This window comes from Tachyglossus aculeatus, chromosome 2 (assembly GCF_015852505.1).
Source record: "Tachyglossus aculeatus isolate mTacAcu1 chromosome 2, mTacAcu1.pri, whole genome shotgun sequence".
NCBI classification, from domain to species: domain Eukaryota; kingdom Metazoa; phylum Chordata; class Mammalia; order Monotremata; family Tachyglossidae; genus Tachyglossus; species Tachyglossus aculeatus.
Window position 1 is genome coordinate 34631070 of NC_052067.1, and position 121553 is coordinate 34752622.

Genomic DNA, 121553 nt, shown 5'->3' on the forward strand with positions numbered 1-121553 from the left:
GGATGATGTGATGATGATGATGACCCTCCCCTGACCATCAAGATGGTTTTCAGAGTAGGCAACTATCATGTGATTTTTTTTTTTTCCCATCAAGAATCCTGCTGACACTGTCAAAGACAGACTATTGGTCTGATCCAGTAATGGCTCTGCCTCCTAAGTTGTCCTTAAAAGACCTTATTGTTCAGGCAGCAAAAGTAAGTAACCACTAGTGGAATATGTGACTATTAAGACCATTGTAAATATATGACTGAGGTTCTTTGTCCTCCTGGTGCCCCTTCCTTTAACACTGTTGCCATGTGGGGGAGGTGGAGGCAGAGTGATGCTGCAGGTTTGGCTGTCTCAAGCAGGCCACCCTGAGAGGCCCACAGCCATGGCATTGCTTTAACGGTGCCAGCGCTCTTCTTCCTCCTCTAGCACATTTCTTCCGACAAAAAATAAACTATCACTCACCTGGAAAACCAGCGACAGCCAGAGAAACCAACCTATGAAATGAATTCTGTTCCTGAGAGTTTTTCATCATCATCAATCGTATTTATTGAGTGCTTACTGTATGCAGAGCACTGTACGAAGCGCTTGGGAAGAACAAGTTGGCAACATATAGAGACAGTCCCTACCCAATAGTGGGCTCACAGTCTAAAAGGGGGAGACAGAAAACAAAACCATACTAACAAAATAAAATAAATAGAATAGATATGTACAAGTAAAATAAATAGAGTAATAAATATGTACAAACATATATACAGGTGCTGTGGGGAAGGGAAGGTGGTAAGATGGGGGGATGGAGCGGGGGATGAGGGGGAGAGATTCTTTTCAGATTCTTCCAGATTCTTCCAGGTTTCGGGGAGTAGAGGGGATGCTGAAAAGCAGCGTGGCTTAGTGGAAAGAGCATGGGTTTGGGAGTCAGAGGACATGGGTTCTAATCCCGGATCCGCCACCTGTCTGCTGTGTGACCTTGAGAAAGCCATTTAACTTCTCTGTGCCTGTTACCTCATCTGTAAAATGGGGATTAAGACTGTGAGCCCCACGTGGGGCAACCTGATTACCTCGTATCTACCCCAGTGCTTAGAACAATGCTTGGCACTTAGTAAGCACTTAACAAATACCTTAATTAATATTATTATTATTATTAATAGAGGGCTGATGAGGAACTCCTAACTCATTAAGACGGCTGTCAAGCAAGTTGCAACGAAGCTTACCTTGTGCACGTTTCACCCCTGAGGATAGGGTAACTTTTTTATTCTTTCTCAGAAACCAATCTCGACTTTGGCAACTCGGTAACATTTCCTTCTCTATCATTTGTTTCACCGTACAGTCTGGGAGGGGGCAGAGCTCTGCTCTCTGCAGCCTCCATGTCGGTGTAGCTCATGTGAAAAGGCAGAAACAAGAGTGGAAAATGACTGTTTTCCTAAACAGTAACTAATGGGTTTCTTGGCAACAGGAGCAATGGCTTTTCAGTCAGGAGAATATTCAGCTAGATCGCAAAATTCCACGAGAAATCAGTTTTAGGTTTAGTCACATGAGTGGTATTATCCTGCTTTTATATCTTAAGGCTTTTTTAGCTAAATATTAGTGGGTTTTAAAAATCTAAGACTAACTAGAATTCCACTGCTTCAAAGTAAATTACAAAGAAAAAAGTAATAGAATTGCCTGGCAACATATACCCAATTACTCTAACATGTCAATGACTGTTTGTATGTCACTCTTTGTTATAAGTATTGTTTAGAACTTCACTAGCACAAACCCTTTTCAAGTCAGTTTAACCACAATTTGCCTTACATATTCAGCTGATATTTTGTTCTACAGAGGGTGCCTTCAAATATGAAGTGTACTAGCAAGTCAAAGGGCCTGGATATTAATGTGGATTTAACTATTTGACTAGAAATCCTTTTGCTCCTATATGAACTGCTTTATGTGCTATGAAATCCATCAGTGGTATTATGGAATGGAGAGTGAGCTCCATGTTTTCATTCTTAACAATGTGGTGGATTAAACATGTTGCCCAGAACTAAAGCACTGAAGTCATCCTGCAAAAGAAGTCCTTTGTACTATGAGAAAAAGTGTAGTGGAATCTAGCTTATTCTATTCTAAATAATAAATAAATAAATACATTTATTCTATTTATTTTATTTTGTTAATATGTTTTGTTCTCTGTCTCCCCCTTCTAGACTGTGAGCCCACTGTTGGGTAGGGACCGTCTCTATATGTTGCCAACTTGTACTTCCCAAGCGCTTAGTACAGTGCTCCGCACACAGTAAGCGCTCAATAAATACGATTGAATGAATGAATAGCTTTGAACAAAAATATAGAGATCCTAGTCTCGAATGAATATAGACACAGAACTAGTGATACTACATAAGTTTCCCTAGTGAAATGTGTTGAAAGATGAACTCAGAGGAGTGCTGAGGGTATAGGCCCTTTTTTTGTGTGTGAGAACAGGCATTTCTCCGGGGAAATACTCGATTGTTTGGCACATTATCCAAACGGTTTCCAAATGTGGTTCCTCCCACCCCCTTTTAAAAGACCTGAGTGTGGGAGGGTGCAATGATGATAATAATAATAATAATAATAATAATAATAATAATAATATTGATGGATCTTGCCCAGATAGAAATTATGAGACTTAAATGACTCAGTGTGGAAACTGGAGATGGAGATCAATCAATCAATCGTATTTATTGAGCGCTTACTATGTGCAGAGCACTGCACTAAGCGCTTGGGAAGTACAAATTGGCAACATATAGAGACAGTCCCTACCCAACAGTGGGCTCACAGTCTAAAAGGGGGAGACAGAGAACAGAACCAAACATACCAACAAAATTAAATAGGATAGAAATGTACAAGTAAAATGAATAAATAAATAGAGTAATAAATATGTACAACCATATATACATATATACAGGTGCTGTGGGGAAGGGAAGGAGGTAAGATGGGGGGATGGAGAGGGGGACGAGGGGGAGAGAAAGGAAGGGGCTCAGTCTGGGAAGGCCTCCTGGAGGAGGTGAGCTCTCAGCAGGGCCTTGAAGGGAGGAAGAGAGCTAGCTTGGCGGAGGGGCAGAGGGAGGGCATTCCAGGCCCGGGGGATGACGTGGGCCGGGGGTCGATGGCGGGACAGGCGAGAACGAGGTACAGTGAGGAGATTAGTGGTGGAGGAGCGGAGGTTGTGGGCTGGGCAGTAGAAGGAGAGAAGGGAGGTGAGGTAGGAGGGGGCGAGGTGATGGACAGCCTTGAAGCCCAGGGTGAGGAGTTTCTGCCTGATGCGCAGATTGATTGGTAGCCACTGGAGATTTTTGAGGAGGGGAGCAATATGCCCAGAGCGTTTCTGGACAAAGATAATCCGGGCAGCAGCATGAAGTATGGATTGAAGTGGAGAGAGACACGAGGATGGGAGATCAGAGAGAAGGCTGGTGCAGTAGTCCAGACGGGATAGGATGAGAGCTTGAATGAGCAGGGTAGCAGTTTGGATGGAATGGAGATGGAGATGGAGATGAGGGTGAAGCCCCATTCCTGTGTCATGGGGTAAGTAGGTGGAAGGAAGAGAGGGATGAAATGGTTGTTACGCTGTGTCTCTGGCTGTTGCTGTGTGCATTTGGGATTTTCACGTTTTAACGACTAGAGAGTGACCTACCAGTTTCCTTGCTTGTTGGGTGCCAAGGTTTTAGCCCTTCTCCTGGGGACACGGAGGGCTCCACAGGTGGGGTTGAGGTCCAAACCCAGGCTGTTGCTGCATTTCTTTCTCTAGAAGGGATGCACTCCGCAAATGTCTTCCTGCCCTCTGGTGGATGCGTTCCTGGGCTTCCTCAGTACAGTTGGGCCTAGTCCCGTGTCCAAAGACTGGAAAAACTTGGAATTTAATTCCATTAGAAGTGACACCCACCCAGAATGGTTTTGCTAGCCAACGGTAATCCTGGCCCTCCTGTCTTTGTTTCAGGGTGGGAGGTGTCGCTATCCATCCCTTTTCCGCGGACCAAGTTGCGCGTCTTTTTCAATATTCGTTCCTCGCTGGCCAGGATCAAATTGGTGATTCACACTTTTTTGTTCCCCTCCGGAGCAACCTTTCATGGGAAGCAGCGTGGCTCAGTGGCAAGAACCCGGGCTTGGGAGTCAGAGGTCGTGGGTTCTAATCCCGGCTCCGCCAATTGTCCGCCACGGGACTTCGGGAAAGTCACTTAACTTCTCTGTCCTCGGTAACCTCATCTGTAAAATGGGGATGAAGACTGTGAGCCCCATGTGGGACGATCTGATTGCCTTGTTTCCCCCCCAGTGCTTAGAACAGTGCTTGGCACGTAGTAAGCGCTTAACAAATACCATCATCATTATTATTATTACAGTCGTTATGCAGTTAGTTGCTCAAACGCTTAATGCCTACTTCTGGAAACAGGTAGTGAGGTGCTGCAGGCCTCAGTTACCTCATCTGTAAAATGGGGATGAAGACTGTGAGCCCCATGTGGGACGATCTGATTACCTTGTTTCCCTCCCCAGTGCTTAGAACAGTGCTTGGCACGTAGTAAGCGCTTAACAAATACCATCATCGTTATTATTATTACAGTCGTTATGCAGTTAGTTGCTCAAACGCTTAATGCCTACTTCTGGAAACAGGTAGTGAGGTGCTGCAGGCCTCGGTTACCTCATCTGTAAAATGGGGATGAAGACTGTGAGCCCCGTGTGGGACGATCTGATTACCTTGTTTCCCTCCCCAGTGCTTAGAACAGTGCTTGGCACGTAGTAAGCGCTTAACAAATACCATCATCGTTATTATTATTACAGTCGTTATGCAGTTAGTTGCTCAAATGCTTAATGCCTACTTCTGGAAACAGGTAGTGAGGTGCTGCAGGCCTCAGTTACCTCATCTGTAAAATGGGGATGAAGACTGTGAGCCCCATGTGGGACGATCTGATTACCTTGTTTCCCTCCCCAGTGCTTAGAACAGTGCTTGGCACGTAGTAAGCGCTTAACAAATACCATCATCGTTATTATTATTACAGTCGTTATGCAGTTAGTTGCTCAAATGCTTAATGCCTACTTCTGGAAACAGGTAGTGAGGTGCTGCAGGCCTCAGTTACCTCATCTGTAAAATGGGGATGAAGACTGTGAGCCCCATGTGGGACGATCTGATTACCTTGTTTCCCTCCCCAGTGCTTAGAACAGTGCTTGGCACGTAGTAAGCGCTTAACAAATACCATCATCGTTATTATTATTACAGTCGTTATGCAGTTAGTTGCTCAAATGCTTAATGCCTACTTCTGGAAACAGGTAGTGAGGTGCTGCAGGCCTCAGTTACCTCATCTGTAAAATGGGGATGAAGACTGTGAGCCCCATGTGGGACGATCTGATTACCTTGTTTCCCTCCCCAGTGCTTAGAACAGTGCTTGGCACGTAGTAAGCGCTTAACAAATACCATCATCGTTATTATTATTACAGTCGTTATGCAGTTAGTTGCTCAAACGCTTAATGCCTACTTCTGGAAACAGGTAGTGAGGTGCTGCAGGCCTCAGTTACCTCATCTGTAAAATGGGGATGAAGACTGTGAGCCCCATGTGGGACGATCTGATTACCTTGTTTCCCACCAGCGCTTAGCACAGTGCTTAGCACATAGTAAGTGCTTAACAAATACCATCATCGTTACTATTATTACAGTCGTTATGCAGTTAGTTGCCCAAAGGCTTAACACCCACTTCTGGAAACGGGTAGTGAGGGGCTGCAACCATGACAGGGAAGCGATCCTGAGCCAGCTTGTCCAACAATTCTCTTGCCGAATTGTACTTTCCAAGCGCTTAGTACAGTGCTCTGCACACAGTAAGCGCTCAATAAATACGAATGAATGACTTTAGTTAAATCTGGTTGGGCCCATAAATAACAGTGACTGCTCCCGCCTGGGATTGATGTTTGGAAAGAGGGGAAGAGGGGTCTGAATGGGTTGGTGAAGCCTAGACACAGATGGAAACGCTTTCCTCTGAATTCATTCATTCAGTCGTATTTATTGAGCGCTTACTGTGCGCAGAGCACTGTACTAAGCGCTTGGGAAGTACAAATCAGCAACATATAGAGACGGTCCCTAGCCCACAGTGGGCTCACAGTCTAGAAGATGGGCTCTGAATGGGGTCCGTAGGCAAGGGCCGGGCAGGGCTCGCCCCCTGAGTTGGCCATGTTGCCCCATGAGTTGGCAATAATAATAATAATAATAATTAATAATGATGGTATTTGTTTAAGCGCTTACTATGTACAGCATGGCTCAGTGGCAAGAGCCCGGGCTTGGGAGTCAGAGGTCATGGGTTCCAATCCTGGCTCTGCCACTTGTCAGCTGTGTGACTTTGGTCAAGTCACTTCACTTCTCTGGGCCTCAGTTCCCTCATCTGTAAAATGGGGATGAAGACTGGGAGCCCCATGTGGGACAACCTGATCTCCTTGTATCCTCCTTAGTGCTTAGAACAGTGCATGGCACATAGTAAGCGCTTAACAAATGCCATTGTTATTATTATTCTCTGGGCCTCAGTGATCTCATCTGTAAAGTGGGGATGAAGGCTGGGAGCCCCACGGGGGGACAATCTCATACCTTGTATCTTCCTCAGCGCTTAGCACATAGGAAGCTCTTAACAAATGCAATTATTATTATTCTTCTCTGGGCCTCAGTGACCTCATCTGTAAAATGGGGATGAAGACTGTGAGCCCCACGTGGGACAACCTGATCTCCCCCAGCGCTCAGAACAGTGTTTGGCCCCTAGTAAGTGCTTCACAAATGCCTCCTTTATTATTATTATTATTATTATTATTATTATTAGGTTGTCCCCCATGGGGCTCCCAGGCTTCATCCCCATTTTACCGATGAGGTCACTGAGGCCCACAGAAGTAAAATGACTTGCCCAAAGTCACACGGCTAAGCCCCCTTCTAGCCTGTGAGCCTGTTGTGGGGTTGGGACTGCCTCTCTCTGCTGACTTCCCAAGCGTTTAGGACAGTGCTCTGCACACAGGAAGTGCTCAGTAAATATGATGGAATGAATGAATGAATGCATACAGGAAGTGCTCAATAAATACGGTGGAATGAATGAATGCACACAAGAGGTGCTCAAATATGATTGAATGAATGATTGAATAATAATAATAATAATAATGGCATTTGTTAAGCGCTTACTATGTGCAAAGCACTATTCTAAGTGCTGGGTAGTTTACAAGGTGATTAGGTTGTCCCACGGTGGGGGGACTCACAGTTTTCATCCCCATTTTACAGATGAGGGAACTGAGGCCCAGAGAAGTGAACTGACTTGCCCAAAGTCACGCAGTTGACAAGTGGCAGGGCTGGTATTTGAACCCATGACCTCTGACTCCAAAGCCCGGGCTCTTTCCAATGAGCCACGCTGCTTGAATGGATGGATGAAAGAATGGATGGATGGATGAATGAAAGAATGGATGGATGGATGAAAGAATGGATGGATGGATGAATGGATGGATGAGTGAATGGATGGATGAAAGAATGGATGGATGATACAATATAAATAGAATAAAATATATTAATAAAATATAATATACTTATATAATTATAATATATTATAATGTTATAATTATATATTATAATATTATATTAAATAGTTATATATTATTATATTAAATAGTTATATATCATAATATTATTATAATTATATTTATATTATAATATATTTTATTGTTACTGATATAATAAAAATATATTATTGGGTTTAAATATTTGCATTAATAGCGCAGAATTGTAAAATTTTTAACTTTAAAGTGATTAAACTCTTTTAGACTGTGAGCCCACTGTTGGGTAGGGACCGTCTCCATATGTTGCCAACTTGTACTTCCCAAGCGCTTAGTACAGTGCTCTGCACACAGTAAGCGCTCAATAAATACAATTGATGATGATGGATGGATGAATGAATGGATGAATGAATGAAAGGATGGATGAATGAATGAAAGGATGGATGAATGAATGAAAGGATGGATGATGAATGAATGAATGAATGAAAGGATGGATGGATGAATGAATGAATGAAAGGATGGATGGATGAATGAATGAATGAAAGAATGGATGGATGAATGAATGAATGAAAGAATGGATGGATGGATGGATGAATGAAAGAATGGATGGATGGATGGATGAATGAATGAATGAAAGAATGGATGGATGAATGAAAGAATGGATGGATGAATGAATGAATGAAAGAATGGATGGATGAATGAATGAAAGAATGGATGGATGGATGAATGAATGAAAGGATGGATGAATGAATGAATGAAAGAATGGATGGATGAATGAATGAAAGAATGGATGGATGAATGAATGAATGAATGAAAGAAAGGATGGATGGATGAATTAATGAATGAAAGAATGGATGGATGGATGAATGAAAGAATGAACGAACGACATATCACCTCCCTCCCCGGCTGGGCGGTCCTGAGGGGAGCCCTCGCGCCCGCGACGTCACTTCCGGCATCCCTTGCCGGAACTGGTGGTGGGGAAAAAAAAGAGCGCGCGCATGCGCAAAGGGGGGCGGGGCCGGCGTGACAGGCCACGCCCCCTCCGCGGACGCGAGCTCGCGGGCGCCCGCTTTTCCCGCGCGCGGGGTGCACGCGCCCGGGCGCGCGCCCGCCCCCCCGCCCCTCCTCGGGCCGCCCTCGGGTGAGTGGGGGAGGGGGCGGCGGGCGCGCGCCCGGAAGGGCCGGGTCTCGCGGGCGCGCGCGCCGGGGGGGGGGAGGGGCGGGAGGGACCGGCCGGGCCCCGGATGGAAGGGGGGGGGCGGGAGCAATAATCATAGTAGTGATAATAATAATAATAATAATAATAATCATAGTGTTTGTTAATATCAGCAGCAGGGCCAGTAATCATAATAATAATAATAATAATAATCATAGTGTTTGTTAATAGCAGCAGCAGGGCCAGTAATCATAATAATAATAATAATAATCATAGTGTTTGTTGATAGCAGCAGCAGGGCCTAGTGGAAAAGAACCCCAGAGGTCGTGGGTTCGAATCCCGGCCCCGCCCCTTGTCTGCCGCGTGACCTTGGGTACGTCGCTTCATTCATTCGTTCATTCCATCGTATTTATTGAGCGCTTCCTGTGTGCAGAGCACTGTACTGAGCGCTTGGGAAGGACAGGCCGGCAACATGTAGAGACGGTCCCTACCCAACAGCGGGCTCACAGGCTAGAAGGGGGAGGCATTCATTCATTCAATCTACGTATTGAGCGCTTACTATGTGCCGAGCACTGTACTAAGCGCTTTGGAAGTACAAGCTGGCAAAATCTAGAGGCGGTCCCTACCCAACAGCGGGCTCACAGTCTAAAAGGGGGAGACATTCATTCATTCATTCGTATGTATTGAGCGCTGACTGTGTGCAGAGCACTGTACTAAGCGCTTGGGAAGGACAGGTTGGCAACACAGACGGTCCCTACCCAACAGCGGGTTCACAGTCTAGAAGGGGGAGATGTTTATTCATTCATTCAGTCGTATTTATTGAGCGCTTACTGTGTGCAGAGCACTGGACTAAGCGCTTGGGAAGGACAAATCAGCAACATCTAGAGATGGTCCCTACCCAACAGCGGGCTCACAGTCTGGAAGGGGGTGACGGACAACAAAACAGAACATGTGGACAGGTGTCAAGTCATCAGAATAAATAGAAGTAAAGTCAGTCATTCATTCAGTTGTATTTATTGAGCGCTTACTGTGTGTAGAGCACTGTACTAAGCGCTTTGGGAAGTACAAGTTGGCAGCATATAGAGCCTACCCAACAATGGGCTCACAGTCTAGAAGGGGGAGACGGACAACAAAACAAAACGTGGACGGGTGTCAAGTCGTCAGAATAAATAGAAGTAAAGTCTTAACCATTCATTTATTCATTCAATCGTATTTATTGAGGGCTGACTGTGTGCAGAGCAATGTACTAAGCGCTTGGGAAGTCCAAGTCGGCAACATAGACAGACCCTACCCAACAGCGGGCTCACAGTCTAGAAGGGGGAGACAGACAACAAGACAAAATATATTAACAAAATAAAATAAATAGAATAGGAAATACGCACAAGTAAAATAAATAGAGTAATAAATCGTCACTGCTCTGGGCCTCAGTGACCTCATCCGGAAAGTGGGGATTGAGACTGGGAGCCCCCACTTGGGACAACTGATCGCCTTGTAATAATAATAATAATAATGATGGTATTTGTTAAGCGCACTGTTCTAAGCACTGTGTACTTGTTTAGTTTTGTTGTCTGCCTCCCTCCTTCAAGACTGGAAGCCCATTGTGGGGTTGGGACCGTCTCTGTTGCCGAATTGGGCTTCCCAAGCGCTTAGTCCAGTGCTCTGTGCTCAATAAGTGCAATTGAATGAATAAACAAATGCTATTATTATTATTATCATTAATCTTCTAGACTGTGAGCCCGTTGTGGGGCAGGGACCTTCTCTATCTGTTGCCGATTTGTACTTCCCGAGCGCTTAGTCCAGTGCTCTGCACACAGTCAGCGCTCAATAAGTGCAATTGAATGAATGAACAAATGCTATTATTATTATTATTATTATTATTATTATTATTAATCTTCTAGACTGTGAGCCCGTTGTGGGGCAGGGACCTTCTCTATCTGCCGATTTGTACTTCCCGAGCGCTTAGGACAGTGCTCTGCACACAGTCAGTGCTCAATAACTGCGATTGAATGAATGAGCAAATGCCATCTTCATTATTATTAATAATACTAATAATAATGGTAGCATTTATTAAGCGATTACTATGTGCAAAGCACTGTTCTAAGCGCTGGGGAGGTTACAAGGCGATCAGGTTGTCCCACGTAGGGCTCCCAGTCTTTATCCCCATTTTACAGATGAGGGAACTGAGGCCTAGAGAAGTGAAGTGACTTGCCCAAAGTCACACAGCTGACAAGTGGCGGAGCCGGGATTTGAACCCATGACCTCTGACTCCAAGGCCCGGGCTCTTTCCACTGAGCCACGCTGCTTCTCCTTTCTATTATTAATCTTCTAGACTGTGAGCCCGTTGTGGGGTCGGGACTGTCTCAGTTGCTGATTTGTACTTCCTGAGCGCTTAGGGCAGTGCTCTGCACACAGTCAGTGCTCAATAAATAGGACTGAATGAATGAATAAATGCCATTACTATTATTATTATTATTATTATCCTTCTAGACTTGTGAGCCCGTTGTGGGGTCGGGACTGTCTCTTGCCGATTTGTACTTCCTGAGCACTTAGGGCAGTGCTCTGCACACAGTCAGTGCTCAATAAATACGACTGAATGAATGAACAAATGCTATTATTATTATTATTATTATTATTATTATTATTATTTTATTATCATCCTTCTAGACCGTGAGCCCGTTGTGGGGTCAGGACTGTCTCTCTCTTGCCGATTTGTACTTCGCGAGCACTTAGGGCAGTGCTCTGCACACAGTCAGTGCTCACTAAATAGGACTGGATGAATGAACAAATGCCATTATTATTATTATTATTATTATTATTATTATTATTATTATTATTATTATCCTTCTAGACTGTGAGCCCGTTGTGGGGTTGGGACCGTCTCTGTTGCCGAATAGGACAGTGCTCCACACACAGCCAGCGCTCAATAAGTACGATGGAATGAACGAATGGGGGGGGGATCCAAGGTGATCAGGCTGTCCCCCGTGGGGCTGACAGTCTTCACCCCATTTTCCAGATGAGGTCACTGAGGCCCAGTGAAGTGACTTGCCCAAGGTCACACAGCAGACAAGGGGCAGAGTCAGGATTCGAACCCACGCTTAGAACAGTGCTTGGCCCACAGTAAGCGCTTAACAAATGCCATTACTATTATTGGTCTTATGTGCCCAGCACTGTATTAAGCGCTGAGCACTGGCTCACTGGAAAGAGCCCGGGCTTTGGAGTCAGAGGTCATGGGTTCAAATCCCGACTCCGCCAACTGTCAGCTGTGTGACTTTGGGCAAGTCACTTCACTTCTCTGGGCCTGTCACTTCACTTCTCTGGGCCTCAGTTCCCTCATCTGGAAAATGGGGGTTAGGACTGTGAGCCCCCCATGGGACAACCTGATCACCTTGTCACCTCCCCAGCGCTTAGAACAGTGCTTGGCACATAGTAAGTGCTTAATAAATGCCATCATTCTTATTATTTTAAGCGCCGGGGGCCTCCCCCTCCCGGGCGCGGCTGCGCGGTTGGGTCAGGATCCTCTCTGTTGCCCAACTGGACTTCCCACACAGTCAGCGCTCCATCAAGATGATGGGATGACTGAGTGACTGCCGGAGTGGGAGTGAGTGGGTGTGTGTGTGTGTGTGTGTGTGTGTGTGTGTATGTGTGCCCGTGCCCTGGGGAGAGTGGACGGGCGCGATGGGGGTGTCGAGGCACGGCCCTCTCCACGCCAGCGATGCATCTCCCCGTTTCTGTTGCAGATGCTGCCGCCGCCTCCTCCTGCTCCTCCCGCTCCTCCTCCTCCTCCTGCTGCTGCCGGTGGTGGTGGTGGTGGTGGTAGTGGTGGTGGTCGTCGTGGTGGGCACAGCCCCGGGCCTGTGCGGCTGGGGACGGGAGGGAGGGGCAGCCAGGGACCCCTTCTCCTCTTCCTCCCCCTGATCCTCCCGCCTCCTCCCTCCTTCTCCTCCTGATTCTTCTCCTTCTCCTCCCCCTTCCTCCTTCTTCTCTTCCCCTTCTTCCTCCCCCTCTCCTCCTCCACCTCTTCCCCTTCCTCCTCCTCCTCCTCCTCTTCCCCTTCCTCCTCCTCCTCCCCTTTCTCTTCCCCATCCTCCTCCTCCTCTTCCCCATCCTCCTCTTCCCCATCCTCCTCCTCCTCTTCCCCATCCTCCTCCTCCTCCTCCTCCTCTTCCCCATCCTCCTCCTCCTCCTCCTCCTCTTCCCCATCCTCCTCCTCCTCCTCCTCTTCCCCATCCTCCTCCTCCTCCTCCTCTTCCCCATCCTCCTCCTCCTCCTCCTCTTCCCCATCCTCCTCCTCCTCCTCTTCCCCATCCTCCTCCTTCTTCTCTTCCCCATCCTCCTCCTTCTTCTCTTCCCCATCCTCCTCCTCCTCCTCCCCTTTCTCCTCCTTCTCTTCCCCTTCCCCTTTCTCCTCCTTCTCTTCCCCATCCTCTTCCCCTTTCTCTTCCTCCTCCTCCTCTTCCCCTTTCTCCTCCTCCTCCTCTTTCTCCTCCTCCTCTTCCCCATCCTCCTCCTCCTCCTCTTCCCCATCCTCCTCCTCCTCCTCTTCCCCATCCTCCTCCTCCTTCTCTTCCCCATCCTCCTCCTTTTCATCCTCCTTCTCTTCCCCCTCCTCCTCCCCCCGATCCTCGCCCCTCCTCCTAATCCTCCTCCTCCTTCCCCTTCCTCCTCCTCCCCCCGATCCCCGCCCCTCCTCCCGATCCTCCTCTTCCTCCTCCCCCTCCCCTTCCCCTTTGTCCCCCCCCCCCTCCTCCTCCTGCTCCTCTTTCTCCCCTCTCCGGCTCCTCCCTCCCTCCCTCCCTCCCTCCTCCTCCCTCCTCCTGCTCCTCCTGTCGCTGCGACCCCGGGGGCTGGTCCGGCCGCCCACCCCAGCGCATTTTCGATGGAAAATGAAGGTAACCCCCTCCCCACCCCCCCTCCCTCCCTCCCTCTCTCCGCCCCCCCACCCGGGGGGGGGGGGTCCCCGCTTTCCCGACGAGGGCGTGTGGCCTGCCCCTCGGGCTTGTCTGCTTGTTTTGTCATCCGGCTCCCCCCCCCCCCCACCCCGAAGACCGTGAGCCCGCCGTGGGGCCCTTATTGGACTTTCCGAACGCTTAGTACAGTGCCCAGGGCTCCCCTTTCTAGCCTGGGAGCCCGTTGTTGGGTAGGGACCGGCTCTGTTGCCAAATTGGACTCTCCGAGCGCTTAGCGCAGTGCTCAGGCCCCCCCCTTCTAGCCTGCGAGCCCGTTGTTGGGCAGGGACCGGCACCGTTGCCGAATTGGACGTTCCGAGCGCTTAGCACAGTGCTCAGGTCTCCCACTTCTAGCCTGGGACCCCATTGTTGGGTAGGGACCGGTACTGTTGCCAAATTGGACTTTGCTAGCGCTTAGCACAGTGTTCAGGTCTCCCACTTCTAGCCTGGGACCCCACTGTTGGGTAGGGACCGGCTCTGTTGCCGAATTGGCCTTTACGAGCGCTTAGCACAGTGCTCAGGTCTCCCCCTTCTAGCCTGGGACCCCATTGTTGGGTAGGGACCGGCTCTGTTGCCGAATTGGCCTTTCCGAGCGCTTAGCACAGTGCTCAGGGCCCCCCTTTCTAGCCTGGGACCCCATTGTTGGGTAGGGACTGGCACTGTTGCCGAATTGGACTTCCCGAGCGCTTAGGACAGTGCTCAGCACACAGCACTCAGTAAATACGATGGGATGAATGAATACTCAGCGCTTAGAACAGTGCTCCGCACCTAGTAAGCGCTTAGCAATCGCCATCATCATTATTCAGTACGATTGAGTGAATGAATGCCCAGCGCTTAGGACAGTGCTCAGCACACAGTCAGCGCTAATACGATGGAATGAATGAATGAATACTCAGTGCCTAGAACAGTGCTCCACACCTAGTAAGCGCTTAGCAATTGCCATCATCATTATTCAGTACGATTGAATGAATGAATACTCAGTGCTTAGAACAGTGCTCTGCACCTAGTAAGCGCTTAGCAATCGCCATCATCATTATTCAGTACGATTGAGTGAATGAATACTCAGCGCCTAGAACAGTGCTCAGCACACAGTCAGCGCTAATACGATGGAATGAATGAATGAATACTCAGCGCTTAGAACAGTGCTCCACACCTAGTAAGCGCTTAGCAAATGCCATCATCATTATTCAGTACGATTGAGTGAATGAATACTCAGCGCTTAGAACAGTGCTCCGCACCTAGTAAGCCCTTAGCAAATGCCATCATCATTATTCAGTACGATTGAGTGAATGAATACTCAGCGCTTAGAACAGTGCTCCGCACCTAGTAAGCCCTTAGCAAATGCCATCATCATTATTCAATACGATTGAGTGAATGAATGCCCAGCGCTTAGGACAGTGCTCAGCACACAGTCAGCGCTAAGTAAATACAACGGAATGAATGAATGAATACTCAGCACTTAGAACAGTGCTCTGCACCTAGTAAGTTCTTAACAATTGCCATCATCATTATTCAGTACGATTGAGTGAATGAATGCCCAGCGCTTAGGACAGTGTTCAGCACACAGTCTGTGGTCCGTAAATATGATGGAATGAATACTCATTGCTTAGAACAGTGCTCCGCACCTAGTAAGCGCTTAGCAAATGCCATCATCATTATTCAATACGATTGAATGAATGAATGCCCAGCGCTTAGGACAGTGTTCAGCACACAGTCAGCGCTCGGTAAATATGATGGAATGAATGAATGAATACTCAACGTTTAGAACAGTGCTCCGCACATAGTAAGCGCTTAGCAAATGCCATCATTATTCAATACGATTGAGTGAATGAATGTCCAGTGCTTAGGACAGTGTTCCGCGCACAGTCAGTGCTCAGTAAATATGATGGAATGAATACTCATTGCTTAGAACAGTGCTCTGCACCTAGTAAGCACTTAGCAAATGCCATCATCATTAATCAGTACGATTGAGTGAATGAATGCCCAGCGCTTAGGACAGTGCTCAGTACACAGTCAGCACTCAGTAAATATGATGGAATGAATACTCATTGCTTAGAACAGTGCTCTGCACCTAGTAAGTGCTTAGCAAATGCCATCATCATTATTCAATACGATTGAATGAATGAATGCCCAGCGCTTAGGACAGTGATCAGCACACAGTCAGGGCTCGGTAAATACGATGGGATGAATGAATGAATACTCAGCGCTTAGAACAGTGCTCTGCACCTAGTAAGCACTTAGCAAATGCCATCATCATTATTCAACATGACTGAGTGAATGAATGCCCAGCGCTTAGGACAGTGTTCAGCACACAGTCAGCACTCGGTAAATACGATGGAATGAATGAATACTCAGCGCTTAGAACAGTGCTCCGCACCTAGTAAGCGCTTAGCAAATGCCATCATCATTATTCAATACGATTGAATGAATGAATGCCCAGCGCTTAGGACAGTGTTCAGCACACAGTCTGTGCTCGGTAAATGCGATGGAACGAATTTATTTACGTATTTATTACTCTATTTATTTTACTTGTACATATTTACTCTATTTTATTTTGTTAATATTTTGTTTTGTTGTCTGTCTCCCCCTTCTAATAATAATAATAATAATAATAATGGCATTTAAGCACTTACTATGTGCAAAGCACTGTTCTAAGCGCTGGGGAGATTACAAGGTGATCAGGTTGTCCCACGGGGCGCTCACAGTCTTAACCCTCATTTTACAGATGAGGGAACTGAGGCGCAGAGAAGTGAAGTGACTTGCCCAAAGTCACACAGCTGACAATTGGCAGAGGCGGGACTTGAACCCATGACCTCTGACTCCAAAGTCCGGAGCCACGCTGCTTCTCTAGACCGTGAGCCCGCTGTTGGGTAGGGACCGTCTCTAGATGTTGCCAACTTGGACTTCCCAAGCGCCTCGTACAGTGCTCTGCACACAGTAAGCGCTCAAGAAATACGATTGAATGAATGAATACTCAGCGCTTAGAACAGTGCTCCACACCTAGTAAGCGCTCAGATCATCATTATTCAATACAATTGTGTGAGTGAATGAATTTGCAGGCGTGGGATTTGTGCGGGGGACAAGGCCCTGGGGACGAGGGTGGCATTCGGGGGCACCAGATCGTCCCGGTGGGCGAACGCACCGCGCAACATCGCGCCCCTGGCACCCGCCTCTTAAGCAACCCAGTCAGAGGGGAAGCGGGTTCATTCAGGGAGCACGGAATCGTGGAAAATCCGGGACGCCCCGACGGTCAGTACGGACCCAATTGGACTTTCCGAGCGCTTAGTACAGTGCTCTGCATATGGTAAGCGCTCAATATATACGATTGAATGAATGGATGACCGGGATGCGAGCTTGTCGGGCGGCATCTAATATTGAATAATTTCATCTATATCTCTGGAGGCCTTGGAGGCCTTCCCAGACTGAGCCCCCTCTTTCCTCTCCCCCTTCCCTTCCCCACAGCACCTGTATATATGTTTGTACATATTTATTACTCTATTTATTGTACATATTCTATTTATTTTATTCTGTTAATATGTTTTGTTTTGTTGTCTGTCTCCCTTTTCTAAACTGTGAACCCACTGTTGAGGTAGGGACCGTCTCTATATGTTGTCAACTTGGACTTCCCAAGCGCTTAGTACAGTGCTCTGCATACGGTAAGCGCTCAATAAATACGATTGAATGAATGAACTTGTACTTCTCAAGCGCTTAGTACAGTGCTCTGCACACAGTAAGCGCTCAATAAATACAATGATTGATTGAATGGAGGCGGTGTCCGCCTGGCCTTTTTACAAGGCCTGTAAATCCTAGTTTATTGGAAGGCTCCGATTTTAGAAGAGCTTTTATGAAGCTCCAGTTTTACTGTCCGACTCTCAGGGCACCAAAATTCAGCAGAAAACCGCCCCTACCCGCAACCTAAAATTCAGCAGAAAACCGCACGGACCCGCACCCAGAATTCAGCAGAAAATCGCACATTCCCAGCAAGGCGTGGTTCTCTCCAATTTACTCCGACCTTAATTGGGGCAAGGCTAGGCAGATTATAAAAGATTTTTTACCTCCGGTTCTTGAACAACAGAGACGCAAGACGATCATTTGCCGGTCCCGAGAGGTGAGATGTTGGCTTGAGGTTTCGCCCTTATTTCGAAGTGGATTACGTGGGATGATGTTTTGATGTTTTGCAGTCGCATCGATTATATACTGCTTTCCGAGCGCAGGCGTGGGGGCGATAAAAGGAAGTATATTTGGATCTTTGCCCTCTGAGCCAATTCAGATCGTTATCGTGGACGTCTGTTGTGGTGACTTGTAATTTAGGATTGGATTCAGTCGGGTGCCTGATGCGTGCGGTCGGTAATTACAACATGGTAGTTATTTTTTAAAAGAAACAAAGCTGGCCCCATCTACGATTTGTGTCTTTTTCACACAAATGGACGGGACTTGGTGAATCAAGGTAGTGACTATCATGTAAATTGGGATTTATCCATCAGTGGTGGCTTTGGTGTTGCTTTGGTTGCAGAGTTGCAGGTGAACTCTGGCTCCTTTCTAATTCATTTTCCATTCAGTGATTTACAGAATGGGATTGTAAGCTTTTGGTGGGCGGGGGATGTGTCTGTTGCTGTGTTGTACTCTCCCAAGCACTTAGGACAGTGCTCTGCACGCAGTAAGCGCTCAGTAAATATGAACGAATGTGTTTTAAATAGGAGTCTCTTCAAAATAGTTGGGGTGTATAGATTACACATATGAAATGTGATGTGATCAAATGACCGTAAAAGATGTTTGTGAATGATAACTTTTGGGGGTCGCGTTCTCTCAAATATTAAATGTTGAACTGCAGGAGAGTTAAAAGCTGCCTTGTTTTTTCCTAGCTGTGAAAATGTACATTTTGCCGTCAAGCATGAAATGATTTTTGGCCTTTGATATTGTATTTAAAAAAAAATATTTTTAAATAGTATGTGAAAGACCATGTACTAGCATGGATAACTTATTTGTGTAAATACAGTAGTGTGCAAAAGTAGTTAGGCTCATTTTCAGTATTTCGTGTACTGAAGAGAACAAACTGGTTGTTGCATGCTTATGACATCTAAACAAAGAACGTCATTTCAAGTCCCTTTACCTCATATTCTTAGTCGACAGGTTCACAGAGCAGTTCAACCTGTCCTCCCTTCTTATTTGCCATCTGACTTCTTCCTCACTGATTGAACTTTTCAGCCAAAGGTGAAGAATTTCAGGAGTTGGGGCACGTAAGCGTTTAAGGGGGTAGCAGCAGTGCATTAGTGTTAGAAATGAGGAAACGAGTTGTGTTCATTTATTCAATCGTATTTATTGAGCATTTACTGCGTGCAGAGCACTGTACTAAGCGCTGCTCATAGAATACTCTCTCCATCGTGGTTCTCTCAGGACTAGCTCGAAACTCTGAATCAGAGAGCTGAGGTATTTTTAGTCTTGGTTTGCCCAGCGGCCGAAGTGTATCTTGAGTGTGTCCGACAGCTGGAAGCCGGTGCTAATTTCTTCATTTTCGGATATTGTAGATGTAAAACATGGGACTCATCCACACTGACAGGTCACCGTTACTCAGTGGGACTCTTCCCCACACTCATTGACTATTTTGGCTATTGTATCTTCAGTGCTTCTTCCCATGACTGGTGCGGCCATCTAGAATTGCAGCATCTGGCTGAGTGAGAAAGTGAATTAAAGTGCTTTAATACAACCCATCACGTTTTCTGGGAAAATGTGTCTTATTGATGGTAAGGTGCCCCTCTTCCCTCTCCCTTCAAGCCCTTCCACCTTCTCAGCCTTGCCCACCTTCAAAGTCCTCGTAAAATCCCACACCCTCCAACAAGCCTTCCCCTACCAGTGATCAATCAATCGTATTTATTGAGCTCTTACTGTGTGCAGAGCACTGTACTAAGCGCTTGGGAAGTACAAGTTGGCAACATATAGAGACAGTCCTTACCCAACAGTGGGCTCACAGTCTAAAAGGGGGAGACAGAGAACAAAACCAAACATACTAACAAAATAAAATAAATAGAATAGATATGTACAAGTAAAATAAATAAATAGAGTAATAAATATGTACAGACATATATACATATATACAGGTAATGATCAGGTATCATTATCCCAGTTCTTATTACTAACTCATATTCATTGAGTTCTTATGGTGTTCAGAGCACTGGACAAAGCAGTTTGGGAGAGTACAATATAATAGAGTTGGTAGACTTTTCCCTGCCCACAAGGAGCTTACAGTTTAGAGAAATCCTTTTGGCTATCTCCTTGAACTATTTAAAAAAATTTTAATGCTATTTAAACGCTGTGTTGTCTAGCACTGTTCTGTTGAGATAGATACAGGTTAATCAGTTGGACACAGTCCCTGTCCAGCACAGTCTAAGTAGGAAGGAGGACAGGTGTTGAACCCCCCATTTGATGGATGAGAAAACTGTGAAAATGAGAAGTTAAGTGATTTGCCCAAGGTCACACAATGGATAAGTGGCAGAGCCGGGATTAGGACCCAAATTCTCTGACCCCAAGTCCTGTGCCCTTTTCTGCTAGGCCACACTGCTTCCCGTATTTATTCATTTATACCCACCAGTTGTATTTATTAAGCACTGTGCTAAGTGCTTGGGAAAATATCAATCAACAGATTTAGTCGACATGTTCCCCTCCCAAAAGGAGCTTGCAGTCTAGAAGGGGAAGCAGACATTGATGCATAATTACTGTAGGACTGAGGGAGGGGTGTTTGGCACATAGTAAGCGCTTAACAAATGCCATAATTATTATTAAAGGGTACAAATCCAGATGGGAGAGGGAGTAGGGAAACCGAGTTGGTGATGGCCTTTTGGGGGAGAGGTGATGTTAAGTTTTTTTTGAATGTGGGGAGAGTGATCGACTGTTGGATGTTAAGTGGAAGGGAGTTCCAGGCTAGAAGCAGGATGTGAGCAAGGGATCAGCGGCGAGATAGACTAGATGGAAGCATGGGTTGATATCCTCAGCCTGTATGTGTGTATGTGCATGTTTGATACTTCCATATCCATCTCCTCCATTAGAGTGTAAACTCCCTGAGGGCCAGGCTTGTGGACTCTGATTGTGTTTACCAAGCACTTGTATTTAGTGCATTGTATTTAGTATTTAGTATATTGTATTTTGTAGGCACTCAGTAAAAACCGCGACTTGTTTCCTGCTGCTACTAAACACCCGTCTTAAGTGGGTAGCTCAGATTGTGTCTTGGTTGCTGAAGAGGTAGCAACCTTATGGCAGGCCCTTTTGTGTTGGAAGAGCACTCTTCAGTAACAAGGTGCTCACTTGGATTGGGATACGGCTAGAAAAGGTACTTTGTTTACATGTTGTACAGTGCAAAAATGACTCTTCAATCCCATTTATATGCATAAAGGAAATTTCCATCATTGACACCATCTTTAGATGCGAAGGATGGCTACACAGAAATATGTATGTTCAATGCTGGAATATCTTCAAACTGAATCAACGCAATTTTTCTCATATATAAAGAAACCGGACATTGCGGTGCCTATGAAAAGCAATTTAATCTACCACGATCAGTGGTTTTGAGTGTTTACTGTGTGCAGAGCACTGTACTAAATACTTGGGAGAGTACAGTACAGCAGAGTTGGTACACAAGTTTCTGGCCCACAAGAATCATACGGTCTAGAAATATAGAAGACTTTGGTTTTAGATAATACAGTAAAATAATTTGCCAGGAGAAGCTCTCAAGTCTCAATGGAATTTTAGATTTATAAACAGTTTTTTAACCCTCTGCCTGAAAAATCTGTTAACCGTCAAGCTACATTAACACTTGCATTACTATGCATAGTCTACTAAAATGGAATATTAAATGGGGGTGGTTGTAAACCTCTTTCACTGTGTCCCTGTTAACTAGAAATGAGAGCTAGGCTCTAAGACGTATTGCTTAACTGTAGGCATACTGTTCGGAAAACAACAAAATAATTGTACTAAAACATTAGTTTTTCTTATTGTTTCCCAGAAGAAACAGTCCGGGATAACAGTAACACAAACTACATAGGTAACCACTCAACTGGAGTTGTTTACATGTATTTGCCATTCATTTAATGTCAGCAGAGTTGAATAACCAGAGAACTGAATAGCATTTTAAAAAACAAAACATCTGTGAGGGGGAAATCCCTCACAGGTGTTGCAGTTGACTTTCATTTGGGACCATAGTTTGCCTTTATTTTACTGTTGCTGACATACCGAGTTAAAAGATGGAATCTTTATTTTTCTACTATGGATATGGTAAGAAAAGCGCTTGATGATGGATGCATGAACATTGAATTTTATATCTGATTTATTTTCCTCTTGGATAGATTTCAGGATTTCCTGACACACTTTCTCCAGTTCTCCTTTAAGAATATTTCTTGTCGGTCTCTTGTTCCCAAGGATTAATAGCAGACAAGGTGGATTATCCCAAGGCTTCTGGCACGGAAGGGTATTACTTAAAGAGCAGTAGAGCAGAAACATGTTCCGTGAGCTCTGAGGTTAATGCTATCATTTAGTGCAGGAAGGAATTGCTGGACAAGAATTTTAAAGACCGTGTCGTCACTCTAAATGTGTGGTAGTCAAGTGAAATTTATATAGTTTACATTTACTGCATGTACTACTGTATATTTCTTCTCCACTCTAGTATGCTGGCTAAAGAATACGTCTATTTGGTGGTTGAAAGGAAGCTGTTTTCTATCAATTTCCTTGAGCCAGTTTACATTGAAGCCGTTTTGGAAATACCAAACAGCGTAGTATAGGAGAGAGAAACATTTTTAGTCGGTGTACCCAATGCGTGCATGTGTTTATACTTCAACATCTGCAGTTTTTATATCTCGTGTTTATATCACTTAGAACAAATATTCCAGGAATGCATCTTGGGTTTGTCCGTGTTGAAATATGAACAAGAGCGTGAGACAATTTAAAAAAAGGTTGTGTATTTCTGAAGCTCAATCTGTTATGTTTTGAAACATTTCTTTTGTAGAAAACTTTGTGGGACCGAGCAAACCTAATATACAGGAAAGTTAGGTGTTGCAATAAAATTTCAAGTTTGATCCTACTAAACCCTCCAGGGGAAGAAATAAAGTGTAAGCTGTGGCTCACTTTTTTTCTGGTACCTGTAAAAACCTGCCTTCTTAATTTGCCTGAACAAGGACTATTTCATCCTGGGTTTTATCCTCACTAGCCCCATCGTTGCTGGAATATTACTCAATTGGAGTTGCCCGTGACTGATGTGAAGTTGCTCTTATAGATATCCCACTCTGGGAGGGTAATAAACACACTGTCCTTCATCTCTGTAATTCCTTGGCAGTTACGATTTGTCTTCTCATTTCGGTCTGGGGTAAGAGAGTTTGTAAAATATAAAGACAATTGTAGATATTTTGTGTTTAGGGAATCTCTATTCAACAGCTACTTGCAAATTGATTTGGAAATATTTAAGATCTCGGTTTTATTTGTTCTGGTCTGACATTTTCTCCCTTAAGCTACTAAGCTGTGCTTTCTAGAATAGCCATGAACTGATTTTATTTATGATCAAGAATAATTTGATGAGGAACTAATCTTTTCAAACATCTTTAAATTGGACCTGGAAAATGCAGCTTAATGCTGGTGCCTGGATAACTTCCTCTGGTTATAAGAGCTCCTTTTATTGAAATAGTAACTTGTAGAAATCAGGAAAGGCTGCTGTGGACCACTAGGGTTAAGAGATTCGGGCCGCTGCGCTTTGCACGTAGGCCAGAACTGAGAGCTCTTTTTTTTGGTTCATTCAGTTGTATTTATTGAGCGCTTACTGTGCGTGCAGAGCACTGTACTAAGCGCTTGGAAAGTACAATTTGGCAACAGAGACAATCCCTACCCAACTACAGGCCTGTCTTTGGTTTATGCTGACTTAAAAGTCACAGTGGGATCAGGAGAGTACCAGTCAATACATCAACACTATTGAGCACTTCCTCTGTGCAGAGCACTGCACTAAACACTTGGGAGAGTTGGTAAACATGATCCCTGCACATAAACTTGTGGTCTAGAAATAAGTATATGTGGATGTTTATCTACCCCACTTCTAAACCCATATCCTCCTGTGGTATCGCTTTCTATTCAAGGTCATATCAAGAACACCTAAATCTTTATTCAGGTTTAATTTATGGTGACAACAGTAAGTTCCAATCGTGCTTCCAGGCAGTTAGAGCTCAGGACAGAATTATAATGCTAAGTACTGTTGGAACTTGCTGTTACAACCATAAATTAAGTCCCTTATGCAAACAACCTGCATGCAGGATGAATATTACAAGTCACACAATTCGTACCAGAACTCTCCCTTTAAAAGTGCCAGTGTCAGAACTCATACAACTACATCCCTATTGCTTTATTTACATATGTGCTTTGTTGACTAGTTTCACATGTTCAGCCATGTAGCAAACTGGTTTAGGATCACTGTTTTCCTATTCTGAAAAAATGATTTACTTCTCCCTATTTCTACTTTGTTACGGCGCAGGTTGGAAGAGGCCAGAATTGTTCAACCAGAACAATTGCTGTGTAACTTTTGGCTAAACTCCTTAAATGCCTCATGTCTAGATTTCCCCACCTGATAAAATGGGAATTAATAGATGCCTTTTATTTAATGAAGTGATGGATTCTATACAACCTAAGCAAAGTGGAAGATTGAAGAGGTATTGATTATTTTGCTCCAGACAGACAGCTCAAATGGATAATTCAGGGCAAAGAAAATCAACGAGGCAGACCCAGCAGGTTGCCGTACATAGCACATGGACAGTGAGCCCGTTATGGGCAGGGATTGTCTCTCTCTTATTGCTGTATTGTATTTTCCAAGTGCTTAGTACAGTGCTGTGCCCACAGTAAGTGCTCAATAAATACAACTGAAAAGAATAGCGATTCCCTCCTTTCTCATACTGACCCAGAAAGTTGTGATATGAAATCGCTTATTCCATAGAGTAATTGGTTAAAAACTGGTTAAAATCCTGAACAGTACACCCCAGACTAAAGTTTAGGATGATAAAGCCATAATGGATTATTAAAGGGAATGTTAGTGATGCTGGAAGTTGCAGTAAGGAGGGTAGGCAGGTGCCTCATGAGGGGCTAAGTCTGATGAGGCCCACCCTGCCAGGCGATCGATGGAAGCACCTCATTAGCCCTCGTGTCTTTCCTCTGACAGGCTCTCACTCATCACGTCCTCCATCCCCCACCTGTTATTTATTACTATCATTTGATGGGGTCCTTAGACTAGTTAAAATATGTAAGGGAAAAGAATGGATAAGCTCATCCTCTACACTGGAAGCCTGTTGTGGGCAGGGAATGTCTGCCAACTGTTATCGTACCAATCACTCAATAAATATGGTTGATTAAGGGGGCTGTCAGCTAGTTTGCTTCTTTTCAAAATAGTATAGCACAAAAACAGCCCCAATAAACTGGAGGTTTAGGGTGGCAGGTAAGATCACTTGTACAGGAATTTTTTTATAAGCTATCAATGGGAAGGATTTAAAAGGACTGGCACAGTTCTACTCTGAGAATTCTGTACCTCCCACTGTCTACCTTGCTTTCTCTGGTATACTGCTTTCACACCTGGGTCAATCAATCATATTTATTGAGCGCTTACTGTGTGCAGAGCACTGTACTAAGCGCTTGGGGAGCACAAGCTGGCAACACATAGAGACGGTCCCTACCCAACAGTAGGGTCCTTGCTGTCCCCTTTTCCCCTTAGCTTCTGAAAGTATTTTCTCAGGAAACCTTTAATATCTATTCAAGAATTGTTTAAAAATTCAAGTAGCTTTCATTTTATCATTACAGTTCTTCTAACTTTGTCCAAAAACATACCACATTTATTACTAGACTCTTGATTGTAAGCTTGTGTGGACAGGAAATATCTACCAACTCTGTTGTACTCAAGTGCTTTGTACAATGTTCTGAACAGTGCTCTGCACATAGTAAGCGCTCAATAAATACGATTGATTGATTGAACACAGTAAGCGCTCAATAAATGCCATGGATTGATTTATACCACCTAATCTAATAGGACATTCCTGGCCTTATCTTTCCCCTGTCTCTCCACCCCAGTAAAATGTGGTTGTCATTGGTGCCCTGCAAGAACACCCTTTAAAGTGAACCCACTGTTGGGTAGGGACTGTCTCTATATGTTGCCAACTTGTACTTCCCAAGCACTTAGTACAGTGTTCTGCACACAGTAAGCACTCAATAAATACGATTGATTGATTAAAGTGAGGTATTCATCTCAATTTAATTATTGATACCTACGTTGACCTGAGCTGTTAAATGTTGTTTTTCAGTCACTGACATAGTTTGAACTCTGTTAGGCATTGGGCTGTGCAAGGGTGAGGGGTCAACGGTAATAGGGCCCACATTCCCAAAGAACTTGCAGTGTAATGGGGGAAGCAGACAAAAATTATTTTTAGTGAAAGGAGGAGCAAGAACTAGGATGAAACTGCCGGAAAAGGTAACGGTGTACAGATAAGTAACATTGTGGCTGTGGGAGCAAACTGCCATTTCGTTTAAATATTTAATAACCATAGAACCACACTTTTATAGAGCTTTATGGACTTGATCCGCCCGGCTTGTGTTGGCCGGGGGAAGTCGACCGCGCTCGGACTGGAGTAGGATGCTCTATAGAGGGTATGGGAAAGATGACACGGCTTCTGGCATTGCTGGGCTTGCAGTGAATTTATATTGGGTACTGTGATGGTCCCCACCCCCATGGGGACAACTGCACATTCCCAAACAAGCAATAATGTATAACTCTATGCCAGCCCCTGCGACAAAAGCGAGGCCCCATCTGTCTGGTTGTTGGTTCAGACCAGTTCACTTGGTCCTGGGGCTGGGCCTGGCTAACCCGAGGTGCTGGCCAGAGCTGGGTTTATTCATTCATTCAATCATATTTATTGAGCGCTTAATGTGTGCAGAGCACTGTACTAAGCGCTTGGGAAGTACAAGTTGGCAACATATAGAGACGGTCCCTACCCAACAGCGGGCTCACAGTCTAGAAGGGGGGGACAGACAACAAAACAAAACATATTAACAAAATAAAATAAATAGAATGAATATGTACAAAGAAAATAGAGTAATAAATACGTACAAAGAAAATAGAGTAATAAATATGTACAAACATATATACATATATACAGGTGCTGTGGGGAGGAGAAGGAGGTAAGGCGGAGGGGATGGGGAGGAGGAGGAGAGGTACGAGGGGGCTCAGTCTGGGAAGGCCTGGGTTATTTCAGTCTGCCTTGTATGTCATTGAGAGTCAGTAGTAGTAGTAATAGTATTTAGCACTTATTCTGGGCAAAACACTGGACTGAGTCCTGGGAAAGAAATGAGAGACAGGCACGATCCTTGGCCGAGAGGGATGTTGGCACCAGACATATGAGGAAAGGCAAAAAAGGCACCGAGGACATAGATGAAAGGGACATTAGGACTTTAGGGTCCGTGTAACTCAAGCCGACAGTCACAGAAGTCACAGCCGCGGCCACACGGGTGACCACCCCAACCTTTGAAAGTTTCAGAAGATAGGCTGCGGGAGGTCAAGTCCTTCCAAGCCCCAAAGCAGGGGAATTACAGGAACCCTTGGGAGAGGCAGCATCATTCATTCATTCAATCATATTTATTGAGCACTTACTGTGTGCAGAACACTGTACCAAGCGCTTGGGAAGTACAAGTCGGCAACATATAGAGACGGTCCCTACCCAACAACGGGCTCACGGTCTAGAAGGGGGAGACAGACAACAAAACCAAACCTGTGGACAGGTGTCAAGTCATCAGAACAAATAGAATTAAAGCTAAATGCCCATAATTAACAAAATAGAATAGTAAATATGTACAAGATAGAGTAATGTCTGTACAGAAATATATACAGGTGCTGTGGGGAGGGGAAGGAGGTAGGGCGGGGGGGATGGGGAGGAGGAGAGGAAAAAGGGGGCTCAAACTGGGAAGGCCTCCTGGGGGAGGTGAGCTCTCAGTAGGGCTTTGAAGGGAGGAAGAGAGCTAGTTTGGCGGTTGCGTGGAGGGAGGGAATTCCAGGCCAGCATCCTCCCCACACGGCTGGACACTGGGAATCGGTTGCAGGGAGAACAGGAGAGTGGCTTCCGGAGCTGTAGATGGTTGAGTCCATCCCTTGGCTGGAGTTGGAAATCATGGGAGCACCAGTTTCCCATGCGGGAGGGGAGCAGCAGCCTCTCCAAGCAGTAGGAAATAAAGGGTTAGGTTCCTCCCATCTGAAGGAGAGATAAGGCTTGAGAAACCTCACTTCCTTATTCCCCACTGGCTGACTGATGCTGCAACAGATGTCAGGTTAACCCTGCTTTTCTGTATCAGAAGTGCCCAGGAGCCAGCATGTCATGAGTTCCTTTTCAGGAAAAAACCTAGAACTTCCTTGTCAGGCCACTAGATAGGATTCCTTAGAGATGGAAAATACCTAGGAATTCCTTGTCAGGACATTAGATAAGTGTTCCTAGAGGCGGAGGTTGAAAATCAGCAAAGTAGTGGGTTAATAAATAATTCTAAAATTCATAAAAGCCCATCTAGGAGCATCTGTTCTTATTTGCTTTTCACAGTCACTCTGTTGTTCTTTTGTGTTTCGTTGTTTCTAATATTAATTTTTCCTTCTCGTCCTTTTACCTGTCCTTGCCTTGTGTTCTATTTTTCACAGGACCTTCCCCCCTCACCCGCTCCTCCCCAAACCTACGGTGTCTCAAGACAGCATGATTCATTCATTCAATCGTATTTATTGAGCATTTACTGTGTGCAGAGCACTGTACTAAGCATGATGTCTTTGGAACCTGCATTCTCTCCTGTCCTTTATCTGCACCTTACCAGGAACTGAAGCCCCCAATCTTGACTGGCAAACAAGCCAAAACAAGGAGTGATAGCAACAGAGGGGAGCAGACGGGCCTGCAGAGTTGTGAAGGGAAAAAAATGAATGGAAGGATGAATTATTTTTTTCCATTTTGAAGCATGAGGTTTTAAGGGGTACTCTTAAATCCAGGACTGTCTTGATTTTGAAGCCCTGTGGTAGTCGTATTCATCTGTTCTAAGTGCTTGGGAGCAAATAATAAAAGTAAAATATATGGTCTCGGCCCTTGAGGAGTTTACTCTGGGGGAAACGGTCAGTCACAGATTGTATTCAGTAGGAACGGGAGTCAAAGCATAGAAACAACTGGCAGAAATGGGAGAATGCAACAAACAAATAACCAGAATATAATGTAGTGCTAAGGGTGGCTAATAGGATGCCATGACCAGCTAATATTTGAATTTATACCCTCAAATTGTGTGTGTGTGTGTGTGTGTGTGTGTGTGTGTGTGTGTGTTTCCCATTCTCCCTCCTCCAGAGTCATCTAGTTTATCTTGGAGTGTTTATGGTTTGAAAATATGGAGTTGAGGGGAAAGTTTATTTTAAAAGTAAAAGAATCAGCTAGAGCAGGCTAGGATATAAGTGATTGATCCCAGGCCTCGGAGACTGGAAAATTCCCTGTTGCAGAACAGTGCTCAATTGCCCTGCTTGTTAGTCCTTGTCAACACTTAAGAAACATTATTTCACAGAGACATTCTTTGCTTCTGTTTCCTGGGGTTCGAGGAGGCTTGAATGGGCAAAAAGGGATCTAGCTGAGTGGCCTCAGGAAACCTCAACTCTGATCAGTCTTTCTCTGCAGAGGGCAGTTCAGGCAACAGATTAGGACTCACTCTCAGGTAGTAGTGTGGGGGTATTGCTGGATTTATTTTACAGTTTTGGCTGATCTCTTATTAAACAGTCCGTGTATCATGTTCTTGAATGTACGCCCAGGGTAAAAGCAAGACTTGGTGAAATTTATGGGAAGGATTTTTTAGGCAACCTCAAGTTAAGAGAGTTTCCTAGGGCAGTCAAGACTTGAATTGCTTTTCTGGAAATGTCTTCAACACTTTAATTCCATAGAACTGTATGGGCTTCACCTTGAAATACCAGTAGGAAACAAAGGTCAGTATTTTCTCCATTGGATTTTTATCCTGTCAGTTTTACCGAGCTGTTCCTCTTCTAAATGTTGATATCAATGTTCCTGGGGGGAAGACAGTCTAGACAGACAAGTGAGCCCTTTGTTTGACTGATAATTCTTTCCCCAGTTGAGATTAATTCAGGTGGGTTTATCTGCCTTAGGGGTGTACACTTTTATTTTCCCCCCAGCCCCCCTTTCATTCATTCATTCATTCAGTGGTATTTATTGAGCGCTTACTGTGTGCAGAGCACTTTACTAAGCACTTGGGAAGTACAAGTTGGCGACATATAGAGACTTTCTGATTTTGGTGGAGGGCCCTGTCTCCATCTTGGGCTCTCTTGGATGCATGTGTTCATTCATTCATTCATCAACCGTATTTATTGAGCACTTACTGTGTGCAGCACTGTACTAAGTGCTTGAGTTTAGTTGACACATGTGAAAGTCTTCAGTCATTAAACCTATCAATGGTATTTGAGCACTTACTGTGTGTAGAGCACTCTACTAAGCACTTGGGGAAAATACAACAGCACAGAGTTGGTAGATGTGAGATCCTTGCCCAGAAGGAGCTTATGGTCTACAGGGAAAGACAGATATTAAAATAGATTAGGAATAAGGGAAATTGTAGAATATAAGAATATTTGCATAAGCACTGTGGGGTTGGGGTGAGTATCAAAGTGCTTAAGGGGTACACGGCCAAGGTCGAAGGCAACACAGAGGGGAGGACGGCAACACGGGGGAGTGTGGATAAGGAAAATAAAGGGCTTAGTCTGAGAAGGCCTCTTGGAGGAGGTGTGTTTTTTTATTTTTTATTTTTTTAAGGAGGGATTTGAAGGTGGGGAAAGACTGTTAGATATGACTGCTGTGATTAGCTTTCCCCAGAATTCTGCGGAGGAGAATATTGAACATACATGATTTCACGGAATACACGTAGCAGTGTCCTTTACCCTCTTTGCTTCACTCCCTTGTCAGTGACCTGATGTGGGGTGAAATGGTAAGGAGGTGGCCTGAAGCATTGCAGGCATGGGGGAGTGGGTTGAAGTTGGAAAATCTAGCCTGCAAAACAACCTGGAGTAGGCTAGGCGGCAGGGCTAGCACTGTGTGCCTTCCTGAATGGTTGTGACCTCTACGCTACGATTAAACCTTGGTCCTCGGGCCCCTTTCAGTCGGGCCCGGGTTGACCTTTGGGGAGTCAGCCCCCTGCTCCCCCAGAATGGGGGTGTGGAGGGGCGTCCAAATTCTTCTGGGCCCAACGGGTTGATGATTTGTACTTCCCAGGCGCTTGGTGCACTGCTCTGCGAGTCACTTCCCTTCCCTGGGCCTCAGTTCCCTCACCTGGAAAACGGGGATGAAGACTGTGAGCTCCCCGTGGAACAACCTGATCACCTTGTAACCTCCCCAGCACTTAGAACTGTGCTTTGCACATAGTAAGTGCTTAATAAATGCCATTATTATTATTAGTAGTAGTAGTAAGCCCTCAATAAATACAATTGAATGAATGAAGAAAAACCAGGCTTGTTATTAGAAAGCATCTGTCTCCCCAAGCCCGAGTTGGCCTCGATTCGACGCTCAATGTCGTTATGCGTCATTAGGCAGCGTGTCTCAGTGGAAGAGCCTGGGCTTTGAGATCACGGGTATGTGTATATATATATATATATATATATATATATATATATATATATATATATATATATATATATATATATGCGCATGCATATATATATGTATGTTTGTATGTATTACTCTATTTTACTTGTACATATTTATTCTATTTATTTTATTTTGTTAATATGTTTTGTTGTCTGTCTCCCCCTTCTAGACTGTAAGCCTGCTGTTGGGTAGGGACCGTCTCTATATGTTGCCAACTTGTACTTCCCAAGCGCTTAGTACAGTGCTCTGCACACAGTAAGCGCTCAATAAATACGACGGAATGAATGAGAGCAAATATGGGCCAGGGCACAGTGGGGTGAGGAGTTTGGGTGGAGTAAAACTTCAGAATCTTGTCTACCAAAACCCGAGACTGCGCAGCTTAATCTGTCTAGGGAAAAGCATGCTCCCCCCTCGTGTAAATGTAGTAGTCTTGAAACTCCCGAGGTGATACTCATCTCTATTGAGGAAAATGGACTTAAACAGTAATCTTTTGACAGTGTGGGGTTTTTTTCCTACTTCCATGTAAATTGAGGTAGTCTCTTCAAATGAATTTCTCAGTTACTGATAAAACTACATAGTTAAATTTATAAAATGAAAATCACATGTATCGCCAAAGAGCATCTAATTCACTGACAACCCAGTTTTAAATCTTGACAACCTTCACATTTTTATTTAGAACTATATTATCTAGCCAATTGGAGGGAATTAGTATTTTACTAATTAGCATTTAACTTCTGACACTTGTAGCTGTGCTGTGGAGAGAAGTGTCTGAATATTGTGTTTCTGGGACCTGTCTTATACAGTGACATTTTCAGCTTCTGGGGAAATATAATGTTCCAAAACAACTTACTTTGAGTCTTTTGGGAATTGTTGGCATTCTTTTGAAACACCTGCTTGGCACATCATGCAGAACTTGCCATCTCATAGAACAGGCATTTAAACATGGATATTAACATCCAGATATTAATAACTTAACATTTTTTAATGTCACCTAAACAAAGATTTACTAGGATAAAAATGTAGATTTTTTTTCACTTAAATTCAAAATAAAAAAGATGCGGACTGGCCAGTGCTAATGAATATAAATATAGAAACTTCACTGGTGCATATAACTGGGCCTTCAATAACTTAAATACCATTTAATTTGAAATATGACATGCTAAACTAAAAATAAGTCAGTATGTGTAGGTATCCAATCTTAGAAAATATTGTTGGTTGACTAAACTCTCCCAGGTTGAACCTGCAGAGTACTGCTTGGTTCAGAATGGAGTATAATAAATACTAAGCTAAAATATAGTAGGCCTTTTATCATCTTACAGATTCACGCCGTGGTGCTTGTGAGTTTTATATACCTTTCCCAGTCAGTGTGTTATTACAGACCAAACTTTTGGTGTGCTAGATGATGTAAAATGTTTGGTCTGAGTCCATTCACGAGTAGATGTTGTGGTTGGGTAAAGTATGTTACTTCTGTAGTGCCTAGCCTAATGTTAGGATAATGACAAATGCTGTTATTTACTGCAAACTGGGACTTTGACATACATCTAGTGGAAATACCATGACAAGTATTACAAAAGTTGAGAGAAACAATGACAGTAATAGTCTTCAGGCCTTCATTGTTGAAGGCCAGAATTTTGGGAACTAGTAATAAATCTTAATGAGGAAAAGTATACTAATTTTTTTTTAAAGATGGTAATTATTTACCTTTGGCTTGAAGAAAGGCAGACTCAATGTGGAAATGGTTTGAGGGCAAGCAGCAGCAGACAACTGGTTTCAGCAGTTGGTGAGGAACTTAATTCAATTATGACGTGATTGCTGTATCAGATCGACTAAATTGCAAGAAAAGAGGCATCAGAGTGGAACATTGTCAGATCTCAACATATTTTCACTACAGATTTCAGATAGAGTGCTTTTGCAATTAGGGAACATTATTCTTCCGACAGTAAGTATCTATGTGGATAGCATATCATGTTAAAAACAGTTGTGCAAGGGTGTTGTGCCAGTTGGTATCCTTACACAATTTTAGTTTAACATGGAATTTGCCAAGAAGGTAACCCTTGCACTATAATAGAACAAGTGCTTTGCACATAGTAAGTGCTTAACAAATACCATCATCAGTATTAATAGAACTGACTGTATATTACCAGCGCTTAGAACAGTGCTTTGCACATAGTAAGCGCTTAATAAATGCCATTATTATTATTAAGAGGTTGGATTTAAACTAGGCCAGCAAGTCACTTTTATGTTGCTCATTATTTCCTTGATTTTTTTTTTCTTTCTATAGGGATAAAAAAAATTCATTAACAAAATTCATTGTGCAAAAACGATTTGTTGCCGAGGTAAATACTTCATTGATATTAAAAACAATGTCAAAGCAATATCAGTACCACCAGTAGGGTAGAAAACCAATCTGGCCCGGTCATTTATTTTTAAACTCACATCCTTGGTGTATGTAGTAATGCCAGGACTATTTCCTTAGTGCAATACAGGCCTGGTCTTAGTAGACAACTTCAGAAACATCTAGAAATGCAGAGGTTTCACTAGTCAGCTTCAATCAGTTGCTTAGGCAATTTTAGTGAAATTGTGAAGTGTTGCAACTCGAGCTAAGCAGGAGGATGAAAATTGTATGACTGTATTTGAGGCTAACGCCAATGCAAGACACAATGAAAAGCAGGGTGCGTAATGGATAGAGTATGGGCGTGGGACTCAGAAAGACCTGGGTGCTAATCCAGCTCTGCCACGCGTCTGCTGTGTGCCCTTGGGGAAGTCACTTTGCTTTTCTGTGCCTGTTACCTCATCTGTAAAATGGGTATTAAGACCGGGAGTCTCGGGTGCAACTTGGCCTATTCAAACCTATTACCTTGTATCTCCCCAGCGCTTAATACAGCACTTGGCACGTAAGTGCTTAACAAACATCAGTTAAACAACTTTTGCAGTCTGGGTGCTGTAGCACAAATCAAAGATCATGAAAAAGCGGCGTGGCGTAGTGGAAAGTGTGAGGGCCCGGGAGACAGAGGACCTGGGTTATTCATTCATTCAGTCGTATTTATTGAGCGCTTACTGTATGCAGAGCACCGTACTAAGCGCTTTGGAAGCACAAGTTGGCAACATATAGAGGTGGTCCCTGCCCAACAACGGGCTCTCAGTCTAGAAGGGGGAGACGGACCACAAAACATGTGGACAGGTGTCAAGTCATCAGAATAAATAGAAGTAAGGCTAGATGCACATCATTAACACTATAGAATAATAAATATGTACAAGTAAAATAGAGTAATAAATCTGTACAAACATGTATACAAGTGCTGTGGGGAGGGGAAGGAGGTAGGGCGGGGGGATGGGGAGGAGGAGAGGAAAAGGGGGGCTCAGTCTGGGAAGGCCTCCTGGAGGAGGTGAGCTCTCAGTAGGGCTTTGAAGGGACGAAGAGAGCTACTTGGCTGATGTGTGGAGGAGGGCATTCCAGGACAGGGGGAGGACATGGGCTGGGGGTTGATGACGGGACAGGCGAGAACGAGGCACGGTGAGGAGGTCAGTGGCAGCAGAGGAGCGGAGGGTGCGGGCTGGGCTGAAGGAGGAGAGAAATGAGGTGAGGTAGGAGGGGGCGAGGTGATGGACAGCCTTGCCCCTGAGAGTGAGGAGTTTTTGCTTGATGCATAGGTTGACTGGTAGCCACCGGAGATTTTTGAGGAGGGGAGTAACATGCCCAAAGCATGTTATAACCCCAGCTCTGCCAATTTCTTGCTGTATGACCTTGGGCTAGTCACTTAACTTCTCTGTGCCTCAGTTCCCTCAACTGTAAAATGGAGGTTAAACCCTTTTCCCTCCTACTTTAACTGTGAGCCCCATGTGGGACAGGGACTGTGTCCACCCTGATAAACTTGTATCTACCCCAGTGCTTAGTACCATCTTGATACACAGTAAGCACTTGACAAATACTATAAAAACTTCAGCTAAGTTCATTGAAACCTTTTGTAAGCAGTAACCTGTTGAATGTTCAGTGAAAAAATGATTGTCTAGTTTCCAAAGTTGTTTTCCAAAGACACTTTGTAAATTACTGTAGTTTCAACTTTGATTTTGACTCAAGCTAAAGGAATAGTGAAGCAAGGTTCCAGACAGGTTTGTTGAGGAGTTTTAGATTCTTAATGTAACTTTTAGCTCCATCATGCTTCTGGTATCCCTTTGTTGGTGATGTCTGAAAGTGGTATTGAGTTTCCTACTGTCTTCTATCCCTGGGATCGTTTTTCCTAAATGCACATTAAACTGCCCTTTCTGATTCGGAACTTGATCTTTCCGAACATGTCCCTGTGGCTGTCAAGGTCATTAAGGAGCAAAGCTGGAAGGCATTGTGAACTGGTATGCATGCAGAGTAAACCTGATTATAGTAAAGAACATTTAAAGGACAGATTAGAAATGTGAGGGCCATTGCACTAGCTTGTTCAGGTTATATTAAGTAACACTTAACTCTGAAGTACTTAAGTATGATCCCCAGACACTTTTAATAAAAAAAATAGTTGGCATGGCTTTCATTTGCTGTTCATAGGAAATGAAGGAAGCCTGATTTGCTTCAGTGAAGGGAACGAAGAGGGAGCTAAGACTGAAAAGGTCAAAACCAAAAGATAAATGGAGCATTTTAACTGAGAGCAAATCCATAAAATGCTCCCTTTCCTCCTAGAAGTACTATCCTCTCGTTACCTGCCTGCTTCCCTGCTTGAGTCATCTTCCATGACTACTAAATGTTGTAGTTGAACGGAAAATGTGCATTAGACAAGGGCTGAGTAAAACCCGTGACTTCTTATCTGTTCTAAGGCCTGTTATGTGAATGACCACCACTTACTGCTGTATTTCCCCTGGTAAATATAGTATATTAAAATGTTGGATTGTAAAGTGTCCACGTATTTTGGGTATGTGTTCTCCACATGTCAAAAATTGAACAGACCAATAAGTTAGTACATCTTTTAAAAACTAGGAGTCCTCAACTGTTGAACATAATTATTTAGTTGGGGGAAAGAGACTACAATGAACTGTTTAGGAGGACAGTTAGCATCTACATATTACTAGGTCCCAGATACTGAGCTTTTGAGGTACCACACTACAATCATAAAACACACATACCATTATGAGAATTCAGTTTAACCTATAGTCTGCATTGAGTTTAGCCCACTACACGTCCACTGAACAAATGGCACTAGGCATTAAGGAAAATTTTCACAATACTGAGAACTCCAAAAAGTGGAATGCATTTTGATCAAGCTGTGGGGTTGAAACCCACCCCAGCCTTGATCTCAGTCATAACTACCCATGTCTCTGCTGGGTGAGTTGTATAAGATTTTTAAAGATAAAAGAGGGTGGGACTTTTTAGGGTTTATGGTTACAAATGGAAGAAATTATTTGTTCCATCTGCTATGATTGTCCCCTCCAAAACTCTTCCTCATTAAATTGAGATATGACTTCCCGTATTTCTAAGCACTAGTGCAATATTTTGAAATGTTGTAAAACTGGGGTTCTTCTATGTATCCTAGCACAATTTAGCATTCCAGTACACTTGCTGACCTGGGTACGTCAGAGCTATCATATTCATCTCAAAAAGTAATGCCCATAAATTGGTGAGACTTTTCCACTGTCCGGTTCCCCTGTTTCTGTAATTATCTATGTTTAAATTGGAGAACTCACTTAAAACCTTTACAAATAGTTTCCTTTCTCCCTCTTGGGCAAGACTTTACAATCCCAGGAATGCTCTGTCTTCTGGATCATTGCACAATTTCATTTCCTCTAGGCCAGTTGTCAAAGTATTAACAAAGCTTATCTAAACCTCAGTGTTTCGGCCTTTAAAATGTTACTGTATGTGAATGTAGCCACTGACTTAAATATGAGTCATTTCACCCTCTGCTTTACTGAGAGCAAAGCTGGAAAAATAGGAAAGAAAGTGGTGCCTCGTCAGAATGGACTCTCTTCTGGGTAGGCTAACTAGTCAACCATATATTTGAATAATTGCATTTTGTTTATCTTAGTAGGGGAAACTTTTTTTCCCCCTAAGATGTTTTAGGAAAACATTATTTTTGGGACGTATGCCGACTTTCATTCATTCATTCAATTGTATTGATTGAGCGCTTACTGTGTGCCGAGCACTGTACTAAGCGCTTGGGAAGTACAAGTTGGCAACATATAGAGATGGTCCCTACCCAACAACAGGCTCACAGTCTAGAAGGGGGAGACAGACTACAAAACAAAACAGGTGTCAAGTCATCAGAATAAATAGAAATAAAGCTAGATGCACATCAGTAACAAAATAGAAAATATGTACAAGTAAAATAAATAGAGTAATAAATCTGTACAAACATATATACAGGTGCTGTGGGGAGGGGAAGGAGGTAGGGCGGGGGGATCGGGAGGAGGAGAGGAAAAAGGGGGCTCAGTCTGGGAAGGCCTCATGGAGGAGGTGAGCTCTCAGTAGGGCTTTGAAGGAAAGAAGAGATGGACTTGGATGTCCAGGAGCAGAACACTTTTGAATCTCGCCTTTAGACCGCCAGATACTGAAATTTTTTTAAAAAAAGGGTCAGGATTTTCCTTGGTCAACGCTGGGTGAATAGTCCTCCTTACCTTTGGTGCTAAAGGATATCTAGCAGGAATTTTGGCAAACGTAGGCATACCCCCGATAAAGAGGGTCAAGTTGTAAATGTGGCTATAGCATGGGGTGCACATTTGGTATTACAGGTGAGGATTTGTTCTAGAATCTTTGGAAGAATACAAAACGCTTCTAATGCTCCATACTGTAAAGTTATACCGTGAAGGTGATGGAGTATTGCACTCGACAGAATCAATCAATCAATCAGTTGTATTTATTGAGCGCTTACTGTGTGCAGAGCACTGTACTAGGCAGTTGGGAATCAATCGTATTTATTGAGCATTTACTGTGTGCAGAGCACTGTACTAAGCGCTTGGGAAGTACAAGTTGGCAACATATAGAGACAGTCCCTACCCAACAGTGGGCTTTGGCAACATATAGAGACAGTCCCTACCCAACATTGGACTCACAGTCTAGAAGGGGGAGACAGAGAACAAAACCAAACATATTAACAAAATAAAATAAATAGAATAGATATGTACAAGTAAAATAAATAAATAGAATAATAAATATGTACAAACATATATACATATATACAGAAGGAAAGGAATTGATAGTTGTATTCTTGCCTTGTGCAGTACTGCTCATACTCTCCTGCTAGTTGTGTTCCCATTGAGGCATGCAGTGCAACGAGTGCGTAGGCAGGCAGGTGCACACAATTCAGAGTATGGGTGGAAGGTTTTTTGTTTGTGTTTAATATGCAAAATCCATTTACCGCCCAAGTGCCTGTGTTGTGGTGACTTGACCTGGAAGGTTTATGAGGTGTTTGTAAGCTGGATGTGCTTGTATAGCTTATTTCCATCGATGGAGTTAACCATGACATTTCTTAATGGGCACAGATATTACGTGAAGACAGACACTTAAGTATTCCTTCTACCGGCTGGCTGTACTGAGTAGTTGCAGCTGCTGCTATCAGGAGTTGTTAACTTAATGCTGCTCACTCTTTGCCTTTTTGTCAATAGGCTATTACAATTTAAATTGAGCAGTTCTGTCTAATTGGAGCAAACCAGCATGATGTATCTGCTTCGGCTGATTGCTGTGTATTTTCATCAATATTGCATGGTTTCAAACTTAGGCTTCAGCGTGCCTTTTTACAAGAGTGTTTCTCCTGCCTGTATATACTTTTCCATCAATTTAATGCATGTCAATGTCAGTCCCGGGAGTTTCTTTAAATTTGAGAAATGCTAAAATAGGATTATCAAAGTGGGGTTGGCAGTTTGGGAGTTTTGAAGACAGATTGCCTTGCTTCTGCAATGATGGTGCACCACAGACCTCAGCAGCTGCTCATTTTGCATTGGTACTTGATGACTCATTCCTTTTCCTCCCAGAACAGTTTATGGGTTTGCCCCTAATGAGGGATTTGAAGTATATCACATCCTGCTACTCTGGTATTCTTTAGTCCTCCTCCCTACCCTCTAGCCATCCCTACTGTTGTCTTCCATTTGTGGTTTCACATATTCTCTCAAGCCTCTGTATTCCAGGTACATTCCTCCTCATCCTTTCTATTTCAAGGTCCAAGTTTTATATGTTCTTTTGTAATGATTCTTCCCTCACCCTCCCTCTCCTTCCTCTTTCCCCCTCTCCCTCCTCTTCCCCCCTCCTCTTCTCTCTGTCCCTTCTTTCTCCCTCTTTCTTTTTTCTTTTCCTTTCCCTCTCTCTCTTTCCTTTTCTTTTTTCCTCCCTCTTTCCCTCCCTTTCCCTCTTTCTTTTTTCCTCCCTCTTTCCCTCCCTTTCCATCATTTTTCCTCCCTCTCTCTCCCTTTCCCTTTCTTTTTTCCTTCCTCTCCCTTTCCCTCTTTCTTCCCCCTTCTCTCCTTCCCTCTTCCTCCCCCCTCTTTCTCTCCCTTTTCCTCTTTCTCCCCCTCTTTCTCTCCCTTTTTCTTTCTTCCCCCTCTTTCTCTCCCTTTCCCTCTTTCTTCCCCTCTTTCTTCCCCTCTTTCTCTCCCTTTCCCTCTCTTTCTTCCCCTTTCTCTCCCTTTCCCTCTCTTTCTTCCCCTTTCCCTTTCCCTCTCTTTCTTTTCCCCTTCTTTCCTCTTCTCCCCCTCTTTTTCCCTTTCCCTGTTTTTCTCTCCCTTTCCCTGTCTTTCTCTCCCTTTCCCTGTCTTTCTCTCCCTTTCCCTGTCTTTCTCTCCCTTTCCCTGTCTTTCTCTCCCTTTCCCTGTCTTTCTCTCCCTTTCCCTGTCTTTCTCTCCCTTTCCCTGTCTTTCTCTCCCTTTCCCTGTCTTTCTCTCCCTTTCCCTGTCTTTCTCTCCCTTTCCCTGTCTTTCTCTCCCTTTCCCTGTCTTTCTCTCCCTTTCCCTCTTCCTTTTTTCCCCTCTTTCCCTCTTTTTCTTTTTTCTCTCCCGCTCCCTTCATGGTTTCATGGAAGGGTTGACTAAGACTAGATGACCAGTCCAAGAGTGATCCAGATGCATTAAGCATTTCTTATCCAGTGTTGTACTGAATAAAGATAAGTTTGGGATATCTCATTCTGAAGTCAGTACACTATTGCTTTGAAAAAAGTTAATGTAACTTTTGAAGGAGCTTAAGTTGCAGCCAGGGTATAAAATTTGGGCACTGGGAAAATGGACTCACTATAGAACTGAAAATGTCTAAATTGGCATCCCTACGGTAGTTTCAAACAGTTGGAATCAATTTTCCAGTCTCCCTTTAAAAATAGAAGGAATTTTTTTCCCAATTGCTTCATGGTTGTCAGATTCATCGTGACCAGGTTATTTCATAGGCATTTTTCTCTTTTGGTGACTTTCTGGGTGGTGATGAGGGAGGAGGAAACAATGGTAAAATTGGAGGAAGGAAGAGAAGGAAAAATTGCCAAATAACTTGTAGTTGAAAGAGTTAACTTTTTGTCTGTGTCTGTACCTAAAGAATGATAGCCCTACTCTAGATCTCACTCAAGATTCCTGATTTAGATTCAATTGTACTGTTCAATTACCAATCAATCAACTATTTATTGAGTGCTTACTGTGTGCAGAGCACTTTACTAAGCTCTTGGGAGAGTACAGTGAACAGAGTTGATTGACATCTTCCCCTGCCCACATCATTGCTGAAAGCAGTATTTTTCTTTATGATTGTCTTTGCGTTTATAACAAAACTTATGGAAGAAGCTTTGTTCATCTATATGTAATAATAAGTGCGATCTTACGCACTTACTGTCTGTCAGGCACAGTACCAAGCACTGTGGTAGATAGAAAATAATCAAACCACAGTCCCTGTCCCACATGGGGCTCAGTCTCAGGGGGTGGGGGAACCAGATATTCAATACCATTTTACAGTGGGGGAAACTGTGGCCCCCAGAAGTTGTGTGACTTGTTCCAGGTCACTTAGACAAATAGCAGAGCTGGGATTAGAACCCAGGTCCCCTGACTCTGAGGCCCGTGCTCCGATTCTTTTCTATTGGACCACCTGGGTAAAAAGAATGCCTCCTCCAAAACAATAGCTTATCCTTCCTTGAATTGCAGACAAGATAAAACCATAGTTTTGTCTGTCCATCAATCAGTTGTATATATTGAGCACTTAACTGTGTGCACAACACTGTTATATTGTCTTCTCCCAAGCAGTTAGTACAGAGTTGGTGGACTTGTTCCCTTACAGTCTAGAGTGGGAGACAGATATTAATATTTAAAAAATTAAGGATGTGCTGAGTTAGTGCTGAGTTAGGGGTGAATAAAGGGTGCAGTCTAAGTGCAAAGGGCAATGCAGAAGGGAATGGGAAAAGAGGAAGTGAAGGCCCCTTAGAGATTTGTTTTTAATAAGGCATTGAAGGGAGCGCATGTGATGGTTTGTCAGACGTGAAGGGGGAGGGAATTGTAGGCCAGAGACAGGTCGTGGGTGAGGGGTTGGTGATGAGATAGATGAAATCGAGGTACAGTGAGTAGGGTGGCATTAGAGGAACAAACTGCAGGCCCTTTTTTAAAAATTGCATTGAAGCTCTTACTATGTGCCAGGCACTGTACTAAGCGCTGGGGTAGGTTCAGTTTCATGTCCCACATGGAGCTCACCATCTTAATCATCATCATCATCATCAATCGTATTTATTGAGCGCTTACTGTGTGCAGAGCACTGTACTAAGCGCTTGGGAAGTACAAATTGGCAACATATAGAGACAGTCCCTGCCCAACAGTGGGCTCACAGTCTAAAGGGGGAGACAGAGAACAAAACCAAACATACTAGCAAAATAAAATAAATAGAATAGATATGTACAAGTAAAATAAATAGAGTAATAAATATGTACAAACATATATACATATATACAGGTGCTTTGGGGAAGGGAAGGAGGTAAGATGGGGGATGGAGAGGGGGACGAGGGGGAGAGGAGGGAAGGGGCTCAGTCTGGGAAGGCCTCCTGGAGGAGGTGAGCTCTCAGTAGGGCCTTGAAGGGAGGAAGAGAGCTAGCTTGGCGGATGGGCAGAGGGAGGGCATTCCAGGCCCGGGGGATGACATGGGCCGGGGGTCGATGGTGGGACAGGTGAGAATGAGGTACGGTGAGGAGATTAGCAGCAGAGGAGCGGAGGGTGCGGGCTGGGCTATAGAAGGAGAGAAGGGAGGTGAGGTAGGAGGGGGCAAGGTGATGGACAGCCTTGAAGCCCATTTTCCCCATTTAATCCCCATTTTCTAGATGAGAGAACTTAAACACACAAGTTAAATGACCTGCCCAAGGTTACACAGCAGACAGGTGGCAGAGCCAAGTTAGAACCTAAATCCCTCTGATTCCCAGGCCCAAGAACTTTAGCCCAAAACTAGTTAGTTGTGAAGTTGTGGTGGATTTCTGTCTGACGATCAAATGGCTATTAGACATTTTCATCTGTTTAGCTGTAATATATTTCCCGGGGCCTTGTTGGAGGGTGTGATTCTTATATCTCAAATGTAGAATTTAGGAGGTTTTTTCTTTTTTCCTCTCCAGAGAGCCTGAGCTTTGTGTATTAGGACGTTTTCATTACATTCATCTATGGGACTGTTAAACAATGTAGTAGTTTCAAAGATGCCAACACTTTCCATACATACATACATACATCTTCTAGACTGTGAGCCACTGTTGGGTAGGGACCGTCTCTATATGTTGCCATCTTGTACTTCCCAAGCGCTTAGTACAGTGCTCTGCACACAGTAAGTGCTCAATAAATACGATTGAATGAATACAATTGTGTATTCAGATATTTAAATACTTCATGACATCCTTCCCTCATTGTTCTTCTAGTGGGTGTGTTTAGTTTTCCCCCTTTCTTTTCAGTAATTGCCATCTTCTTGACACTGCTGTGTTGTGTTCAGTATTTCAAATGTACTTTCTGGATGTTAGTAAAAATCTTAATGTAAAAATGGTGTTTCTTGCAAATGAATGATTTTGCAGTCTGAAAATATTAATGGTTTTCTAACAGAGAAAATACAAATGTGGAAATTCAGATACTTGTTACTCAGTTTTCACCATGTTTAATGGTCCCCCTTCTAATTTGGACTTTGCTTTTTGCTTCCTAGGTTGCACGTTTTCAGCATATACCTAATGGTGAAAATGAGACAATGATTCCTGTATTGACTTCAAAAAAAGCAAGTGAACTACCAGTCAATGAGGTTGCAAGTATTCTTCAAGTAAGTGAACAAGGGAGTTATAAATCCTCACTTATTATCTCCTATCCTGTGTTAATATCCTATATTAATGTAGTGTTGTTAAAGGATAAATTAGAAAGTTAAACCTCATAACTTCTCTGGGCCTCAGTTACCTCATCTGTAAAATCGGGATGAAGACTGTGAGCCCCCCCATGGGACAACCTGATCACCTTGTTAATCTCCCTAGCACTTAGAACAGTGCTTTGCACATAGTAAGCGCTTAATAAATGCTATCATCATTATTATTCAAGTTCTGGCAAAAAACCCCATAAAAACCAAAAAACACTTCCCCAGGGCCAAGTACTGTGTTTGTTTAGATTGAAGTTCCGAAGTATTTTGAGAGAAAATAGAACATGCTGAAGAATTTAAAAAAGACTATCTAAAATAGCCAGGGTTTTATATAGTTGGTCAATTTTAAAAAGGCAGAGGAAACTTTTTTTTGTGAACTGCCCCCCGCCCCCAACAATCTTTTAAAGAAAAGGTGAAGCATCTTTTAGACCTAAATGTACTATGGTCTATGTTTCTAAGAGTATAGAGAAATTTAAAATTTGATTTCCCTCCCCATATCCACTTCCCAGCCTCCCTTCACCCATCCAAGCTGAGATGGTGGTCATTATCTGCCCCTCAATTCTAAATCACTTACACTGGCAGTGTTATTTTTCATATTTTGTAATTCTGTATGGCAAAATTCCAGAATAAGTTTTGCAGTTCTTCCTTGAATGATTTGACATTGAATCAAGAGAGCCAATGACTGAGTTGTGTTTTGGGTCCTAAGGTACTGAATTTGCATTGTCCAAGAGAAATGGAAGAATGAATAGCACAGTCAGGTGATTCATGCCCCAGAGTAGAGCTGTTTGGCATAAATGATCAGTTTCAATGGTTTGCATGGAGCAAATGAACCCGGTAATTACTCAGCCTTCCATTTCACGTGGCCATTGCTGTCTAAAGTACTAGGAATCAACTTTACTGATCCAGGAGACATCCATTGTTAGACACTTCTGATGTGTTTCATCTATGAGCAGAATTTAATGTTTTGATTACAAAAGAATGCCATAATTTATTTATACCTATGGTTTTTCCAGCTCAGGGTTTTGTCTTGATGGCAACTGAATGCTTGGAGAAAGTGGATCATGGGTGCACTTCTTGACATTAATCCTTTATCTTTCCAGAATGGAGAGTTCTAATGTTTTCAAACTACCCTTTTGTGAAGTCTTCTCCATTCCCCTGATTTTGCCCTCTTCTATACTATCTCCGGCTCTTTTCAAGCACACTCACCTGCATGATACTGTCCACAACCTCAGTAGTGTCCTCTTCATAAGTGAAGGCCAGGTAGAGATAATGTTCCCCCAGGTGCATTACTTTGCACTGGTTCACCCTGAAATTCATCAGCTATTTTCCAAACCGCCCAATTGGGTCCATAAGAACTTCTTGCCCCATATTCTTGGCATTTGTCCACATTGAAGAGCTTGGTGTCATGTGCACTCTTTGAGAATTCAATGCTTACTTCCTCTTCTAGGACATTTATGAGGTTGCTAAAACTGGCCCGTGCAGAGATCCTTATTGGGGGAGCCCCATTATTTATCTCCATCTTGAAAAGTGGCCATTTATCCCTTCCATTTCCTTTGTATTATATTTTTTTTGGCCCATTTTCTACTCATGATTTTCTGTAATCCCATGACACCTCTGAATTGCATTTGGTTGGGGAAATCTCATATTCTTTAGTTCTGTTTTCAATTGGGGCTTTTAGGTGTAAAAATGTGAATATGGAATTAATGAACCATTGAGTTCTGTTAAAGGGAACAGTTACAGTAAATAATGTCAAATTAACTTCAATTTTGGATTTCTTATGACTTAACGAGTGAAACTTCACCTCTCCGTGGTTTTAAATTCATAATAACTGACTGTGTTCCGAATCCAACAGGCTGATCTTCAGAATGGGCTAAAAAAATGTGAAGTTTGTCACAGGCGAGCATTCCATGGATGGAATGAGTTTGATATCAGTGAAGATGAACCATTATGGAAAAAATATATTTCCCAGGTGAAACTTCTTTTCCCTCTTCTCTCCATCCGTCATAACTTGCCATTCGTTATTTTGGGGAAGTTTTTCTAGATGAAGGAAGTAGAAGAACTCTTCAAATCCTCAGTTTAATTTAGAGCTATTGCAATGGTTGTTAATGTAGTGACTTCAGACAGTTAAGTTGATTATTTGATCTTTTGTGCTTTTGGTGTCATTCAGTGAGTGACTCCTTGAATGAGATAGCCAAGTTAACTTTTTTTTTTTAACACAATGGTCAATCATTCTGTAAGCACAAACACACCCTGCGGTACACCTGACAGTTCCATTTCTCATCCATATAAAGCTGAGAGTACTGAGGGTCATCTCTTCCACAACTGTCATAAGCAGCACACATGATGAATAAGATGTTAAATTGTCATTCATGTTCTTGAATGAAAAGTGTTTCTTGCAATTACTACTACTAAAGGGTAACATAGGGTATTTTGCTAGATAATATGAGACAAATTCAGCTGGACAAGGTATTTGCTTATTTGGGAAGTAATTTTTGGTAAGAAGTATAAAATGCTGAACTCGAGTGTCAGTGACCCTCTGTTAAAGGGCCAAAAAGTATGCTTTTATCTTGGATTCTAAGTCCTTGAGGGCAAGAAATATATCTCTTGTAATTCCTCTCTGCCCCAGTACAGTAGTTTTTTCACTTAATACTGTTGATGATGACCACTAAAGGCATCCATACAATGACCTACTTAAATAGACATAGACATTTATTTATTTAGCCACAGTCAAGTCAAGGCTTGCAAATTCTACATTTTAAACTCTTTATGTTCTATTAATAAAATGTTGACTTTTTTTAACCTGAGAATGCCTAAAGGGTCTTTAGGAGATAATATAACATATGAGAAGCAGCGTGGCTCAGTGGAAAGAGCCCGGGCTTTGGAGTCAGAGGTCATGGGTTCAAACCCCGGCTCCACCAATTGTCAGCTGTGTGACTTTGGGCAAGTCACTTCACTTCTCTGTTCCTCAGTTCCCTCATCTGTAACATGGGTATTAAGACTGTGAGCCCCCCACATGGGACGACATGATCACCTTGTAACCTCCCCAGTGCTTAGAACAGTGCTTTGCCTATAGTAAGCATTTAATAAATGTCATTATTATTATTATATAGCCCACCACTGTGACTTGCAGGGTTTTCTTATGTGTCCAAAATGTTGGGGCCTTTCTTCTTTATTTTCCCAGTTGTCTGTCACTAGACAGCGTATTGGGAGCAGGGAGTGTGTCTACTTATTGTATTTTACTTCTGCAAGTGTTTAGGATGGAATAGGTACTCAGTAAATAGCATTCATTGATTGATTCGTGCATGTGCACATGCACCTGCTTTAGCGTGCTGAGCTCTGAGATGACAGTGCCCAGACAAGAGGTTTTCTAATCAATAAAGCTTGGAAATCATTAGCCCCCTCTGTGTCTTGACTTTAGCACTCCAAAGCCATTCTCCTTATTCTTACAATTCTCCAAAAAGGAGGATTTCACCTAGCTGTTCAGCACTGAGCTGACATGTATTTAGTTTTGGCAGTACACCTTAAATTATCCAATTATTTTTGTCAAAAAAGCTATAATCCATATGGCTTTAATTTTCATCACTAAAATTAATCCCCAACAACAAAAGGAGCCAATGGTTGTGGTCCAGGGATGGAGTAATGTGGCCCAGTGGGTAGTGCAGGGTCCTGAAAGCAAGAAGGACCTGGGTTGTAATCCCAGCTCTGCCACTTGTCTCCTGTGTGAACCTGGTTTTTTTTTTAAATGGTATTTAAGTGCTCACCATGTGCCAAGCACTGTTCTAAGGGCTGGAGTAGATTCAAAATTGTCAGGTTGGACGCAGTCCCTATCCCACAAACTCACAATCTTAATCCCCATTTTACAGATGAGAGAACAGAGGCCCCGAGAAGTGATTTGCCCAAGCTCACACAGCAGACAAGTGGCAGAGCTGGAATAATAATAATAATAATAATAATAATAATAATAGCATTTATTAAGCGCTTACTATGTGCAAAGCACTGTTCTAAGCGCTGGGGAGTTTACAAGGTGATCAGGTTGTCCCATGGGGGGCTCACAGTCTTAATCCCCATTTTACAGATGAGGGAACTGGGGCCCAGAGAAGTGAAGTGACTTGCCTAAAGTCACACAGCTGACAATTGGCAGAGCTGGGATTTGAACCCATGAACTCTGACTCCAAAGCCCGGGCTCTTTCCAGTGAGCCACGCTGCTTCAAGAACCCTAGGTTCTTCTGACACCCAGTCCTATGCTCTACCCACTAATGCACCTTGGGCAAATCATTTCACTTCTCTAGTCTATAAGCTCTGGTGGGCAGGGAGCATGTCTACCAACTCTGTTATATTGTACTCTTCCAAGTGCTTAGTACAGTGCTCCGCACTCAGTAAATGCAGTTGATTAAAATGCATGTTGTAAGGCTACGTTGTATTAGAGGGCGGTAATCATCTTTCCAGAACAATACTGAATTTTTGTATATTCTACTTGCAGTTTAAAAACCCCCTTATTATGCTGCTTCTGGCTTCTGCAGTCATCAGTGTTTTAATGCATCAGTTTGATGATGCCGTCAGTATCACTGTGGTAAGAATCTGAAACTTTATTTCTGAAGTTTTACTTGCGTAAAATGGGTTTTACTTATTTAAATCAATCAATCGTATTTATTGAGCGCTTACTTTGTGCAGAGCACTGTACTAAGCGCTTGGGAAGTATAAGTTGGCAACATATAGAGACAGTCCCTACCCAACAGTGGGCTCACAGTCTAAAAGTCTAAAATTTAAAATGCTGATAATCTACATTCCTCTAGTTTACATAATTTTATTATGGTTCAACTTGTTATCTTATATAAAATGTTCTCTTAAATCCCAAGATATGTATACCTTTTGTACCCTGATGGTTTTCAAAATAAGTGCCAAAAATTGATTAAAATGTTGGTCACAAATTAATTTTAAAGATAAACCCCCACCTAAAGCTTGTTGGTCCATATAAAATGTTTGTTTTTATTTTGACTAGGGAGAATGTTTTTTGAGAATTGAGAACTGTTGAATTCTAAATTGAAAATAGGACCTTTGACTCTTAGTACAGTGCTCTGCACATAATAAGCGCTCAATAAATACGATTGAATGAATGACTCAGCCAATTATCTCCTTGAAATTCATGAGGACTCATGTTTTGTTGTTGCTCATCCCTCTGTCTTCTATTGGTTGTGAATATACACCAGATTCTCAATGATTAGAATGACTTGCCCCAGTTAAAATATTTTCTATAGCATTTCCTTAACATATCTCATTAGTTCAATTTATCTGCAGTAAATACAACTGACAGTGTGTATGTCCTTTTAGGAGTTTTAAATAATATTGGGTTACTTATGAGCAACATGGAGATAATTTTATTCAAGATCTCCAATAACACAGTAAAAATAAGTGAAGAAAATACCCGAAGAATAAAGGAGGTGATTAGACTAGCTTTAAGAATTAGTTTTATTTCTTTTTTGTGTCAGTTAATGTCAGACAAAAGGCAGATAAATAACCAATTTTAAAGTCTGGGCTAAAAATCTGTGTGTGCCTATAAGAATGGTAGGTTTTGAATGTGGTATCTTGCTTGGCATTTTGTGTTGGCAAAACTACTCTAAACAAATATTGCCCCCGTAACAGTCAGCCAGTGGTCTGCCAGAAAATATGAAACTCAGTTTTTGAGACATCTTTAATTTTGAAAGAGCTAATTGTTTGTCTTTGTGTTTGTAGGCAATACTTATTGTTGTTACTGTTGCCTTTGTTCAGGTAAGGAGCCTATTTTGCCATTTTGAAAATTACAGCTTCAAATTTAATCCTAACCATCGAGAAGGGCAAAGAGGGAGAATGAGGCTTTGCCTTCATAACAGCATGTTTAGTGGCTTGTCATAAGATATCTCAACTTAAAATTGCTTCTTCGGTTGGTTTAAAATGAAGCTATAAGCCACTTACACTGACTATGCCTATGACTTTTTGGTTAAAAAAAATTCAGCCTTGAATTTCTGAAGTTTTCTGTTGGAAGGTTAAAAGTAGTCCACGATTCATCAAAATACCGACATGAATAGGTTAGGGTGGGGGTGTGGATTTAAACTAATATAGAGTTCCACAGGTGGTGGTATAGTAATAATAATAATAATAATAATAATGATGGCATTTGTTAAGCGCTTACTATGTGCAAAGCACTGTTCTATGTCAACAGTACAGATGGGCCATACGTTAGATATTGTAGCCCGATGAAATCGGTCTTTCTGGCTTGTTTAAAATTTTGAACTTATTTTATGAAGCCAGCAGTCTTTGGTTGCTCATGATAATAAACCTGTTCTCCAAAGCTACCCAGTCAGAGTCGTTGCTGTGACAGCCCACTTCCTTTGCAGTTTATGCTAAAATTGTCTGTTCAAAGATAAAGCAATTAAATGGACACATAGGAAGCATCCAGTTGGAGAAAACTCCATAGGTCTGTGTTTGAATAAAGGACTAACGTGCAGCAGTGTTGTCTAGTGGAAAGATCACAGGACTGGGAATCAGGATCTGGATTCTGATCACAGCTCCTTGACTTGTCTGCTGTGTGACTCTGGGCAAGTCGCTTAACTTCTCTGCGCCTTAACTCACCTGTAAAATGGGGGTGAAATCTCCCCCCGTCCAAGTTAAACTGTGAGCCACATAAGAGGCATAGACTGTCTAACCTGATTAGCTTGTATGTTACTCAGCACCTAGTGAATGCTTAACTAGTACCATTCCAAAAAAAAGAGGCAAATATATAACCATTTAATTGCATTTAATTCTCCTTTATTTAGGCTGAGCGTGTTAATTAAGCGGTAGTGGTCCCTGGTCTTTGAGTGGCTTATGGCTTGGTAACAGAACTGGTGCTCTAGAAATTAGTTTTATCCAGTAACATACAGTCATAACTTTCCAATTCTATGGAAGAGTTGTGAGGGTACACACGGTGATGCAAACTTAGTTTTAAAGACTTTGAAGGACTCACAGTAATAACTGTGGTGTAAAAAGCACTTCAGTGCCAAGCACTCTACTAAACACTGGGATAGGTACAGGATAATCAGGTCATGCACAGTCCATATCCCACATGGGGTAGAATATAATTCAGTTTATATTTTAGAATTCAGTAAGTGCTTTCAGAATTTTGAATATTTATGGGTATGCACATCTGTTCAAATTGGAAGATAATGTTAATGGTGAAATTTTACTCATGTGTGGCTGAAAAAGATTGCATGACTGGCCATTCCGTCTCATTGTGTCCACATAAGGATCGTCCATTTCCATATGTAATGCACTTGTTATTTGTAGTGCCTAACGCTTTTTTTAAAAAAATTCTGCTCTTAGATTCCAAATCCTTGTAAAACCTCTACCCTGATTTCTGATTGCTATATTCTAGGCTTGGTATACTTAGCAAAATTGTCTCCCAGTTTTCCACAGAGATGCCACCTCGTTTGCTTAGCTGTCCCCTCGGTCCCTGCCTTCAGCTTGTCACAGAGCAACTGCTTGGATATTTTGCACTCTTCCCTTCTCCTCATATATCCTGCCTCTTGCAGCTGTCTTGGCGAGCGTTGCTATGATACTGGTGGATTTACTGCCTTCCAGGATCTTATGTGCAGCCTGTCTTGCTATTTGATAGGTATGATGAATAGGTTCCCTTGTTGGAACTGATCAAGGTGGTGCTTAGTGATATGTGATAGATCCACATCTTGCAAGTGTATAGAAATTATACTGAAATAGCTGTACATCTTCAGCTGGATTTGAATCCTGGTGCCACGTAGTCTGTCGAAGGACATCCTTCAGTCCTGGATTTAGCTTTCTCTGAATCATTCTGAGTGTGGGATGCTTAGCTGTATTTCGTGACAACACTCCGACGGGGGGAGAAAAAGTATATATTTGGCTGTGTGTAGGTCCTTTTCATTTCATAACATTGGTCTGCTGTAGGCTGGTTCATGACCGTTTTCTGTATCTGCAAAGAAGTTCATAATCTCAGGATTGCAGGTGTTGAGAAGCAGCATGGCTCAGTGGAAAGAGCCCAGGCTTGGGAGTCAGAGGTCATGGGTTCTAATCCCAGCTCTGCCATTTGTCAGCCTTGTGACTTTGGGCAAGTCTCTTAACTTCTTTGGGCCTCAGTTACCTCATCTGTAAAATGGGAATTGACTGTGAGCCCCACCTGGGACAACCTGATCACCTTGTATCTACCCCAGTGCTTAGAACAGTGCTTGGCACATAGTAAGCATTTAACAAATAACAATAATAATAATAATAATAATGTTGGTATTTGTTAAGCGCTTACTATGTGCAAAGCACTGAAATGCCATCATTATTTTGGGAAGCAGCATGGCTTAGTGGAAAGAGCCTGGACTTGGGAGTCAGAGGTCATGGGTTCTTATCCCAGCTCTGCCACTTCTCAGGTGTGTGACCTTGGGCAAGTCACAACTTCTCTGGGCCTCAGTTCCGTCATCTGTCAAATGGGGATGAAGACTGTGAGCCCCACCTGGGACAGCCTGATCACCTTGTATCTACCCCAGCGCTTAGAACAGTGCTTGGCACATAGTAAGCGCTTAACAAATACCATCATCATTATTATTCTCTTAGTTCAGAGTCATGAGCATATAGCAGCTTTTGTTCGATTCAGGTATTTATTTTTGATGATGCCAATAGCCTGTTGACTTTCCTGGAGGCTAGGAAGTATAAAACTAGTGTAAAACTAGCTTCCGTGATTCTAACTCCATTCTCAAAAACGGCTGCTGGCGATAGTTTGGTAGTTTCACCATAAAGGTACTCCTTATGGTGAAGGGCAATTGGTTAGATAAAACACCTGAGATTATGACTTAGATGTGAAAACATGGAAACTGATACATTTCCTGAGAACTCCCCAAATACTTTTGTAGCTTTCAAACTTGGACTACATGTTTTGTAAGGTCTGTAGTATAGAAGGCTTGATGTTCCCTGAGCTCCAATATATGAAAGCCACTTTGTGACTCTGGGAATGTATTTTAAATGGCCTTCAGTGACCACATCTGAATATCTCTGGCTGGGAATTTACCAGCTTGAGAACTGAGAGATACCATGATTAAACTGACTGTAGGACTTTTCACCTTCTGGAATATGGAGTCCAAAATCATGTAGAATTTCTTTTCTCCTGAAGTTACCAAAGTAGAAAATACTTCCTCTGTGTTAGATTTCACGTCTCACAGATTTCCCATTCTTCATGTCTCCAATTGCCTTCATTCTAACTTTCTGAAGAAACCAGTGGTGTCACTTGCTGGCCACTTCTGTATTCTCTATCTTATATTCAGCTCATTTTCTATGGTGAAAGTTTTTTTTTTTTTAAATATCATTTATCTGGTTGCCACAAAAAACTTTCTACCAGGCACTGGTGCTTTGGAAGTGTTTTATAGGTCCAGGACCACAAGTCCTTGGTGTGGTATTGTTGGTCTGATCTAGGCTCAGATCTTTCCAGGTGGGTTATCCCACTATTTTGTCTTGCCTGCCACTTGTTTTGCATGCTTTAGTGTGGCAATACATTGCTTTTCTCCAAGGAGCTCTGAGTAACTTCAAGATCAAATATATTCTGTTTGTATTAAGGAGTCCCTAATCTTAAAGGCTGCCAGGTAGAGCATGTCATTTAGGTGATGATGATGATGATTTTAACAGTAAATGGGTACAGTGGTACTTTTACTGTGAAGTTCCGTGCAGGTGTCTTCATTCTCCAGTAAAATGCTGGGCCATCTGGATGTCACTGTAGAGTGGTGGTTGTGTCACCAAACAACAGATAATCCAGCATTTGGCATTCTGTAAAGCCATAATAATATGAATATTTTTCTGGTCTGGACGTTAAGCTGTGATAAATACAATTCATATCAGATAGGAAGACTGGGTCACCAACAGCACGGTCCAGAAATGCAGTTACCTGCTTGGAAGCAAGGCTCATTACATTTCGATTCTGTGGCTAGGTTGTGTGAGGAGAATGAATGATTGCAAGTATACTGAATAGTTGTTGTAAATAAGCTAAAATAGAGCATAAAAGAAAAGGTCTGAAAAGCTATTTTGAAGACTTATTGTAGTTTCAAAAAGTGCAGTGTAGCACTCAGGCTCCCAGCGGTCCACTATCAGCCTGGTATGAATAATCGAATATTTAGATTATATATAACAGTCCTAAAATTGGTGCAACTTTTAAGGATTTCAATGGTTTTTGTACTTGCATGGATTAAAACTTTTCATAAAACCAGTTTTTTCCTCTAGAGGATTTTGTTAGCTGAATGTACTGATTGTGTATTTAGTACACAGTTGTCTCTTTCCTAGCAATGCAGTGGAAAAAGCAATCAAAATCAGATTATTGGAACCTTGCCTGATTTTGAGTTGTGCACTGGTAACTTGCCAGAAACTGACTTTACCTATAACAGAACACATTAAAGCCACCCTAGGGTGTAGAAGTAATAAATGCAAAAACCACAGATTAAAGGAGCTATAGTAATACAAAATAATTAAAATACAAGAAATCCGGTGACCGTTCCCACAGTAATGGAAACATGGACTCTCATGTGCCTTTAATACTCTATATTTATGATGCCTTTCATCAAAGGCCCATGTAAAATTATGCTCAATAAGCTTCAAAACATTCCCCTGTGATGCAGGTATACAACATGTAGTGGATTACCCTTTTGAAAACACATCTCAAAAAAGTCTAACAATAAAGCATCATTATTATGACTGGAGTTGGAAGTATGTCTGGTAGGTTGTCTTGCTTCTAAAATGTAGTCATGTCTTAGAAGATAAGGATCACGGCCTGTTTGTATAATATACCATTCAAAAAAAGTTGATTTTTCACTTGGGTAGCTCCAGTTGATGTGAGACAGAATTTGGAATCAACAGTCTTGTTGGATAGGGGCAGGTTTTGTTGTTACAGGTTTCAGATAGAGTTGTTTAATTGTCAGTTAATGCAGAGCAGCCTGAAGTTTTTTCTCTTATAAATTTAGGAAATTCCAAGTAAGTCCCCTGGCATAAGTAATAATAATAATAATAATGATGGTATTTAAGTGCTTACTATGTGCCAAACACTATTCCAAGCACTGAGGTAATCAGATTGTCCCTCGTGGGGCTCACAGTCTTAATCCCCATTTTTCAGATGAGGTAACCGAGGCACAGTGAAGTGACTTTCCCCAAGTCACCCAGCTGACAAGTGGTGGAGCGGGGATTAGGACCCACGACCTCTGACTCGCAAGCCTGGGCTCTTTGCACTAAGCCACGTTGCTTCTCTTATTCAGGGACTAAATTTTTGTCTCTATTGAACACCAAGCATAGAATCTTCTTTGTAAAGAGGCTTATTATTCTCTTATAACTTCACACCCTGAAGACTCCAGGAATCCCCCTAGGTCTCAGAGAAAACCTCTCATTTAGAGCTCCAGTGGAGACACTGCATCCAGCCCTAGCGCGCTAATGTTCAGCCGGTCAGTCATGGAGCAGGACATTTTGGCACCCTCTGAAGGACTGGAATTACTGCAAAAAAAACCAAGACCATGTGGCATAGTTTTTGGCACAGTTTTGGTATTGATTAGCTTTGTTTTCTTTTCTGCGTAATGTTCATAATTAAAATTATATTCAAACACTTCCTTTCCTTTGACTTCATCTTTCTTGTTGTAGGAGTATCGCTCAGAAAAATCTCTTGAAGAGCTGAGTAAACTTGTACCACCAGAATGTCACTGGTATGATCTTTGCTTTTGTCTAATGTAGAATGAATGGTCAAAGTGGCCACGTAGAAATATCAGAATCCAGTGCTTATCCAATCCAATAGAAGCCAGCGATGCATCATAAGCATGCCTGGTATTTACAAAGACGGTACGTCAATTTGAACCATGGAATCTCGCGTTTTAAAAATTGATCCTGACTTAGGAAGTCTCAGGATGTTTCCATAACTTAAGTACAATTTGTCCTGTGCAAATGACTTTAAATATCTCACAGTCTTCAATTGTATTACCGAACAGATGGCTCAACACATAAGTTTCTTGTTATATGAGCCATTTTGATGGCCAGAATGAAGGAAACACTCCTTACCTTCGATTCTAATAGTTGAAGCATTGGTAATATGTATTTCTGCCTCAGGCAAAGTAACTAGGAAGGAATCCCCGAAATGTGTGGTGTGTTTTTAGTGAATCATATCTCTCGTTTCAGTGTGCGTGAGGGGAGGCTGGAGCATACGCTTGCACGGGACTTGGTTCCCGGAGATACAGTATGTCTGTCAGTGGGTGACAGAGTTCCTGCTGACTTACGCCTATTCGAGGTAAGCCAGGGGCTTTCTAGGAAGAGCAAGGGGTTAGGGAAGAGAAGCGGGGTGCGGGGCGGGGTGCATGATGACAATAAGGTGTGGATGTAAACCAAAGTATTGACTACTAAAATTTGATAGTTTTTTGCCTTCCAGTTTATCCCACGCAGACTGAATAGTTGCAGTTTGATTCTTGTCAGACTCATCAGGTTGAATCATCATCATCATCATCAATCGTATTTATTGAGCACTTACTATGTGCAGAGCACTGTACTAAGCACTTGGGAAGTACAAATTGGCAACATATAGAGACAGTCCCTACCCAACAGTGGGCTCACAGTCTAAAAAGTGGGCTCACAGTCTAAAAATCAGTTATAGTCAGCATATTCAGAGAAGCAGCGTGGCCTAGTGGGAAGAGCATGGATCTGGGACAGAGGACTTGTTCTAATTCCGACTGTGGCACTTACCTGCTGGGTAACTTTGTGCAAGCACGTAACTTCTCTGGGCCTCAGTTTCCTCCTCATCAGTATTTACTGAGCAATTACTCTGTCTGCAAAGCACGGTACTAAGCGATTGGGAGAGTAGAGTATCATCATCAGTGGGATTTATTGGGCACCTACAATGCTCTGTCCACAGTATTACACAATTGGGAGAGTACAACACCAGAGTTGGCAGGTGTGTTCTGTATCCACAATGAACTTACAGTCTAGAGGGCGAGACAAGATATTAATATAAATAATCAATCAATCGAATTTATTGAGCACTTACTGTGTGCAGAGCACTGTACTAAGCACTTGGGAAGTACAAGTTGGCAACATACAGAGACAGTCCCTACCCAACAGTGGGCTCACAGTCTAGAAGGGGGAGACAGAGAACAAAACCAAACATATTAACAAAATAAAATAAATAGAATAGATATGGACAAGTAAAATAAATAAATAAATAGAGTAATAAATATGTACAAACATATATACATATATACAGGTGCTGTGGGGAAGGGAAGGAGGTAAGACGGGGGATGGAGAGGGGGAGAGGCAGAGAGGGAGAATAAATAAATAACATAATAGTTTAAAGACAGGTACATAAGGATTGTGAGGTTGAGGGTAGGGGGAATATCAAATTCTCAATGCCTGTTCTTCCTGCTCAGATGGTGAGCCCCCCTGTGGGACCTGATTATCTTGTATCTACCCCAGCGCTCAGTACATAGTAAGCACTTAACGAATACCATGATTTTTCTTGTTCTAAGTATTATTTAATGGACACCAGTCATTTTAATTAAAAGTTCCTGAAATGTTAGGGATTAGCATGTAGAATTCCAACTTTGAAAAGCAGAAGCGAGTATGATTGAGGTGGCAATTAAATATTTTGAGTTACTGAATTTTTCCAGAAATTTGCTTTTTAATTAACTTCTTGAGTGGACTGTTGAGGTTTGCTTTTCACAGGGACAAATATTGTTCCAAAATTTTTCTTTGGTTTGTTAATATAATTTAACTTTAAGTTCAATTTCTAAATAAGACTGTGTTTTTGTTCTTTGATATATTCTTTTTTTTCCTGTTTTTGTTTACTTTGCATCTAGTACTACTACTGGGAATGATGGTAATATTGTAGAACAGTTAACTTTTGATCAATTCTATATAATTCACAAACTAGATAGATTGTAGGTAGCAAGAGAAAGAAAACTGGTTGTCATTCTTCCGTCTCACACTCTACCTGAGAGTGGCTAGGTAAAGAAGACGAAGTGAAATTCAAAGTGGGGTTCTATCTAAAAATAGTCATACTTCAACTGTACAGGACTTTTTTTTGAGCACTTTTGTACATTTATGACCTTATTTATTCTTATTGTATTTCAGTTAGAGAGGGCGGGGAACAATTCCCACTCCCCATTGAGGAAATAGATGTACAGGGAGGTATATTGACCTGCCCCCGGCAGGCTAGGGAAGAACAGAGACTCTGTAACCTCAAGTCTCCTGATTCAGTCCCATTCTCTTTTCACTAGACCTGACTGCTCCCTGCAATCGTATACACGAATCTGTCTTTTCCTTTAGTTTTGCAGCTGCTGCTACTGACAGTGAACGTATGTATAAGAGCGTGTATGTATGTGCAGATGTGGCTGAAAAGATCATGTTTAACAATCTGTTCCGCACTGCGAGCATGTAAAATAGTTCCTTGCCGAGCGGATGTGCTTTCCCCCACAGGGCTGTTTTGTTTTGGGGACTGCCTTGCTCAAAGAGAGCAACTCCTTTCCCGATTGATGTGTCTCAGACAGGGTTGTCAGCTGCAATAATCTCCCAACAGGAATAAAAGGAATAATTGTGGTATTTTTCAAGTACTTCCTACGTGCCAAGCACTGGGGTAGATGCAGTACAATCAAACAAGTTATTGTTCCTGTCCCACATGGGGCTTAAAAAGTCAAGGACTGCTGTATAACATTGTAGGAGATTGGACCTTACTGTGTCTTCAAATCACCTTTTCTGTCCTCTGTGCTTGCATCGGCTATTTGAGTGGCTGCTAGGGAAGCCTGCTGTCTTTTCATTTATTTCCATCCAGCAAAGATGAGCATTGCCTCAGTGCTGGTGAGCCATTTCCAGGGCCTTGCTGGAGACCTTGTGAAGCAATCTGGAAGTACCAGCGTTGGTAAATCCAGGTGTCTCAACCACGTAGAAAGTTAGAACCCTCATAGCTTTCTAAACTTTGAATTTGGTGTGAAACCTGATGCCCTCTCGTCACTCAACTGTCTCCCAATAGCTTGATGCAGTAGTAGTAATGATTGGTATTTCTCAAGCCCCTCCAGAATGCATCAAATTGTACCGAATGCTTATCAGAGGACAGCTTCACCACTTGTCTGCTGTGTGACCTTGGGCAAGTCACTTCACTGGCCCTCAGTTATGTCTTCTGTAAAATGGAGATTGAGGCTGTGAGCCCCACATGGAACAGGGACTGTGTCCAGCCCGATTTGCTTGTATCCACCCCAACACTTAAAAATAATAATAATAATAATAATAGTGGCATTTGTTAAGCACTTACTATGTGCAAAACACTGTTCTAAGCGCTGGGGGGGGATACAAGGTGATCAGGTTGTCCCACGTGGGGCTCACAGTCGTAATCCCCATTTTACAGATGAGGTAACTGAGGCTCAGAGAAGTTAAGTGACTTGCCCAAGGTCACACAGTAGACATGTGGTGGAGCTGGGATTTGAACCCATGACCTCTGACTCCAAAGCCCGTGCTTTTTCCACTGAGCCACGCTGCTTCTTAATACAGCGCCTGACACATAGTAAGTACTTAAAAAATACTATTATTATTATTTTTTTTCTGCCCGAAGTGAGCTTATCTAATGGGCAAAATCTCATATAGAACGTTAATTATCTTCAGGTGTATTAGGAGTAGTAATATCATTTATTTTCTCTTGGAAAAATTGTGATCAAAGATCAAATCATTCTCAGAATGACAGTATAACTAGGGAGATCCAGATCCCTGAGACCCAAGATTTTATCCTTGGCGCATTTTTTTATTTTTCCAGTCAGTCTCTATACTAGTCATTCTCCTCTTAACATTTTCTGTTTACTGAAAAGCATTGCTGGGTAGTATTTTGCCAGAGAAATGGAAGAAAACACATCTTAACTTCACTGTCTTCCAAGTCATTTGCACATCTCTTGCTGAAACTACTAGGATTTCTTCAGTTTTTGAATGTTTGCAAAAAGGAATTTTCTTAATTCCCTCATCAGAGCTGATCTTTGAAAGATAATGCAGGTTTGATATAGTTAAGATTGTTATGGAAATTGTTTTAATGTTCTTGGTAGAAAAAAGCAAGAGCTTTGCAACTGGGGTTTCTAGTAGCACTACCACCGACATGGAAATAGATTTATACAGACCTCTCAAGGCATTTGTTTTTCAGATTCTCTAAGAGATTGGATTCCACCTTTGACCCTCATCTTTGTCACAGACATTTCCTCCATTATCTTCCTGTCTAATCTTCAGCATTAATCTGCTTCTTCTTAGAACCACTCAATTCCAGGTTAAACCAGGGCCTAGAAAACATGCTGTTTGTTTTGTACAATTGACTATTGAGAATCAATGTCTTTGATCTGTTTTTCTTCCCTCATTGTGGTAGTGAAACTCAGACAACCTGCTGTCCATTAAAATTCTTGTGAAAGTTCCTTCAGAGCTGCCGTTTTTCCCCACTTATTCTGCAGTGCTATAAAAGATCATAAGCTTCTGGACATAATTTAGTATCTTCAAAATTCCCTGCCCACATCAGTGGTGTCAGTTCTTGCCTTAAACGTTGGCTCAAAATATATAAAACCTATCAATCCAATAATATTGAAGATAAAGGGCAAATTGAAGAAGGCTTGATGATATCCAGTATTCAGAGCATTAGATGATTTCATAAATACTCAGGGCAGTGCATCAACTATATAACATGATGTAAATTTTCTCTCTCTCCCCTCCCTCCGCTCCTCCTGAAGGCAGTGGATCTTTCTATTGATGAATCCAGTCTGACAGGGGAGACAACTCCTTGCTCCAAACTGACAACACCTCAACCAGCTGCGACTAATGGAGATCTCACTTCAAGAAGCAATATTGCTTTCATGGGAACATTGGTTAGATGTGGGAAAGCAAAGGTAAACATTTTTTTCTGGTAAAGCAGTTAGTTTCCTCATCCAGCAATTTGAATCAGCTCCTTCCTTCCAAAGAAATCAAGAAAACTAATCACTCTGAAGAAATATCTTGAGAAACTGAGATGGGAAGAAGCTTAACTGGTTTACCCGAGGTCACCCAGCCAAATTAATGGGGAAATTGACACAGTTCTAATGTACTGAACCAAGCTCTATTTTTTGGTTCTCACCTTTTAAAACCATGCTTTTTAATGAAGCCCGTTTATATGTGGCTCAGCGTGCAAAATGCTTACTATCTATTGTAGACATTTTGCGGTGATGGTATATGCTGCCTGAGACAGTCTCTTGCTGTAGTAGCAGTCAGATAATTTGTTTTGCTAGATCTATTTTAATTCATTATTTGGCACACTTTTTAATCTGTTAAATATCTATAATCTGCTAAAAATTAAAAATGTGTCAGATGTTTTCAGATTAACAACTAATGTTCTCTAGAATTTTTAAAATTCTCTAGAATAGTTTAATAAAGCAAACTGCAGTACTGTAGCCCTGACTTCTACTGTGGCCTAGTCTTATGGCTTGTACTGAAAAATTAGATGAGGAGGAGTTGGGTTGGATTGAAATGGAGAGCGGAATCCATTCTTTGTGTTGTGTTTTTCCCCAGGGCATTGTTATTGGAACAGGAGAGAACTCGGAATTTGGAGAAGTTTTTAAAATGATGCAAGCAGAAGAAGTAAGTACCAGAATTTACCAGAGTATTTAAAATTGACGTGATTTCATAAGTGAAATCCTTAACTGAAAGGAAGCAAGGCATTTTTGGTAGGAGGTGCTCTTTTTATGTAAATTACTATTTTATTTGTGGCCTTAGTCACCTTAGTCACTCCCCTCCTTTATCTCTGGCTCTGTAATCAGGAAAACTGTAATTGGAAAGGCCACAATGAATATGTCATTCAGAATTAACACTATTCTTTATGTTCAAATATGAGTCTGATCTTTATACAGGTTCATTTTTGAAGTTTTGTGACTGATAACCTGTAGGTGCATGTATTTCTCTTGAAGAATTAAATTGCCATTTTCTTTCTCATGACAGTTAACTCAGTATGGTTTAGAGCTTATTTTTGAGCTTATCTATTCAAAGATTGTGAAGAAAAATCATCTGAAAGCATCAGTATTCTAGTGGGTTAAGTGTTAAAGGATGTTAAAATTGATTGAACCCAGAACTTAATCTCTGGCAAATTACTTTGTCATAAATTTGCTTCTTGATTTGGGAAAATTAATCAGCAATGGAAGAAAGGGCTACAAAAGATGAAAATCCCAATTTCCCGTATACAGAGGCATTATTTTTCTGATATGTGTTATCAATATTGCCCTTCAGAGACTTTTAATTAAAGTATTTGGAGTACTTCAGAAAGCTTTGTTCAAAATGAATTTAGCATGATTTCCATCCTCTTCATTAGACAGACAGTAAGTATGATGGCTGAATTGACAAGGTTAAATTGACAAACTTTGTGACATAATTAGTAAGAGAATGCTGAGATTAGGATGAGCTAGGTACCAAATTCTAATCAAGTCCAATGTCCTGGCCAGCAGGCCATGCTGTTAGTGTTAACCAAAAGGACTTTTATTAGTTTTCAATGCAAAATCAATCTTTGTTATCACTTCATCAGTATTCCTTTCATTTTGGGAGGCAGCCCAGCCTAGTGGGAAGAATTCCAGTCCCAACTCTGCCACTGGCCTACTGTGTGACACTGGGCAAGTTTCTTGACCTCTCGAAGCCTCAGTTTCCTTGTCTGTAAAATGAGAATAAGATAAATGCCTTCCCTCAACTCTGAAAATGTGAGCCCCATGTGGGAAAGGGACTGTATCTGACAGATAAACCTTGTATCCACTCTTGCATTTAGCACATATTAGGTGCCTAAGAACTATCATAATAGTAACAATTCCAGTAATGAAATGAAATTCTCTTCATAGGCATCTGTAACAGTACACTTTAGTTGACCGAAGATGATGTATATCAGACACTAGGCTAAACATTAGCATTTGGCTCTTCTCTATCAATTTTTTATTTAGGAAAATTTTTCTTAGGAGTAGAAAAAATAAAAGAAAGGAACCCCCACTCCATTTAAATTTTTTTTTTAAGAATTCTTTAATCTCTGCTGTGACTGCACTGTGAAAATTATAGTTTCAGGGCCACTAATTTCACACACTTATTCTGATTTCATCTGCGCTCAATAAATGCCATTGATTTTTGTGCATATTTTCATACTTGAGTTCTGTAAATGCGTTCGTGTGTTTTTTAGTTAATGCTGTTATTACTTTACCAATAACATTTTCAGTACCTCTTGGACCATCAAGCTAATTTTAGGTTTTCAACTGGTAAATGTTTTTTGAGTGCCTGAGTATTATGGGAATTTTATTGGACCCTGGAACACAGTGGTTTACTTTGGGTATAGGGACTAGTGATATAACTTGGCCCAAATTCAACCTTCCACATACTAAGCACAAGGGACCACACAGAGATGTTATGAATTTTTTTTTAAAAAGTAAGTACCTGGGTTAAAGGATTATTTGAGCAATTTAATCATGGCGCTCCCTCTATTCTTCCATTTCACAAAGGCTCCAAAGACACCTTTGCAGAAGAGCATGGATCTTTTAGGAAAACAGCTTTCCTTTTACTCTTTTGGAATAATAGGTAAGAGGAGAGTGTCTGAACTGCTACCTAAGCATTTCTGTTTTGGTGACACAATGGCAGGCATTGTTGAATTGATTGATGACCTGCCTGAAAGTGGCAACTTCACATGAGGCCTTAAAATGTATGTGAATCTTTTTTTCCACTCTTTTTCTTCATGACTTGTTCCCATTTAAAATATTTACGGCCTGACGCTGTCAGATTCGGATCAAGAAACTGTATGAACTTTTTTATTAGTTGGTTTGTGGCCTCCCTCCAAATTGTGGGTGGTTTTTTTTAAACTAGTTACTTTTTAGGTGTTGAGTGCTCAACCTCAACAAAATTCTCCTTGCTGCCACTAGGTATTACAAACTTCTATAATGTCATCAAAGTAGCCATTTAAAAATCAATCCCTGGCAGTGCTAATCAGGTTTCATATATAATTGGCAAGTATCACCCTCTAGTCAGGCTTGAAGTGAGAGAGAAAGGGGGAAACAGGATGATGTTAAAGTATATGATTTTAATTTGAAATAAGGGTTGAACTCATAAAATGTAGCTCGATGGTTTCAGCTTCTTCAGATAAGTGAAATGGCAAGCCATCACATCCTGCATTTTAATGCCTCTAAAGGGAACACCATGACTCTTCTGAAATAGTCCCGAGCTTTGGTAGTCATTAAAAAGGCAATTTGGATGCAGTACAGATTTTATAGTCCAGTGTGTTGCACAATTTAAGTGCTCAATTAATGCTACTACAACTGCATTTTAATATGATTTATCTTTAGTCTTCCTTACGTTCCCTCCGCAGGTTTGTTGCAGTGTGGCTTAGTAGATAGAGCATGGGCGTAGGAATCAGAAGGACCTGGGTTCTAATCCAGGCTCTGCCATATGTCTGCTGTGTGACTTTGGGCAATTTACTTAACTTTTCTGTGCCTGTAAAATTGGGACAAATGTGAGCCCAGTGTGGGACAGGGACTGTGCCCAACCTGAATTACTTGTATCTATCCCAGCACTTAGAACAGTGCATGGCTTAGAGTAAGCACTTAACAAGTACCATTGTTGTTACTGATTTGATTCTGTTTCAGGGATAATTATGCTGGTTGGCTGGCTACAAGGAAAGCATATCTTGGATATGTTTACGATCGGTGTAAGGTGAGGCCTTTAAAATAGAGAAATGTTTGTCTCCATATTGAAGTATTGATTTTTGGTCTTGTGAGAAAGGAACATTTCTTTGTGACAAGCAGAATTTTAGGTCCATTGTGGGGTTCTCAGGAAGACAGACCTCTGCCCTGACTCCTATTTAGTCTAAGAATGGGTATACGGTGTAGAAATAATACATCACAAAAGCCTTATTTTAAGTTCTCCTAGTAGTGTTGGTAATTGTGGTATTTATCCCTCTAGACTACATGCTCCTTATAGGCAGGAAAAGTGTCTACCGACTCTGTTGTAGACGGACACTTCCCAAGTACATAGTAGAGTGCTCTGCACACAGTAAGTGCTCAAAAATTTGATTGATTATATAAGGGCTTAACTCTGTGCCACACTCCATAGTCATAAGAACTACTTTTCTAGAGCTGAGCATTTTGAATAGTTCTTAATGTGCAGCTTCTGTTGCTTGATTATATGAGGACCCTCCCCCATAATTCCAGATTTGAATTTACAATCTTCAGTCTAATAGGTTACCCCCGCCCCAACCCCGGGCCCTTCTCCTGACCTCGCTCCTTCTCTGCAGTCTCACGTTTCCTCCTGCTTTCAGGACATCTCTACCTAGATGTCCCACAGACTAAACACGTCAGTCAGTCAATTATGTTCAGTGCATGAAGTCAATCATATTTATTGCTTGCTTACTGTGTACAGAGCACTGTACTAAGCACTTGGGAGAGTACACTATAACAGTAAACACATTCCCTGCCCACAGTGAGCTTACATTCTAGAAGTCAAAACCGATCTCCTTATCTTCCCACCCAAACCCTGTCCTCCCCCATCTTTAATAATAATAATAATGACATTTGTTAAGTGTTTACTATGTGCAAAGCACTGTTCTAAGCTCTGGGGTGGACACAAGGTGATCAGGTTGTCCCATGTGGGGCTCACAGTCTTCATCCCTATTTTACAGATGAAGTAACTGAGGCACAGAGAAGTTAAGTAACTTGCCCAAAGTCACACAGCTGACAAGCGGCGGAGCCGGGATTAGAACCCATGACCTCTTACTCCCAAGCCCGTGCTCTTTCCACTGAGCCACGCTGCTTCATCTTTCCCATAACTGTAGACAATACCTCTATCTTGTCTCACAAGCCCATAACCTAGAAGTTGTCCTCGACTCCTCTCTCTCATTCAAACCACATTTTCAAATCAGTTACCAAACCTTGTTAGCTTGACCTTCACAACATGGCTAAAATCCACCCTTTCCTCTCCAACGAAACTGCTACCATGTTGATCCATGCATTCATCCCCTCCCGCCTTGTCTACTGTGTCTTCCTTCTGTCTCTCTCCACTCCAGTACATACTTCACTCTGCTGCCTAGATCACTTTTTTTACTTTCTCATTTAAGAAAAAAAGCTCAGTCCATTTCTCTCCACTCTGCAAAAACCTTCAGTGGTTGTCCATCCACGTCTTCATTAAACAGAAACTCCTTACCATTGGCTTTACTGCTTGGCACGTAGTAAGAGCTTAACAAATCCCATAATTATTATTATTTAAAGCACTGAGTCAGCTTGCTCCCTCCTACCTTACCTTACTGATTATCTGTTACAGGCCAGCTCGCACACCTTCATTCTTCTAGTGCCGGCTTACTCACCGACAGAAGCAGCATGGCTTAGTGGAGAGAGCACAGGCCTGACAGTCAGAAGGACCTGGGTTCTAATCCTAGCTCCTCCACCTGTCTGCTCTGTGACCTTGGGCAAGTCTCTTAACTTCTCTGGGATCCATCTGTACAGTGGGGATTAAGACTCTGAGCTCCATGTGGGACAAAGAGTGTGTCCAACCCAGTATGGATGTATCTACCCCAGCGCTTAGTACAGTGCCTGGCACATAGTAACAGCTTAAGCACCACAATTTTCGTCTTCATTACTGTTTTTGTTGTTGTTGTTGTGCCCCAGTATCGTCTATCTTGCCCCTGCCTCCTTCCTGACATCCTCCCCTAGCCTGGAATTCTCTTCCCTTTCATGCATTTGCGAGACCACCAGTGTCCCCACCTTCAAAGCCTTACTAAGATCATATCTCCTCCCAAAGTCCTTTCCCAAGCCCTCCTTTTTCCCTGACTCTCCCTCCCTTCTGCATCTATGCACTTGGATTTGTGACCCTTGGGTCTTTTGACCCTGTGTCTGTACATATTTATTACTCTATTGATTTATTTTACTTGTACATATCTATTCTATTTTATTTTGTTAGTATGTTTGGTTTTGTTCTCTGTCTCCCCCTTTTAGACTGTGAGCCCACTGTTGGGTAGGGACTGTCTCTATATGTTGCCATCTTGTACTTCTCAAGCGCTTAGTACAGTGCTCTGCACACAGTAAGTGCTCAATAAATACGATTGATTGATTGATTTTGAAATTTTCCCCACTGTCAATCCCACAACACTTGTGCTTACCTTGAAATTATATAATATACATTTTTTATGTTAATATCTATCTCCTCCTTTAGATGGTAAGCTTGCGGTAGCAGGGATCATGTCTACCGGAGGCAGCACCAGGTAGTGGATAGAACACGAGTCTGGGAGTCAGAAGGTGCTGGGTTCTAATCCCGGCTCCACCATATATCTTCCGGGTGACTCTGGGCAAGTCGCTTCACTTCTCTGGGCCTCAGTTCCCTCATCTGGAAAATGGATATTAAGAATGTGAGCCCTGTGTGGGGCAGTGCCTGTGTCCAACCTGATTCACTTGTATCTCCCCCAGTGCTTAGAACAGTGCCTGGCACATAGTAAGTGCTTAACAAATAGCATTCTGAGAAGCGTCATAGCATAGCGGATAGAGCAAGGGCTTGGGAGTCATAAAATGGTGGCTCTAATCCCGGCTGTCCCACTTGTCTGCTGCGTGACCTTGGGCAAATCACTTCACTTCTCTGGGCCTCAGTTATTCATTCATTCAATCGTATTTGTTGAGCATTTACTGTGTGCAGAGCACTGTACTAAGCACTTGGGAAGTACAAGTCGGCAACATATAGAGACGGTCCCTACCCAACAATGGGCTCACAGTCTAGAAGGGGGAGACAGACAACAAAACACAACATGTAGGCTGGTGTCAAAATCGTCAGAACAAATAGAATTAAAGCTATATGCACATCATTAACAAAAATGGAATAGTAAATATGTACAATTAAAATAGAGTAATACATCTGTACAAATATATATACAAGTGCCGTGGGGAGGGGAAGGAGGTAGGGCGGAGGGGATGGGGAGGAGGAGAGGAAAAAAGGGGCTCTGTCTGGGAAGGCCTTCTGGTGGAGGTGAGCTCTCAGTAGGGCTCTGAAGGGAGGAAGAGAGCTAGCTTGGCTGATGTGTGGAGGGAGGGCATTCCAGGCCAGGGGAAGCCGTGGGCCGGGGGTCGACGGCGGGACAGGCGAGAACGAGGCCCTGTGAGAAGGTTAGTGGAGGCAGAGGAGCGGAGGGTGCGGGCTGGGCTGAAGGAAGAGAGAAATAAGGTGAGGTAGGAGGGGGCAAGGTGATGGAGAGCCTTGCAGCTGAGGGTGAGGAGTTTTTGCTTGATGCATAGGTTGACAGGCAGCCACTGGAGATTTTTGAGTAGGGGAGTAACATGCCCAGAGCATTTTTCAGAGGTGATCCGGGCAGCAGAGTGAAGTATAGACTGAAGTGGAGAGAGACAGGAGGATGGGAGATCAGAGAGGAGGCTGATGCAGTAATCCAGTCGGGATAGGATGAGAGATTGAACTAGCAAGGTAGCAGTTTGGATGGAGAGGAAAGGGCGGATCTTGGCGGTGTTGTGGAGGTGAGACTGGCAGGTTTTGGTGACGGATTGGATGTGAGGGGTGAAGGAGAGAGCAGAGTCGAGGATAACACCAAGGTTGCGGGCTTGTGAGATGGGAAGGATGGTAGTGCCATCTACAGTGATGGGAAAGTCAGGGAGAGGGCAGGGTTTGGGAGGGAAGATAAGGAGTTCAGTCTTGGGCATATTGAGTTTTAGAGGGCGGGCAGACATATAGATGGAGGTGTCCTGAAGGCAGGAGGAGACCTCAGCCTGGAGGGAGGGAGGGAGAGAGCAGGGGCAGAGATGTAGATTTGGGTGTCTTCAGTGTAGAGATGATAGTTGAAGCCGTGGGAGCGAATGAGTTCACCGAGGGGAGGGAGTGTAGATAGAGAACAGAAGAGGACCAAGAACTGACCCTTGAGGAACCCCTACGGCAAGGGGATGGGAGGGGGAGGAGGAGCCCGCAAAGGAGACTGAGAATGAACGGCTGGAGAGATAAGAGGAGAACCAGGAGAGGACAGAGTCTGTGAAGCCAAGGTTGGATAGCGTATTGAGGAGAAGGGGGTGGTCCACAGTGTCGAAGGCAGCTGAGAGGTCCAGGAGGATTAGGATAGAATAGGAGCTGTTGGATTTGGCAAGAAGGAGGTCATCAGTGACCTTTGAGAGGGCAGTTTCGGTGGAGTGCAGGGGATGGAAGCCAGATTGGAGGGGGGTCGAGGAGAGAGTTGGCATTGAGGAATTCGAGGCAGTGGGTGTAGATGACTCGTTCTAGGAGTTTGGAAAGGAAGGGTAGGAGGGAGATAGGGCTATTAACTAGAAGGGGAGGTGGGGTCAAGAGAGGCTTTTTTTAGGATGGGGGAGACGTGGGCATGTTTGAAGGCAGAGGGGAAGGAACCGGTGGAGAGTGAGCAGTTGAAGATGGAAATTAAGGTGGGGAGGAGGGAAGGGGCAAGAGATTTCTCATCTGTAAAATCGGAATTGAAGCTGTGAGCCCCAGATGGGACAGGAACTGTGTCCAATCTGATTTGCTTATCTTGGCACTTATAAGCACTTAACAAATACCATAATTATAACAATAATAAAACCAAAACTGTTTTATTGCACTCTCCCAAGTGCTTAGGACAGTGCACTGTACACAGTGCTCAACAAATGATGAAGATGATAGCCTAAAAGGAGCATGGTCTAATGGAAGAGCATCGAGCTGGGAGACCTGGGTTATAGATATTCAATCAGTGGTACTTACTGAGCGCTCCCTGTTTGCAGACTACTGCCTTAAAGGCTAGGGGGTGTACAATGCAGTTGGCAGACACGATCCCTGTCCTCAAGGAGCTTCTAGTCTAACATCTTGTAGTCTAGCCCCAACCATGTTGCTGACCTGCTGTGACCTTTTCTAGTCTCATCACTGCTCTGTCCCTCAGTTTTCTCGTCTATAAAATGGGGGTATGATACCCACTCTTGCCACTCTTAGCTTGTGAGGCTTATGTTGAGTAGGTACTGTGTGAACAGCTTATCTCAGTTATGTAACACCTAGCTCAGTCCTTGGGCGTGTAGTGTTTCATAAACAACATAATTTAAAAATGTATAATTAGGTTGAATTTCAGGCCAGGATTAAGACTGCATTTGTTCAGCAGGTCTGAGTGAGGTAGTAAGGAGAGTAGTATATCTTGTGGCAAGAGAGACAGCATCAATCCGGCATTTTATTACCTTCCAGTTGAAGTATTGTGTGATTGTTTAGAAAATTGCTGGATTGCTATTAAATATATTTTTAATTATAATGTTTGTTACAGTTTGGCTGTAGCTGCAATTCCTGAAGGGCTTCCAATTGTGGTAACAGTGACTCTGGCACTTGGTGTGATGAGAATGGTAAAGAAAAGGGCTATTGTGAAAAAACTGCCTATTGTTGAAACTCTAGGTAAGACCATGTCAGAGAGATTGTTGACTTTGAGGATGATTAAAAAGGTCATTAATAAACCCCCTTGGATTTAGCAACCGATGGCTTATTGTCCTCTACCATAATAAATACACTTTAAAAAAATAAGCTAAGCAGTCAAGTTCATAACCAACTTTTTGATTCTATGGATGAGCAAGAGAAGCAGTTGAGATATTGTTCCCAAGGCATATAGAGGTCTGGTACCCTGGATGAATCTTAAATTGAAAGTAATGTCAAACAGCATTTGATTTGTGTAATAGGTCCAAGGTAGAGTTGCTCTGAATTCTGCTTCTAAATTCTTATAAATATATAATTATAAATGTGGTTAACACATAGATTCCATTTGAATTATAGCAAGATGCATCAATATCCGGGTAAATCCTACCTTTATTTTAAACAGAACTGGAAGGGATAGCAAAAACTCAGCTGGTCCAGCCCCTTGCTTTCAGACAGGTCAATTAAAGCTGGGTGATTTATTCTTTTCTTAAAGATCTTTAGGGATGGAGATAATGTAATATTCCCTGGTATCTGATTTAGATCCTTGACAAAGGTGCCTTGTGAATGGGGACCTGTGCTTCCTTCGCCATGAGTGGCAACAAACTTGGAGTAAAAATGGGAGTGGATTTCCATATTTATTGTTCTTGCTTGCTAATTATAGGAAATTTTTCAGGCAGAACTGAGCCCTCTCTTGGTTCTCTGAATCCCTTTTAAAGTATCATGGAAAAATTGGACACACACTTGAAGAATACAGTTCCATGGCTTACACTCAAGTGCAATGTTTGAAGCACTTCTATATGGATTTAAATTCAGTGTTTTATTGAGTGGCCTCCAAGGAAGGTCTCACAGTAAACTTCACAGAACTGCTCTGAAGAACAATTTTTGTATCACAATGAAGATAAAAAGCTATTGATCATTGAGCTTTGGAGTGTGTAAATGTATCCAGAAAATAAAGCAAACATTGTGAACGTAAAACTGAGTGAAACCTTGGGTAATTGTCAAAAGTACTTGTGTGTTTTATAGATCTAGAGCTTTGAGAAGTAGGCAGGCTTCCAAATTCTTTTATTTGTTCTTATCATGGGCCTTCTCCAGTACATCCCTCGTTTTCTCTTTTTGATGATCTCTTAATTGATTTTTTTAGGTTGCTGCAATGTAATTTGCTCTGATAAAACTGGTACTTTGACCAAAAATGAGATGACTGTTACTCACATCTTTACATCGGATGGACTTCGTGCTGAGGTACTCTGCAGAAATTTTGTGTTTGTGTGTGTTTGTGTTTAAATTGTAGTTAAAGTATATTCCCCTGTTTTAACTTGAGCAAATTGGAATAGAGATGGGTGAATTGTAATGTAGGCTAGTCAAGCAGTCCTGCAGGCTTTCTCCATACTTGTGTTTGTAGTTTATAATTGGAGAACACACCTCTGGTAGAGTACTTTCCAAGCCCATTTTTGGTTTTGCATGACTGTCAGTTAGAATGGCAATTAGTACCATGTGTGGTGACTGTAAGTATTGGAAATCTAGTCGCCACAAAATAAATGTTGGAATTGAGCATTAAACACATTTCCAGCACTTGCCTTTGATTGTTCCTGAAATTTATTCTTACTGTAGCAAATTAATAAGCAAGACTTTTCCTGCCTTTAAGGAAAGAATCCTTGCTATTATTGTTGATGCCTAATTGATGCTGATGGTATTCATAAGATTACATGAATGGCTGGTTTTAACTTAATAAATGTAAAACTCCAGAATTCTTGTTTTTTCTTTTCACAGTTTTTGTCATAGACACACAACACACCCTTTTATCCTTTTTATTTTTTTCTGACAGTTATCTATTTTATTCAGAAGAGATGCTCAAGATGCCATTTTTTATGCGGTGATCGCCATAATTTATTTAGCCTTGGAGAAATTAGAGGCTAGAAGAAAGTGAGACTTTGTATACAAAAGTATACTGGGTTAGTTCAGTTTCTGTTTAGCCTGTTGTGTTAACTTTTATTTGAAGACATATTAGGTAGTCACATTGTCATTCCAGAAGGCTAAACGGTTCCCAAGTATCTTAAGGAGGTACGTGTGTATAGTTTAGGTGACCATTGATAGATGTAGTTCTTTAGTAAAAAAAAAAAAATTCATATTTCCCTTATTCTTATTGGGCAAATAAGCATTAGAGATGGGGTCGCGGACGATATTTATCAGGGCAGTCAGTTGTATTTATTGAGCGCTTACTGCATGCAAAGCACTGTACAAAGCACTTGGGAGAGTACAATGTAACAGATGTATTCCCTGCCCACATCGAGCTTATTGTCTAGAGGGGGAAACAGAAATTAATATAAACAAATAAGACTACAGGTACGTACATAAGTGATGTGGGGGCTGGGAAGGGAGTGACGCAGAAGGGAGTGGAAGAGAAGGAAAAGAGGAATTAGAGAAGGTCTCTTGGATAATCTGTGCCTTCAGTAAGGCTTGAAGGATGGGGAGAGTAATTGTCAATTGGATAGTCATTCATTCATTGTCGTATTTATTGAGCGCTTACTGTGTGCAGAGCGCTGTACTAAGTGCTTGGGAAGTACAAGTTGGCAACATAAGTAGAAGTATAAATATATTATAAGTACAAGTTGGCAGCCCGTGTCCCAAGGGCTGTCTAATGCATACAGAGCATGATACTGGGCACCTAGTGTGGTGTACCCCAACTTTGGCACTGCCCCAAGCCAACCCAGGGCTGGGACCCCTGGGGGCCACTCAGACCAGCCCACCCAGCGGGACTTGCCAGCATCATCCACAGCCCGGCTCAGCTCCACTGCCCAGTCGCCTTCGACATGCCATCCTTGGGGTCGGTGCAGGTCCTGGCGAGCCGGCGCAGGCTCTCCACTTTGGTGTTTGGATATGAAGAGGGAAGGCATTCCAGTCCAGAGTCAGGATGGGGCCTAGAGGTCGGTGTCAAGATAGACAAGATCCAGGTGCAGTGAGAAGAATAGCATTAGAGGAGTGAAGTTTGTGGGCTGTGTTGTAGTAGGAGAGTAATGAGGTGAGATAGGAGGGGGCAAAGTGATTGAGTGCTTTAAAGCCTGTGGTAAAGAGTTAAGTGCAGAGGAAGATGGGCAACCAGTGGAAGTTCTGGGGAAACATGGCCTGAACATTTTGTAGAAAAATGATTTGGGCATCAAAACAAAGTATGGACTGCAGTGGGGAGAGACAGGAGGAATGGAGGGCAGCAAGGAGGCTTATACTGTAATCAAGGTGGCATAGGATAAATCCTTGGATTGACGTGGTAACAGTTTGGTTGGAAAGGAAAGGGCAGATTTTAGCGATCTTGTGAAGGTCAAACCGACAGGATTTAGTGATGGGTTGAATGAGAGAGAAGGATCAAGGATAACGCCCAGGTTACGGGCTTGTGAGACAGGAAGGATGTGGTGTTTTTAGACTGTGAGCCCACTGTTGGGTAGGGACTGTCTCTATATGTTCCCAACTTGTACTTCCCAAGCGCTTAGTACAGTGCTCTGCACACAGTAAACGCTCAATAAATACGATTGATTGATTGCTGTCTAAAGTGTTGTGAAGGACAGCGTTTGGGGAGGAAAATTTTAATTCACACCAGGAACATAATTCTTTTCTTTGGGAAATCCCTCTCTCTCCGATCCCTCAACCCTGACGCTTTTTTAAGAATGCCCCAAAACATTCTTGTTTCTATTATAGAATGAGTTCATACTCGTTCTTGTTGTCTTGCATCTCATGAGTATTTTTCAGGTCAGTCATTTTGATGTCGGTTTGTACTCTTTTAGGTTACTGGAGTAGGCTACAATCAGTTTGGGGAAGTGACTGTTGACGGAGATGTTGTTCATGGTTTCTACAACCCAGCTGTTAGTAGAATTGTTGAGGTAAGTGCTCAGAGGTAAAAGAAAGGGACTTGAAAGAAATTTCGGGTACAGTAATGGTTTCACTGTTTGTGTATTTCTCTCAGGCGGGCTGCGTGTGCAATGATGCTGTAATTAGAAACAGCACATTAATGGGGAAGCCAACAGAAGGAGCCCTAATTGCTCTTGCTATGAAGGTATGTACTGTATTTAATTCCTCTTCATTGTCTTGTCGAGTGACTTCTATAGTGCCATTTACACATTTACTGGAGGATTCTCGCCATCTTTTGATCAGAGTTGATCTGCTTCAACAGCAAAGTGTAGCAACTAGTGCTTATTCTTCCTGAGGCTGTACTGTGAATATATTTAATTCACAGTATAATCTCTTGCTTTAGACTGTCACGTAGACTATAAGCCCCATAGGAAACAGGGACTGTATCCAACCGGATTAACTTATGTCTACCCAAGTGCTTAGAACAGTGCTTGACACCTAGTAAGCACTTAACAAAAAATAATGATTAATTATTAGGTTAGTTGATTATGCAAACTGGAAAATTTCTGATGGTAGCTTTGTGGAAATATTATAGGCACTGTTAGGACAGCAATGGGAAATATTTTAAAGCTGTGGTGTCCACCCCCACTAAGTGCTCTTACTTTCCTTCAATGGGAAATATTTTAAAGCTGTGTTGTCTACCCCCAGTAAGTTCTCTTACTTTCCTTTCCCTGATTTCTAGATCAGATTGGGAGATATGAGATGTGCTTTTGAGTTAAACATCAAAAAAACAGCTGAGCTCAGCTGCACTGAGTGACTCTTATAAAACTGAGAAGTGTTGGTGCCAAGATCATGCGCTTCTTAGACCAGACGACTGTTACGAAGAGCAGAGTTTCAGGAAAGGCTCCAAACTTTAGGCATGGCTCTTTTCCAGGGCACCTGCACCTGAAAAGACGTTCTCCCCGTCTCCCTTTCCATTACCCATCACCCAGTCTGATGTTCATTTGTCCACGTGATTGACCAACCTGTAATTTGTGGCTTTAAGTTGAACTAAGTTTATAAGGCTCAGTATTTATTGAGCACCTATGGAGTGCCAGACCACTGCATTAAAAGCATTGGGAGCACGGCTCTTGAGGAGCCTGCAGTCGAGTGGAGGAGACGTGTGTACACAGTGTGCCTTCAGTGAAAACAAAAAGGAAAACATGCTACTAGGTAGTAATAACGTATCAAAAAAAAGCACCAATATATCAGTGGTGGTTCTTGGATGTGGGGATTGGAGAAATGCCTCTTGGACAAGTTGTCTTTCTTGGATAGCTTTGCGGTTGGGGTGAAAAGTGGTTTTGTAGATTTGAAGTGTGGAGGAAAGGGAGTGTGGACAATTTGTTTAAAAAAGGTTTCCTTTATTACTAAGTGGTTTTAAGGGAGTATTTTATATGGGCCATCAATAGTAAGTTACTGTATTGAATGATTCTTCCAAAGGAACAAAGTTCAGATGTTGGAAATGTTGTTTTTCAAGGACTGTCACCAATTTTTTTTACCAATTCCAAGGGTTTGAGAGAAATACCAAGCATGTGTTTCATGCCCTTAAATTATTATTCTTAATAACTACTTTTAAGACAAGCATGTTGAAGTTGGCATTTTAATTGGGGGTTTGTAATCGGTCTCTTAATTGGGGGGAGCATCTTAATGAGATTTAACCCTCATTCCTGTTGTATCGTACATAGATGGGTCTCGATGGAATTCAGCAGGATTATATAAGAAAAGCAGAATATCCCTTTAGCTCAGAGCAAAAATGGATGGCTGTGAAGTGCGTACATAGAACACAACAGGTAAACTTTCTTTTACAAACTCTTGTGTCTGGAGTAGAGTATTTTTCCATTTTGTGGGTCAGATCATCTTCTAGCGTCTCCTCCTGGTTTCCAGCTTTAATGCTAAACAGCATATTTAAGCCTGTTGATAATGAGTAACTTTTAATGAATCAGGTTCTCCTTCCCTCCCGCCCCCTGCGCGCACACTCACCTACACATTTCTATGGAAGTCCTGCAATATGCTTCTCCCTCTCCCTTCCTTCCTGCTGCTTCTCTCCACAGACTTACCACCTGCTCACATTGTAAGATTAGAGCTAACATTCGATATTAGATTACAGAGATTGTGGCTGGTCTGAGGCCTCTTCTAATATATCTCCCAAATAGGAGTTACAGCTCTGGGGATGGGGCTGGGGGGGCGGCAGGGGATCAGTGAGAGTCGCTGCTCCCCCCAAGATTGAGACTATGGAGGAGTGGCTATTAGCTCTGTCCTCACAGCTTTTTTGGACTGCTTGTCCCACCCTTCTTAATTAGAAAGAACCCAGCTGGAAGGTGGAGCCATGTTACATCTCTGAGCCATGGCTGTCTTCCATTCCCAGCCTCAGCAGAGAAGGAAGTTCAGGGCTCTTCTTGGCCCCAACTTCAAGGAGTGAACAGGCTCTTTGCCAAATCCTGACCATCGTATGTTCATTCATTCATTCAATCGTATTTATTGAGCGCTTATTGTGTGCAGAGCACTGTACTAAGCGCTTGGGAAGTACAAGTTGGCAACATATAGAGACGGTCGCTACCCAACAGCGGGCTCACAGTCTAGAAGCAGAAGGGACAGTGTGTGTCCCTTGAGCCCTTCCCTGCACCCCTGGGAGATGCACCCCACTCTTGCCCCCATGGTTATTCAATCATAATTGAGCGTTCGTTATGTGCACAGCATTGTACTAAGCTCTTGGGAGAGTTCAGTACAACGGAGTTGGTAGACCAGTTCCCTGCCCAAATAATAATAATAATAGTGGTGGTGTTAAGCGCTTACTATGTGCAAAGCACTGTTCTAAGCACTGGGGGGAAACAAGGTGATCAGGTTGTCCCATGTGGGACTCACAATCTTCATCCCCATTTTACAGATGAGGGAACTGAGGCACAGAGAACTAAGTGACTTGCCCAAAGTCACACAGCTGACGAGTGGCGGAGCCAGGATTTGAACCCGTGACCTCTGACTCCAAAGCCCGGGCTCTTTCCACTGAGCCATGCTGCTTCTCTGAAATGAAAAGTTGGCACCCCTGCTCCCATACTGCACCTTTGTCATGTGTTTGTGAGGGTCTAAAGGGAAGTGAGCAGCTATTTGTTGCTCCTTGAGGCCTTCCCTGATTAAGTTCCCTTTTCCCCAGCTACCTGTTCCTTCTGTGCCGTCTATTCGCTTGGATCTGTGACCTTCGGACATTTGATACTTGCCCCAATCCCACAGCCCTGACTTACATATCTTTAAATTCTTTATTGTAAATTTTTCATATTAATGTCTGCCTCCCCCCCACAGACTGTGAGCTCATTAGGAGCAGGGAATGTGTCTGCTAATTCTGTTGTACTCTCCCAAGTGCCTACAACAGTGCTCTGCACAATCAATAAATAATGTTGGTTGATTACTGTCATCCCAGTAAAATTACCAGTAATGAATTCTTATTCCCATGCCCTCTCCCATGTGGTAAACTGATATGTACATTTCTCTGTATGGTCTTTTTAATCACTGAAGAGAGTGTGAGTGTGTGTGTGTGGGGGGGAGGAACAAATAACTTGAATTTATATAGCGTTATTTTGTCATTCCGATACATTTCCACATTAGTTGTTATTTTGTCCTTGAGCATCTCTTTGAGGTAGGGAGAACATATCTCTTCTTTACCACCTGCTTTTTTCCAGTTCTTTCTCTCATCCACACATTGGAAAATTTGTACTATTTCCTGCTCCCCCTTCCTTTGTCATGCAACCCCCCAAATTCTAAACATCCTTCCATTTTTAACGGGGGTGGGGGGGGTGGGGGGGAAAGGCAGCAGAAAAACAGAATTTTTGAAAAACCTCAAGAAACTGTTGAGTAAGAAACTGGCTTCAATGTCCGGTTTCAAAGGAATATTATAAACTCGTGGGAAGCTAAAACAAAAACTGAAAAATGCCTGTTATCTTAAAATCTACTATATGAAGTTGGTGCTTTTGAGGCTTACTTTCAGAAATCTCATCAAACTTCTGTAATTTTCAGCTGACTTCTCTTGACCCAATTGTTGAGCAAGATGTAGACATATCTGACCCTAATGGAAAGCCTGTTTCACTGTGATAGTTTAAAAAGCACCACCCAGTGATTCAGAATAATGGGAAAGCTTCACTGATTATTATTAGTTTTTTACATTCTTTTTCTTCAGCCTTCCAGTTCTTCCTGTTGCTGTAGAAAGGAAGAATGTTTGGTTCTCAGTGAGGCAGAACTTGTTTGTGATTTCGCCCCCCCCCAGCAATATATCCTTTCTTATAAGATTTACAAGAACCCAAGTGATTCAGCCCATCTTAAATGCTGCTGAGGTTAAGGGTTGAAACTCACAGTATTTCTAGGCTCTTTCCAGCACAATCCATGAGGTCTGTGAGGTCTAGGATTTCAGGTCACTAGAGCATTTATGATTTTGGCCTTTGACTGGAATTACTTTTTTACTACTGGAGTAATAAAGTGCCTCCATTTCAGTGGAGACAGCAGATGGAGTGCCTGAATATCGTGCCATGTGGATTAGATAAACTAAAATGACCAGGTCATAGCAGAGAATTAGCTTTCCACCCACCTTCTGATGCAAAAGCTTGTGCCTCACCTGGGTTGCCGTAGGCATTCTGGCTGAAATCCAACTTTGATTTCTCATGCTTTTTTCATTCTCAGGACAAACCAGAAATTTGTTTCATGAAGGGTGCTTACGAACACGTGATTAGATACTGTACCACCTACAGCAGCAAAGGCCAGACCTTGGCACTTACTCAACAGCAGAGAGATATGTATCAGCAAGAGAAGGTCGGCATGGGCTCTGCGGGACTTAGAGGTAATGCCACTTCAGTGAAGTGCCCTGAGAGGGCTGAAGAGAGTGTTTTTCCACGTACAGAGGGAGTGCTAAATTCCCTGCTGGAGTTGTTCAGTAGAAACACTTCTCGGAAACGTAAACAGGACGTTTAATTTTTTCTAGCTAGTCAACTGGCACCACGATGAAACGATTTATAATAAAACATAAAACACAGTATTCTTCACAGAGCCTACAACTCTGTCATCCACTATCATTTGTCCCTCGTAACTGGAATGCAGTTGGTGCCAAAACTTTTATTGAAAGGAAGTTTTTGCTAGGAAGACTAAGACCAGGGCGATGGGAAGGGCTGGTAGAACCGACGCGGTTGATGTGTTGCCTGTGTCTCCTCTGCCTGCACTCTTTCTGGTGACTACATGTATATTGAAATAACAACAAAAAACGTCTCTGGGTAGGAGAATTTATAGACCAGGAGGGCATTATGCTGCAGTCTCTTGTATGATGAGAGGATGAATGTGGGGTGAGGTGGGGTCCCTTCCACTCCCCACTGACGTATTTTCTGATTAGAAAGTAGTTAATCTCTTGGGCTTCCCAAGGCAGGATGGCACAGACCAGCTTTTATGTTTTGTAAAATGATTGCATGCGCTCCTCGGCGTGCCATGCCTCTGCCCACCTACTTTGCACCCAGTGTCCCAGCAAGGGTGAGAGAATGTAAGTGGAGCTTCACAAACCACTAACACGATGAATCAGTTCCTTTGCGCAGATTCTGCATCCCAGAGTCTTTGTGGCCGGTAAAAGCTCATCCATCATTCAAGCCGGTTAAAGTGCTAGTGCGTGGATTTGTATTAGCTTGCATGCTTTGCTCGTTTCTCGAATGTGAGGAGTAAGTATATTCAGTTCATTTTATGCTTGTCAGGCCCAGCTGAGAACATTTTTCCATCTACGCACTAAGGACACCTATTAAGTTTTAGGAGCACGTCTGAAGTTGCTGATGAATCTATTAAATGTAGTGAAAAACCAGAAATGCTTGGAATTATAACCTGCTTCCCTCCAAGTCCCCAAATAAAATCTCAGCACTCACAACATAAACACATCAGTGAGCCGTCATTGCTCTAATAATGCGAACAGAGAATATGTTTGTTCTGTAACATTGTACTCACCCAAGCGTAGTATAGTGCTCTGCACACAGTAGGTGTGCAGTATGATTAATTGACATAATCATTAAGTGCTTACTATATGCCAAGCCCAGTGTTCTGTGCTGTAATTCCCACCTCCTGTTGAATCTCACATCATGAGTAGAAGGATTACCCCTCCTGTTCAGCTTGAAGAGACCAGGGTCCTTCCCAAAGTCTAAGATTATTGTAGCTGAAAACTCATTTGGAGCTTCCCTTTGGGTTATAATCAATCATGTTTATTGAGTGATTTCTGTGTACAGAGCACTGTACTAAGCAATTGAGAGAGTACGATACAGCATGATCCCGGCCCTTAAGGGGCTGCTTAGACCTTGGTGGTCTTATTAGAGAGAAACTGAGTCTGAAAGTCAAATCAACTCCACCTGCCAATTTTAGCTGGTTGGCTGCTATTGCCTCTGTGTGTTGTCCCCTCACGGTTCTCCCAGACTACCTCAAGTTTTATGTCCTCTTCCATTTACAGTTCTCCCCCGTTCTTTGTCTCCATTAACGGTGTAGGGTTGTAGCCCTAAATCTTTGTCTGGAGCCTTGTTGCCTGCGGTTCTGACTCCATACTTTCTACAACATTCAATTTGTGAATTGCTAATTTAAAACTTGTAATACTGTGATTGTAAATCCATCGAGAATAATGCCATGCTATGCGAACTCTGGTACCTTTAATTAATGAAGATGAATGCAGAAGTGAACTTTTATAAGGATGTCAATTATTGATAGAAATGCCTGTCATAGCTATTTGGTAGAAAGAGCCAATAAGTGCTCCCTATAGAATCATCACAGGATCGTAGTCATTGGTGAGCCGTTTTCTTTCCTCTTTCACTCAGGTCCACATCTTTTGTGGATGCTCATGTTTTTTCTGTTCCCTCCCAAGACAGAATTGGTTTTCTCATTTTTAAAAGAAACGGATCAGGGGCTTTAAATCTAGGAGGAAAGGAATGAAATGAGATCTCGTGGGGAAGGTTTTATGAGTGACTCCTTGGAAGTTCCTCTGTCAAAGCTAAGCGCTTAATACCATAATTATTATTATCTGCTGTCTTCAGCTGTTCTAGAATAGTCTCTCCAGAAGCCAGTGAGTAAGTCTTTAACCCTGGCAAATTAAAGTGGAGCCATTCTATCTCCATAACTGTAGAACCTTATTCGCTTTTAGACCTTTGGGAAGGCCACTGTAGTGACTGACTTACGTCACTGAAGACCTGTGCTGCAAGGACTCTAAAATCCTGCTGTTTGACAAAATAGTCATCATCCCTGTCTTTTATATTTTTGTTTTATCTTTCCTTTTGCCTGTCACCAACTTCCTCCTCCTACCTTCCCTCATCCTCTTCTCCTTAAATTGTGAGCCCTTTGGGGACCAGAGGCCACATCTGTCTCATGCGTGTCTCTAGACATCTACCTCTAGACTGTGAGCTCACTGTTGGGTAGGGACCGTCTCTATATGTTGCCAACTTGTACTTCCCCAGCGCTTAGTACAGTGCTCTGCACACAGTAAGTGCTCAAATACGATTGATTGATGTGTGTATTTCCCAGTGCTTAGAACTGCACTTTGCCACCAGTGAGTGTTTAATAAATACTATTATGACTACTATTATCACTTCTAGAAAAGTATAATTTGTCACACAAGAGTAAAGGATTAGTGGGTTTTTTTTTTTCTAAAGGTGATTTCCAAGTTAGATATTCTCAGTCCCTTGAAACTTGGTGCTAGAAAATGTCAGGAACTACTATGTTGGAGGTCCTTGGGACCTGCCCGAGGGATTGAAACACCTCTGACTCATATACACCTCTATCTACTGAAAGGAATAAAGTGTCTCGTCCCAACCCCAGATATCCACTTGGAGGGGTTTGCTAGAGTTTCTAAACTGCCACAGAATGGCTACTGTGGTCTCAACCTCAGCTGAACACCCCTCAGCCTACCAAGAAGTGAACCCAAGGTTCACTTAGCCAAGGTTGGTCCCATACCAGACCATCAGTAGTTCCCGAAATGCCTCCTAGCCGGATCTATGTCTCTGGTTCTGAGGCACAACTAAACCCAACTTCCAGAAGGCCTCGGTTAAAGTTTTCAAAGAACATTTACTTCAAGATATTGTAATAGTAATAATAATAATATTTGTTAAGCGCTTACTATTTGCCTTTTAGACTGTGAGCCCACTGTTGGGTAGGGACTGTCTCTATAGGTTGCCAACTTGTACTTCCCAAGCGCTTAGTACAGTGCTCTGCACACAGTAAGCGCTCAATAAATAAGATTGATTGATTTTCCAAAGACTGTTCTAACCGCTGGGGGTGGGGGCTAAGGTATTCAGGTTGCCCCACTTGGGGCTCACAGTCTTAATCCCCATTTTACAGATGAGGGGACTGAGGCACAGAGAAGTTAAGTGACTTGCCCAAATTCACACAGCTGACAAGTGGCGGAGCTGGGAGTAGAACCCATGACCTCTGACTCCCAAGCCTGTGCTCTTTCCACCATTCATTCATTCAATCGTATTTATTGAGCGCTTACTGTGTGCAGAGCACTGTACTAAACACTTGGAAAGTGCAATTTGGCAGCAGATAGAGACAGTCCCTACCCAATAAGGGCCACTTTATTTTTCTTGGTATCCATCCTTTGTTGTCAAAACCAATTTAAGTTGTCATCTCTTTCAGTAAGCAGCATGCTTCTCTTCTTTCCATAGAGATTTTATGAAGAGATCTACTTATTTATATTTTATATACTCTTCTTCTTGTCTTGCACAATTCTCATAAATTCTTTGTATTTTCTTCTTTTTGAATTGAGCAGCCAATTTCCAAGGTCTTTTCAACTAAAAACTCAATGCATACTCTAACATTCAATTTTATTTTTTTTAAAAGTAGTAAGTAAATGTATATTCTGATTTTCTTTTTTGAGGGGCAGAGGGGGAATGTAATATCCAGCTTTTAAGTGTTATAAATGTTTTTAACTGCTAAATACGTGTGTCTCATATTTGACTTTCTTTTTCTGTTTTTTTCGGGTGTTGTCATTTCTCATCAAGTTCTTGCTTTGGCTTCTGGACCCGAACTTGGACAGCTGACCTTTCTGGGCCTGGTGGGAATCATTGATCCTCCAAGAACTGGTGTGAAAGAAGCTGTAACTACATTGATTGCCTCAGGAGTGTCAATAAAAATGATTACTGGAGATTCACAAGAGACCGCAGTTGCCATTGGTAACCAAGAATCATTTCCTAGCATTTAAAAAAGTTTTCTTTTAACTATAATTCTACAGTATTGGGTATAGTTAAAGGTTATTCTTTTGGAGTCAGTCTTGTGTACATAGAGTTTTTTCAAGTGGATTGAAAAAACAACCATACTGTTAATGGAAAAACAAAATCAATGCGAATCATTTGGCAGTCACATGATCTAAAAATCTAATTTTCCTTATGTAGTTCATTAATTGCCCTTATTTTCAAAGTCTCAAAATGACTTTTTGTGACAGGAGGTCTTTTTCAAAGAGTATAAGTGAATTTTAAAAAGCAGTGGGGAGTGAAAAGTGTTTTTTTTGTTTTTGTTTGTTTTTAAAAAAGCTAATTTTCCATATTCCATTTAAGAAATCTGAGGTAGTCTGTTGCTTATTTGATTTTCTCTGCAGCCAGTCGCCTGGGGTTGTATTCCAAAAATTCCCAGTCAGTCTCAGGAGAAGAAGTCGATTCAATGGATGTTCAGCAGCTTTCACAAATAGCACCAAAGGTGGGGTTAACAAAAATCTTTGAACATAATGGGTTATCATGTACTGTTAACATTAAAGTTACTGCTTAAATAGATTAAACAAATTCAATTAATGTCTCCTTCCTTACTAAACCTCCTCTGTTTCATCTTTGCCATCACTGTGTCCTATGAGATGACAACTTCTGGAGTCATCGACTCTTCTCTGCCTCTAAATTCTGCTGTTCCTTAGTTCATGCATCTGTACTTCACAGTTACTTAACTTCTCTGGGCCTCAGTTACCTCCTCTGTAAAATGGGGATTAAGATTGTGAGCCCCCCGCCCCCCACCGGGACAACCTGATCACTTTGTAACCTCTCCAGCGCTTAGAACAGTGCTTTGCACATAGTAAGCGCTTAATAAATGCCATCATTATTATTTATTACTTCCTGGTAGAAATTTGAGTCACTTCCCAACTGGGTTAATAGCAGCCTTTATACATTGTCACCCTATTTCCAACCTCTCCAGTCTTCAGTCTCTTATGTGCAACTGCCAAATTCTCTTTGAAGATGCCAAACAGCGTACCTCATCACTGCTGCCCTTCTCCCCTCCCCCTGCTTCACACACACCTTAACTTTTGCTCTGTGTTTTAAATCAAAAGCAACAGGTTTTAAGGCTCTCCATCAGCTGGGCCCTCTTCTCCCACCTTGGGCTTTTTCCCTCTCCCCAAAGAAGCCTTCTTCCTATCCCCCTCACTTGTGTTCATTCATTCATTCATTCAATCGTATTTATTGAGCGCTTACTGTGTGCAGAGCACTGTACTAAGTGCCTGGGAAGTAGAAGTCGGTTGTTGCTGACCCCTTGTGAATGCTATTTCCCTACCCTGGAGGAGTACCCTATTCCCTAGCCTTCACTAGATTTTGTCCGTCTCTCACTCTCTCATCATCATCATCAATCGTATTTATTGAGCGCTTACTATGTGCAGAGCACTGTACTAAGCGCTTGGGTAGTCCAAATTGGCAACATATAGAGACAGTCCCTACCCAGCAGTGGGCTCACAGTCTAAAAGGGGGAGACAGAGAACAAAACCAAACATACTAACAAAATAAAATAAATAGAATAGATATGTGCAAGTAAAATAAATAGAGTAATAAATATGTACAAACATATACATATATACAGGTGCTGTGGGGAAGGGAAGGAGGTAATATGGGGGGAGGGCTCTCTCCATCCTTCAGTGCTGTACTGAAACACCTTTTCTGTAAGGCATTCTTTAATGAATTACTCTACTATCCTGGTCCTCAGCACTCAGCTATTTTCTTGTTTTATAACTACTCACAAATTCCTTCGTTAATACGTGATCGTGCGTTTTGTTCTTCAGTAGTATCTGTGTGCTTATTCTGTGCAGAGCCACCTGGGAGGGTGCAGTGGAGTTAATTGACAAGCTCCCTGCCCTCAAATATCTTAGTCGTCTTTTAGACCACAGAATCCTCAAGGATAGGGACTGAGACTTATGTAACTTTGCTGAAACTAACCTGGCTAATGACCCACGACTCCAGTCACCCAAAGATGTTATTGCAATGATTGCACACCACAGTTAAGTTTTATTAAGCTTTGTTTGTAATAGGACCCCAAGTTGTTAGTGTACCGAGGTGAGAAGGGTCCTTTAATTCTTACAGTGGATGGTCAAGAATGATGGCTTCCCCAGCCATATTGGACACATTGCATGCAACAAAAATAACTATATGCTATTCAAGACCCATTAATGATCCAGTTAAACTACCTAGAATCTTGTTGTTCGATTGGTTTTCTTGCAAACCTATCACTGTGTAGTTTTTGAATATGCCTAAAATCGTTTTTCCATTCTATTTACCTTTGGCTGTTTTCTGTGAACTAGCAAGAATAGATTGATTACACACTTAAGTTCCATTTATTATCAGAAGACTACTTGTCTAACTGACCAAGCTATCTCATTACCATAAGGCAAAATTAGGGTAATTAATTTTTTTTAAGAATTTTTGCACCCACTTTGACACCCCTCCTTAATTCTTCCAAGTCCTTGCCCTTTGTCACACCTCTCTAATTTTCTTTCTTTGCTCCTCTTGCCCATCCTTTTGTTGATTCCAGTTCATTCTCCTGTGATTCCTTCTCTTTCTCTCCTACAGGCACATAATCTGTGTAATCTCTACATCGCTGTCCCTAGGTAGTAACTTAGTAAGCGCTTAGTACACTGCTCTGCACACAGTAAGCGCTCAATAAATACAATTGATAGTAGCAGAAGTGGATCGTGGGTGTTAATCAGTGGTGTTAAGAGCTTACTTTGTATTGTAGTAATAATAATGATGGTATTTGTTAAGGGCTTAGCAGAGTGCTTTGCACACAGTAACAACACACTTGTTTTGTGTTGTTGTCTGTCTCCCCCTTCTAGACTGTGAGCCTGTTGTTGGGTAGGGGCCATCTCTATATGTTGCCGATTTGTACTTCCCAAGCGCTTAATCAATCAATCAATCGTATTTGAGCGCTTACTGTGTGCAGAGCACTGTACTAAGCGCTTGGGAAGTACAAGTTGGCATCATATAGAGACAGTCCCTACCCAACAGTGGGCTCACAGTCTAGAAGGTGCTGTGTACACAGTAAGCACTCAATAAATATGATTGAATGAATGAAAGTAAGTGCTTAAATGCTATTGATTGCAGAGCTCAGTACTTTGTTCTCTGTGGAGTTGGTGGATACAATCCCTGTCTCAAGGATCTTTCAGTATAGAAGGGGAGGCAGATATTAAAATCCATTACATAGAGGGGGAAATGACTTTGTACATTAGAGCTGTGGGGCTGACGTAGGTTGGGGGAATATCAACTGTTTAGAAGGTTGGGGGGAAATATGAGGTGTTGAGGGGATACAGATCCAAATGCATTGGTGATACAGAAAGGAGAGTGAGATGGGGAAATGTAGGCTTAGAGAAGGCATTTTAGAGATCAATCAATCAATCAATCGTATTTATTGAGTGTTTACTGTGTGCAGAGCACTGTACTAAGCGCTTGGGAAGAGATGTGTTTTTTCAGGGGACTTTGAAGGTGTCGAGAGTGGTGATCTGCTGGATGGATAAGGGGAGGGAGTCGCAGGCCAGAGGGAGGATGTGGGCAAGGTCAGTGGCAAGATCGATGAAATCGTGGCTCAGTGGAAAGAGCCCAGGCTTTGGAGTCAGAGGTCATGCGTTCAAATCCCAGCTCCGAGAATTGTCAGCTGTGTGACTTTGGGCAATCAATCAATCAATCGTATTTATTGAGTGCTTACTGTGTGCAGAGCACTGTACTAAGCGCTTGGGAAGTACAAGTTGGCAACATATAGAGACGGTCCCTACCCAACAGTGGGCTCACAGTCTAGAAGGGGGAAATAATGGCATTTATAAAGCGCTTACTATGCGCAAAGCGCTGGGGAGGTTACAAGGGGCTCACAGTCTTCATCCCCATTTTACAGATGAGGTCACTGAGGCCCAGAGAAGTGAAATGACTTGCCCAGAGTCACCCAGCTGACAAGCGGTGGAGCCGGGATTTGAACCCATGACCTCCGACTCCAAAGGCCGGGCTCTTTCCACTGAGCCACGCTGCTTCCACGAATCACTTCACTTCTCTGTGCCTCAGTTACCTCATCTGGAAAATGGGGATTAAGACTGTGAGCCCCCCATGGGACAACCTGGTCACCTTGTAATCTCCCTAGCGCTTAGAACAGTGCTTTGCACATAGTAAGCGCTTAATAAATACCATTATTATTATTATTATTATAGTTAGTAAGTTGGCAGTAGAGAAGTGAAGTGTGCAGACGAGGTTGCACTTGTAAAATAGGGAGAGAGCTTACTGCCTGGTAAGGTGCTTCTGTTTGATGCGGAGGTGAATGGGCAAACATTGGAAGTGTCTGAGGATTGGCAAGACATGAATTGAACTTTTATTTTCATAGAAAATATTTTCATAGAAAAGTATTTTCATAGAAAATACTTATTTTATTTTGTTGGTATGTTTGGTTCTGTTCTCTGTCTCCCCCTTTTAGACTGTGAGCCCACTGTTGGGTAGGGACTGTCTCTATGTGATGCCAATTTGTACTTCCCAAGCGCTTAGTACAGTGCTCTGCACATAGTAAGCGCTCAATAAATACGATTGATTGATTGATAGAAAAATGGTCTGGGCAGCGGGGTGAAGTATGAACTGAAGAGGAGCAAGCGTCAGGGAGGTTAGTGAGATGGCTGATGCAGTAGTCTTGTTTCTCTCTCCCCCTTCCCTCTCCCCCGCCAATGGCTTTGTTAAGCAGTTACTATGTGCCAGGAACTGTAGCGTGGCTCAGTGGAAAGAGCCAGAGGTCGTGGGTTCTAATCCCGCTCCGCCGCTTGTCAGCTGTATGACTTGGGGCAAGTCACTTCACTTCTCTGGGCCTCAGTTACCTCGTTTGTAAAATGGGGATTAAGACTGTGAACCCCACCTGGGACAACCTGATCACTTGTATCCTCCCCAGCGCTTAGAACAGTACCTTGAACAAAGTAAGCACTTAACAAATGCCATTATTTCTGTAAAATGGGGATTAAGACTGTGAGCCCCACGTGGGACAACCTGATCACCTTGTATCCCCCCAGTGCTTTGCACATAGTAAGCGCTTAACAAATACCATTGTTATTATTATTATTATAAACTGGAGGTGGGATGGTCCCAGTTTCTCCATCTGTAACATGTCTAGAATTTTTCTTCGTGCCTACTTCACAGAAAAGTTGAAGATGGACTGCCTTCATATAGGACCTTGGCTAGCTTCTCAGGACTCCTTCCCGGCAGAGGCCAGAGGGGAGGGGAGGACTTAGGGATGGGTTGGAAGCAGGCCACTAAGCTGTGGGGTGTTTATTCTATTTATTTTATTTTGTTAGTATGTTTGGTTTTGTTCTCTGTCACCCCCCTTTAGACCGTGAGCCCACTGTTGGGTAGGGACTGTCTCTCATGTTGCCAACTTGTACTTCCCAAGCACTTAGTACAGTGCTCTGCACACAGTAAGCGCTCAATAAATACAATTGATGATGATTATTATTATTACTGAGTGCTCGGGTAGTTACAAAATAATCAGGTTGCCCAAGAGGAATCTGGACTGGGTCCTCACTGTCTTAATCCCCATTTTGCAGATGAGATAACTAAGTCACAGAGAAGTTAAGTGACTTACCCAAGGTCACACGGCTGACAAACGGCAGAACCGGGATTAGGCCCAGGTCTTCTGACTTTGGCTTTACCTACTAGACCATTCTGCTTCTCTTGATATGACGAATGCTTGGATCAGTGTGAAAGCAGTACGAATGGAGAGGAAAGGGCTGGTTCTAGAGATGCTGTGAAGGTAGAACTGACAGGATCTTGTGACAGAATGTGCGGATTGAATGAGAGATGAGTTGAGGGTAATGCCAAAGTTATGGGCTGTATGACGGGGAGGATAGTGGTGCTGTCTACCGGGGGAGGAAAGACTTTGAATTAGGAGAGGATGAGTTCTATTTGGGACGTGTTAAGTGTAAGGTGTCAATGGGACATAATAATAATAAATAATAATGGAATTTATTAAGCGCTTACTATGAGCAAAGCACTGTTCTAAGTGCTGGGGAGGTTACAAGGTGATCGCGTTGTCCCATGGGGGGCTCACAGTCTTCATCCCCATTTTACAGATGAGGGAACTGAGGCACAGAGAAGTGAAGTGACTTGCCCAAAGTCACACAGCGGACAATTGGCGGAGCCGGGGTTTGAACCCATGACCTCTGACTCCACAGCCCGGGCTCTTTCCCCTGAGCCACGCTGCATCCAAGAGATGTCCTGAAGGCAGAGAAGGAGAGGGGTCAGAACAATAATAATAATAATAATGGCATTTATTAAGTGCTTACTATGTGCAAAGCACTGTTCTAAGCACTGGGGAGGTTACAGTGTGATCAGGTTGTCCCACGGGGGGCTCACAGTCCTAATCCCCATTTTACAGATGAAGTAACTGAGGCACAGAGAAGTGAAGTGACTTGCCCAAAGTCACACAGCTGACAACTGGCTCAGCTGGGATTTGAACCCATGACCTCTGACTCCCAATCCCATGCTCTTTTCCACTGAACCATGCTGATTGGGGAATCATCTGCTTAGAGACAGTAACTGAAGTCATGGGAGCACATAAGTCCTCCAAGGGAGTGCATGTAGATGGAGAATAAAGGGGGGACCCAGAATTGAGTCTTGAAACACCTCCACCGTTAAGAGGGGGAGAGGCAGAGGAGGAGCCAGAGACAGAGAGGAAGAGAACTAGGAGAGGGTGGTGTTGGTGAAGCCAAAGTTGGATAGTGTTCATTGATTATTATTATTGTTAATATTATTATTATTACTACAAGTAGTAGTAGTATTTTAAGTGCGTACTGTGTGTCAAGCACTGTCCTAAGTCCTGGGGTTAACTGTGGGACATAGTTCCCATCCCACATTGGGCTCACTGTCTAAGAAGGAGGAAGGATAAGCACTGAATCGCTATTTTACAGATGAGGACACAGACACAGAGAAGGTAATTGACTTCCTCAAAGTCACACAGCAGTCAACTGGCAGAGGCAGGATTAGAACCCAGGTCCTAGGGATACGCATTTTCCACTGGGCCATGTTTCCAGGAGACGGCGGTGGCCCACAGTGTCAAAGGCACTAGATAGGTTGGGAAGGGTTTCCTTGTATCTACCCCAGTGCTTAGAACAGTGCTTGGCACATAGTAAGCACTTAACAAATACCATCATTATTATTATTTATTTATTATGGATACTAAATAATATCCATAATAAATCCAAAATCCAAATCTGGCCTTTGGATTTGGCCAGAAGGTGGTCACTGGTGACTTTAAAAAGGGGTGTTTCTGTGGAGCGGAGAGGGGAGGAATCCAGATTGTGTGGGGTCCAGAAGAGGATTGGAGGAGAGGAAGGGGAAGCAGTGTGGCCTACTGAAGGAGCACAAGCCTGAGAATCAGGATATTTGGGTTCAAATTCCAGCTCTGTCATTTGTCTGCTTTGTGGCCTTAGGCAAGTCACTTCTCTCATCCTCAATTACCCCATCTTGTAAAGTGGGGATTAAATCCTGCTCTCTCTGATTTAGAATGGGAGTCCCATGTGGGACAGGGGCTCTGACCAACCAGATTATTTTATATTTACTTTGCTCTAGGCACTGTACTAAATGCTTAAAAAGCATCATAAAAATTGGAGACAATGTATTGGGAGAGGAGTAGTAGGAGGGAGCTAGGGCAATAATTGGAGGGTGCTTTAGAGTCAGAGAGTCTCTTTTCTTTTTTAAGTTGGGAATGCATGGGTATATTGGAAAGCAGTGGGGGAGGGAGCCATTTGAAAGTGAGCAGTTTGAAGGTGGTGGTCAGGGAGGGGACAATCATTTTGTCTCCCCACACATCCAATCTGTCACTCAAACCTGCAGGTCTCACCTCCACAACATTACCAAGATCCGCCCTTTCCTCTCCATCCAAACCGCTACCTTGCTGGTTCAATCTCTCATCCTATCCCGACTGGATTACTCCAGCAGCCTCCTCTCCGATCTCCCATCCTCCTGTCTGTCCCCACTTCAGTCTATACTTAACTCTGCTGCCAGGATTATCGTTGTGCAGAAACGTTCTGGGCATGTTACTCCCCTCCTCAAAAATCTCCAGTAGCTGCCTGTCAACCTAAGCATCAAGCAAAAACTCCTCACTCTCGGCTTCAAGGCTGTCCATCCCCTCGCCCTCTCCTACCTCACCTCCCTTCTCTCCTTCTCCAGCCCAGCCCGCACCCTCCGCTCCTCTGCCGCTAATCTCCTCATTGTACCTCGTTCTTGCCTGTCCTGCCATCGAGCCCCGGCCCACGTCCATCCCCTGGCCTGTAATGCCCTCCCTCCACGCATCCACCAAGCTAGCTCTCTTCCTCCCTTCAAAGCCCTACTAAGAGCTCACCTCCTCCAGGAGGCCTTCCCACACTGAGCCCCCTTTTTCCTCTCCTCCTCCCCATCCCCTCTGCCCTACCTCCTTCTCCTCCCCACAGCACTTGTATATATTTGTACAGATTTATTACTCTGTTTTACTTGTAGATATTTACTATTCTATTTATTTCATTAATGATGTGCATAAAGCTTTAATTCTATTTGTTCTGACAATTTTGACACCTGTCTACATGTTTTGTTGTCTGTCTCCCCCTTCTAGACTGTGAGCCCGTTGTTGGGTAGGGACCGTCTCTATAGGTTGCCGACCTGTACTTCCCAAGCGCTTAGCACAGTGCTCTGCACACAGTAAGCACTCAATAAATACGATTGAATGAATGATAAGGTGAGAAGGGAGGGGGTCAGAAACACAGATAGAGGGGATAGAATTTGAGGATTCTCAAATGGATAGAATGAAGGATTGAGGGGATAGAAAGCAGAAAAGTGATTTCCTCTTAAGGTACTGCTGGGAAGGATAGAGTTGAAAATGGGGCTGAAGTGGGAAGGGTCTGGAGAGTAGCAGGGGAGATGGTCATCAGTGAGCAAAGAAGGAAGGGAACACATGTTAAATTAGTTTGGGCTACAAGTTTGAATAGTAAACCCATTATGTAACAAAATTTTCTCATTCCCACTGTGTCTCTTTTTAACCTACTCTTCTGAGCTTGGAGCATGACAGATTCTGGCCAGTGTGTAGGTGGAAGACAGCTTTTAATCAGTCAGTCACAGGGGAAGGTGAAGAAGAGACTATGGGTAATCCATAGTATAAATCATTAGGCCCTGTAGAACCCAGAATTGGCTGGGTTGCTTATGTAGGATACCATCTAATCATATCTTCGATGAATTTGCCTAGAATTAATTTACGTTCAAAATGAAAAAAAGCATTGACTAAATACGATTAGTTTTTAAAATCACCCTTTAGATACTCTAGGAATGGATTCTATAAGAAGTTAACACTACCTTCAAGGCACTTGAACTCCTCCTTTCCATACTTTGGACTTTCTCCTTCCTCTCCCTCTCCCAAACTCTATTTGAAAGTACTTTTAGAGCTTTCAGCTTCATTCCTGATGCATCTTGCCTTCCACCCAGGTCATGTTGTGTTTGGCATTTCTGGTTAAGACTGGAACAGGCAAAGAATGCAGTTGAGCTTCTACTCAGTCCAAGGACATTGCTTAAATTGGCACAAATGTGAGTGATTTATGGAGCGGTTTAAAGAAAATCCATCATTGGACAAAAGTTATTAGTACAGTATTTTCACCTGACTTCTCTTTTGCCTTCAAATTAAAGGTTAGAGTCCTGCTCCTGCTCCCAGATGCTGGCATTTCTCAGCTTCCCTTTGGCACAGTTCTCCCTTCACATATATATTACCTCGGCTGTACTTCAAATGTGTCCAGTTCCTGGGTCAGTGGCTATTTTCAAGGAAAATCTTTTAAGGGCCATATTATTGAAGGGGACTGTTGGTGCATTGGTCTTTTCAGCCACTTGCATAAACTCTTATCAGTAATACAATCATCAAATTTGAAATATAACTATATATTCCGGCATCCGTTTCATTTCTAAAATGCGACCTGCCATTGACCTTGCCTGACTTGATTGTATCACTCCAGCCAGGATTTCACATTTTGATGCAGATATTTCTTCCAAAAAAAGAATTTATCCACTCCTAGAATAATAATAATAATTATGGTATCTACTAAGCACTTACCATGTGCCAAGCACTGTTCTAGAACTACGATAACTGGCATCCAAATAGCTGCGAAAAAATAGCTTGTTGGAGTCTGACTCCCCTTAATTAAATTCCTATAGGGCACTTGCTGACTTTGAAATGTCTGCTGATTTGAGTTGTCCTTTTAATAGTAATAATAATGACATTTATTAAGTGCTTACTATGTGCAAAGCACTGTTCTTAAAATGGTTGTGTCGTCCTCTTTTCAATCTCTCTTTGGGTTATCTTTTCCTCTGTTTCTCCTGATACCTTATGGGAATCCTTTCATTCTGGGCACCTCTTCTGTTGGTCCCTTCTGTAGTTGTACTTTCTTCCTTCCTCTTTTCCCTATTACTCCCCCCACTCCCAAATCCTGCCATTCCTCTTTTTCCTCTCTTCCATCTCTGTGACTGGATGTCACCGGGATTCCATTACCAAGAAAAAATGGTTCCAGGCTCTGCCACCTACTCTGGTTCCTGCTCTTTTAAATGCTGTAGCTGCTGTTTCTCCAAACTGAAATTCAACTGTGGTTTTGGTACCCACTTCATTTCCAGATTCCAACTTTTTCCTGAAATATTTTCCACAGGTGCTGCAATCAGATTCTGTTCCTGATAGGCAGGAGCCACTTTGGCTTTTATTCACGAGTCCACATCTCCTCTTTATCCCCATTTTTCAAATGGGGAGTGGAAGTTCAAAGATAAAAAGCGAATTGCCAAGGCTGCTCTCTGACTTAATGGAATTGTTGTAAATAGTACACCATCAATGCTGTGGGCAGGCTGTTTCATAGTTTATTAATCCATTGTTGCTTATGAATGAACATTTTTGGGGTAAATTTTTCAGGCCTTTGGTTTTGGGCCCTTTAATTTCTAGTCTAGGTAATGACCTTAATTTTTTTTTTTTTAAATCAACCTCTGGCGTTAGGCTTTGGATACTTTGATCCGTGCCATATTTTGTATGTTTCATCAGACTGTCAGTTATATCAAACATTTAAACATTTTTGGATTTTTTTTTAAGGATGGCAGACTGACAGGAAATCTTTTGGAAAGATGTTCAGTCCTGAAAGCCAAAGCTTTTTCAAAATTACCATCAAAAGCTTTGAAATGCCAAAATCTTACATCAAATGAAAGGTGAAATGGAAATATGCCAGTTAATTTGGTATTACAGGAAGGGAGTGTGTATTCAAATGCCAGAAGGGTAGCTGAGCATTCTCACCAGTGTCATGGCTGGTAATAAACCAGTCTCTATGAATGAAGCTTTACAGTGGTTCAAAACCTCATTAAGTGAAATAAAAACAAACTTTCTCTCCCTTCAAAAACTGAATTCCCAAGTAAAATTATGTTTTGGTATTCTAAGGATGGGAATATGTTGGGGTTATTTATACTCCCAGTGTCTAGGGAGCTAGAATCCCTGGAGACAGGGGAGTTGTGAGGATGAGCTGATTATTCTGAGCATTTCAAAGGTAAAACACTTTATTCAAATGTTTTGCAGTACAGTGGAGGAATCACTGGTGTTGCATCGTTTGGCTATCTCTGATTAACGTTAAATAGGTAATCTTTTGTCACAGTTGTCTCCTCACAGAGTTCTCCACCAAAGTGAATACAGAGTTCTGATAAGGGCTAAAGAGAAATATGATTAATTAGAGGGTTGGGGCAGTCAGAAGTGAGCAAAGAGGAATTGGACAACTTGAGAAGAGTAAAATGAGTAGGGAATTAATAATAATTGTCTTCAAGTACAGGATAGAATATTATTCAGAGATCAGTGGGCAACTACTCTCCATCTAGCCTGAAGGCAGAACAAGAAGAAATGGCTTTAAATTTCAGCAAACATAAGGGTTAGTTTTATTGAATTACATTACCAACGGTATTTGTGGCTTCCCTGTTCCTGGAGAACTACCAGTACAAGATAGGTAACTAAAAATGTGTAAATGTTTGATATGACCGGCATTAGTCTGATGAAACATACAAAATATGGCACGGATAAAAGTATCCAAAGCCTAATGCCAGAGGTTGATTTTTTTTAAAAAAAATTAAGGTCATTATCTGGACTAGAAATTAAAGGGCCCAAAACCAAAGTGCTGCCCTACTTAGAAACCAGAAAATGGGCTAGACAATGCAGCCTGTTAGGTCTCTTTCCTTGGCCTACAATTCTTTTCTGTGAACATGAATCAGGGGCAGTTTATGAACACTCCCCACCACTTCTCTATGTTTGCGGGCCGTTGGTTCTGCGGATGACTGTTTTCCAAGGAGTTTCCTCCCCATTTCATTTATTTATTTATTTTTCGAGCGGGTTTGATGATGTGAGCTTCCACACTTAGAAAAGATACCTTATAGGCTTCTGGAAGTGAAAATCGCTGCAGATGACCTCTCTTCTCTGTCCTGGCTCCGGCCCATCGCCTCTCTTCCCAGTGCACGCCCTTTGCCTCCCAACCTAAACATTAAATAACCGTGGTCTAGATGACTTTCTAACGATATGATTCCTGGAAAAACAAAGAGGTCCGCGTGACAGTGGATGTCTTAGAAAAATATCTATTTATACTTGATTAGCTGCTCCAATTCCGAATTAACTAAAGACTGATGTGTTTACTTTTGTAGCTCCTAAAGGACTAACTCTGTTGGGTGGACTTTAATTTATAAAGCTTCATATTATGTAGTGTTTAACTGCTTTCTTTTCACACTTGCATTTTTAGCATTTTCTACCTTTGTCCCCAGGTCGCGGTTTTTTATAGAGCCAGCCCAAGGCATAAATTGAAGATTATCAAGGTGGGTACTTTAAGGCAAGATGAATTCTACAGGAATTGATAAACCTGTTGTTTCCCTTGCAGTCACTCATTTGGGGTGATGACACACACCAGTTGTGTCTCTGGGTGGGAAGTAGCCATGTAGTTAGTAGTAGATGGGGGCAGGAGGGGAGGAAAGGGGATACCAATTGAGGGAAATCCCATTACCCTTGTGGAGCTGCTGCTCCTCGCCAACCTCTTGCTCTGCCTCCAGCTCTATGGGGCCAAGAGTTTGGTTTCGTCACTGTACAACAAGGCTGAAACTTGTAGCACTTTGTCATCCCCTTGCCTTTCGTTCCAGAATGGAAACTCAGGTATTCGTTTAAGTTCCTTTACATTGCCACATTTTCAAACTTAAGTTCCAAGTAAAAGCGTGGAACGTGGACAAATGAAATCAGATTTGAGAAATAGGAGTTTGACCGTTTCCTGTGCCTCAAAGCAGCAAATGAAATGCCAGGTGTCACCAAACTGAAGAGGGATGAGATGCAGCAGGGAAGGCAGAAAAGGAAAGATAAAGAAGGAAACCCCAGCCAGTCTCCTGGAATTGTGTATTCTTTATATTGCTTTTCAGCCTGTAGGAAACTGTAGAAACTATACTGCATCAATCAGTCATATTTGCTAAGCATTTATTCTATGCTAAGCAATGCCTCAATCATATTTACTGAGCATTTATTCTGTGCTAAGCAATGCGTCAATCGATTGTATTTACTGAGCATTTATTCTATGCCAATCAGTGCACTAAGTGTTTGGGGAAAGTACCAAAGAGTTCATGGCCCCTACCCTTGTCCTAAAATGAATTAAGGTAGGAGAAAGCTACAAAATTGAAAGACCCATGAGTACCTACAATAGTGTGTTCTACTTAAAGTAGTTTTCATGGCATGACAGGCATCACCTGTATTTGGCAATCTTCAGTGTAGCGAGAAAAACATAGGAGAATGTGTCCTTTGTCCACCCGGTAGTGTAAGAATGTCTTTGCCAGTTTTTTCCTTGTTTTTTTTTGTTTTTGTTTTAGTCTCTACAAAATAATGGTTCAGTTGTAGCTATGACAGGAGATGGAGTGAATGATGCTGTTGCACTGAAGGCTGCAGATATTGGAGTAGCAATGGGACAGACTGGGACAGATGTTTGTAAGGAGGCAGCTGATATGATCCTCGTGGATGATGATTTTCAAACAATAATGTAAGCCGTTTGAACAATGTAGGTGTAAAAAAAAACATTGCAGGTGAACACTAATGCAAGACAGTATGAGGTGCTATTTTGTGTTCTGCCAGAGAAATCTAGGTTTTAAAGTAATCATCACTCTACTAGATCAGGAAAAATTTGTTATATAATATCCGGAGTCTTTATCATTAATCAAAATAGCTTTTAGCTCTTTTAATGGTTCTCAAGCAATTACTGTGTGCCAGGCATTGTATTAAGCACTGAGGTAGGTACAGGATAATCAGGTTGGATATGGACACGGTCCTTGTTCCATGTGAGGCTCACAGTCTAAATCAGAGGGAGAAGGATGTAATCCCCATTTACCGGTGAGGTAACTGAGGCACAAAGAAGTTGTGACTTGCCCGGGATCACACAGCTGACAAGTGGCTGAGCTGGGATTAGAACCCAGGACCTGTGACTCTTAGGCCCGTGATCTTTTCATTAGGCCATGCACTTTTCAGTGGACAGACCCATAATTAATTCACCATGATCATTATCAATAAATGGTTATGTTACATGCCCTTGGTTGCTTTGCTCTATACCCATATAAGCTTACTTAGGCTGCTTTTGAGAGGCTTAAGACTAAATCACCTTGAAATTTAATATTTCCCTAAATCTATGTGAAAAATAAGCAGTTGTAAGCTGACTCCTAGGCTGTGATGTAATTTCAATTTGGAAAGGAAAAGAATACTTGGAGAAAAAGCACTCAAATGATTTGTAGGCCAGCTGGTGCAGTTCCTGTTCCCATTTTACGACTTTTAATTTACTGAAAAAAAAGTAAGATTGGGTTGGGGGAATACGGCATGCAAATTCATGAATTGTGCAGAATAAATCTGCAAAACCAATCACCATTTAATAAGGCATAGCTCATTCTTTTACTAATTTAAAACCCCCTGACTGCAAACATATCAATAGCCCCCCTATATGGACTTAGTCCTAAAGGGTGAGATTTGATTTAGGCCTTCAGTATCCAGGAAAAAAAAAAGCTAGCCCCTCATTTTAAGGGATCAAAGGAGCTTGTCACTTAAAGGTTATAAATTAAGTCTTTATCGGGCGAGCAGAGTTTCTGACTTTCAGGTAAAATGTGTTTTCATTTTGTAAGTCTGATTAGTCTTGATAGAGAGATTTGAAATGTTGTGTAATTGATGGAGCTGAGCAAGATGCCTGGTTGTAATTGCACTAATTTCCCAAGTGACGAAGAGAGCTTTTAGAAGTTCACTTTCAGTGATATCTGTAAGCCTTCAGATCTGGTTGGATGAAAATCCGTTAATTCTTAGCATAATAATAATGATGATGGCATTTATTAAGCGCTTACTATGTGCAAAGCACTGTTCTAAGCGCTGGGGAGGTTACAAGGTGATCGGGTTGCCCCACATGGGGCTCACACTCTTAATTCCCATTTTACAGAGGAGGTACTGAGGCACAGAGAAGTTAAGTGACTTGCCCAAAGTCACACAGCTAAGTGGTGGAGCCAGGATTTGAACCCATGACCTTTGAACCATGACCTTAGCATGCCTTTCCCTTTGTGAAATGCTATTTTTCACTTTGCATTTATTCTTCATGTTCTAGGTCAGCAATTGAAGAAGGTAAAGGGATTTATAATAACATCAAAAACTTCGTTAGATTCCAACTGAGCACGTAAGTTTGTGTTGTCACTGGCAGTGTCGATCTTCTCATTACACTACAGAGTTAAAGTTCGGGATGGTTTTGATGTATTTACTCAGGGTTATGTCCCTGTGGGTTTTAATAAGTAGCATCTGTAAAAGCACAGTTGATTTTTCAGGAGACAATTTTGAAGTTGTTTCCTAATGATTCTGTTAATTTTCTTCTTACTCCTTCTTTTTAACCTAATAGAATGCCTGTTAATTAAAAATAAATTGGCATAGTAAGCAGTTCTCTGGTATGCTCACTTCATCAAAAAGAATGCAGTATTTTCATAATTATTTTTAAAGAATGTTAATTCTGTGGATATAGATCAGTATTGATTACTTTTTTTGAAGAACTTTGAAATTTGGCACCTGGGATTCTAGAATAAAATGGAAATTTTGGACCATTGGTTTTGCCACAACCTGAAATGTCTCCTATCATTTTATCAGATCTATATTGTGTCAGTCTTAGGTGTCAACTTTAAAGACTCCCACACTTGTATGGTCGTGCCTTGAAAGTACTAGCCAGTCTAATTTTAAGAAATGATCTTCATTATCTGCATAAATAGTCCATGCTGACTTTTTTTTTTAACCTTTTCTTTCAACAGGAGTATAGCTGCATTGACTTTAATCTCACTGGCAACATTAATGAATTTTCCTAATCCTCTGAATGCCATGCAGATTTTATGGATAAATATTATCATGGACGGACCTCCAGCTCAGAGGTGAGACAGAGTTGGTTCAAATATTTGAAATGTCCTCCTTGATCCCTATCTGGTCGGGACAGACCTAACATGGGTAGGGACCGTCTCTATATGTTGCCAACTTGTACTTCCCAAGCGCTTAGTACAGTGCTCTGCACACAGTAAGCGCTCAATAAATAACTACGATTGATTAGTGGAGAGCAGGCTGTGCAGGCAAAGCTAATATTTTTGTAGCCGAGTACCAGTTACCTGCTTCGGGACCGTGTCCTAAACTGACAAAACAGGTAGAAAACAGCCTGCCTCTTGCCGTGGCTCTCAGTTGGAAAAAACTCTGGGTTTAAACACCTGGGAGAGACACCAGCAAAATGATAAATGATAGAGAAGCAGCGTGGCTCAGTGGAAAAAGCCCGGGCTTTGGAGTCAGAGGACACGGGTTCAAATCCCGTGTCTTTTAGAAAAGTCTTTTAGACTGTGAGCCCACTGTTGGGTAGGGACCGTCTCTATATGTTGCCAACTTGTACTTCCCAAGCGCTTAGTACAGTGCTCTGCACACAGTAAGCGCTCAGTAAATACGATTGATGATGAATCCCGGCTCCGACTTTGGGCAAGTCACTTCTTCTCTGTGCTTCAGTTCCCTGATCTGTAAAATGGGGATTAAGACTGTGAGCCCCCCGTGGGACAACCTGATCACCTTGTATCCCCCCAGTGCTTAGAACAGTGCTTTGCACATAGTAAGCGCTTAACAAATACCATTGTTATTATTATTATTATAAACTGGGGGTGGGATGGTCCCAGTTTCTCCATCTGTAACATGTCTAGAATTTTTCTCCGTGCCTACTTCACGGAAAAGTTGAAGATGGACTGCCTTCATATAGGACCTTGGCTAGCTTCTCAGGGCTCCTTCCCGGCAGAGGCCAGAGGGGAGGGGAGGACTTAGGGATGGCTACTAAGCTGTGGGGTGTTTATTCTATTTATTTTATTTTGTTAGTATGTTTGGTTTTGTTCTCTGTCTCCCCCTTTTAGACTGTGAGCCCACTGTTGGGTAGGCACTGTCTCTATATGTTGCCAACTTGTACTTCCCAAGCTCTTAGTACAGTGCTCTGCACACAGTAAGCGCTCAATAAATACGATTGATGATGACTGTCTCTATATGTTGCCAACTTGTACTTCCCAAGCACTTAGTACAGTGCTCTGCACACAGTAAGCGCTCAATAAATACGATTGATGATGATGATGGTGTGGAGCTTTCTGATCTGGTGATGGAAAGCAAGCAGCCAGGGACCGGAGAGTTTGGAAACCGTAGGGCCTGGCCTTGAGGCTCAAGGAGGAACTAGTAGAGAAGCAGCGTGGCTCAGTGGAAAGAGCCCGGGCTTTGGAGTCGGAGGTCATGGGTTCAAATCCCGGCTCCGCCAATTGTCAGCTGGGTGACTTTGGGCAAGGCACTGAACTTCTCTGGGCCTCAGTTACCTCATCTGTAAATGGGGATTAAGACAGTGAGCCTCCCGTGGGACAACCTGATCACCTTGTAACTTCCCCAGTGCTTAGAACAGTGCTTTGCATATAGTAAGCACTTAATAAATACCATAAAAAAACTAGTATAAATTCTCCCAGGTCAAGATTGCCCCCAGCAGCGATGCTAGACCCTTTGAAGTTAAAACCTGCTCTGGGCCTATCCTTTTCAATAATAATAATAATAATAATAATAATAATAATAATAATAATATTTGTTAAGCGCTTACTATGTGCCAAGCACTGTTCTAAGCACTGAGGTAGATACAAGGTAATTCATTCATTCAACCATATTTATTAATAATAATGGCATTTGTTAAGTGCTTACTATGTGCAAAGCACTGTTCTAAGCACTTGGGGGGATACCAGGTGATCAGGTTGTTCCACGTGGGGCTCACAGTCTTAATCCCCATTTTACAGATGAGGGAACTGAGGCCCAGAGAAGTTGTGACTTGCCTAGGGTCACACAGCAGACATGTGGTGGAGCTGGGATTTGAACCCATGACCTCTGACTCCAAAGTCCATGCTCTTTCCACTGAGCCACGCTGCTTCTCTGTTGAGTGCTTACTGTGTGCAGAGCACTGTACTAAGCACTCAGCTTGTCCCATGTCGGGCTCAGTCTTAATCCCCATTTTACAGATGAGGTCACTGAGGCACAGAGAAGTGAAGTGACTCACCCAAAGTCACACAGCTGATAAGTGGCAGAGCGGGGATTAGAACCCACAACCTCTAACTCCCAAGCCCGTGCTCCTTCCACTAAGCCATGCTGCTTCTCTTTTAAATGGAGGGTCTATTGTTACCAATTTGTAATCTTAGTCCTGTAAGGTCAGCAGTGATAATGGAGTTTTAGTGGTGCAAGCTGTGAATAGTAGAAATGCTTCTTTATGGAACACCACTCTGAAAAAAGTGTGTGTAGGTAGTAAATCGGACTCCTAAAATTCCTAAAATTCATGTTTCTCTCTTCTTGATTTTCAAGCCTTGGAGTAGAACCTGTGGATAAAGATGTCATTCGGAAACCTCCACGGAACTGGAAAGACAGCATTTTGACCAAAAACTTAATTATTAAAATATTGGTTTCGTCAGTAATCATTGTATGTGGAACTTTGTTTGTCTTCTGGCGAGAGGTATGGGAAATTGGCAAGAGCTTCCCAAATTCATTTTGATGAAGTGTTGGTCATATACGAGCTGTAGCATTCTGAGCCTGGCTTGAAATGGTGAACTAGCCCATTGCTTGGTAGTGCCCTGTCCTCTGTAGGAGCGAGGCTGAAAGGGACCTTCGTACTTCAAACTCGGTTTTTAAAAACAATCTTAAGCTAACATTTCTGGTCCTCTCTGAAGGATGTCCCTTCTTTCTCTTCAAGATGTAAATATTCTTCCTGGGAGAAGCAAAATGGTAATAGTAATGACTACTAAAGCTCATTGTGGGCAGGGATCGTGTCTGTTACGTTGTTGTGGTGTACTCTCCCAGGCACTTAGTACAGTGCTCTGTATGCAATAAGCACTCAGTAAATACTGTGGACTTATGATACACTTGTCTGCTGTGTGACCTTGGGTAAGTCATTTAACTTTTCTGTGCCTCCGTTACCTCATCTGTAAAATGGGGACTGAGACTGTGAGCCCCATATGGGACAGGGACTGTATATCTATCCAAGTGCTTAGAACAGTGCTTGGCACATACTAAGCACTTAACAAATACCATAATAATAATTATTATTAGTATTATATTTATTAGATACCTACTGAGTATATTGCACTGTAGTAAGAGGCTGGGAAGTAGAATAGGGAATTGCAATTCACTCAAAGCTAGGAGCCCTAAATTTAACATTCCTGAAAGATTCTGAAATACAGCTGCTTCATTTTCCTTAAAAAGCAGTTCATTTAAAATCCAGTATAATACATGACAGTACTTCCTGATTTGCTCACTTTGTACAGTCTCATTAAGCAGCTTATTGAAACAAACAAAAAAATACTGGGTAGTGAAACTCTGTGATCTTAAAAGAAAATGTTAATTTTTAAGAGGTATGTGGTTCATTAGATGCCGATGCTGAAGTCATTTAATTTTTTCTCTTGGGCAGTTACGGGACAATGTGATAACACCTCGAGATACAACAATGACCTTCACCTGCTTTGTATTTTTTGACATGTTTAATGCCCTGAGTTCCAGATCACAGGTATGCTAGGTGGCTATATTTAATTCTTGCTATTTTCTTGAATTTGCACACTTGTTGGGATTTTTTTTTTTCCTTACCAGCTGAGGTGCTTCATATACTTGAAATGCAGTAGATCTGGATTAGCCCAGTGACTCTTACCAAGGCAACAGCTTGGATCTTAAGTTATAAATGAACAATAACTGCTAAGTTGGGAAACCAGTGCTTAAAGATGGCAAGAACTGTACGTAGAAAAGCGGAACAAACATGGGCCTGCGGGTCAGAGGACCTGGGTTCTAGTCCCGGCTCTGACACTTATCTGCTGTGTGACCTTGGACAAGTCACTTCACTTCTCTGGGCCTCTGTCCCCTCATCTACATAATGGGGGATCAACACCTGTTCTCCCTCCTATTCAGACTGTGAGCCCCATTTGAGACCTGATTATCTTGTCTCTAACCCAGTGCTTAGTACAGTGCTTGGCACCTGGTAAATGTTTAATGACAAATGCCACACTGTCATGAGCGCTTACTCTGTAGAGCACTGTACTAAGCGTTTGAGAAAGTGCACTATAGTAGACACACAGTCCTTGCCCTCAAGGAATTTATCATCTACTAGCTGAGAGAGACACTAAAATAAAGTACAGTAGAGTTTAAGAAAAAGTAGAAAGGTCTAGAGGAATGAAGCTGTTGCCTTAAATGTGCTATGTATCTATCCTATAGGCAAGGAAGTTTTTTAATAGAGACCTGGTCTCACTTGATTTTTGTTTTGGTCCTGAGGCTGCTGAATTCTTCTTGTGTAAACAAATCCATTATCTTTAGCACATGTATGGCAGCACTCATTCCTTTAAAACCGTAGATTAATATATGCCTAAAATTCCACGCAGAAAATTAGGAGGTAATTCCCATATCCTCAAATCAATTAAAAGGGAAAAAATATTCTATGCACACTTTATATGTAAATAACTATGGCCTATCCTTAAGAACATGCAGTAAACTCCTGCGTCTGCTGGTTTATAACCAAGCAGCGTGGCCTCGTGGAAAGAGCGTGGGCCTGGGAATCAGAGGACCTGGGTTCTGATCCTGGCTCTGCCACGTGTCTGCTGAGTGACCTTGGGCAATTCACTTAACTTCTCTGTGCCTGTTACCTCATCTGGAAAATGGGGATCAAAGCTCCGAGCCCCAGGTGGGACAGGGGACTGTGTCCAACCTGATGATCTCGTATCTACCTTAGTGCTTAGTACAGTGCCTAGCACATAGTGCTTAACTAATACTAGTTTTTTAAAAAAATCACCTAACATTGGAACGTGTATACAATAAATAAATCATGGATGTGACAAAGCATCCGAGTGCTGGCAACATAGCCAAATTTCTTGAAGCTCCCTTAGTAGCCACCAACTGCACCCTCTCGCACTGCCCTTCCAGCGCTTAGAACAGTGCTTAAAACATAGTAAGCGCTTAATGGATACCATCATCATCATCACTGCTGCCTGTTTCATTCATTCATTCATGCAATCGTATTTATTGAGCGCTTACTGTGTTCAGAGCACTGTACTAAGCACTTGGGAAGTACAAGTTGGCAATATATAGAGACGGTCCCTACTCAACAGTGGGCTCACAGTCTAGAAGGGGGAGACAGACAACAAAATAAAACATATTAACAAAATAAAATAAGTAGAGTAATAAATACATACAAACATATATACAGGTGCTGTGGGGAGGGGAAGGAGGTAAGGAGGGGGAGAGGAAGGAGGGGGAACAATAACTGAAAAATAACAGTTTCACATAACTGATGCAGTTTTCCTAGATGCAACCTCCCCCCTGCCCTTCCATCTCCTTTTGGGTACTGCATAGGCAGCTGGGAGATGGGAGTCTATTTGGTTCCACGTGGTTATTTATTTATATATTCATTCATTCATTCAATCAATCATATTTATTGAGCGCTGACTGTGTGCGGAGCACTGTACTAAGTGCTTGGAAAGTACAATTCGGCAACAGAGACAGCCCCTACCCAACAGTGGGCTCACAGTCTAGAAGGGGGAGACAGACAACAAAACAAGTAGACAGGCATCAAAAGCAATAAAAAAAAAATTAGAATTAGAGATAGGCACATCATTACTAAAATAAAATAATAAATACGTACAAATATACACAAGTGCTGTGGGGCGGGGAAGGGGGTAGAGCAGAGGGAGGGAGTAGGGGCGATGGGGAGCGGAGGAGGAGCAGAGGAAAAGGGGGGCTCAGTCTGGGAAGGCCTCCTGGAGGAGGTGAGCTCTCAGAAGGGCTTTGAAGGGAGGAAGAGAGCTAGCTTGGAGGATGTGCGGAGGGAGGGCGTTCCGGGCCAGGGGGAGGACGTGGGCCGGGGGTCGACGGCGGGACAGGCGAGAAGGAAGCACAGTGAGGAGGTTAGCGGTGGCAGAGGAGTGGAGGGTGCGGGCTGGGATGGAGACGGAGAGAAGGGAGGAGGGGGCGAGGTGACTTAGGGTAATCCAAACTGCTTTGTGGTCTTTAAACTACCTGAGGGAGGAGAGAGGATGGCTTGTATTCATTCAGTCATATTTACTGAACACTTACTGTGTGAAGAGCACTGTACTAAACACTTGGTTTTGGAGGGTAGCAGACACATCCCTTTGGGAGCCTGGCCTGAACTTACTAATTGGACCTAATTCGAAACTCCTGAGGCCTCCTCCTGTTGAATATGAGCGTAGAGGGGAGACGGGAAGGCTGTGAGGAATGGGGTTTCTTTCCTCAAATGTTCCCGACTACCAACTCTGTTTCATTGTACTGTCCCAAGTGCTTAGTACAGTGCTGTGCACACACTAAGCACTCAGTAAATACGACTGAATGAATACAAGCCATCCTCTCTCCTCCCGCAGGTACTTTAAAGACCACAAAGCAGTTTGGTCCTTTGGATTGATTTTAGTACAAACCTACAAATAAGGAACATGCTGAAAGCCCAAACAAGGAAATCTGCGCCTCTTCAACTCCTATTCGTAGTCTAGTTGAGATGGACGCAAAAGGATTGTAGCTTTTAAAGAGGCCCCAGTACAGCTACAACAGGACTTCGAACAAAGTAGCCTCACCTGGGAGAGGGACGGAGTAGTTCCTATAAATTATTTGGGGCTGGACCAGATTTGGGCTACCCACAGACTATATCACTGTTGGACATTTAAACATGCATGAAGCATTTTAACCCTCAGCCATTTAGACAAAGAAATTTCTCCTCATACCAAAGTGGTGGTAGTATCAAGCTGTAGAAACCTGGGTGCTTAACAAATGCCATCATTATTATTCTAGGTATCATTGAATTTAATATTTTAGAGTTTATGCATTAAGTATCAACAGTCGCTACATAGTCTTGTGGTAAAGTAACAGGAAAAGCAGGCTTTGACATGGTACTTGTATGAATTTTAGAGGCCACTTGGCTTATGAAAACAAGATTAGAAAGGTAAAAGAAATAACTTCGTACTGTATTCCTGGTAAACAATTCTTTGAAATCATCAGCAGAATTAGAGGAATTGTCGATCCGTAAGGTTACTGTGTTGTCTGCTGTATTTTTAGACTAAGTCGGTGTTCGAGATTGGACTCTGCAGTAACAAAATGTTTTGTTATGCGGTTCTGGGATCCATCATGGGACAGTTACTGGTGATTTACTTCCCTCCACTTCAGAAGGTTTTTCAGACTGAGAGCCTGAGCATTCTAGGTAAGAAAAGCTGCTTCTTGGTGCTAGTTTTTATAAATTGTGCTGGTGTGCTCAAATTAAATGCTTTGCAAGATCCAAAAAGCAGTTTTTTTTTTAATATATGAATGAAATATGAGTGGCCTACCTTGGTTTTAAAATGTGCCATTAAATTCTTCTTCTGAGAAACATACATTAGAAGCAGGCTTCTAACTCACTGACGTCTTCAAAGCTTTTAAGGCAGGCTTAATAGTTCCATGTTGCGAATTCTTAAATGCTACAAATCAAATCTGCCTGAAATAAATGACAGTTCATAACTTTGGTTATATGGCACTGTGTGCCCTTGGAGGAAAAACAGTATAGTCCAAAAATGGAATTTTGCATATTTTAGACTGAATTTGGTGCAGCTGTGTTTAAGTTGGAAATTCCATTTTAGGATGTTATTACACGTTTGTACCTCCCCAATACTCATTTTCTCATGTTTGCTATACCAATTTTCATAAAATCTACTAATCTCACTCTAATGATCAAAATCAGTGAACGGTAATGGCAGTTCACGGATCTGTTAGTCATCTTCCATGACTCGCACTCATTTCCACAGTATTTGGTGCTTAAGTTAAGGCATAAAGTATGTAAACCCTATTTAAGCTAAGCGGATAAGGGAAATGGAGCAGTTTCCCTGTGAGGCTAGATTGAAAAAACAGGGGCTCTTCCATGTGGAAGGAGGGAAACAGCTTCCAAAGCCTTTAAGGGGGCAGATGGGGGTAAACTTGGAGCTATGTTATACCACATCCCACAGGACCAGAGAGCACTCATTGAAGCTTGAAGGTGAAATGTTAAAATCTGACAAAAAGAAACACTTCCTACACAAGCAAGTGATATTTGTGACCATTGGAAGCTGTGGAAGCAGAAAATGTTAATATTCACAAAGGTTTGTTTAACATCCTAGAGGACAAGCCCATATTGGGCTTTGAGGGGAAACATTTCAGGCATGGATTAAGATGGGTTAATGGACTGTGTAATCTATAATCCTAGAGCAAAGTTAGAGATACTAGTTCCCTAGCACTGAGAATAGATGTCAAGGAGGACAAACATCCCATTGCTTCCTTAGTGACGGAATGCCAGGCTGGTTGAGCATCTGACCCTGAATAGCACTAATTCCACCAAACTACAGGAGAGAGCATGAGACTGGAATTGGGGAGATCCAAGCTCTGCCACTGGCCTGCCGTGCAACTGCTGGAATATCACACCCCCTTTGGGCCTCAGTTTCCTTCATAGGCAAAATGGGGCTGAAACAGCTGCTTTCCCTACCTCCTAGATTGGGAGACTTTGGTAGGACAGGGACCGAGTTCATCGTACTTATTTTATCTACCCAAGTGTATGGCACACAGAAAATAATAAATACCAAGGTTGTAAATATTATGCTCTGGCATCTTTTTTCATTTCCTGGAGTGGGGTGCAGGACCACAAGGGGATGCAGACTACTCCTTCATCCCTTCAGGTCCCATTTTCAGAGCTGGCCAGGATTACTTTTAATTCTCTTAACGCCCAGTTCAGGGCTGCAGAGGAAAAATGGATGCCAGGGCCTTCCCAGACTGAGCCCCTTCCTTCTTCTCCCCCTCCTCCCCCTCTCCATCCCCCTTATCTTACCTCCCTCCCTTCCCCACAGCACCTGTATATATGTTTGTACATATTTATTACTCTATTTTACTTGTACATATCTATTCTATTTATTTTATTTTATTAGTATGTTTGGTTTTGTTCTCTGTCTCCCCCTTTTAGACTGTGAGCCCACTGTTGGGTAGGGACTGTCTCTATATGTTGCCAACTTGTACTTCCCAAGTGCTTAGTACAGTGCTCTGCACACAGTAAGTGCTCAATAAGTACAATTGATTGATTGCTTCCAATCACGAGTGTGGAGTGCCACAGGAGGCGGATCCTGGTTTTGGGTACTTGTCCCTGAGCCAGGTAGTGGCTATCTTTGCATTGCCTCCAGTTCACAACAGAACTGCAATGGAGAAGGGGTTGCTTAGATCCCCTCAGGATCAGAAAATGGGACCCAGGCATCCCCTCACTTTTATTTTATAGTTATCCTGAAGGGTAGGGGAAGAAGGAAGCTTATCCCCTGAAAATCCTGTATTGTAGTGGTGATAGTGCTGTGTAATTTGTCAAACCGCTCTGGTTTCTTTGTCTCCTCGGTGACATGCAATGGAATAAAACACCCTAGTGTCTCTTTAATACGATTGAGGGAGGTGTGTTAATATTTTGGTACAAGTCAAGACAAGAGATCGAGGCTATTTCAGAGATTAAATTTGCACTGCAATGATTCGGCTTTGAAGTTCTCCCTAGACGTGAACTACTTTTAGTTTCATTTTGTACTTTCGCTTGCAATGCCCTTTTCTGTTAAAGCTTGTTTTTTTTTTTCCTTCCCTCAAGACCCTGGCTGCAGTTCTCTAAGATAGAATCGGTAGGAATAAAGAGCAGCCTGGTTGCTTTTCAAAGAGAGGTATTAGAAGAGGAGTGAATAGTTTGGCTTTGGAATGGATTGGAAGCACTGCCATTTAATCCTTTCCAGTCAAATGTCCTAGGGTTGCTAGAGGAATGGTTTTAGCTAAGCATAGAACCTGAAAGCTCCTGTCCCTAGAGCTTTTCAAAATACCAGCTGCCGAGTGAGGACACCACCCCTCCCACCATGTGTCCTAAAATACTCACTTGAGAAGAGAATTTAAAACCAAATTCATTTTCCTTTCAGATTTGCTGTTTCTCCTGGGCCTCACATCCTCAGTCTGCATAGTGGCCGAAGTTATAAAGAAGGTTGAGAGGAGCAGGGAAAAGATCCAGAAGCATGGCAGCTCATCATCTTTTCTGGATGTATGATGCATATTGCATTCTTTATTTTGCAAACCAGGCATTGCAGTCTGAGGATGGGATGGAGGGGGCAAAATTCAGAGGATAAAGGAAGCTCTGAGGGCCATTGGATGTCTTCGTATTTCAGTAGCTAAATGAGAACCTCCGCGTAAAGGCAGTGGAAGAACTGAAACTTTATCCTGCTGGGAGTCACAGATGAAAGTACGCAACTCTGATAGCATTTTCCTGGGAAGAATTGGCTTTTGCAATTCAGTGGAACTTTATGGTGGGTAAAAACTTAACTGAAAAACAACAACGAAATGAAGAAACTTGTCACAGCCCAGTCTGTTTTCTGCACTTAAGAGGTCTAACTGTATAAATACAGTATCTATCTTATACTGATATAAATATTTTAGTTGGTTTTTATTTTTAAATATTCTGTTACTTTATGGTGGTGGGGCTTTGTTACTAATACAGAAAATAATCATTTCAAAGGCATTCCATTTGGTTTAGAAATGATCACAAGAGTGCCAGACTTCTGCTTTACCCTGCAATGTAAAACAGCTCAAGTACCGTGCTACCATTTTTGTACCCTAAGTTCTTTGCACAGGATGTGACCACTGTCGGATCAATGTTTTCTTTTCTTTCTTTTTGTGATTGAAAAGCCTATTGCTGCAATTTGAAGTAAATGTTTGCTTTTCTTAGTAAGTGTAAATGGTTTTCTTTTATTAGCAAATTGTGAATACTTGATATGGCTTTGGGCTGAGACCACACAGGATTTAGAGCCCAGAACCAATGAAGTTTGAAGCGTGCCTTGAAGATATCAAACCTCACATCTTTAGTAGCACTCCTGTTGAGTCCCTTTTGAAAGGCAGTTTTAACTGTTGGACCAACATTTCCAATGAGTTGTATTAAGAGGAGTTATGCACATTCTTTTTGCCTTCTTGCCAAACCGAATTATTAGATATTAACATCTTTTAAACCTCACCTCCTTTAAAACCAAGCTCGAGTGCTTTACAGTTTTCAAATCATCCATCTTAATGCACTAACTGCACTTGTATTAAGCGCTTACTGTGTGCAGAGCACTGTACTAAATGCTTGAGAGGTAATGTAACACATGCCCTGCCCCTGTATGCTTTGGGCTTTTTAAAGAGGCCCTTTTTAAGAAGGCAAACTGCTCTCACTGACTTGAGCTCTACAAATAGAGGATTCCTGCTCATTTGTGTACCTCTGTCCATTTGGACCCTCAGAGAAGCGGAACCGCTGTCCGTCACTTCTTCATCTTCATCTCCTGCAGTAACCCTCCTCCTCCTTCCCTTTTATTTCTCACTCATCCAACAGTTGCTCACTTCCTGCTTTCATCAGAGAGCCAGTAAATGGATGTTTCTAACTTGCAGTCCTTCGCCACTTGATGAGGTAGGTGAAAATATTAAGTAGATTACAGGACTTTGAATTCAGAGAGGATTTCTGTAATGTTCTGACTCTCTTCTCCCTATTCTCTCCCCTGCCACTGTAATTCTATAAACCCAAATAAATGTTAAGCGGATACTGTGGCAGTTCCCCTCCCCATCACATTTCTGAGGTCTCTGGATTTTTTTTTTTGAAAGGTTTTTTTTAAAAAAAATTCTTGCTATTAAAGCACATTGTACATAAAATTAATCTCTTGAAATACTAACCAAAGGTAACAAAAGGACAACTTTTTCACTCTTATTAGTGAACACACAAAATTCATGAACAGCAACGGACATATTACTGTAATGATGTAGTAATCTAATACTAACTTTTTCTCAACTCAGTAGTTCGGATGATGGTCATGATGTCTTTTGGGTTGTTTCTGCTTTTGAGATAAACAGACTGTGTTCATTACTATACCTCTGCTACACATTTCTAATTAACCATGAGCTGTTCATGTGCTTCTCTGCCACAGGGATTTAGATCATTAACATTTCCAGGGAACTTCAAGTCTGTTCTGCATGAGTGGAAACACTTCTCTTATCAGGATCGTAGATCTGAATTATGGATGGTAAATCTTTAAAATCCATATAGGCTGGACTGGGGGAAAATATAAACATTTTACATGATTACTTTTGTGATTTAGTTGCTTTCTGGATTGCCCAGGTATAATAATAATAATTATTATGGTAGTTGTTAAGCAGTTAAGCACTTACTATGTGTCAAGTTGTGACTCCGAGGCTGTGCTCTATCCACTAGACCACACTGCTTCTAATCCAGATACAAGTGAAATCAGGTGCCTAGAGAAGCAGTGGCTTTGCCCTGTTTCTGTCCGTTGCGGTGTGAGCAGAAGTGATCTTTAGTTTCTATCAGCAATAAATTGCTGTTGTCTGAGATTTGGTCTTCTAAACCTTTTGGTTCTTGGGCAGGGCAAGTTTGGTATTCGTGGGGGTAATGTACAATTTTTGTTGGCCAGTTTAACCATTTATGTAGTTATTAACGTGGTTGTTTCCCACTAGGCTTTTGGAAACATACAATTATCATAGAAGTTCATATATCAGAAATAGTGATCAATCTGTAGAAAATTTTTTGAATTTATAAAGAACTAAAATGTCTCTCGACACAGGTTGCGTTATAAAAAGTCATTTAACTTTTTTAAGCAATGGCCAGAAGTCCTTGCCTCCTACAGTCTTATATTTTGTATGACATGGGCACCAAAGGATACGTAGAAGAACATTCATTCTCATGTTTGGGGATTTACCAAGAAGTTATCCAGACCTTTCTTGAGCCTGTTAATATAGGACGATAATTGCATCAGATGTTGGAGGAAAATATCACTAGTGAAAATGAGTTGGCATGGGATGAAAGAGATGAGGGAGACCTTGAAGACAGTGTCGAAAAAAGAGGGTTACCAAAGCTATAACTTCTCGAGATGAAACTTGATGGTGAATAAAAGCGGTGTATCAGTTTTGGGGTTGTAAATCAAGACTAGTAAAAATCTTTGTACTATCTAAAGCTATTCCCATTAGAGAAGCATTTTTGATCTTTGTAAATAGTGAATAGACTGTGCTCATGTTGTTCAGAAAAACACTTTGGTGAATGGTTTGGAGGGAGGAGTGATCAAAGCTGGTACGTAACCTTTCTCCATCAGTTCCTGAGCCAAATGTTTCAGAAAAGCAAAAACCGAAGTTCAAGTCTTTTTGAAAATTATTATAGATGCCAGGAAATATTTCTTTTGTTCTTTCTTTCCTCTTCAATCCCACTCCCACACCACACTGAGCAAGCTGAATGAAAGAAAATTATTTCTTGCGTTTAGATATTTTTAATGATGGCATTTATTAAGTGCTTACTATGTGCAAAGCACTGTTCATTTTCATGCCTAGATATATCAATTTTAAGGCAGTTTTACAGGTTTACCAACTCTGTTTACAGTTAATAGATGGTCTTTCGACAAGGATACCTTCACGGTTCAGTAAAGGACACAGAAAAGACCCTTATAAGAGATGCTATTTTTAAAATAGGTACAGAAAACAATCTTTCCAACGCAATATAAAATTTTATATTTAGTCAGAGGTGGATGGGATCTAGAGTGATCTAGTCCATCCCCTCATTTCTAGCTCCACCCAAACACTCAAGCAGATGTTTAAAGATTCCCTAGAAGAGACTTTTGCAAACCTCATAGAAAACTCACCCCCAGCAAGTCCTTCCTTTAAATCTAGAATTTCGAACTGCCCTCTGCTCACTTACACTGTCTTCAGTACTGAGGTCAACATTCATTCACTTACACTTAAACTTACACTTAAAAACCTCCTGTTGCCCTTCTGCTTTCCTTTGGAAGCGACGTTAAATCCAGTTCCTCTCATTCTTCCGCCTCTAAGTGTAAATTGTAGAACAGACACAGTATGTCATCAGGATCAAAACTAAAAAACCTGGAAGAATCAGGATTAGCCTGATGTGTGGTTGGTTGCTGGGGGGAAAAAGGGAGCTGGGGTCCACATGTCCTTCCACCTTTCTGATGTGTACCCTCTTCAGGGAATTAAAGGAATTCAGTCCATCTGCTGACTTGGAAACAACAGTGCCTGTGGAAAGCTTTTTTAGGCTCTTTCATCTTCCACAATCTTCTAGAATTTCACCTCATGATAGGCGATGGGGGTCTGTACTAGTTATTTTCAAACTATCTTCCCCCTCAGCCCTTTATTTCTTACTGAAACAACTGTTGACATAACGTGATTGTTGGATGGCACTGGCGTGACTGCAGCTACTCTACTGTGGAAGAAATGCTTGTTTTCGCAAGTCTGTTCCCAAAACTGACTGTGCAGCTTTATTTCAAAATGAATTGCCTTTAATGCCTAGCTTCGTGGATGTAGTCACAGGTCTTAAGTGGCTAAGCGTTCCCTTCCACACACAGTAACTTGAAAGTGGACTTGCCGTTCATTTCCAATAAGTAGTAATTGATAAGTTTAAGTCCAAACCGTGTTATCTATTCCAGATATTTCCACCTTCCTACAGAAAAGCCACTTTTTCTACCATTTTGGCCCTCTCTATCCAACCAACGTAAGAATAAAAGGGGACTAAGGAAGGGGAAAACCAATTGCCTCCTACATTGGAACCCCACCGCAAACTTCCCTGTCCTTTTAAAACACCATGGCAACAGGGTAATAATGGGGGGGCAAATGCAACTACAGTAGGAAATCAGTAAATGAGCAGGTTTAAAAAAATTTTTTTTAAATGGTAAAGTGCTTACTATGTGTCAAACACTGTTTTAAGCCCTGGGGCAGCTACAAGTTAATTAGGCCGGACACAATCCTTGTCCCACAGCAGGGCTCATGGTCTAAGTAGGAGGGAGAACAGGTATTTAATCCCCACTTTACAGTTGAGGAAACTGAGGCACAGAGAAAGTAAGTACTGGCACAAGGTTACACAGCAAGCAATTGGCAGACCTGGAAATAGAATTCAGGTCCTTTGACATAATAATAATTATACTGGCATTTGTTAAGCGCTTACTGTGTGCAAAGCACTGTTCTAAGCACTGGGGAGGCTACAAGGTGATCAGATTGTCCCACGGGGGGCTCACAGTCAATCCCCATTTTACAGATGAGGAAACTGGGGCCCAGAGAATTAAATGATTTGCCCAAAGTCACACAGCTGGCAATTGGTGGAGCCTGGATTTGAACCCATGACCACTGACTCCAAAGCCCAGGCTCTTTCCACTGAGCCATGCTGCTTCTTTAAGCAGTTAACTCATACAATGGTGATCCTTGACTTTACTGAAGAGTTGATCCCATTTCACTGAGTCTTCTCACCCTCCCTTTACTTGCTTTCTACCACTACCTAGGGCAGGGGATTCAGGAGGAGTTAAAACCCTGACATTTTGAATAATAACAATAATAACTGTGGCATTTAAGTGCTTACTATATGTCAGGCACTGTACTAAGTACTGGGGTGGATACAAGCAAATCAGGATGGACACAGTCCATGTCCCACATGGGGCTCTCAGCCTGAATCCCCATTTTACAGATGAAGTACCTGAGGCCCAGAGAAGTTAAGTGACTTACCCAAGGTCACCTGGCAGACAAGAGGCAGAGAAGGGATTAGAACCCAGGTCCTTAGGACTCCCGGGCCCGTGCTCTCTCCACTAGGCCATTTGCAATACTAAAGCTCCTTCTATGTAAAGAAATAATGCAGTAGGTCACTCTTGCAAGTCATTTCCTAAAATTAATAGAAATGCAGCATTCATTCTGAATTCTGATTTGCCAGTTTTACCTTGTTCCTCCTCCACGCCATGCTTACCGGTTTATTTGATCCAGCCAAATAGTAGTAGAGATGGGACTGATTCCCAGATTTCCCTAATAGTTAATTCCAATTACTAAAGAGAGGATAGAACTCTGGGAGGTGGACCAGTAGTGAGAAAGGAATTGATGCTTCATAAAGCTTTGCTATACAGGAACTTTTTTTTCATCAGTTTCTTCTAGACTGTGAGCCCGTTGTTGGGGAGGGACCGTATCTATATGTTGCCAACTTGTACTTCCCAAGTGCTTAGAGAAGCATCGTGGCTCAGTGGAAAGAGCACGGGCTTTGGAGTCAGAGGTCATGGGTTTGAATCCCGACTCTGCCACATGTCTGCTGTGTGACCTTGGGCAAGTCACTTAACTTCTCTGGGCCTCAGTTACCTCATCTGTAAAATGGGGATGAAGACTGTGAGCCCCATGTGGGACAACCCACTTGCCTTGTATCCTCCCCAGCACTTAGAACAGTGCTTTGCACATAGTAAGCGCTTAAATGCCATCATTATTATTATTAGTACAGTGCTCTGCACACAGTAAGTGCTCAATAAATACAACTGAATGAATGAATAAATCAGTTTCATGAAGGTGTGGGCATGAGCATATGCATCTGAGGCCTCTGGGTACTGTTATTCCATTTCCATCTCTCTCCATTTAAAATGAGCCTTTTATTGAGGTAACTGACTGCAAAACCACTATCTGAGATCATCAATAGTAAATCTGTTTCCTTAATGTTTTTGAAGATGTCTGCAAGAAAGGAAGATGTTAGAAGCTCAGTTTAAGCAGCAATGATAAAACCGTACAGTCTAGATCTCTTATAATCCATCACCGAATAGCAAGTTGCCACAAGGTATATGCCATCAGCCTTGGAAACAACTTTGCTGCTTCACCTACTTGTGGCTGGGAAAGTTTTTTTTTTTTAAAAAGATGCCGATTTCATTTGTTCCAGTGGCAGACTTGACAATGTTCTGTACTTACACTTAGTGTTGATGTAGAACAGTGCCAACTTGTACTTCCCAAGCACTTAGTACAGTGCCCTGCACACAGTAAGTGCTCAATAAATACGATTAAATGAATGAACAGTGTAGGGTGTTGGAAGAGGAAAGTAATTTGGAAATGAGGAAACATTGATCCTCAGTTTTGCTTTTTTAGAAAAGCTTTTCTGGCCAATCAACTGATTCTAATGTGGTTCACTGTTAAAGGGTAGACTGTGAGCCCGTTGTTGGGTAGGGACCGTCTCTATATGTTGCCAACTTGTAATAATAATAATGATAATAATGATGATGGCATTTATTAAGCACTTACTATGTGCAAAGCACTGTTCTAAGCGCTGGGGAGGTTACAAGGCAATTAGGTTGTCCCACGTGGTGCTCACAGTCTTAATCCCCATTTTACAGATGAGGTAACTGAGGCACAGAAAAGTGAAGTGACTTGCCCAAAGTCACACAGCTGACAATTGGCGGAGCCGGGATTTGAACCCATGACCGCTGACTCCAAAGCCCGGGCTCTTTCCACTGAGCCACGCTGCTTCTCTTGCACTTCCCAAGTGCTTAGTACAGTGCTCTGCACACAGTAAGCGCTCAATAAATACGACTGAATGAATGAATGAACTGCAAAATGCAAGGAAGAAAAGAACAAACTGTTTCTCTGACCTGCCGTTCACATCTCCAAATCCCAACTGTAGGTGGCTGGAGACACAGACTGAGGCCTAGTTTTTATCTTGCTGGTAACTCTGATGTTCCCCATAATTGCTAGTGAATGGCCCAGATTAAGCTTTTCCCAGAACAAGGGGGCAAAGGCATAGGTGTTTGTAGAGCAGGGAATCTGCCCATTCCATAGGATCCCTCCAGGTGGAAAAGCTGGCTTGCCCAGGGTGTCACTCACCTGGTTACAGCGAATTATAGGAGCTGATTTGGGCATGGATTCAGGTGAAAGTTGCCCTTCACTGTACACTTGTAGTGGCATTGGGTAAAGTGATTTTTGTTTGTAATGCTTACATCATCCACCCCAAATTCACTTCATCCTCGCATAAGACTGTAAGCTCTTTATGGGCAGGGAACGTGTCTGCTAATTCAGTTGCATCGTACTCTCCCAAGCACCTAGTACAGTGCTCTGCACGTAAGTGCTCAATAAATACCATTGGTTGACTGATAAATCCTTTCCTAGGGATCTACTGAAAGCAAACTCCTCACATGAGAAGCAGCGTGGCTCAGTGGAAAGAGCCCGGGCTTTGGAGTCAGAGGTCATGGGTTCGAATCCCGGCTCCACCACAAGTCTGCTGTGTGACCTGGGGCAAGTCACTTAACTTCTCTGAGCCTCAGTTACCTCATCTGTAAAAATGGGGATTAAGACTGTGAGCCCCCCGTGGGACAACTTGATCACATTGTATACCCCCAGTGCTTAGAACAGTGCTTTGCACATAGTAAGTGCTTCACAAATGCTATCATTATTATTATTACATTATTATTATTATTATTATTATTATTACATGAGGCTCAGAACTTCATGTTAGTACAACCTGCTGGAAGATAAATCAAAACAGAGTTAAGTTTGAAAGTTGGAAGAACTAGCCTGTGTATTTCAAGGAGTCTTCCCATTTAACCTTAACTTCCCCTTTGGGAAGAAAATTCTCTATCTTAAAAGCATCATTATAGTTTCATGGAAAGTCACAACTATTGCCATTATCTTCATTCATTCCATCGTATTTGAGCACTTACTGCGTGCGGAGCACTGTACTAAGTGCTTGGGAAGTACAAGTTGGCAACCAGTAGAGACGGTCCTCGTCCTAAGAAAAGAACAAAGGCTCGGGCCCAGCACATAGTAAGCACTTAAATACAATTATGATTATTTTAATCCCTGCTCTGGCCCCTTGCCTGCTGTGTGACTTTGGGCAAGTCATTTAACTGCTCAGGGCCTGTTTCCTCATCTGTAAATTGGGGATTCAATACCTGTTCGCCCTCCTACTTAAACTATGAGCCTCAAGAGGGACAGGGACTCTGTCCACCTGATTATCCTGCATCAGTTGTATTGAGTGCTTACTCTGTGCAGAGCACTGAGTGCTTGGGAGAGTACAATATGACAGCTGGTAGTCTTATTCCCTGCCCATAAAGAGCTTAGGACAGTGCTTATCCAACAATCAGTTAACTGAGCACTTACTATGAGTAGAGCTATACTAAGCACCTGGGAAAGTAACAGTAAAACAACAGAGTTAAGTTGTTGCCCACAAGGAAAGGGGAATCTTAAAATAGAGTGTGGATACAGAAAATAAGAATATGAGAGTATTTACAGAAGCACTGTGGGGCTAGGGAATACAGCACATAGTAAGCACTTAACAGATACCACCACTAACGATTGATAATTATGCTCACTGAATCTAAAATCTGTACCTATTTTGTTAGAAATAATCTTTTAGTTAAAGAAGGATAGCCATTAAGATTCCTTTCAACTTTTTGAAGGGTAGGTGTAACCTAATGCTGAATGCAGGGGTCTGCGACTCGGGAGGCCCGGGTTCTAATCCCAGCTCTACCAGGGGTCTTTTGTGTGACCAGGGGCAAAATGGGGATTTACACATATATTTTTCTCCATTTTAGTTGGTGACGTCATGTGGGACAGGGAGTGTGTCCCAATCTGATTGTCTTGTGTCTACCCCATTACAGAGCCCATGGAAAGCGCTTAATACCAAATATAGTAACTGAAATGCCCTCACCTCCTCCACTCAGACTATAGATTCGTCAGCACTAAAGTCGTACAAAGGTGGAGGATACAGAGCTGCCAAACTGAAATGCCGCCAGAGTCCCATACCCCTTCGCCAGAATCTATTCCATGGTGAGCATGTTGTTGGTGGAAATGTCAGATGGTAGCAGCAGCAGTGACTTCTGTCTCTGTTCTCATCATCTCATGCCTCTCTTCACTTCTCCTCCTCTTAGATCCTTTCCTTCTGTCGGTATCCGTGTTACATGTCCATGGTCTGTCTATCATCTAATTTTAGAAAAGAAATTCTTAGTTACGAAGAATGGTCCTTCTCCCTTCAAAGTATAGCGAACAGATTGCCCTCCCAAAATGAATATGCTCGGATTTGCCATCCACTTAATCTGTATGTCAAAGCTGATTAAACGGGTGTTGGCAGCCATCACTCAGGCCCTCTAATTTCATGAAATGTTTTTGAAATTCAAATTTTACCTGTTTTTCTTTCTTTTCCCGTGGAGGTTTTTTTCCTTAAGGTAACTGAACCACCTCCCACCCCGATACTTACCCAAAGTCAACTCTGACTATATATTTATTCTACAGTCCATTTCCACGTATGTTTCCTCTCCTAGCCTGCTGTCAGAGTAAGCTGCCGTTCCACTGAAGTCTTTTTCATCACAGCTCATCTTAAGTATAGGAAAAATTAAGAAAACCTTGTGTGAATGTGTCAGTTTTCCCTTTACAGAATTGAGAGTGTGCAGTAATGGATCTTCTGTGGAGGAGCTGGGCAAAACTGCCTTTTAGAAGAAATACTCTGAGCTTGAAGGAGGTAAGGATATCATCAGAGGTTAAGCACACCTGTGGCTTAAGAATTTTGGGACGCTTGAGGGGTTTGGCAACTAAAATGTGAATAATTTTGTTGTCCTTTAAGATAGGGAATACACTCCATTTCTTCCAACGAACTCTTTCCTTAGCAGCATAGATCAGTCAATGGTATTTTTTGAGTGCTACCTATGTGCAAAGCACTGTATTAAGCATAGGTTCCCAGTTCAAAGGGGCGAGGGGGTGATTACCCCCAAAGTCATTTGAGCTGGCCTCCTGACTTGATCATCCCAGGCCTCTGAAAAGATCGGCGCCCATCTAATCAGGATGGAATAGATCATAACGGTGGCTGTTAAGCTTGTCTCCCCTCCCAGTCCTCATCTGCTTTGTCCCCTTCTCACTCCCGTGTTCAAAATGAAGTTGGTACCTTTGCTTAGCAATCAATCTACCATCTCACTGTGCTTCTAGCATCCTTGTGAGATCAAGGGAAAGGAGACTATCCCCATTTAACAGACGGGGAAAGCTGACTGAGGCAAAATGTGCTGCCTGGATATAGAACTACTCCTTCGGTATAGCAAATAAATTAAGAATTTTACAGCTAGCTTGACCAAGCCTTATGCAGGCCTGAAAAAAGTGCAAAAGTTCCATATGGCCCAGCAAGGCTGCTACTGAATGAAGGAGGGAAAATGTCATTGAAGTCTGCTCCCGAGAAACAGCGCATCGCTTTTAAAATGATGTAAAGCACAACATAATGAGTCAGATTGATTAAAATAGATTTCAAAAAGACATTGTGGGGCAAACACTCTAAGAACAGCATCCATCTCAGCTAATAGGATGGAAAGAAGGACCGTGTTTGTGTTTCTGAGTTTTGGTGGCAAAAATAAGACAATGCTGAATGAGAACATTGATTCCCAACTGAAGTTTTCATATCTGACCTAGTTGCCTCTGCTGCCCCGATGCTATTTGGTACTCTTCATAATACCGGGGAAGAACTGTAGCCTAGTGGAAAAAGCACAGGCCTGGATACATCACCACTTTTCTGCTTTGGGACCTTGGGAAAGTCACTAGGCTTTTTTGAAGACAATTCTTTGGTAGGGAAATCCATTTGGGGTCTGAACCTGCACAGAGTAAACCTGGAGGCAGTTTGGCCTAGTTAAAGGAGCATGCCACTGGGAATCAGAAGAGCCACGTTTTAGTCCCGGTTGAGACCCTTGCTTGCTGTTTTAACCTGGGACTAAAAACTTAATATCTTTGGGCCTCAGTTTTAAAGACCTCTGCTCTCCCTACCACTTAGAACATGAGCCTCAGGTAGGACAGAATCTGTGATATATTGACGCCAACACGCACCACCGTCTTAACATAGCTACCGTTAATGGAAGTATATCTTGTGGATGGACAAAATATCTATCTCTGGAGACCCCTAACACTCATCCCACCTTGAGGGATGGATCATTTCAGGCTTTTGCCTCCAGGCTTGTCGTTCTCTTCCAGTCACAGTTCAGAAGGACAAGGCAGACCCCGGAGTCCAGGCAGACTGGCGATGAGATGACTGGAAGAGCTCTTAGTTGCCAGCCCGCCTTGGCAGCAGCTATCATATAGTGTAGACTGCTGGGCTTAATATGGTCTGCACGAGAAGAAAATCTCAGATGAAAATCATCAGCTATCATATAGTGTAGACTGCGGGGCTTAATGGGGTCTGCACAAGAATAAAATCTCATGTGAAGAACATCAAGCTCTCACTTTTC

At 42.5% G+C, this 121553-nt stretch overlaps 1 protein-coding gene across 2 annotated transcripts; it reads left to right on the forward strand.

Annotated features, from left to right (window-relative positions):
* The first annotated feature begins 13436 nt into the window (after positions 1-13436).
* On the forward strand, positions 13437-110275 carry ATP2C1 (ATPase secretory pathway Ca2+ transporting 1). Of its 2 annotated transcripts, XM_038759936.1 has the most exons (27): positions 13437-13533; positions 43315-43425; positions 45365-45481; positions 47993-48082; positions 49243-49278; positions 55147-55208; positions 55675-55783; positions 60231-60386; positions 61042-61110; positions 62994-63069; positions 64128-64194; positions 69752-69876; positions 71033-71130; positions 73662-73757; positions 73841-73930; positions 75450-75554; positions 78427-78583; positions 82746-82916; positions 83339-83436; positions 95772-95822; positions 96852-97018; positions 98609-98677; positions 99294-99410; positions 101875-102022; positions 102974-103069; positions 106603-106744; positions 109473-109672. In XM_038759936.1, the coding sequence occupies exons 1-27, from the start codon at positions 13528-13530 to the stop codon at positions 109595-109597; spliced, it is 2754 nt and encodes a 917-aa protein (XP_038615864.1). In that variant the 5' UTR covers positions 13437-13527; the 3' UTR covers positions 109598-109672. The 2 variants fall into 2 exon arrangements, with proteins under 2 accessions (XP_038615864.1, XP_038615863.1); XM_038759935.1 differs by lacking the exon at positions 13437-13533 and having other exon boundaries at positions 109473-110275.
* The last annotated feature ends 11278 nt before the right edge of the window (positions 110276-121553 follow it).

What these genes read in the sequence shown, in the direction of transcription:
- ATP2C1 (XM_038759936.1), top strand. An exon ending in CTGACTTACGCCTATTCGAG is followed by an intron (nt 55,784 to 60,230) that starts GTAAGCCAGGGG and finishes CTCCTCCTGAAG; the next exon opens with GCAGTGGATCTTTCTATTGA. An exon ending in AGAGACCGCAGTTGCCATTG is followed by an intron (nt 82,917 to 83,338) that starts GTAACCAAGAAT and finishes TTTTCTCTGCAG; the next exon opens with CCAGTCGCCTGGGGTTGTAT.